The sequence below is a fragment of the Ptychodera flava genome, assembly GCF_041260155.1.
Source record: "Ptychodera flava strain L36383 chromosome 3 unlocalized genomic scaffold, AS_Pfla_20210202 Scaffold_26__1_contigs__length_13983176_pilon, whole genome shotgun sequence".
NCBI classification, from domain to species: domain Eukaryota; kingdom Metazoa; phylum Hemichordata; class Enteropneusta; family Ptychoderidae; genus Ptychodera; species Ptychodera flava.
In genome coordinates, this window is record NW_027248280.1 from 13,089,465 (window position 1) to 13,233,643 (window position 144,179).

A 144,179-nucleotide genomic window follows, 5' to 3' on the forward strand; every position below is an offset into this window, starting at 1 on the left:
GTAACTAGACTGATTTAAGCCATATCTATGAACTCTGTATATTCTACAACTTGACGAGAGAACCACCTTTCGCCACCGAAAATTTCAAAGCAAAGACTATAGCCTTTAGAAAGCTGAAGTTATATTTTAATCAAAGAGATAGGAACACCTTCCCGAAAGTTTATATGTATGTCGACCACAGCGTTTTCCCGGTTTTTTTTGTTTTGGTTTTTTTTTGTTTTTTTTTTTGTTTTGTTGTTTTGTTTTTTTTTTTGGGGGGGGGGGAGTTTCTCACGATCATGCCAATCAGAAAGGCTTCAGTTCCTTGTCGAAATAAAACTAAAACAACTGTGTTTCTTTGTTGCTTATATTTCTGCCTGTTTGCAAAGAATTCGCCATACACACCGTACGGTAAATTTTGAATGAGCGGCAATTATTTTGCTCTGTTCTTTCCCGCCGTGATTGCAGCGATAGGCTCGAGCAAGACCTGTTCCTCAAAACAACAACCTTGACACTTAAGTATGTAAACAAGCCTGTGCCAAGTCAGAACCTCGGCGTAGCAATTGTACCCGGCGGCGATGATAAACCAAAATATCATTGCACATCAAACCTTGTTGCCAAGGAAAGAACTTGTATTCCGTCAAACATCACATATTTAAATTAATCATACTTGACATACTTTGTTTTTGCTTCTACTTATAACACATGCAATAATAACAGAGCTCCGTTCCGCGGCCGAGAGTGCAGACGTTGTGCTTGGGTATTTGCACTTGTGCTTAATAAGAAAGAACACGACATGACATTGTTTTGCCATTGAAGGTGTCTTAACTACATTTACTAAAAGATAGGTTTTCCATCGTGAATGTCGCCAAAGTTTCCGAACAAAGATGCAACAAATATTGAGAATGACGTCATCTTTGTGAATAGTTTACCGGACTGGCTATCAAGAACATGAGTAGCATTGACTAATGTTCTTTTTAATAAAAAACAAGACATGGGATTGCTTTGCTAGACTAAAGCATATATTTATTCATTAATAGAATCAAGAAACATGCAAATGCTTTGTTGTTTTTTACAACAACAAGACAAGGTTTAGAATCTAGAGCTGAAATATCACAAAGACATTCTAGCAATTTGATGGTTTAATAACAGCAAATTTGAACAGCTGTATTTCGGTTTTGCCTCGCCTCATGAAATCGTTGTTTTAATCAATACAGATATATACTGCAATAGCTGCGTTGAAGGATATATCTATGGTGGAAAAGTTCAAACGACTGATTAAACTCTACGAATACAGAATATTGAGCTGTGGATGACAAGAAATCTAGATTGAATCTTTCACGTTCTCCAGGTGAGCTTCATTGGTGTTGATGTTTCCGGGGGGATCGTACTCGCACGCAATCTGTGTGTCACTGTCGATGTCAACAGTATGGGCACAACCAAGGTTTACACTGTCAGCCCACACCACCTGGGTAAAATGACCTGATGACGAATTGAAGAAATTAAAGTTTTTAAAGTTTTTCGTTTTATCGGTTGATTTGTATGTATACTTGTTTTGGTGTCACATGTAACAAGCCGCGACGATAACTTAATAAGTTTTGTCAAATGTGTTGTAGCAGGAATGTAAGTGTTGGATTTTTTATGTGATGATGTCGCCTGTCGGTCAACTATTTGTTTCTGTTGATGGCACTCTTTGAGGATTGATAGACTAGTCTACGGTCATGCATGGGTGCATGGAGAATTCTGGAAGTTGCAAGATTTTTTTCTAAAAATAATTGAACAATTGAATATATTCAGACGTTAATCTGAACAGATACACTATTTGGTGCGTTAGTTTATTGGAGGTAACAGGAACTCACCGACAGTTCCAGTGCTCTGTGTGTAGTTTTTGAAATTGTAGTCGACGATCTCATCATACCACATCTTGGTCAGGCCGAACCCTGAAAAACAATTTGACGCTGACGCTGAGTACCAGTCATACAATTGTGCGTTTCTCTGTGGAAACAAATAATTTAGCATTTTTCTATGGTTTGACCTGTAAAATAAACAACTGTCAAATATTTGGATGAATTAGTCACAAACGTTTTACAATGTGACAGACGTAGTCATCGAAAAACTTGGTCATAATTCACTTAGATACAGACTTGCAGCGTTTTGGTGGCATCACGCCAAGTCTGGCACCCCGTGGACAGTGACTTTATTTTATAAATTAAAAAAAAAACGCTTTTGAAACCAATAAACTCCTATTGTTCTTTTTTGATGATTAAAGGTGAATATAGTTTATCAAGCTACACACTTATCGTGGTTTTAGAAAGAAACACAACTTGGATCTGTCAGTTAGTGATGTCGACCACGGAATAGTTCTTTGGCGTAGAATTTGAAACGTTGCCAGGAAAAAGAAATCTTGAAAACATGAATTAAAGGTACAATTTCTAAATTCAGTACGCGTAGATCATATGACCAATCAAACAGGCACCCGTCTCTGTGCAGTACCTGTGCGTCAGCTATGGGCATTGACATCAGGGCCAAATTCTCTCCTGTGAAGGTGTGTTGGAGTCCGCTGGTGGCGGCGCTGTTTTCAACAGCAGTTGTCGCTTGAGTTTTCATAGTTGCACTTGTCGTCATCGAAGGAGAGCCATGAAGACATCTGAAGTAATTGTGAGCAGCCAGCATCTGTGAGTCGAAAGAGGCGGCGTTCTCGCCGAGTTTACTTTGAGAAGGGACTGGACACTGGCCATTGGCTGTGCCGTACTGCTTGCTGTAGTCTGTACCAAACAAAAAAGAATTGACGAAATTTCGTGGTTATATATATATGTTTCGCAAAAGAACAGCTATGAATACTTTGCATTAATAAAGCAAACCACGATTACACTTCAGTAACTATGGGTAAACCAAGCTAACGAAAGAGCGAGATATACTTGAAATGGCTTATATACTTGAAATGACGTCTAGGCATGGCAGGGGTTGCTTGTAAAATTAAAAGCTCGCCCATGTGTCCCACATTGTTTTACAGAACTGCAGGGCCCAGGACCTCTCAGCTCGACAAGAGCTCCTCACTGGTCTATCGCCATGTCAGAATAGTTTGCCGCCGTCCCAGAACAATATGACCGTGCAAGCTGCTCTCTGAATTGTTCAACTCCACGTGTCCCCACCTGTTGATGTCAAATATTGACCGTGTATATTTGTCCACTCTTAGATTGTATTAAACGGTTACAGTCTCTAAATAAGGCCCTGATAAAGGTTTAGCATAACGACGTTTTACGCGGAAAGGGCCCCAGCGTGCAAGAGCCCGTACGCCGTACAACATGGTCCGCAAAATACAATATCAAAAATTATGATCGTCATATGAGTATTTTAACTGAAAAAAATCTTCTTAACATGTCACTTGTAAACGACCCATGCTAATCAAGTGCATTCATATCAGTTATTAAACGTCTATAGATTAACAGATATAATTGCTAGTTTGACATTGAAAAATACACGTTCATAGTTTTCTCATAGATTACCATGTATAGCGAATAAACATCGATGAAATCTAAAAATTACATTTTTTGTAAACGCATGTATTTTTACCACTGCAAGCAAAGTACATTTACGCGAATTATCACATACATATGATTTGATATTTTTTGGACAAAAGCATTATATCAGCCATATTTTGCCTTCCTTTTGGGAGGGGAACTTCAAAAGTATAGCAAGTTTGTGAGGGGATAACAGGAGGGTCATTTATTTTCATGCAAGGATAAGGGGAGGGTCACTAATTTTTGTACAAGAACTTTTGAAGGGTCACTATTTTTTGAAGCAGCGGTTTCGAAAAAAAAACCGCCCCCTGTAATTTATGTCTAGTCCCTAGCCTAGATTAGCTTGATGCGAAATCTTACCGCAGCTATTTTCATCACTGCCGTCTTCACAGTGCCACAAGCCGTCACAGATCTGACTCTCCTGCAGACACTTGGTGACACCGGACGATCCGACGGTTGCACAGCTGAACGGGAAGTCGGGGTCGTAATTTGAACACAGAGAATTCAGATATGGTTCTGTATGAACTGTAGGAAGATAAGAGTACGGTAAGCACAGGTCATATCTGTTTGACGATGTTTCTACACGTTGCCATGCTTGTAGTTATTTGTTGGTTTCAATTACGGTTTTGTCAATCTCAAAAATGCATTTTCATTTCATGTACACAATCATAACTCACACGTACACGTATATTTTTTTTCATTATTTCTCACGTTGAAGTAGACGAATGTCTCAGATGTAGTAGCAAAGTTCCTACTGAAAGGAATGCAACATAACATTCATTCATTCATTCATTCATTCATTCATTCATTCATTCATTCATTCATTCATTCATTCATTCATTCATTCATTCATTCATTCATTCATTCATTCATCGGTGATTTCTTAAAGCTTTCTTCCACTAATCCATTCATTCATTATTCATTTACTCAGCTAACCCATTCATCATTCACTCCATCCATCAACCTATCGATCCATTCACCCATCTTTTCATTTATTCACTATTCATTCACTCATTCTCTCAAACCACCATTTACTCATTAATAATTTCATTCATTCCAAAACTCATCTTTATTCATTTATTCACTTATCTATTACTGATTCATTTATTCATTCATTGATTCATGGATTCGTACTGTCGCCCATCCATCCATCCATCCATTATAGTTGACATATCATCAATCTATCCATCCATTCATTCATTGACTTTTTCATTCATTCATTCATTCATTCATCCATCCATTCATTCATTCATTCATTCATTCATTCATTCATTCATTCATTCATTCATTCATTCATTCATTCATTCATTCATTCATTCATTCATTCATTCATTCGTTCATTCGTTCATTCGTTCATTCATTCATTCATTAATTCATTCATTCATTCATTCATTCATTCATTCATTCATTCATTCATTCATTCATTCATTCATTCATTCATTCATTCATTCATTCATTCATTCATTCATTCATTCATTCATTCATTCATTCATTCATTCATTCATTCATTCATTCATTCATTCATTCATTCATTCATACATTCACCCATCGATTCATTCATTCACTGACTAGTTCATGTTTCATGACAATGATAAATTTCAAGAATACGTTAGTTTTTTGCCAATCGCACTTGCCACAGCTCAGTCACCGTAAGCAAAACTAATGAAAGAATTCACAAGTAATAAGCGATACTCAATGTTAGAATCAAGAGATGTTCTCGACAAACAATGTGTTTTGTAGACTTACATTCCAAATTCACGGGTAAACTATTCCCAAACTTAGAAGAAGCGTTCAAATGATGACATCTTGTACCTAAGACTGAGTTCTCGGCAGAGTTCAGTTGAAACAAATTTGTACATTATCAAACCTTTTTTTCGTATTTATTTTCCAATAAAAAGATATATATTTTTGTACAATCTAGGTGAAACATTTATCCCATGACATATCATGAATGATATGCCGTTCTCATAAAATGTCGCCAACAACTATTACCACGACAATAAAGCGTGTGCTTAATTTGGTGTAAAATGAAATTACAATACAATTTTCAAAATGAGACCGTTTAACATTTTTGTCCGAGGTAATAGATATTAAATGTTACGGATTAATATACCGTATTGAGATGTGTCTCTCATACAGTAAATGACAATGAAGTCGAGGTGAGTATTTAAATTATGTGACGTCAGTTGTATACTTCAATTATACATACATACACACACACAAACATCCATCCATCCATATATCCACCAATCCACCCACCCACCCACCTCACATACATACATACATACATACATACATACATACATACATACATACATACATACATACATACATACATACATACATACATACATACATACATACATACATACATACATACATACATACATACATACATACATACATACACACATACACACACACATACACACACACATACATACATACATACATACATACATACATACATACATACATACATACATACATACATACATACATACATACATACATACATACATACACACACACACACACACACACACATACATACATACATACATACATACATACATACATACATACATACATACATACATACATACATACATACATACACTCACACATACACACACACATACATACATACATACATACATACATACATACATACATACATACATACATACATACATACATACATACATACATACATACATACATACATACATACATACATACATACATACATACATACATACATACATACATACATACATACATACATACATACATACATACATACATACACACACACATACATACACACACATACACACACACATACATACATACATACATACATACATACATACATACATACATACATACATACATACATACATACATACATACATACATACATACATACATACATACATACATACATACATACATACATACATACAATATGAACGAAGAGGTCCAAATCTTATGAATTTCAGTATCAAGTCTGTATCAAGTCAGCACGTCAGCAACCCAGTATATGCGCCGACGAAATACTTATACGTTATCTTCGACTATTCATAGCAAATAGAACATCTCAATATAGAGCATTATACGGCTATTTTAGCGAAATACTAGCGTTGACACTGTGTTCGAGGTTCGCACACCGTACGATTCGCTATTGCTCTTGATGCCCTTGACGATAAACACCAACGCTATTATACAGCGAGTTCAGAAAATCCCCGATATTTGTAAATGACCTTTTATCAACAAGCTAACGACTCGCTCAAAACATTTGATAAATAGCAAACCTCACATGTTTCTCTAAAATGTGAGAAAAAAAACGTCACATTGCATAAACCGTATTCTCCGTGGTTAGAAGTTTTGGTAATGAGCTCCTAACACGTACATATACCAGCAAAATCCAGCGGGTTTCTTTGGTCAGATCGCCATCAGCATACAACACTATTTAAGGTCTGTTGTATGCGCCAACAAAGTGAAATGCTTAACTTACACTTTTGTTCAAGCTTTGCTTGAGGAAATTGCATTTCATTCTCTCTTCAAATTAACAATTACGAAATAGGAGAGGTGGTACGACATTGAGTACCAGAGAAACTATCAAGAATATCAATACGAGACTGTAAATTCAACAATTATATGCATCATATATATATAGCTCGCCGGGGAAAATTTATTTTCTCGCCTACCTGTCACGGTGTCGGTGAAAATCATTTTTTATTTTAGGAGCTTCAAATTAAGCCAAAAAAAGCCGACAGACTAGAAATACCGTCAGAGTAAGAGGGATCATGGAATACACCGTCCCCCAGTAGCTTTTCTTTGATAAAGTAATTACCTGTGCAACCCTCTTCATCTTCCCCGGTGGAGCATTCGTTATTCCCGTTGCAGACCTGGCAGGTACCGTCCCCGACAGTCTTGCCGGGGCAGTACAGGCACATCGCGTTGTTGTTGCAGATGTACGGATAGTCGGCGCCGAAGAACTGTTCACAGACAGAACTCTCCTGCACACCAAGGGCGCGTCGTGCATACACTCTAGCGCCTGAAGTTTCCTGTTGTAAGAATAATAATTCAGCCTAGAACTTCTTTCCACATTTTGTTATATTTATGTCAGATACCAGTCGCAGACGCTATTATACTGGATACAATACACGGCATCGTTCAATTTGTTCTCACGAGTCAGCCAATGTCAATACATAGTAAAATTATCGTGCATACACAGAATTAAATTTTAAATGATTGCCTCTGCCTACAACAAATGAACTTGACAACAAAATGTGAGAATTTTGTATCTATACTCTGCGAATATATTAAATGCGAATATTAGGTGTCTGTATTAAGGCAACTTACCTGATCACAAACGGTCAACACAAGGCAAAAATAATATTTGTCGACCTGACACAGTCTATAGTTTCTCTCTCTCCTCTCCTCTCTCTCTTCTCTCTCTCTCTCCTCTGCTCTTCTCTCTCTCTCTCTCTCTCTCTCTCTCATCTCTCTCTCTCTCTCTTCTCAGTGTAATTAGTTGACGATTCCAGATTATAAACGGTGTTGTAACATTACTGAATTTTTTTAAAAAATCGAGTATAAGCAGTTGCTAAAACTTACCTGTTTGATGACAGCCCCCCGAACAACGCTTGCTAAAAGCGACACTGTAAAAACACCAAGCAGTTTCATCGTGCGGCGAGTTCAACAGCAGTTATTGCTTCAAACGTAAGCCTGTGAGCCAGCGCGAACAAGCACATTTATGGCCTGGAGGTGCAGGAGATTCCATTGGTACCAAAGGGGGGCAAGGATGTAAGAGTTTATGCAAATCAGACGACAGACAGGTACATTGTTAACTCTTTTTTCACTTTGTTTTCCAACACAAAGTGATGTTTTTTGGATTATCTAGGTGAAACGAGCTTTAATCCGATGACATATAGTAAATAATATGTCACCCTCATAAAATGCCGCCGACAACTATTGCAACGGCAATAAAAGCGTATGCTAAATTTGGCAGAACATGAAATTACCATACAACGATAAAAAAATAAGTCCCTTTGAAATTCTCTTCCAATGTAATAGATTATTAAAACTTGTCCTGGTACCAGTTCCGGGAAACAGTTTTAAGGTTGAATTTATGTTATTGATCGATTTCTGACGCCATGCCGTGAATGTAAATGTAATGTAGATAGATATTTAAATGATATGACCTAAACAGAGTAAGTAAATTTATATACGTGCATATATATATATATATATATATATATATATATATATATATATATATATATCGGAACTAATTTGGGATAATTGGATAATGAAGTTATGCCGATTTAATCCACAAATATATTCATTTGCTTTTCTTTTTACAATGAACCCTTCTTTTTATGAGTAATTTGCAATATTGCAACATTCAGCTATACGGTACGCTTTTGAGGAATTTGAAAAATATGAAATCCAATTATCCCAAATGAGTTCAAATCGTGTTGTAACATATATACACACACTTTATCTATTTATATACACTTATTATACATGTTTCATTTCTAAATGAATTGCGTAGTCGATGTCACCGCTTTTGTTAAAGTAATCACCGACTTTGATAACATCACACGCGTACTCAGTAAAAAGTAAACGCGTCGCGTACCAGGGTGAGATTGTGCGGGCCTTGAGCCATATACCAGTAAACTCTAGCGTAGCTCACTTTTTCTGTTGTATAAATAGCCATGACTGTGTTTTTAGGAGAAGTTAGCTTTTGAGAATTTGAAAGGAGAGAGAGAGAGAGAGAGAGAGAGAGAGAGAGAGAGAGAGAGACAGAGTGTGTGTGTGTGTGTGTGTGTGTGTGTGTGTGTTGCAGACAGGCAGATGGACAGACATACACACCTGGCAGAAACAAGACAGGAAAGCCAAAAACACTACCAAGGCTGAATTGGTTAAGGTACGTAACATGGAGAATGAACCACAGCATTTTAAAAAAATTTCAACAAATTTCTAAACTGCTGCGTTTATAAATGTATGCTTGGGCGGTGATATATGGAACACACGACCAAAAAGAAAACGATCGCGTTTTATGAGACCAATAGTCATTTAAATTCTGCCCGGGACAGTAAAATGTAAGCAGGTCGTTCCTCGTTTTATATTAGGCAGAGAAAAAGAATATGATCGCCATTCTATTAATAAGTCAGTTCGCGACCAGTATAACTCATCGTCAGTTGCCTAATCTGCAATTCTGTTCGTTTGAACAGCGTCACACCGCCGCTATTAGGGACCGTGGATAATTACATTTTTTGTAAAACACGCGCACGGTAAACGCAACTTCTGTGTTTAGGGGGAGGGGGTTGGGCTTTATTTCGATTACCGTGCGCAAAAATCGCACTACAAGTTTTCATATCGCAACATCTCGCGACACGTTTTTTGTATCACAAAATATTGCGCTATATTGTTTGGCGTGCATGTACTAGGTCAGGCCAGTACGGCACCGGCGCTACACCAACACTCCTTTGGCATACATGTGAATCAGTGCACGAGTGAAATAACGTAACAATCATTTTGGATAAACTGTTTCATACCTTTCATTTCATTCTATTGATTGCGTCATTTGGCGCTGAACAGAGATGATTTTAAAGGGGTTATGGGAGGCAGTATATGTGATTTCATAGCGACGTAATTACCGATTGTTGGTATGCAGATAAAGAATGAGGCTTGGTTGGATTTTCGCACTTCCAAACTTTCGTTTAGGGGAGGGGGGTTGAGGCCAAACGCACTCAGTTTCGTTTACCGTCCGCTTGTTTTAATTATCAACGGCCCCTTACCGTTATAATGAATTCATAGACATCATATTTATGATGTCTACGCAGTCGATGGCTGTGCATGTGAAGTAAATCGCTGATATACCTCCGATGGATTATCTTCCTTTGGCCACCGTCCCTATGGAGGGACGGTGCTTTGGCGGAAGTCTTCGAATCGTGTAAGGGGTAACGTAGAATAACTTGAAGTGGTGTCTTCACTGCACGGTGAAACAGCCCTAAACAGAGCCACATACACTTTGTCGCCGCTATTAACTCTCAGCTTGTACATAGAATATTTTACGATATGAATAGGTGGGGTGTCTTTCCGTAGAGATAAATCAGTAAAGTTAAATAAAAAGCTGTAAAGGTTGGAGTTTTGCAGACCATGATGATATGTATCGTAGACGCAGCGCCTAAAAAAACGAGTACGAGGCCATTTACTCAACGTGGGTGGCTAGCTTGCAAAATTAAAATAAGACATTGTGGCAGGGTTTATTGTATAATGGTAACGAGGTGAGTGTAACGGATATTGTTTACACATTTTTTGAACACAATTCAATGAGAGACAGACAGACAGACAGACAGACAGACAGACAGACAGACAGGCAGACAGGCAGACAGATAGGCTGACAGGCAGACAAGCAGACAGATATCAGTCGGAAGGGGATACAGTTTTATAATTTAAAGTTGAACGAGAATGAAGCAGACTGATTGTATCCCAAATTGAAGTGTACGTACATGACAAGTCTAAGTTACATCTGCTGTTGACACACCTGTCGACTGCGCATCGCAGGTTGAGACAAATATATACATAGCCGACGTTGTTGTGTAGAATGAAGATCTATGACGATATATCAATCATTTTCTTGCCGATGAACTCATCCTTACACATGACAGTTCCTAACGCGCCTATTCGCGCAGTATGTTACAGCCTTCCGCGTCCTATTATTTAGGGGGAAATGGAGGTTTTTGAAGAAATCAACTAGCTTAACATTTTGAACACCCGAACAATATCAATGAATAAACCATTCAGGACCCCAATGTGAAGAAGTCTGTCATCATCGACGTTCACGCATACAACACCTGTTTTGTCAGCGAACAATGGCGAATGACAGCTGTTGTCTTTTCTGATGCACGTTTCTGATTAAAAAAAAAATGACCTAGACACAACAGTACCGGCCTATATCACTTACTCCATGCGTCCACGCTCGCAAATACAGGGTTTCCGTTGTTGACTTCTAAACTCCGTTGTACGAGGCGCGATGTAATAGTATAACATTTGAAACTGCATTTTTTGTATTGAATTCTGCGTGTCGGAAATTATTTTCTTGCTAAACTAGGAAATACATTTCACCCAATGCAATTGTCAAACCGATGGCCCATGAAATTTTATAACCATTTTCCGTACAGTGTCAAATTTAAGACTTAATTATTAGAAGGTAGTCTATTTACGTAAGATTCCTTTAGGTACAAGTTAATGTTAATGTTTGCGGACTTCCACAATGAAAGTAACTTCCCGAACATTAAAGGGACAAAGTCGGCCATTTTTCATGAATTTTGTTTGATGCTAAATACTACTTATTTTGTTAGACATGTTGGAAGATACTGAATGAATAGGTGACCATGCATATGTTCGACCTCTGTTTTAGTCACGATGCATGAAACCGAAGAAAACAAAACATACATAATGATACCAGTGTTTCAATCAGGGGAGGAGTAGTTTTATTTCACTGGAAAATGTTGTTAATTTTCAAGCTGAGTCACTCATGCGCAAGAAATACCATTAAAGTTGTATATGCCATATTGACTAGCGGCTGGCACCATCTTTTTGCAAGATGTCGACGAATTGAAGTTTATTGTCAATTATTGCTTTGTTTGTTGTACACACGAGCAATGAGTAGATTAAACACACAACTTAAGTGGAAACAGACGTGACCTGATGTGAAGTGGGTCACACCTGAACTTAATTCAAGGGTGTCCATTGTTTATGCACGGAAAATAAAGAGTTGTTTCGATCAAAGGAAACACGATCCTGTCAACACGATGTGTCTACTTAAACTAATGCATTCGTTTGAAAGAATCGTGACTTTTCGGCAGCCATTACATGCTCCGACATCGCACGAATGGTAGTAAGGGCTTTCTCTCTGTAGTTATGATCTGAATATTAGAATCATTCTTCCACAGAACCCGTGTATGTATGTATGTATGTATGTATGTATGTATGTATGTATGTATGTATGTATGTATGTATGTATGTATGTATGTATGTATGTATGTATGTATGTGTGGTGTGTGTGTGGTGTGTGTGTGTGTGTGTGTGTGTATGTATGTATGTATGCATGCATGCATGCATGCATGCATGCATGTAACTACCTACAGTACATATCTATCTATCTTTATCTATCTATCTATCTATCTATCTATCTATCTATCTATCTATCTATCTATCTATCTATCTATCTATCTATCTATCTATCTTTCTATCTATCTATGTGGCAATATATGTGGCTTGCGCGTCACCTTGTGTTTGTAAATGTTTGACATATCATCAAGCAATTTTAAGTTTGGTGTGTGCTAGTACAACTGAACATGAAGAAACTTTCATTATTGGTATTTTTTGCGAAAAAAATGCACGGAATCTGACTGTATTACTTACACAATCGGGTTTCAGCTAATGGCGTTTTTTACAGTTACTTGGTGGAACGTGTATCTGAAACGTGATAATTGCTGTATACGAAAGTTCGTTTCCACGAATGGTTGAATGAAATTGTGCCTTTCTCGATCGTTTCTGGGACTGATAAATGTAAGGTCTATTTAACGTCTCTTTAAACATTATTTCATTTGCTAACCTCTTTATAGGAATGTCAGTCATCGCGCACACGAGCCTATTGAAATTTGCAAAGGAGACTTTTTATTTAAACAGCTTGCTTTGAAATTGATCAATAACGTGTCAAAATACCAAGCAATATTAGCAATTTAATTTCTCGGTTCTCGTTATTTTTGTAATCGATCGAGTGACACCGAACCGCCCCGATGTAATGAAGTGTGTCCGTTCATGCACAAGGGGTTTATGTCGGCCACATTGAATGATTAATAAGTATTTGATACGATAACACGCACAGCGCGTTCTTCAGGTCACGCTCTGAAGGTCATAGTCTGATCGCTGTGGTACATCATGTGAACGGGCCTGAACGGGCCGAGACCCGTACACGAAAAGGAAACGTAATCACGATACAATATAAACTAATACATTTATTCCACTTTTCGTTGGTTGAGTGAGGAAGGACGAAATGAACTCGTTTCCGTGTTTCGTAACATTCAAAATCATGCAACTTTGTTGTAACCTGGGCTCTTGCGGTTCCACTGAAAGCTAGTAGTTGATAAATTTTCACCATAACTGATGATTGGAGTATCTGGGGTGTGGCTCGTGTGCATTCTTTATTCACTTTTAGGCGTTGTTAAATCATTTCAAATATCATAAACATTTATTTATGCTTTTGACTCCCAGACTTGTTATGGGTTTGCCCATAAAAATAATGTGCATGTCGATTACTAACTGTCAATGAAATTCCTATTAGCTGTAGCTTTTTTCGCCATTTGTTTCGATAACATGGTTTTCATTCAAAAGCAATTTTATGTGAAAAAGCTTACCAAAGTGTGACCACAGACTGATTTTCGAACGTTGGCGACGTACGAGCGCACAAATTAGATTTTAACATCTAAATAAAATGCAACCCAAATACACGAGTAAGCGTTTGAATGTCATCGACCAAATCCATCACCATATTTTCAAAGACAAATAGCTCAAAGTTCCGCAAGTGACGTCACTGGAAACACTACAGCGTTTGTACAGGAGATTTAAAAAACCGTTTCAAGAGGTTATTCGAAATTTGCAGCCACACGATCCTTGTGTAAACAATGACAACAATGACAGGTCACAGCATTCGCCAATATCCAGGCTAGTAACAAAAAAACCCAATACTGCAATGAGTTTACAAGTTCGGGTTTTTATTATTCATTGTTTGTAAGGGCCCTTTACTTGTACCACACATCTCTCCGAAGGTCGGATGTAAGTAAACTGCAGAAAGATACACCTAACTGGAGGCTTCTTAAATGAAGGAAAGTTTATTGAACCGTTCCATACCAAGCAAAAAACAAACAAACAAACAAACAAACAAACAAACAAACAACAAAAAACAGTCATCACACATGTCGGCAAAGTAGAATAATCGTCCACATGCTCACACGCTCACTTGGACATGGCTTCTGCAATATTGCTGCGTATTTACACATATCTGAAATGTCGACATTAGACTCTTATTCACAAAATATCTCTGAGTCCCATACGGACACTCAGGCAATCGTGGAATACTGCGAGAGTCTTTGCGTTCGCGCAATAAGGTAGAATGCGCCTCGGGGAAAGATATTCAGACTCTCAGATTTATACAATTCTTTCCGATCTACCACTTGTGAGGGCTCCGTTTAAAGCTCTTGGAATAAGAGTTATTTTCACCGTCTTAGTTTTTCGGAAATCAAAAATGTCATTTCCCCGTAGAGTTAAAACATTTTGAATTCGAATTATAGGTAAACGTAATGTAAATTGTTTCTCCAGTACCAAACATTTCGCGATGACCCCTGATTTTTATTCTTGATTTGATGAGAGGGTGTGAACAGTTTCATTGAGGAAAGTTGGGGTAAAGATCTAAGTCTTTCACTTTCGAGGCGCATACTACCTTAAATCACTATGCATTGCAGACAAAACAAACACGGTGGGTGCTGTAATATAATCCAGTGGTGAACGAAGCGCCGGAAAATTTTCATATTTATTTTCTTCCATTAATTTTAGGAATTGCTTCGCAACTCGAATATCAACTAACTTGTTATACAGTTGTCTACTGCGATGGGTTATGAGGGTAAATGTCAGTACGGTGACTAAATTTGACGATTTTCATGATTCGCTGACACCTTTTTTGGTCTCAGTGCTTTGAATACATCTATGACGCACCGCATTGCTTAAATGCATCATAACACACGGCAGACATTTCTTGAGCGACTGCCTTGCTAGAAATTAAAAGTGGCCCTGGTATCTCCATAGCTATGGTAACAAAAAGTGTGTACGTGACTTAAAGCCCTACATTTTAATTCATCTCCTTGGATTCCCCGAATGCAGTTTATTTAAGAATGGTAAAATCCAATTGAAAATGTGTGTATACTAAATGTCTTTAATTGGTAGGTATTTAGCAGGGTACTCACGACGAGGACAATACCATCGCATTTACGCTATCTCGCTCACATTTATATATAGTATGCATAAAAAACATCACAAAACTCCACTCTCAATGCAAACGAATCAAGGCCAATGCAAAAAGTCATACCTTTACAAAGTTTCGCGTAAAATTGTGTAAACAGTATCTAAGCGAGAGATGAGTGGCGGATTAATACAGTAAATATTTAGATACTCTTTTGATGTTCACAACAACGTTGTACCATATCTATATTGAATTACAAGATAAATGAAAGATAAGTCAGTGTTTACTTTGTCTCCGTAATATATATATATATATATATATATATATATATATATATATGTATATATGTCCATATGTATATATACGTGTATACATATATTTGTGTCTGCGTATTCCTTTTATCAATTTATTTACTTATTTTATTTATTTATTTATTTATTTATTTATTTATTTATTTATTTATTTATTTATTTGTTTGTTTGCTTATTTATTTATTAATTAGTTTATCCTGCTTTCTCTGGTTACTTTCTTAATGACTTCAGTGTCCCTTTCAAGGTCCCTTTGCTCTTCTTTTTCAGCTCGACGTATTTCAATCGGTCGTTGCCAGTCACGACTATGCTCAGGGCTTCGTCTGTTATAGCGCCGAGCTTGTCCTCGGGCGACGGCCCTGCTTTAGGGGTCAGACTTGGCACCTGTCCAAGTTCCGTGTCGATGTTCTTGTCGATGGTTGCCATGGTATCCCCGACTAGCGACAGAAACCCGACCTCGTTGCTGTGCTGCAGCAGGTTGGCGCCGGCGCCGAGGCAGGTCTTCATTTCGTCCAGAGACTTGTCCGTCTTCTCCTTGAGACCGTTGAGCATCGTTTTCTCTGCGCCGCGGGTGGTGTGGAGGTCCCGAAGTAATTCCTCTTGCTCGGCTTCCACGAACTTCATGGCGTTCGTCAGTCCATCCATCAACTGCTTGAAACCAACTTTTATCTCCTCTTCTTTCTTTTTGTACCACTCCGCCGAAGCTTTGTCTCTCCTTTCAAGTTCACTACTCAGGCCTTCCAGTGAACAGGCTTTCTTTCTCGCGTCCTCCAACTTCCGCAGGAGCAGCCCTTGCTTCTTCCCCATCGTCTCTTTCAGCGACTTGTGTTTGTGGTTGGGCTTTCTGTGTTGAAAGCTCACGCACAGCTCGCAAATCGGGACATCGCACGTTGCGCAGTAAGACGACATTTCGCGCCCTTTGTGTTTTGGGCATTCGTTCGGTCTGAACACTCCCGCCTGCAGAAGGGCGCCCTCTTTGTACTCGTCGATCGTCATCAATCGGTGATTCTTGGTCGCGGGTATGTTCTTGTGGGTCTTACTGCATTGGGCGCACATGACGATACCGCAGTCGCTGCAGAATTTACTCGAGTTTTTCTTGGTGCAAACGCAGCACAACACGTCCCACGTTTTCCCCATTTGGCCTTTAGCGACGGGGGTCTTGCCTGGAGCCGACCCCGAATCAAGGGCCCCGTCCATCAGGACATCGAGGAAGGAACAGTCCGGCAAGGAGACAGCGCCATCTGCCGGCATCTTGTGCTCCCTGTTGCACGTCGGACAGGTGAGAACACCATGGGAGATCATCACATCGGCGCAGTCGAGACAGATGATGTGAGAACACGGCAACAGCTTCGCGTTTTTGAATGACCTGTTACACGAGGAGCAAACGGCAGCGGCTTTCGGTAGTCTGTCTGCACTTGGTCGTTCTCTCAGCCGTCTGAAATATAAAAGAAAGATATCGGCCGTTCTATGTAAACTATCAGTAATAAAAGTTCCAATATTTTTTATGCATTGTCAAACATCTCTGTTCTCACAAACCTCTAGATTTTGTTTCAATGCTTACATGTTAACTTTTCAACACCGTTTGTTCGTGAGTAAAGTCGAATGTTATCGATGACAAACAAGTATTTTGGGGTCGCTTGTCAACAATAACACTGAATATTTTGCACAGCGTGTTGTATTGACAAGACTCATATGTTATATTTAACACGCTTTCACAAAGACGAGTAAGAAAGGGCACATCCTTTGGAGTCAAGGTCATTCGAATAGAAAATACGAAACCATTATAAAAATTACGCCCCTTTTAGATGATATGATGTGTTTCACTAACAATGGGTAGGCCAACAAAAGCATTTTGCTGGTGCGTATAAAGGCGTAACTATAGGCTTACAGTGTCTTTTATAACTGCCGAATGTAAAACCCAATTTGCAATAGTATGTATGTATGTATGTATGTATGTATGTATGTATGTATGTATGTATGTATGTATGTATGTATGTATGTATGTGAGGTTGTTTTTTAGGCATTTTTTGTCAATATACTGTATTGTTACTGTATTCTATATATGTATTTAAGTGCGTGTGTGCGTAAGTATACGCACTTATGCATGTTTGTATTTATGGAGGCATAGCCCCTACATGTCTTTTCGCTACTTATTTAGCATACAGTAAGAATACACAAACGAACAAAAATGTGAAATTTAATACGTACTTTTGTTCGGCCGTGTTCAGCCTCATGTATGTATGCTTGTATCCCACATCGTCGATCTCAGCATACAATGGTTCCGGATCCATCTTAGCGACAGGGTTAGGTTTTCTCGTAAAGTGTCTACTTCACCTACAGGTTTAGGGTCGGGGACAGGGTTGCCTGCGTCGACAGATGGTCTGGGTCACTGTTTTGACGTTCAGTTGCTGGGCAAGTCTACGGCGTTAATGTCGTCGACTGCTCACATCCCATCACGTGGAATTCTCTTCAGTGATGTTTGCCTGTGGAAGTGATATAGGTGGACGCTGTTATGTTTTGTTGAAATGCTGCCTTGCGTCGTCGTGAATTATAACCCTACAAACCATTCTATTCGACTCTCGGAGACTGCGTCTATGGCTATAAGCTGCGAACAAAGTCTTACATTTCTGAAATACCTGAGCACAGTCAAAATAACTTTGTTTCAAGCATATTGTACAATGTATTGTTCGCATTTATGGCGTCTCTTCACGAAAAAGTGCATAAATGATGTCCGAGTTGCATACAACAACGTTTATAGAATCCTGTTACGGGTTGACCGAAAATTGAGTATAACGGATACTTTTGTATATAATAATATCATGACCTTTGAAAGCAAGCAACGCACTTGCGTTCCAGGTTTTATTTAAGATTGGAAAAAAGTGAAAATCCATTAATTGCTGCTGCGTTGTCTATGTATGTGCGTCTTAATAGTGCTTTTTGAAAATATGTACAGAGATTGCTTTTAATTGTCGCTCTGTTGGTTTGTTTTAGTCCCTCTTTTTTAGTCTTTTTAGTGTGTCATATGAGCTGGTTCTCGAAATAAAGTTTATTATTATAAAGGATATGTACATATAAAGGGCGAGCATTGTTTCCTTAAAATGTAATAAAATATCACTTCGCCTGACTCCTCATAACGTTTTGATCTGATCGCTTTCTGCTTGTTTTGCTTCCGCGCCTAATACGCAGATCTCAAAAAAACGCGGGGAAATACCGTCAATCTACTTTTAAATTACCAATGCCTGTCTTTTCAACTGAGCAGTCCAAATGAGTTACATCCCCTAGTTTTCGATGCGAAAACGCAAACTATGTTTGGCATATGCAGTAATTAACCTAATGTGATTGGGTTCGAATTTGAAAAAAAGTGGAGGAAAGTTGGATGACTTTGAAAATTACAGTGACGAAAAATTCAAGTTTGAAGTTATCAGACTTTTAGTATCAAATTTAATACAAAACTACAAACGTTTAATTAGCGAATTTCAGGTCATATTCTTGGCCACATATTAACCGATCTCATTCGTGAGCGCAGTCAACAATATTCTTCCTAATTCAGCTTCCGTTGCGCTAATCTCTCTCCAAATCCTATCTCTTAGCAACTGTAATCAAATGGGCTCAACCACTCGTCAGCAGATTTTGACGGAAAAGGCAGAAACTAGGGGAACCATGACGCTCAGTCTATAACACAATAGCAACCCGTGTACCCTGGATGTCAAAGCAGGAAATCCAAATCATTGGCTGTTAACCCTTTGACTGCTGTCGAAACCAAAATCTCAGTGCAACATTTTAGTAATTTACGCGAACTTTTCGGTAAATTGTTTGATAATTTTGGACAAAATGGGCATGATTACTTATTGGCTACTGTTTTTGACCAAAAGATTTGAAAATATCAGAAAATTATTGCTTCGGTGATATTCTATAGCGGTGACAAAATTATATGAAAATGTTGCTGCGCGATTCAACTGAGTTGATCACGTGCAACGGAGAACCGAAATAGCGATGAATTGCACACATCTTTATATCGGTAGGGTCAAATTAAATTTGGGGGTTTTGTAATTCTATAAGATCGAGAAAATGTCTTCCTCAATTGAACATTGCAAGTAAAGTGAAGAAAATCACCGCATATGATTTTTTATAGATGAGCAGACATAAGTGGTAGATCAGAGAATTACTGTACAAATTTTAGTTCAAAAATTCGTTGCAAGGTATATTCTACCTAAAATTCCCATATTATAATTTTGACATAACCAAAATAAATTTAGTGTCTGGCCATAAAATGCTAAAAGGGATGTCACACATTGGTTCCGAAAACGCCAATTTTTCAGAAAAATTCCTTGATGTTACAGAATCAGCACTTGCAACCAGGAAAGGTGGCGGGGGGGGGGGGAAGGGGGTGTTCTGGTGTCCTCAAGTGCGCCCTCATGGATTGTGTGACCTATGGGTTAGGCCATAGACAGTAGAGGGGCTCCCTCTATTGTCTATGGTTAGGCAGTGACAGTAAGCGTTTTCGACGAGGGCATAAACGCACTTAGATAGGACAACTGAAGTCGCTTGATATTTACTCTCTTGTGATATTGATAAACCAAAATATTATGGGCATGAGTAAAAAGCACGTTCATATACTCATTAAATATAATGCACAATCTTGTACACACCATCAAGCGTAGTATTCTAACCACGCATATACGTAAGCAGGCCGCTGCGACACAGCAGAGCAAAGTTCTATTAAACCTAGAAGCCTATAACGTTGATGGATCGAACTGGTCTGTGAGGTTCAAACACATCGCTATGTTTACTCAAAGCCACTTCAAAAACTATCCTGATATCGTAATCAATAAATACAAGTCACGACATCATGGTGACATATGGTTGCCTGCAATACTCAGGTCGTGTTTTTAGCATAAACGCACGCAGGCAAATTCAAGGCCACTTGTCGCTTGATATTTCCTCTGTCGTGGTATTGATAAACCCAAAAACTGTAGGTATGCTTAAAATGCTCTACCATTAATGTAAAACCCACACAACCGTTTACACATCCTCAAGCAAGGTATAACCACGAAAAGTATTAAGCTTACTTCACGCCGCCGCAATACAACTTGACAGAGCAAAGTCTAGAAATCTATAACGTCGGTCGATCGAACTGGTCTGTGAGGTTCAAACACATCGCCATGTTTACTCAAAGCCACGTCAAACACTATCCTGACATCGTAATCAATAAATACAAGTCACGGGTGCCTGTTCAAATATTTTAGAATAAATAAGCAAATCGACTTTGTGTCAGCAAGTCAGCAACATTTCGCAGTCGCTATTCTCTGTAGATAACTCAATAACCAGATATGAACTGAATATGCTCACGTGTTTTACAACAGGTTCATTAATAGTAGTACCCTTCAAAGAACAATGAGATATATGTTATCACTAATGAAGCAGGTTTTTTTTCAATATCGCACAGTACTTTCAGATTTTAATCACTAATTACAAAACTTTATTTAATATGCAAATGAGCTATTAATTAACTTGACACTGCTCAATGCTTCATGGGGCAATTAGATATCCATCAGATCAACATTTGTAGCACGTTTTATTTAATGCAGTATTTTTAGAGTAATGTCACTAATTACAAAGTTCATTAAATATGCAAATAATCCCTATATTAAATTGACACTGTTCAATGATTCATAGCACAATTAAATATTTATCAAATCAATATCTGTAGCACGTTTCACAAAATTTGGTGCCGTAATTTCAGAGTTACCGGTATATACCTAATTACAAAGTTTATTAAATATGCAAATGAACCCTTAATTAACTTTACACTACTAAATGCTTTACAACACAGTCAGATATCTGTCAGATCAGTATATGCAGCAGTTTTCATCACATTTGATGCAGTTATTTCGGAGTTATATGACTACTTATAAAACTTCATGAAATATGCAAATGAGCTAATTATTAACTGTTCAATACTTTTCAGTACAATTGGATATTTATCAGACCAACATCTGTAGCAAGTTTCATCAAATTTGACGCTGTAATTTTGGAGTAATATCACTAATTACAAAGTTCATTAAATATGCAAATAAACCCTTAATTAACTTCACACAAGTAAATGCTCTACACCACAATTAGATATCTGTCGAATCAGTATCTGCAGCAGATTTCATAACATTTGGTGCAGCTATTTTGGAGTTATATCACTAATTACAAAACTTCATAAAATATGCAAATGACCTATTTGTTAACTTGACACTGCCAAATGCTTCTCAGTACAATTAGATATTTATCAAAACAATATCTGTACCCAATTTCAAAGACTTGGGTGCCGTAATTTCAGAGTTATATACCTAATTACAAAGTTCATTAAATATGCAAATGAACCCTTAATTAATTTCACACTACTGAATACTTTACACTACAGTTATATATCAGTCGGATCAGTATCTGCAGCAGATTTCATCACATTTGGTGAAGTTATATCGAAGTTATATGACTAATTACAAAACTTCATAAAATATGCAAATGACCTATTTATTAACTTGACACTGTGCAATGCTTCTAAGTATAATTAGATATATATCAGATCAATATTTGTTGCAAGTATCATCAAGTTTGGTGCAGGAATTTCAGAGTTATCTCACTAATAACAAAAGTTCATTAAATATGCAAATGAGAAGGCAATTGACATGACACTCACAGTATCATCATAATATTCTGAGATTGTCATCTGTGAAAAGTTTCATGAGATTTTGTGCAGTATTTCTTGATATATGTCTACACTGTCATTACCGTCTCCATAGGGAAACCATTGTACGGAAAAAAACGATATTGCATAACTTCATTAATATGCAAGCCACACTAACCAAAATCTAATCAGTTCTTGCAAGTAGCATATGGTACCTGTGTACCAAATCTGACTTGAATCCGTTCAGGCGTTTATGAGTTATCGTGTAAACAGACAGACAGACACACACACACACACACACACACACACACACACGGACAGACAGACAGACATCGCTATGACAATAGCCCACGTGTTTACACACGTGAGCTAAAAACGGAAAAAGACTTATCATAAGTTTTAGGTTTTCAAAATCAAACCAGTGAAATTGAGGGTTTTTTTTACAATTTTAAAAATAAGTAACAAAAGTTCGCCTAATAAACGTGAACGCTTTGAAAGTTCAGATGTCTGTCAGACAAATAATGCATTCACATAAACTTGAATCGTAATAAATGATAAATGAAGTTAATGCAGAGAAGAGCAGACTATATAAAGTAGTAGCGCGCTGAGTTCCCGTGCCATAAATCTCAATTTTACCGGCGTGGAAAGGACCGGACAACGTACGACAACTGTTTGTAACAGACAAGTTGAAGCCATTCCTCAGTAAACCCAGAGTTACTGCAGTAGACAGAGAAAAACCCTTGTTCAAACTGAGAAATATTGGCTAACGCAGGTTTCAACAGTAAAACTTTAAATAAGCATTAGGTTTCATTCACCTCAATTGAAGAAGCTTCTGGCAGGTTATAGTATACCAAGCTCATGTAAATTTCTCAATAAAAACCATTAAAACTTTCATGAAATCTTTGGCCAATTGACCACGATTCCGCCTCCGAAAACGATGTCAGTACTTCCGGGAGTATTCCATTTGTGCCCAAACGGGCTACAACAGATTTATGCGTCGAGAGCAGCATTTCCTAGTTTTCTGTCGAAGACACTTTTCCACCATTCCCTTTCCAAATTAAAAATTCCACATCCGGGGTGACCTTGCAAATTTTGGTACTGGAGAAACTACCCCAAATTTACTAATATTTGAAACTTTAAAATGGCTGCCATCTCTGTGTTCTTAACTCTATTGGAAACGACATATTTTCTACTTTTACGAAAATAAGACGGTGAATTACTCAACAGCTTTAAATTGGGCAGACATAACAAAAATCTGTCCAAGGTGTATTTTGCCGGTTAATTTTGATATTGCCAAAATAGTATCATCGGTTCCGAAAACACCAACATATTTGAAAAAATCATTTTACAGAATTAGGACTTGACCTTGACAGATCTTGTTTCAACCGGGACCGGGGGGGGGGGGTCTCAGTGCCCTGATGTCCCGAAGTGCGCCCTGTATCGTGTGATACACTGTATCGTGTGATATCATAGTACTGCCTCAATGACGATCAGCGTTCTCGACTTCATGGTGACAAAAATGAATGGTTGCCTGCAATACTCAGGACGTGTTTTTTTAGCATAAATGCACGTAGGCAAATCCAAAGCCACTTGTCGCTTGGTATTTCCTCTGTTTTGGTATTGATAAAGCCAAAAACTTGGGGTATGCTTAAAATGCACGTCTATTAAATGTAAAATCCACAACCTTGTACACATCCTCAAACAAGGTATAACCACGAAAGGTAAGCTTACTTCAAGCTGCCGCAATACAACTTGACAGAGCAAAGTTCAAACTAGAAGTCTATGACGTTGGTGGATCGAACTGGTCTGTCAGGTTCAAACACATCGCTATGTTTACTCAAAGCCACATCAAACACTATCCTGACACCGTAATCAATAAATACAAGTCACTGGTCCCTGTCCAAATATTTTAGAATGAATGAGCAAATTTACCGTTGGGTCAGCAATATTTCGCTGTCGCTGTTCTCTATAGTTAACTCAAGGAAAACGGAAATCGATTTTTTTTTAAGTTTTTGTTTTTTTTCAAAATCAAGCCAGTAAAATATTGAGGTTTTTTTTACAAGTTTAAAAATATGTAAACAAACGTTCGCCGAATAAACGTGAATGCTTTGAACGTTCAAATGTATGTCAGACAAATAAACCCATTCACATATCAGCAGACAAAAATCAGCATTTTTGCACGATGTCTTTGTTATCTGTGTAGTATCTGTATTTTAGGCCAGCCAGGTGTGCCGAAGGCAACACTCATGTCCGCCGAAGGCAACACTCATGTCCGTAAACAGCTCGTTTGTTTATGCAGAAATCACAAGACTTCGCCAGTGAACTGGAATAGCTTCACTTCCGTACTGCAGACAAACAGTGCGCCACACAACTACTAAACTACCATCTCACGAAAAGTGATACCAGCAGCTGACTTGTTATCGATGGCTGATCTCAGGTATATGCGTTCCATAATAAATCATCAGCATAAAATTGCAATTACGTACACACTTATTACGTGCAGACATTCGTGTAAGGTCGTAAACCATAAACAGTGATTGTGTTGTTCGGTTGATCGATAACTGTTCCTGATGTCATAAACCAATTTGAAAATTCCTCCTCTTTCAGTCAGTTCTCATATCTCCCATGTACAAAACGCGGCTAAAAGCTCACCAAATTATTTCAAAATTGGCTACGTATACATTCATTAACTATTCATTGTCCTCGCTCTATATCCGTGGCGAATGCCTTGGTTACTGGTCGGCTACAAAGGCATTCGCTACGCTTTCCTTCAACGTTTATTGTTATGGGTTTTTTATTGGCCGGGTCAAACAAATCATAACCCTTGGTGAAGTTTATATCACGAGTCTGCAAGCATAGCGTCGTCGTCACTACGGAGAGGGTGCACAAACCATAGCTAAGCCTACTATAAAGTGTTGGCCATTTTTAGCCTCATACATATGCTGGGCGAATCTAGGGGTGATTGATTGCCGAGTCATCGCGGTATTAACAATCTCTGTCAGATCGACGGAGAGATATAGCTGGCAGGATACAAGCCTTGGGGTCAGTTTTTTGTCACCTGAACTCTCACAATACCTTTCTATCTATACTGCTCGTATGTGTTCATTTTGACAGCTGTGACGTAAATGAAGCTTTATACTTCTTGTTTTTTGTAAAAACAAGTTTTAGTTTCAAGGCGCGCACCACCATATAGAGGTCCGTTAAAATATAAAAAGTAGTTGGACCTAAGAAACAAATATAGGACCTGATCATTAATGAAAAGTTTAAGGCGTCCTTACATATCTTGAATATATTAGATCTGAAGTTTCTTTCTCAATGTCTCTTTGCTCGGCTCCGTTAAACGTTCACAGTGGTTTTTCTCTCGCGAAGTTTGAACCGCGGCAGACAGTGGCTAGTAGTACACAACTGACACAATATAGTGTGCCTCTCGAGCAATGAATGCCGGGAAAAAAAACTGAGGCGGTCGAGGAAATGTAGATGTGGACTAATCGATAGACTAAGCTTAATTGGTTACTGTTTAGTCAACACCAGTCCCCATAAACGTTGATACATAGTATTTGATTAAACTATAGCATGTCACAACTTATCTATCATAGTCCTAATCAGGAAAATATTAAGCATACCATAAATGCGAGACAGCGGAAATAAATTACACGATACTTCTTCTTCAAAGTCAAGCTGTATAAACCTTGCTGAGTTTCTTTGCAAGTGTACAAAATGAGTAAACAAAATGTCTTCGAATAAACGTGTATAGAGCTCAAATGTATGTCGGGCAAACGCACCATTCAGCCTTAAAAGCAACATAGCAATGGACAAAGTCGCAATTTTTTGCCCCTTATTTTGTTATATGTAGTACATATTTGAAAGAGTAAGGTGGGCTGTCTTGAAATATGTTGTACTACTAGTTTACAATAGATAACCACAATACAGCACAGACTCTGTCATTGTATCGATTCTCGTGTGCAGATTAAAACTGCGTCATTCAATCAGCGGAGGTGCCATCTTCGATTGAAGGTGCGATAAATCTCCCAGGCTAACTTTTTTGCTTTGGGAGACAAGCATGCACAGTTCTGAATAGTCAAAGTTTCATCAAGTGTTGCAATTGGTGGAAATGCGTTCTTGAATTGATTTTTTTTTGCTCAGACAAATTTAACCTGACGAAGAGTCTACCATACGATGTTAACATCGGCGTGCATTTTTTTCCTCACGAAAGTTTACTCGACTCGGAGTCCACATGCATGCATGCATGCATACATTCAAACAAGTTCAATGAAAGGCTGCCACGATAACCATAATAATCGGCTTTTCAACGCAAACCACATGTAGGCCTAAAGCCCTACGAACTATTGTTGACGCCCTGAAATCGTTTTTTGATCGGTATAACAACGACGACGACAACAAGCTTAGCAACAGGTGTCCAACTGACGTATACACCACGCATTTCATAGCGGCAACTTCAGCTCTGCCTTTGCACCTAGATTAAAATTGACAGAAATGCTCCACACCTGGTCAACTTTGGCAGTTTGTTCGCCTTCAAGTTTGTGTTACTTACCGTCGTCCCTCGTACAAAGGTGTGCAACGTGGATGGTCGTGGCCACGGAAAGCTTGCTGCATTTGAAAAGGCGAGACGAAAGACGAAAAAACAATCGCAGCGTTTTCTCCGCTGTGACGATATGCTTGATATCCGCATCCAGGCAATTACGTTTTAGCCAGATATGCCGTGTCAAAGGCCACTCCGACGAGCAAAGTCCACTGATGCTAAGGGAGCTTTAAATTTTTATGAGCGTGGGCCGGAGGATATCGGCGGAAAATATGACCCTTGCTAATTCTCTTGTCTCAAATGTGATCTCCCCCTCTTCCAATTAGTTAACGTAACCTCCCCCAAGTTTGAAAGTGTGAAATGATTGTATGACCTTGATAGTATAAAATGACTTTGTTGAATTCACGTACGGACAGTTTGTAGCGGGTAGAATCAAAATATCCATCTATCAACGATCTATCGACGGTCTATCTATTATCTATATCTATCTATCTATCTATCTATCTATCTATCTATCCATCCATCCATCCATCCATCCATCCATCCATCCATCCATCCATCCATCCATCCATCCATCCATCCCATCTATCTATCTATCTATCTATCTATCCATCTATCTATCTATCTATCTATCTATCTATCTATCTATCTATCTACCTACCTACCTACCTATCTATCTATCTATCTATCTACCTACCTATCTCTCTATCTTCCATCTATCTATCTATCTGACTGTCTGTCTGTCTGTCTGTATGTATGTATGTATGTATGTCTATATACCTCATATTTAAACCCATTTTTATGCAATAGAAAGCATATATTTTTGTAGAGCACGTGAAGATGAAGCTCATTAGTTATACAAAATGGATTATTCTGTTATAAAAAAAAAGGTTTTATGAACAGTTTAGGGTGTGTCCTTCGTTTACTTTTATTTGTTGCATGCATTATCTGTATTTACATCATGTAATGAGATGAAATTCATTTATTGCGCGAAAATTATTTGAGATTATCATGAAAAATTTCCCAGCAGGGTAAAGCAACAAATTGCGAATTGCATTCATTATAAAATAGCCAATGTAAAACATGCAACCCGCCACGGGCCAATATCCCACAATATAACCCTCCCTGAGGGGATACCTTTTTTAATATACGAATCCTCTTCGAATTTCTCCGCCCCCCCCCCCCAACGCTTAATAGTTAAAAACGCCCTGATTTACAAAATTCATCAAGTCGTGTACCTAAACCGTAAAACCTGAACTGTAAAGTGTGAACTGATAAAAAATTATCTAAACTCTAAAAGAGCGATAAATATGTTGTCATTAATGTATCCAGCTATCAGTAATGCGCTCTTTTAATATGATATAGGGTCTCCTGTAGCTTGACTGGTGGTCGTCGGACAGATTATGACAAGAACTTATGTCACCTTATCACTGAGCAAACTTTGGTTGGTATATTTCCGCTTTATCGATTGTTTACATATTAACGTAATGTATCAACACTAAAGTAGCCAATATCGTTCAGACAGTTTTTCATCAACACGGAGCGAGGCCTAGGTGCTGTCAAACTTGTCAGTGTGCCGTGTTAATGTAATGATTACATGATTCGGTACGACTCGTGGTAGACTTGGTTCAAGTCTGTGATTTGTGAATGTTTGAGTGGAGTGAACGTAATGATTTGTATTTTGCTTAAATGTAAAACGCGCGCGTGAGTGGCGTGGACGCGATGAGTCGGGTGAGCGCTATGCAGGGGAGTTTCACCCGGAACCCGGCAATGAACCCGGCAGAAACTAACTCACTATACTGCGCAGACTCAAAGGTAACGAATTCAATCGCCGGGAAAACCTGGCCTGGGCTACCAAATCCCGAAAAGGTTTGTACGAAATAGGAGAGACACAAGAGAAACTATTATAATGATTTTATTTTTTAAAAATTCACCGACTTGATTCAAGTCTAGACTCGTGGTAGTAGCATCTGTATTCGAAGCGATCGAAGAACAGTGAGCGCCCTCGGATGATGGATCTCGATTACACGTTCCCGACGGACACTGAGTGGCTTACTCTGGAACTTGTCGCGCTCTTACTGCTACAGTGTACATGTTTTATGGAAACGGACCCTGGAGACACTTAAGTAGTGCAAATAAATAAGTAAACATGTGTGGGTAGATGGATACTCGTAGTTCTATAAACATTTCTGCACGTGCTTCTGTTAATATCATGGTAAATTTGAATTATGGGTTTAAACCATTACATCAAGCAATCAACGACCCTGGCTGATTGACAGAAAATCTGACCTCGGCCGGTGATAACAGAGATAGAGATCTCCTCGCTGAAGAATTTCAATGAGTGACAACTCTAGCATTTCGGTTTCAGTTTTTACCTAGTTACATCATAACAGAAACTTTTACGACGACAAGATGTGGGGGTCCACTTGAAAACACGGTAAAGATGGTAAATGACAACAGAGAGATAGATATAATGATCTGCGTCTTAGTTTTGTCATACTCATTATCAGCTGACTGTAGCGTCGTAACGGAATACTGTTGTGCAATTATGTGGAACGTGTTCCTATGGTCGAACTTGAATACTATGTCAACGATTGCGGTAACGAGCTAGTCACTGCGGCTGTACAAAGACAAAACAATATGTGCTTCCTTCCCTTTTCGCAATAAAGCAAAGAAAGAATGATTTGGATAGATTTTGCTGTTCTTAGATCGGTCAAACCAAAATAACCTTAAAGGTAAAAAAATTGCCCCCGATCGACCCTGTAATTTCCAGAGGGCATTGATAATCATATCAATCAGCTTCTCTCTCTCTCTCTCTCTCTCTCTCTCTCTCTCTCTCTCTCTCTCTCTCTCGTCTAGCTGCGCGCGCATGTTAAAAGACGAGCCTGGCCCGGAATATCATTTGCATATTACTATCAACAAATGTGCGACTGGACTGAGCCCTGCCGCACCAAGGCCCGGAAGTATCGGTGCAGATGCATGTAGATGCCATGGAATCCAGGGCACACAGCGATGGCGACGCATCAGATGATTGTGCCTCAGTAGTCCAAGGTTCGTCTGTCAGTGAGAAAGACGACGAATCCGAGGAGGGCGATGTTGTGGCGGCGAGACGAACAGATCGGCGAAGGCAGCAGAGCGCGAGACACGCCGAATGTCCAGACTACACAATGGGACTCTGCACGCAGGCCGATGTGTGTTGCCAACGGCGGCTACATCCCCACATAGTTTTTCCTCCTTCATCACAGTGGGAGCGTCATCATATGGACAGACTTCGTTTCGAAATTCACTCTTTTGAAATGGACTGGAGAAACCTGACCGCGGAAGAGGTCATTTGCCACTGGCTGGTCAACAACCCATCTGAGACCGGTGTGCAAAATTACCTTCCCTCGTATCCAGGAACGCCTGATGTAGTCTCAGCGATGACAAAGGCTGGCGTCAATACATCTCAGTATCGTGAACTACTGTGTCAAAGCGGTGAGTTATTTTTACGTATTGCCCGGATCAGTAGTCCTACCACTTCGTACTTCCGTGTTTTTTTTTTGGTAAAGGGTTATGGATCGCATTAATCCTGATATCATATACTACATATATGAATAGTATATATTGAATTGGAAACAGTTAAACCGCCATCTTATGTAGGTCACGACCGGTGCGTAACGGGTCAGAGTTGACACAAGGCAGAAGGCTGAATGTCGGTCAGTACAAAGTAAAACAGTCGAAATTGCTGAAGCCAGTAGTGAAAAAAATGTGTCAATTTTTGTGCATGAAAGCATTTTACGCATACAATCCAAGAGACTTCCTTCAGATAGTCTCCAGAATTGTAAATCAGGGGACAGATTATGCTGAAATGGGCACTATTGATTTTTTTTTGTTGGATTGTGTGCTGCAGTTTAGCACACCATAAACGCGAGACAGCGGAAACAAAATTTTGTACGATACCTCTTCATCAAAGTCAAGCAGTAAAAACCTTGAGTTTCTTTAAAAGTGTTTAAAATATGAGTAAACAAAATGTCTTCGAATAAACGTGTACAAGAGTTCAAATGTATGTCGGACATATGAGTCATTCAGTCTTGAAAGCAACATATCCGTCGACAAAGTCACCATTTTTTGCACCTTATTTTGTTATATGTGTAGTACATATTTGAAACAGTAAGGTATGCTGTCTTGAAATATGTTGTTGTACTACTTGTTTACAATAGGTGACGTTAACCTCCAGATATGAGAACCGAGATAGGGATGGCATTGTAACGGTTCTCGTGTGGCAGATTAAAACTGCGCGTCATTCAATCAACGGAGGTGCCATCTTCGATTGAAGGCGCGATAAAGCTCCCAGGCTAGCTTTATTGCATTGGGAGACAAGCATGCACAATTCTGAATAGTCAAAGTTTCATCAAGTGCTGCGATTGGCGGAAATGCCTTCTTGAATTGCATTTTCGACTAGACAAAGTTAACCTGACTAAGGGTCTACCATACAATTTTAGCATCGGCGTGCATTTTTTTCCTCGCAAAAGTTTACCTGACTGGGAGTCCACATGCATGCATGCATACATTTAAACAAGTTCAATTAAAGGCTGGAACGATAACCGTAATAATCGGCTTTGCAACGCAAACCACATGCAAACCCGTATAAACTATTTTAGATACCCTGAAATCGCTTTTTGATCGGTATAACAACGACGACGACAACGAGCTTAGCAACAGGTCTCCAACTGACGTATACGCCACACATTTCACAGCGGCAACTTCAGCTCTGCCTTTGCACCTATACTAGATTCCAATTGACAGAAATGCTCCAAACCTGGTCAACTTTGGCATTTTGTTCGCCTTTGTGTTACTTACCGTCGTCCCTCGTACAACGGTGTGCGATGTGGATGGTCGTGGCCACGGCCAGCTTGCGGCATTTGAAAAGGCGAGACGAAAGACGAAAACGCAATCGCAGCGTTTTCTCCGCTGTGACGATATGCTTGATATCCGCATCCAGGCAATCACGTTTCAGCCAGATATGCCATGTCAAAGGCCACTCCGACGAGCAAAGTCCACTTATGCTAAATAATAATAAGGGAGCTTTCAATTATCATGAGATGTGGGCCGGTGGAAAATATGACCCTTGCTTATTCTCTTGTCTCAAATATGTTCTCCCCCTCTTCCAATTGGTTAAACATAACCTTCCCCAAGTTTGAAAGTGTGAAATGATTGTATGACCTTGATAGAAAAAAATGACTTTGTTAAATTCACGTACGGACATTTTGTAGCGGGTAGAATCAAAATATCAATCTATTAACGATCTATCGACGGTCTATCTATCTATCTATCTATCTATCTATCTATCTATCTATCTATCTAACTGTCTGTCTGTCTTCTGTCTGTCTGTCTGTCTGTCTGTCTGTCTGTCTGTCTGTCTGTCTGTCTGTATGTACGTACGTACGTACGTACGTATGTATGTATGTATGTATGTATGTATGTATGTATGTATGTATGTATGTATGTATGTATGTATGTATGTATGTATGTATGCATGCATGCATGCATGCATGCATGCATGCATGCATGTATGTATGTATGTATGTATGTATGGATGTATGTATGTATGTATGTATGTCATATTTAACAAAATTTTTATGCAATAGAAAGCATATATTTTTGTAGAGCAAGTGAAGATGCAGCTCATAAGATATACAAATGGATTATTCTGTTATGAAAAAGGTTTTATGAACAGTTTAGGGTGTGTCCTTCGTTTACTTTTATTTGTATGCATGCATTATCTGTATTGACATCATGTAATGAGATGAAATTCATTTATTGCGGGAAAATTACTTGAGATTGTCATGAAAAATTTCCCAGCAGGGTAAAGCAACAAATTGCGAATTTGCATTGAAGGGCGCCATCTATTTATGATGAAGATAGATAGATAGATAGATAGATTTATTGTATTCTAGGCCTCCGGCCCCTATACAAAGGAGTTACATTCCAGACGAAATAATTACAAATGATATTTTCAAATAATTATGAAAAAACCCGCCAATATGCCAGGAACAAAACAAGATTAATTTACATAACATATCACTTCTTTACGTAAATGAAAAGCCTTATAAATATATGTGTATATCTGACGTAATAATTCTTTATAAGATGTGCGTAAAAGGCGATAAAATTTACAAAGATTAGGATGTATAATAAAGTCACTGGGAAGATATCTTATTCGTAAATCTGTGTAAGCAGGGCATTCAAATAAAAAATGATATTCATCTTCAACCTTGTTTGATTTACAAATTTTACAAAAGGGAGTTACGTAAGCGAATTTGCATTCATTATAACATAAGCCAATGTAAAACATGCAACATGCCACGGGCCAATATTCCACAATATGACCCTCCCTGAGGGGATACTTTTTAAATATACGAATCCTCTTCGAATTTCTCCGCCCCCGCCCCCCACGCTTAATAGTTAAAACGCCCTGATTTACAAAATTTATCAAGTCGTGTACCTAAACCGTAAAACCTGAACTGCAAAGTGTGAACCGATAAAAAATTATCTAAACTCTAAAACAGCGATAAATATGTTGTCATTAATGTATCCAACTATCAGTGGTGCCCTCTTTAATATGACATAGCCCCTATGTAGCTTGACTGGTGGTCGTCGGACAGATTATGACAAGAACTATTATGTCCCTTATCACTGAGCAAACTTTGGTTGGTATATTTCCGCTTTATCGATTGTTTACATATTAACGTAATGTACCAACACTAAAGAAGCCAATATCGTTCAGACACTTTCATCAACACGGAGCGAGGCCAGGTCTGCCAGGTGCTGTCAAACTTGTCAGTGTGCCGTGTTAATGTAACGATTAAATGATTCGGTACGACTCGTGGTAGTAGCATCTGATATTCGAAGCGAGAACAGTGAGCGCCCTCGGATGATGGATCTACGATTACACGTTCCCTACGTTACGGACAGTGGCTTAGGGGGAAATGGGCCAAGTGGGACACTGGGGCAAGTGGGACATTTCTTAGTTACGACAGTGTACATGTTTTATGGAAACGGACCCTGGAGACACTTAAGTAGTGCAAATAAATAAATAAACATGTGTGGGTAGATGGATACTCGTAGTTCTATAAACATTTCTGCACGTGCTTCTGTTCATATCATGGTCAATTTGAATTATGGGTTTAAACCATTACATCAAGCAATCAACGGCCCTGGCTGATTGACAGAAAATCTGACCTCGGCCGGTGATAAACAGAGATAGAAATCTCCTCGCTGAAGAATTTCAATGAGTGACAACTCTACATTTTGGTTTCAGTTTTTACCTAGCTACATCATAAGAGAAACTTTAACAAGATGTGGGGGTCCACTTGAAAACACAGTAAAGATGCTAAATGCAACAAAGTGATAGATGTGATCTGCGCCTTTGTTTTGTCATAAGCTTATTCATTATCAGCTGACTATAGCCTAACGGAATGCTGTTTTGCAATTATGCGGAACGTGTACCGATGGTCTAACTTGAAGACTACGTCAACGATTGCGGTAACGAGCTTATAGTGACTGCTGCTATCCAAAGACAAAACAATATGTGCTTCCCTTTTCGCAATTACAAAAGCAAAGAATGATTTGGATAGATTTTGCTGTTCTTTAGATTGATCAAACCAAAATAACCTTAGAGCTAAAGGTGAAAAAAATGCCCCCGATCGACCCTGTAATTTCCAGAGGGCATTGATCATCATGTCAATCAGCCTCTCTCTCTCTCTCTCTCTCTCTCTCTCTCTCTCTCTCTCTCTCTCTCTCTCGTCTAGCTGCGCGCGCATGTTAAAAGATGAGCCTGGCCGGGAACATCATTTGCATACTGTCAACAAATGTGTAACTGGACTTAGCCCTGCCGCACCAAGGCCCGGAAGTATCGGTGCAGATGCATGTAGATGCCATGGAATCCAGGGCACACAGCGATGGCGACGCATCAGATGATTGTGCCTCAGTAGTCCAAGGTTCGTCTGTCAGTGAGAAAGACGACGAATCCGAGGAGGGCGATGTTGTGGCGGCGAGACGAACAGATCGGCGAAGGCAGCAGAGCGCGAGACACGCCGAATGTCCAGACTACAAAATGGGACTCTGCACGCAGGCCGATGTGTGTTGCCAACGGCGGCTACATCCCCACATAGTTTTCCTCCTTCATCACAGTGGGAGCGTCATCATATGGACAGACTTCGTTTCGAAATTCACTCTTTTGAAATGGACTGGAGAAACTTGACCGTGGAAGAGGTCATTTGCCACTGGCTGGTCAACAACCCATCTGAGACCGGTGTGCAAAATTACCTCCCCTCGTATCCAGGAACGCCTGTTGTAGTCTCAGCGATGACACAGGCTGGCGTCAATACATCTCAGTATCGTGAACTACTGTGTCAAAGCGGTGAGTTATTTTTACGTATTGCCCGGATCGCAGTCCTACCATTTCGTACTTCCATGTTTTTTTTTTGGTAAAGGGTTATGGATCGCATTAATCCTGATATCATATACTATATATTGAATTGGAAACAGTTAAACCGCCATCTTATGTAAGGTCACGACGGGTGCGTAACGGGTCAGAGTTGACACAAGGCAGAAGGCTGAATGTCGGTCAGTACAAAGTAAAACAGTCGAAATTGCTGAAGCCAGTAGTGAAAAAAATGTGTCAATTTTTGTGCATGAAAGCATTTTACGCATACAATCCAAGAGACTTCCTTCAAATAGTCTCCAGAATTGTAAATCAGGGGACAGATTATGCTGAAATGGGCACTAGGCCTATTGATTTTTTTTTGTTGGATTGTGTGCTAAGTTTAGCTACATACATTTTTGAATGTAAATTTTAAATTAATTTTCTAATAACATGAAATTTCGGTCCCAGTTTCTCAGGGTGTTGAGGTAGTTTTATTTTAAATGTGTTTTAATATGTGTGATGAAAAAATGCATAAGCACAGTTTGTAATTTCTAGCTTTTTTGTTGTCTTTGAAATTGGAGTGCACACATCTCATGGAAGTTTATTTTTATTTGGAAAATGACTAAAGAGCAACAGTTGCAATATCTATGCACACCAGGATTCTGATCACGTGATGCACAGTGTCAGTGACCTTGACACTATGGTTTGCCCCCTCAGCCTATGTGTGTGTCAGTGTCTGTCAGTCTATCTGTCAATCAGTCTGTAGAAAAAAATTGTCGAGCTCATAGCTTAGAATTTCTTTCCCAAATATGATCAATGTAGGTGTGCTTTAGCATATATAATTAACATATGCACTTTCTTCTTTGCACAGTTCAGAAAAGCTTACAAGAAGACAGATTCGTTGAGATTGTTAAACAGTTTGCCAGCAAACATGACATGAATGACGAGCAAATATCTCGACTCTATAATGCTGCTGTTCTTTTAACAGAGGTAAGTATTCTCAATATCTGCAAGGACACAATTGTGATCAAACAGCTGTAACGGTCACTGTGTGTGTATTTGAACTTCATGCAGCTATTGTTGAAGTATTTGAACCTTGTGAATATCTTGGAAGAATGGAGAAGAGCAATCCTTGCTTGAATGGACTATGGGGTGAAAGCAGTGTTCAGTCTGTTTGTATCTATATGGTGGTTTGCGTTGAATCGTGGGTAATGCTGGAACTAGACATACTATCACGCTTCAGGAATTGCGGACACAACCAGGTGTAACGATGGTCTAGTTAGTAACATCAGTGGATCACAGATAAGTAAACCCAGGCAAAAGTTGAAACATTGTCTCACAAAGAGGCCAGACTTTGTCAAAACATCAACAACACCAGATCCATGGAAACAATGTTTGAAAATGATGCATTCTGGGACAGTTTGCGTGGATGTGTAATGCTGTTTTGACTTTGAGTTACCTCTTTCAGACAATGCTTCAACTTTCGCAGAATTGATTTATTTCTTACTGACAGATATTACCGCTAGGCAGTAGTTGTTATAGTACCAGACATTGTTGGCTACTCCTCAGTTCAGACAGCACATCTAGGGTTCATATTGCCACAAGGATTCAACACAAACCACAGTATCAATAGGCATAGCAGACTGTGTACTTCCTTTCATAATGGTCGCATAGTTTGATAAAATCTCCAAATATGTTGAAAAAGGGAAATAGAATTTGATATGATTCATGTCAATAATGCATGCTGTCAGACAATAATTTACTATAAGCTTTGTCACCCACAAAACTATTTCTGAAGTTAAATAAAGGGCTGACCTTTGAGTTTGTTACTTACAGGTATGCTAGTTTGGGTTGCCCTTCGGTTTTATGTATTTGTACAAAGATCACTGTCTGCTGCAGTGAATAATGGGTGTAGCATTCTGTAGTATACAAAGTCAGATGTTAGTCATAGCACTATTAGCAGTAGCCTTAGATTCCTGCAAAAACACCACTGAGGGCGCTATTTCATCACCGGCTCAAAATTCCAAGGGAATCCAACTCACAGTACTCAGGCTGAAATTCACCTAACACCTGTAAACAGGATTTGTTCACTGAATGTGTGAAATGAAGAAGTATTTAGCAGTCTACTTTACATATGATGGTATATTAAGATTGAATTGTACAGGTCTGTTATGATTAGTATGATATGCCTCACATGAAACCTTGAAATTTTATGTTAAGGATATTACCAGCCCAGTGTCAAAGGAGGTCAATGCTATTCAAGAATGTACACCCTGTATCATGCACAATTGCATCTTTTTATTTGACTCCCTTTCTGTTCATTTTCATGAAAGTTGAAGATTGTCAACTACCGGTATATCAACTCCTACTTGCATTCTATAAATGTGACTATTAATCAAATGTGCATGCTCAAATATGAAAAAAGGCATCGAAATTTTCTAAATACATTTTTTTCACCAATTTTGTACCAGCAGGAATCGCCTGACAAAGAAAGACAAGCCAACCTTCTTTACAGGCAGGCTTTAGTGCGATGGGTTTCAAACTTTGATGCATACAGAAGTTGTACAGTACATGGGGCACTGCTGGATCACCTTATGGCTGATCTGATTGAAGTAGCTGCTTATGAAACCAAATGCACTGTCATGGTTCAGTACGTATGTCATCGTAATTTTCGATCACACTATAACAAAAATGAACTCTAAATTAGGCTGTGGTTATGCTGTGGCTGATATGATTTTAATCTTCACTAATGTTTATGTTTCAAGGTTTCTCAATCAATACACAATTTTCTCTCCATTACAAAACTTGACACTTAGAAGAAGACTCATCATGATCATTATGAATATGTACAACCATACATACAGACAGACACACACACATACATACCATACATACATGAATGCACCATACATACAATACATACACATATACATACATACATACATACAGAGAAACACATACAGAGAAACACATACATACATACATACATACATACATACATACATACATACATACATACATACATACATACATACATACATACATACATACATACATACATACATACAATACATAACATACATACATACAAGTTTTGTAATGCACAGATAAACATTCATACCACTGTAAATGCTTCATTAAGCTGATAACAGCTGTATGCAAATGATACCTTTGAGGTTGAAATGATGACATTATCTTCTAATGTACATGTGAGGTCAATAGTTTTGAAAGTGAAGTTCAAAAAGGAGAAAGTAACCAAAGTTTAAACTTCATAAAGCTCATCAAATTGCTTTAATATTTTGTACATACTTGATTGGGATGCATGAAGTTCCCATCCATCACATTTCAGTCTACTTCCTTTACAGATTGTATAATTAAGTGCTCTACAGCTGCATGTCTGGCAAATTTAAAATTTAATATTTCAGGTTTTGAGGGATGACCTGACTACAGACTAGTTTGTTAGATCAAAATAACGATGGAACTGAGTGCTAGATCCAGTTGTTTCATGTTTATTTAAATTTCGTTATGAAAACTGCTCATTTGATGGTTTGCATATTTGGTAAACACTTTCCTGGGTGTGCCAAACCTTGATTTATTCAAATGATCTCTAAAATTGTATTGGTAATCTTTTCTGCTCAAAATTTCCGTTTTTGTTACAACAATTTCATCCAGTGGCATTTAACATTTATGTGAACTGCCAGGGTTGACCTTATTTTTTCAGATGATATGAATGACATCAAATGAATTAATTTTTTTCAGGTCCCTTCTCTGTTTTGCAAAATCATGTCTGAAACCAATGGTCTAGTTTGATTCTTCAAAGAACACAATTTCATTGGCACAATTTTCCAAACTTGCCTATCTGTGTGCCACCACAGTTTTCTTGAAATTTATTACTATTTGAATTTTCAAAGACAACTTCTCATTTTGCAGTCAAATCTTCCTAATTTGAAGTCAACTTCTTCTTTGCTTACTTTGCAGACTCAGAGAAGCAACTGCACGCCAAGTGTTACTGTGTGGTCGACTCATCAACGTCCAGAGCCATGTTGAAGTTCAGGCACTTGACGGCAAAAGTGCCATGCAAGTCATAATGTGTTCTGAGGTAATTAAAGTTACATTTCCCGTCAATGTCGTCTTTCACGTACATGGCAATATTGCCCCATGCTGGTGAGGCTTAATATCAGCAATTGATATTTATGGCATGAGCTGAGAGTTGAGCATTAAATCCCTCGACAAACTTGATTTGGAGAGATTCTGAACCATAATGAACTATTGCGTACATTGTGTGCAGGAAAATTTTGATTAGATTCCAATTGTGTTCATCAGTGTTTTTAGATACTTCTATTGTTCTATTTGCAGTCAAGTGGTTGTGTATGATCAACCTTTTCTGATTCAAATTCACACTGACTTTTTGCAAAGAAGACAATGATGGCTGCCAGTGTTCATCTGTGATGTTGCTAACATGTACCGTTGTGTCCCAAGTACAAGCGTTTTTTTAGCTATATTGAAATTTTTTGACTAGAATTATTTAAGCAATTAAGCACACCCAGTGATGGTATACCGTGAGATTTTGACAAGTTCTCTACACATATGCATGCGCCATAGCGAGTTCATATATGAAGACAACTGGTCAAAATCGATTCGTGTACCGTTGCTGGGTGTAATTATTAGTCCCCACGGACACCGTCCGGGGGGACTTATAGGTTTGGTCATGTCCGTGCGTGCGTCCGTCCGTGCGTCCGTCCGTTCACGCAGATATCTCAGAGATGCCTGGAGCGATTTCAACTCAAACTTAGTACAAGGATTACTTCATATGTCATACAGATGCACGTCGATTTGTTTTGTGATACGATCCAATATGGCTGCCAGGCGGCCATTTTATTACAATTTTTTCATGTACAGAGCCATAACTCAGGCATGTTTCAACTGATTTTATTCGAAGTTGGTACAAGGACATTGATCAATGTCATAGATATGCACGTCAATTTTTTTGTGATACGATCCAATATGGCCGCCGTGCGGCCATTTTGTTACAATTTTTTCATGTACAGAGCCATTACTCAGGCATGTTTCAACAGATTTTATTCAAAGTTGGTACAAGGACATTGACCAATGTCATAGCTATACACATCAATTTGTTTTGTGATACGATCCAATATGGCCGCTGTGCGGCCATTTTGTTACGATTTTTTCATGTACAGAGCCATAACTCAGGCATAACTCAACCGATTTTATTCAAACTTGGTACAAGGACATTGACCTATGTCATACACATGCACATTGATTTGTTTTGTGATACATTCCAATATGGCCGCCGTGTGGCCATTTTATTACATTTTTTCATGTCCAGAACCATAACTCAGACATGTATCAAGCGAATTATTCTAAGTTGGTACAAGGAGATTGACCAATGTCATACACATGCACATTAATTTTTTTGTGATACGATCCAATATGGCCGCTGTGCGGCCATTTTGTTACAATTTTTTCATGTACAGAGCCATTACTCAGGCATGTTTCAACAGATTTTATTCAAAGTTGGTACAAGGACATTGACCAATGTCATAGCTATACACATCAATTTGTTTTGTGATACGATCCAATATGGCCGCTGTGCAGCCATTTTGTTACGATTTTTTCATGTACAGAGCCATAACTCAGGCATAACTCAACCGATTTTATTCAAACTTGGTACACGGACATTGACCTATGTCGTGTACATGCACATTGATTTGTTTTGTGATACGATCCAATATGGCCGCCGTGTGGCCATTTTATTACATTTTTTCATGTCCAGAACCATAACTCAGACATGTATCAAGCGAATTTATTCAAAGTTGGTACAAGGAGATTGACCAATGTCATACATATGCACATTAATTTGTTTTGTGATACGATCCAATATGGCCGCCATGTGGCCATTTTATTACGATTTTTTCATGTCCTGAACTACAACTCAGACATGTATCAAGCGAATTTATTCAAAAGTATTTTTATCACAGACCTAATGAAGAGGACTCTATCCTCTCTGAGGACCTGTAATCAAAGTACCCATTAACAAGTGGGGACTGTGTCATCAACGATGACTTGTTGCTATTATATCATACCAATATATTGAAAGTTTGACATGGAACGTCAAAAACAGGATTTTGCTCTTGGCGGAAGCTCGCACGTGTGCCAACCGTGGTGTATCGCGAACATACCACAGTTCTTTTCATAGCTCAGCAAATCAGATTGCTGCATTTGCACCATCAATATACATGTATGATACAATACCCCATATAACTTTTTTCAAAGGTGCCTAACTTCATTTTGCATCTAAAGCAGCACAAATGACACCTATGCTGACATGACACAGGAACAGGTGATACAGGGTTATAACTGCTAACTAATACAAACAGCCAATGTTTGACTTTTTAACCGAGCATAGATCACAGAATATAGATGAAAGACTTTAAGAACTTCCAGCAATGTTCGCTTTTCCTCGACAAAGTGAATATTTTCTTTTGAGATGAAACATTTGGATGCACTCAGCATTATAACTGACAAAGGGGGTGGTAAAAAAGTTAGAAAACTGGCATTACTAGTCAGGATACCGTGTTACGCAAAACCACCCTCCTTTCTTTTTGTCAACTTGCCCAATAGTGACTGTTATTTCGACGAGACGATGTACTTCTGCGCAGAGTATGTGTGTGTCATTCTAGTATTCCCTGAAGGTCACTGCACATCTGACTCATGCAAATTCAAAACTAAACTATTGTCTGCAAATAAGTTCACCGAGTGTACTCGTAACAAAAAAATTATCAAAAAATCTTGGTTATGTGACATTTATTGACAATGGCTAACAAAATTGCTATACAATAATATACTTACAAAACATCCTGCAAAAGATCCTGCCAGATAAACAATGTGTTGATGTAGATGAAGTACTCTGCGTGTAAAATATTGTTGTTTAAATACTTGTCAATCAATATCATCGTTTACTTTTGCTTTCCTTACAGTCTTAGATATTGACTTTTGGTTAAATTTTATTTCTGAACAATTAAGAAATGAAAAACACAATAAGTGCAACTTCCTGTATTACATGGTTTCTGTTTTGTTATGGTGGTTATTAAAAATCTGTTTGCCCTGTGAGCCAAAACAACATCACTCACTCACTAACAGTTATACATGACTCCATAGAGTGTCACATATGCATGCATTGGGGGGTGTAGGGCTTTTTCGAAGTAGATTCTAAAGTGACTCAAAGATCTGGAGCTACACACTTGTTGAATCTTGCATATGTCACTTTGTTAATGTTTATCCTTTATTCAGTTCCATCTGTTTTCTTCACAGAATAACACCTTCTCAAGGCCGGCTGACATCAGCGAAGTATTACCACAGATAGCGTGTAAAGCACTTGCTTTGGCTGCACACACTCCATTTGGAAACGAACGTTTCAAGACTGTGTACTCGGTCTCCCTTCACTCAGTCTGTACTAAAGATGCGTATACTCCAACAATTCAAATGCATGCTATACTCGTGAAATGTCATCTGTCATCGTCCACTCTATCTGTCATGGGTTCCTGCCCTATTGTCAACTATCTTCAGCCATCGTACATCATACACAAGAAAATCAAATGTCCCAACTTCCAAAGTCCTGACTTCATCACGTTTTTCTACAAAGCATTCAAAGCGATATTTTTAGCATTTCAAGGATCTGAACTGTGCGGTAAAGTAAACGATGTATGTAGATTACAAGAATAGTTTGACAGAGAACAGTATGATATTGAACACATTTACATTCAGAAGAAAACCCACTTTTTGTCCTGAAAACATCTTCAATATTACAAATCAAACCAACAGGTTGACACAATGTATGGTGGACCAAATGGAATCAGACTGAAATCTTATGAAGAGATTAGTCAGTCTTTTACACTATCATATTTTAATCTTTATTTTTCTGCAATCATCCCCTGATAATATTTTCCTGGTTTGTTACCCACAAAGATAGATCATGAGAAAAATAGTGCAGACCGTGAAATTTTGATACCTGCATGGATGCTTGTTGGGTTGAACTTTAAAGGTATACTGTCACCTGTTCCAATTTTGCTAGAGTTAGCATGGAAGGAGAAAATCTAACCAATCACAGATTTAAGCAGGTGGCCGCTTTTTAAAAACAGCGCCCTCACATGGGCTTTTTGAATACCAAGGAACGCCCATTTGACCATATATGAGCATATTTAGATTACAGGTGACTGTTTACCTTTAATTTGAAGTATTTTTAATCAAAATGCAGACTGTTGTGAATAATGGCTGAAGCATTCTGTGGTAATATGAGGAGTTATAAGACCTATCATAACAATGAGCCTGAATTGTGTCAAAAACACCACTAAGGCGCTTTTTTAATTGCTATTTCAAAATTCCGTGGACTTGCCCACACGAAAAATTCATCAGTATTCAAGCTGACATTGACTTAACACCTCTAAAGAGGATTCGTGCCGCTGGAATGTTGTAAAATAGGAAAATTGAGCTCAACGCTACTGAGGTGGGCGATGGGAAATTAATTAGTGCTCTTGTGCTGCATATATAAGACCGCACTCTGTACATCACATGTAATGCTTTTTATGTAACGCGCATTCTGATTGCTTGAGAATTGCGGCACGATTAAGATGTAGTGAGAGGAGGACAGTAGCATAAAAGACCGAGCCATCTCTAAATCAGTTTTCCATCAGATTGGACTATACTGAAATACACATTTTACCAGACGTTCAATTGTAGCCTCTTGTGTTTTGACCAGCATGTGTCATGGTATACTTGATATATTAATCATACCTGAAAGAACAGTTCACAGTTATTGTTGTAATGCAGCAATGGTTCTGTACATGGCAGGAACAATTGCTCGAATTTGAATAGAACATGCTCTCAGGTTTTTTCCTAAACTTTTGAGCAGACTCGGTCTTATGTGTATGAGCAAACTCTATGTGTTATGTGTATGAGTGAAATATGTGTGTTATGTGTATGAGCAGACTGTGTTATGTGTATGAGCAGACACTATGTGTTATGTGTATGAGTGGACCCTATGTGTTATGTGTATGAGCAGACTATGTGTTATGTGTATGAGCAGACTCTATGTTTTATGTGTATGAGCAGACACTATGTGTTATGTGTATGAACAGACTGTGTTATGTGTATGAGCAGAAACTATGTGTTATGTGTATGAGCAGACTATGTGTTATGTGTATGAGTAGACTCTATGTGTTATGTGTATGAGTAGACTCTATGTGTTATGTGTATGAGCAGACTATGTGTTATGTGTATGAGTGGACACTATGTGTTATGTGTATGAGTGGACTCTATGTGTTATGTGTATGAGCAGACACTATGTGTTATGTGTATGAGTGGACTCTATGTGTTATGTGTATGAGCAGACTATGTGTTATGTGTATGAGCAGACTCTATGTGTTATGTGTATGAGCAGACTCTGTGTTATGTGTATGAGCAGACACTATGTGTTATGTGTATGAACAGACTGTGTGGTATGTGTATGAGTGGACTCTATGTACTATGTGTATGAGCAGACTCTATGTGTTATGTGTATGAGTAGACACTATGTGTTATGTGTATGAGTGGACTCTATGTGTTATGTGTATGAGCAGACACTATGTGTTATGTGTATGAGTGGACTCTATGTGTTATGTGTATGAGTGGACCCTATGTGTTATGTGTATGAGTGGACTATGTGTTATGTGTATGAGTAGACTCTAAGTGTTATGTGTGCGTATTTTATGTTTCACTTTATAGTTCAGTCATTGCGAACAATTTCATGCACAGTGCATATCACGGTTTAGTGTATACCTCCGTTTTAGATTCCTGTCGGCTTTACCATTGCATGATCCCAGCTTATGCTCAAATAAAGCCATTGTCAATAACACAATAGCAACTGAGATTTTGTCCATGGGTTTTCAATCAGAAACTGTGGTGAAATAGAATATGTTAAAGGTACACACAGTAATGCATATTTTACCAGAGTAAGTATTACGTTGATGAAATTTTGCAGGGGCATTTTTAAAGCAAACTTGTAACGAATACCATCCTGTGCATTTTCCTTGCATTAATGATTATTTTAACATGTAAACAACTGTTTTAACAGGACTGTCCTCACTTTCGTTGTTACTGACTTGAATAGTAGTATGAACTTTCGATGTAATTTTTCGCTTCCTCTCTGATGACCTTAAATTTAGGTATGCTTGGAACCAGATATGCATCTAATTTACAACCACACTAGCTTTGTATAAGTGTTGGTAATTTGTAATTGGAATGATCTTCAAAATGAGCCCCTACATGTGGTAGATCAGAAAAGAATTTTAGAAATGCTAGTTTTCGGAATATCTGTCCCCGAGGTGTGTTCTGCCTTAAGGCCGATTATGCAATGTACTGTTATACACCTATCGGAGCAGAACTGTAACCCTTCTTTACTGTTACCAATAAAATCATTCATATACAAAATGAACAGCATATCAATATGATGATTACAACGTTTATCGCCCAGTAATAGAAAGTTACATCCTAACATCCGATAACAAATGGTTAAAGTGTACACTCCGTGTCACGTATGTCCTTATTTGCTTGCACTAATACCCAGTGTGACAATATGCCACATCTGGTGCCGCGATTCATCGTCTGTCACCATCTGTGTCTCCCTTCTAAATCGTCTATCAAAATCTATACATCTTCCTTTTATTGTTGTAATGACATCTCCGCTTTCCGTCGTTACCGAAAAGCAAGAGCAGACCAGCCCAATGGGGTTTCTGATAGCTTAGGTGTTTTAAGTGTGAAGTTTCGAAAGAGACCGACAAAGCAAAAAAAACAGAAGTTTTGACTGATGATGCAAAGCTGGAGTCTTTTACTTTTCTTGTCGTGTATTTCGATCTTTTCTATTTTCGATAAAGGGACTGCCAGTCAAAAATCAGAGATCTACTTCTGATGTTGTTTTTTTAATATCTGGTGAAAGATGCTGTTTGATTTACTGTACTGTATCAAACACAATGAAAACACTTGCAACATGGAGTACATTTATATGACCTGCGACGAACACATTCAGACAGGTACGAATATATATACCGATGAACAGACTGTATTTCCCCGTAAATGTTAAAATATCGATTCGAAAGTAAATGCGCATGAATAAAAGTCCGTGCTCAAGTGCCCTTACAGAGGCAGACTATCGCAAACATAATGTATTTATCGATCGATTGAAGACGGTCTAAGAAGCAGCCAATACATCTACTCGCTTTCTCCTCTGAGGGTTCGGGAATCGCGATTACGTAGATCCGAATGTGGAATATCGGTTTCGGGTCAATTTAACATCATTTGATGCAACAAATACTGCCTGATCGATCATGAATGATTATAAGATCAATTTAACAATGGCGCCCTGGCCCTGACCTGCAGTGACCTGCAGTGGCCCCATACCCTTGTTTTGATTTATATTCAGAAATGTTTTGTAGAGACACATTTATCAATGAAACAGAACAGTTTGATGACACATATGTTCTTCTTGATGTTACCATCATTGACAATCACAGACACTCTGTGCTATAATGGCTATTGCCTTGTTAAGGTGGAATGCGTCTCGGGGACAGATTTTAAACCTGCTCTCAATTATGTAAAAAAATCCGACCTATCATTTGTAGGGGCTCAATTAACCGTCTTGAGTAAGAAAAGAATCGAACAAATTTGTTTTGCCATTAGAATAGCATATAATGGCGGCCATTTTGAATTTCCCCAATCGGTACACGTTAGGTAATTTGCTTCTCTAGTCCCGAACTTTGCATGGTGACCACTGATTTTTTATCCCTGATTTGGAAAAGAAGATGCTTGAACTTTCATTTAGGAAAGTTTGTGCATGGTGATATTTCTTAGGGGAATTCGATCAAGGAAAAAATGTCAGAGTAAGATACTTTGTCGCATGGACACTTACGTCATACAAGTTGTTAAGGTATTTCACAGAAAACAAAATTAGCGCATGCGTAATTTACTAACAGCTGTTTCGTCGATTTTGCACAATTGACAGTGCATAAAAAACGAAAATGACGACGAAAATGGGGGATGCGAAAATCGTGGTCGGAGTACTGTTTTTCGTTGGAGCTTGTATCTTACTCGCCATTAGTACAGCAACTAATTATTGGGCGTATCGAACGATAGAGGGGAAGGCGGTAACGGTAGCTGTAGGTTTGTGGCGGCAATGTTTTTTCAATGATGATGAGAAGGTGTGTAAGAAATTTACCGAAGATGGCGATCTACGTGGTGAGTTTACCATTTATTAATTATAATGAACGCATCATTCATTTACTGTCAGCGTACCGTTCATTTTTGTAGAATGCATCATATGCATTGCGAATAAGCAAACATGAACACGGATGACGAATATTCCTAAACTTAAATCAGTATTGGCAATCAGTGAAATTGTGTGCCTTTATTTTCACCATACGTGAATATTTAGTCAACTCTTAACTCGCTATATCTGTTGATGTGTAATGCGGCACAAGAATAGCGGAACTTAAGGTTCCAAGACAAGAAATATACCTTTTAAGCTAACGATTCTCTAGTGGTCAATAAGCTAACAACCCCATTAAAGTATATAATTTAATGGAAGCCTAGATATAGGGAAACACTTTTGTTATAATAGTGTCACCATTGTCTACATAACTATAACGTGACAGGTAATTTGCATAACCATTCAAAATCGGTTTTCCCTATGTTTCGTTTCAATGCTTTGATATATGTGGCTGAAATTCGTGTGAATACAACTTGAAGCTGTCATAAGGATCTTCAAAAATTTGTCTCAGAAGTTTTTTTAACCTTTTTAAACAATTTTTGTGCAAGAAAAACTTCCAGAGCGGTGAATTTAACACTAGCTACTTTCTTTAAAATTGTGCTCAAAAAGACTGAGCAAGATAAACAGATTTGAGACACACTTTTGAAGAGCGTTGTGACATCTTGCATTCCAGTAAGTTTGAGTCAGATATTTTGAAGTATTGAGACAAAACATAGGGAAAACGGATTTTTAAATGGTTATCCAAATTATCTCTTACGCGATAGTTACGTAAACAATGGTGACACTGTGGTTACAAAATATTTTCCTATATCTAGGCTTTCAGTAAAATGTATAATTAACAGGGGCTCTGAGCTTATTAATCACTAGTGAATGGGGAGGTTAAAAAAGTCTATTCTTGTCTTGGAACCTTAAACATGGTTTTACCCTTATATGGAGTATCGTCGCTATTAGAGAAACGATTTCTGATATATACTACAGTGAAAACTCACTGAGGAAAGTCGAAGTCTCCGTTGTGCATGACGATAAAAACCCCACAACCATAGACGATTTTTATCAGTCGAGCTAGACTTGGTTCAAGTCTGTAATTTTTGATGTCCATATAAGAATATAACTGCGGGTCTTAGACGTATCATAAGTTCAAAAAACATGCTTAAGGTTCCAAGAAAAGAGCTAGACTTGGCTCAAGTCTGTGATTTTTGAATGTTTGCAATTGAGTTGGGTGAACGCAATGATTTGTTTTTAGTTTTCATGTGAAACGCGTGAGTGGGGTGAACGCAATGAGTGGGGTGAACGCCACAGGGGAGTTTCTCCTGGAATCCGGCATAAACTAACTCACTGCTGCGCAGACCCAAAGGTGACGCGTAAAAACCTGGCCCGAGGCCTGAGCTGCTAACTTCAAAATAGGTTTGTATGAAATAGGAGAGACACAAGAGAAACTATTACAAAGTTATTTTTTTAGAAATTCACCGACTTGAACCAAGTCCGACAGTCGAGCATAGAATAAATGTTTTCAAAGTCACACCTTTCACACAATCCATTCCAGCGGCGCCTGGCGATTTCAGTGTGTAGTTTCCGTAGCAAAACGATTGACAGATACTTCACTAGACAATTTAAAGTAGTCGTATGTTCCGTCACGATGAGTAGGGCAGTTATCAGCGGTGAAAACCTCAACATCTCTGGCCATGTATGAGCGACTTTGAAACATTGCCAACATCGAGTTTCCTGCCTGCGGAAATATTGCACAGCTGTAACCTCCAATACGTGTACTGAGCACATTCCATGCGCAGTGAAAGCAGTTTTAATAGTGTTTAATTATTTGCTGATAATTTAGTTCGCACCTCGAAAACGAAAGACTTAAATGTTTGCTCAAACTATCATCATCAAGCAAGCTTTCAGCCCATAGTGCAATTTTGATACTACAGATTATAAATTACCAAAATTTGCTCATTTTGAAAGTCAAAATGGCACCATCGCTGTATTATCTCTAAGTAGAAAAAATTAAAATCCCAATTTTCGCAAAACTAAGACGGTGAAAAGTTTATTCATTCGATCGGATTCAAAATGACCTCCTTAAAGTGAAAGGTTAAAGGGCGATTTTAAAAGTTTGAGAGTCTGAATATCTGTCCCGAGACACATTCTGACTAAAGCGCACTGCTTTATTTAGGGAAGGATCATTTGTTATCCAGGGGGGTCCGGAAGGTTGATGAGGTAGCATTATTTTTACCCGATCCATTGTATATTTTTCCACTTTCCCGCTTTTTTGTCAAGCCTTCTCTGGATTATGTTTTTTATGAAAATTTGCTTGGAATCCTTTTTTGGAGATCTATTAACCCCCGACCCAGGAATCAAATGGTCCGGCCCTTAAATGATGCAATATCGACTGAATGCTAAGTCCTGTGTACAGATCTTCAGACTCATCCACAACATATATTCCTAGCAAAAACATTTATATACATTTTTTAGTTCTTTTTTCTGGTTAAGTTAAACCCAAGGCTGTCATCACAGTTGATCAATAGGCATATTAGAGTGAGGCAATGTGTGTTGTACGATGAAAAGGTTGGTTAAACAATTTCAAGTAACAAACGTCCCTCCATGACGCAGGGATTTTTGCATCGGTCCCTTTGGTCATACAACGGTGCAACACTCGATTAGGTTGACCTACAGAAGTAACTCTTGTGATTTTCTTTATCTTACCGTGATGTACAACAAAGAATAAACAGTTCTGACTATTATTTTTACCTTACAGCTTTCATGTATGGTGTGCGAGCATTCACCGTAACAGCATGCATCGTTGCTTTCACTTCTTTGCTCTGTACGGCGTTGATATTCACTGCAGGGAGAACCAAACAACGCATGGTAGCCGTTGGAATATTGTATGCCAGCGCAGGTAGGCAAATGGCAAGAACGTGTAAGTACACACACACACTTGAAGTATAGACGGATTTGGTTTTTGTCGTATTTTTGTGCAAGGATGTTTAGGATGTAGAGACCTACCAGTTCACATACTTCCGCTCCGTCATAACTCCCCATTGTGACGTCGAACATATCGTTATTGTCTCGTTTCGTCCATGGCTGATCTTTATCGAATAGAAGCGATTTTCTGGCGTTCATTATGACGTTGATATTCTCATCGGATATTACGGTGTACTGTTTCGCAAAACAAAGTGACTTGCGTAGAATTTCTTCTGTGATAGACGGGTAGAAATTGACAATGTCAAACACTATGAATTTGTAGCTACTTTTGTCTGGTATGGCCTTGAACCAGTTTATCACTGATGTTGAATTTCTCCATTGATTGACGCCAATGGATGATCTTATCTCGGCATTTATTCTGTCAAGCATCTCCTTACTTCACCCGTCACAATTTCACTCTTTGTTGGTTGATAAGTCTGCAGGTTTGGCTGTTGTCAAAGTTTGTCTTTGTGATATGTTACTCCGCAGTAGTTTCTCGTAAAAGGGTATTAGTGACCTTGTAGAAATTTCTCGTTTTGTCGGCAGGCACGAATATTTTATCCGATTGTTTGACAGTTTAGATGTCTGCTTTTAGCTTGTTTTGGAAGGTGTCACCCGTCTTCCTGAATTTGATCTTTTCTATCATCGCAAGCATGTCGTCCTCAAAAGGTTTCATCATTTCAATCTGTGGTGGGCATTTTCTTGTATTGAAGCCGAATTTCTCCTTTTGTGTGTGCTCATCATTGCTGTCTCAATCCCTCAGGAAATAAAAAGCTTTCCATCCCATGCGTTTCACCAAGCTTTCAACCTTCTCTATAAGTCGGGTCTTGTAGACATTCATAGACGGAATGGGGATGTTTTTGCTTGTGATATTAACTGTTTCCAGATCGAAATTGAAAACGAAAAATGCGAAATCGAAAATACAATGTTTAACTTCATGGTAAGCTGCAAAACTGCTTTATTACATGCCTCGAGGTGACTGAAAATCAGTGCATTGATTTGAATAGGACATCCGGGATGTTAACGGGCCGGTGAACGATGTACTGACCGGTTTCCATGGTTACCCGGGCCAGTGAAGCCTTTCGATGTTTTCGACGTCAAAGTAGACGCTTAACGCCAGATGCAAAATATCCATGCGCGCACTGCTATTTTGACTTTCGTTAAAATCTGTTTGATGCTGGTCGATAATGGTAAAATTGTTTGAAAATGCCTGCATGTAACTAAATGTCATATAGCATTAACTGTGAAGAGGCATGTAATAAAAATATTATTGCCTGAATACATGGGTTTATGTGCCCTCGCAGCAGGAGACAATTTGCCCTCCTGGTGTCAGGCAAATTGTCACCTGCTCTCGGGCACATAAACCCATGTATTCAGGCAATAATATATATTACGGACACAGAATCTAGACCGTTAAAAGTTTGTTTGTTTGTTTTTGTTTCGGAAAATTAATCGTACAGCTTCTTTTCACAAAGAATCTTACACATAGCTGATACAAATCTTAACAAGACACATTCAATAGGCTAGGTGCAGTATTGTGCACTTAAATGATATATAAAATATACGCAAAGTGTGTAGATTATGTAAAGCAGCATTCTCTCACAAAAACTGAGATTGGTCCTCCCGAAAAGCACTTTGAGTTTGATTCTTACTCCTCTGTTGAATCGTGCTACAATATCAAGTTATGGAATACCGCCCATTCCCAGTGGCACTGAAGAGAGCTACAGTCCTTCAGCAACATAGATATATGTCACAACTCATGGTTTGATCTGCTGACAAATCTACGCTGTTAAACAACTAAACGCTCTGAGTTGGTTTCAAATTGTCTCGACCAAAACAAATATTAAACGCCACCCAGAGAGATATAATTGTACGTCGCAACCATATAAATTAGAGCGTAGAGTGTAGTGTAGGATAGCGGAATGCATGAATTAACTTATTACTTTGTACTTGAAGTAACAGATATTATGACTTTGAAATAGAAGTAATTTGTGTTATTATAATTAACGCTCTGCTTTCCGCATCGGGCACTGTAATTTCCCACGAGGACCTCCCCCCTTCTCTCTCTCTCTCTCTCTCTCTCTCTCTCTCTCTCTCTCTCTCTCTCTCTCTTCTCTCTCTCTTCTCTCTCTCTCTCTCTCTTAAGTCTTCAAATGCAGTAAAGTTATTGACTGAATCGATCGAAAAAAATTAAAAAATCTTGTCACCGCGCCATTTATTAATTAAAACAAGCTATGACAAGAAACAAGTCTTTCTTGGCTTAACATTGTTTCTTGCAGACACAGTCGTCGAGTTTGTTATGTTATATAATGATTGATTTTTTTATCAATATTAGGGCATGCGTGGGGAATAAAAATACACTGCTTTAGAATGCTCGGCAAAGAAGCAAGGTTAGTAAAGGGTTTCTCACTCTCTCTCCCCAGGCTTGGTCGTTTTGGCTGGAACAACCTTGTTCGCGATTGCTTCTCTCTCATTGGCGAAAAGAAAAGGCGTCGAGTTTTCGTTCGGTTACTCCATCATCTCCGCCTGGGTCTCAGTTGCCTTTGCAATCACAAGCGGGTTAATCATCATCTACCAGGCGTATTTTGGCAAGGACAATTACACAACTCTTCCATAGCGTGACAGTTTTAGAGTATCCCACCGATATCTTTTTTTGATGCTGACAGGTAATTCCTTTCATAGACGTCGGCATCAGTTGCAGTTTGTCTTTCTATTTTTATGACAATGAAAGTCGCTTAGCTTCCTTACAGATTTTCGCATGTTGCCTGTTCACATAGTTATCCGGAATTATATTACCATGCCCTGTCCATCGCATTTCAATATTATTGGTTGAGCTGAACCACGTGAATGCCCACAAATACACGGTAATGGTTTGTTTACATGCCCGTGAATATGAATAATGTTGAAAACATAGTGACTTTACGGTTAAAACGAAAATTGTAAGTGGTACAAGACCATAATCAATCACAAAATAAAATGGAGCGTTTGTTGGCCAAGTATAGACACTTGGGTCCCTGTTGTCGTTCGCATGGGAAATTTTCGTAAATTTTTACGTTTTGTGGGCTGTTCGTTATATTATAAGTGAAATAACAGACTCCGCGCTGACCATTTACGTTTATTTATAGGCAAAGGCGAGAGGAAAGCCAAAATTTACGGGCACGGCAAGCCTCGCCGTTCATTTTTAGCTTACCTCTCGCCCTTGCGCATTAAAAAACGTTAATGGTCAGCGCGTCATCCTTTTATTTATATGTAGGTTTATATTTCCTTCCATATTAAATTGGATTTGTATTGTCTATCGTGTGTTGTTGTGTGAAATGTTTGTTTTTTGTGTCGTGTTGTTATGTACTTGTCATTTTGGCAGTGTATATTCGGTGTTGACCTACAGACGGATCATCCAGCTGGCTAACCATTTCTCACGCAGATTCATCAACTTTCAGATCTTTACCCCCCCCCCTTTCAAAAATGGTGCATGCCTTAGATAATACCTTTGCAACACATTGAAGGGAATTTCAGAAGTCATTCCACTTGTTGCATGTCCACAAATAGCCAATGCCAAGACACAATTCGTCCAATCCATTGTCGACCACAGCAGAAAGTATCTCTAGAACACTGAAGGACATCGCATTCCCAGTAACAAACATGAGTGTAGGGTAATGAGATCACCCCTGAAAGTGGTCCAATCCATTGCACACTCCCTCATGAACCCATCCCGATCATTATAGCATAGCACATTCAACCCGGAACCAACATTTTCTTTAATGAAAGGTCGACGTCATTTAGTAAGACTGTTTTATTTCGGGGAAACCATAGGCGAATTGTTGTAAAAGTGTCGAAACCTCTCTTTACTGCAAGAAGATAGAAAATGCACACAACAACAGCAACAACAGCAACAACAAATCAAGTAACTGAACTATTTAATAGCGCAAGTCATAACATCACTCATTTAATTTTCTCTGCTCTTTGCAAGGTAATGTCAAAGAAAGATGATATCAGAAAAAAAACCTTGAATGAAAAAAATGATCGTTCAACTCGACGTTCTATACCCGATTTACATCAGTGAAAGTCACTGATAATCTTAGGTCTGTCAACACTCTTCTATTTTGTCACCTAAGTAATTTTCTTCACTTTAGGGGGAATGCTTTTTACCTCATTTTTATTATTTACATCACTTCACCATAAAACGGGATTAACTTTCTACAGATTTTCCGAATTTGTCATTCTACTTTTCCACTTTCGTCACAGCAGTTTAATTTACTACTTTACTTTCTCCATTTTTATCATTATGATTTTACCTTTCCTCGAGATATCTATAATAATAATTGCATATTTAATTTCTGTCGTCTAATTTACCGATTTTGTAGCAGATTCAGATATCTATAATAATTATGCATGTTTAATTTCTGTCGTCTTATTTACCGATTTCGTAGCAGATCCAGATATCTATAATGATTATTGCATGTTTAATTTCTGTCGTCTAATTTACCGATTTCGTAACAGATCCAGATATCTATAATGATTATTGCATGTTTAATTTCTTTCGTCTAATTTACCGATTTCGTAGCAGATTCACATATCTATAATAATTATTGCATGTTTAATTTCTGTCGTCTTATTTACCGATTTCGTATATGTAGCAGATCCAGATATCTATAATGATTATTGCATGTTAATTTCTTTCGTCTAATTTACCGATTTCGTAGCAGATCCAGATATCTATAATGATTATTGCATGTTTAATTTCTTTCGTCTAATTTACCGATTTCGTAGCAGATTCACATATCTATAATAATTATTGCATGTTTAATTTCTGTCGTCTTATTTACCGATTTCGTAGCAGATCCAGATATCTATAATGATTATTGCATGTTTAATTTCTTTCGTCTAATTTACCGATTTCGTAGCGGATTCACATATCTATAATAATTATTGTATGTTTAATTTCTGTCGTCTAATTTCCCGATTTCGTAGCAGATCCAGATATCTAAAATAATTATGCATCTTTAATTTCTGTCGTCCAATTTACCGATTGAGAGTGACCGTTCCACCTTTGTTGTAAGCCATTTTGAACTTTTCCTGTCGTTTTTGAATTTTATTAATACTGTTTTATACTTTTCGGTTTTTGTGGCAAGTTTTTTTATCCGTTCATAGCATTCTTTTAGAGCTTAAGTCTGACCTATCGCGCATGGTCGAAACCTCGGTGTTGTAAACGTAGTAAAGGGAGAACTAAAGTCGATAACGATAATAATCATTTATTTCATGACTTATGACCTCTTGCTAAAGTGTCAAAATATGATCACTAGTTGTAAAAATACATCATGTCACATTATATGTAGAAACTAAATAAAGTTACATTATTGACTTCAAAAATTCTCCTCTGAGCTTCGTTGCATAGAAAATGTACTGCGATTTCTGAGAATGTGATCAATTGTTGATGTGAAAAGAGTACTGAAGTTACACGACTATATAAACTAAGCTATTGTCTGCAAATAAGGTCACCTAGTTTACTCGTAACAAAAATATTTCTCAAAACAATCTTGGTTATGTGACATTTATTGACAATTGCTAACGATATTGCTATACAATAATATACTTTCAAAACATCCAGCAAAAGATCCTGCTTGATATATAATATATGATATATATAGATAGATGAAGTACACTGCGTGCAAAATATTGTTATTTACATACTTGTCAAACAATATCATTGTTTACTTTTGCTTTCCTTATAGTCTTTGATATTGACTCTGGTTTAAATTTTTTTCTGAACATAAAGGAATAAAAAACAGAATAAGTCAACTTCCTGCATTGCATTGTTTCTGTACTGGTTGTTATTAAAAATCTGTTTGCCTTTTAAAGGGCCTATGACATCATTTCAAAATTTTCATTTTTTCGCTTCAAAAACTCAGCTAGGGGACCTGTCTATGGATTGCATATTGTGTCAGTTCGGAAAGATGTGCGCGAATGGCGAAATTTGACTACTTTTTCGTCGGTGGTGATCAGGGGGCCTCTGCGCACCCGAGCCAGGCAGCGGTATTTGCATATTGACCAACAGGTACAATTGACGTCATTGTACCACGTTATTGTCACGAAAGGTATTTAGACCACAAACAAAGTCAGCTATATAAACAGTGCTCACCGACGCCCCGCCAAAACAATGATTAAAGCTGCAGCTATCATCTGCATTGTGATTCACGCAGAAAAAATGTTCTTTACAAAAATACTTCAAATAAAAGTTCGAACCAAACAAGCATCCATGCATGTATCAAAACTTCACAGGCCACACTATTTTCTCTTCCAACCTATCTTCATGGGTAACAAACCCAGAAGATATTGTCAGGGATGGATTGCAGAAAAATAAAGACTATAAAAACGATAGCGTAAACGCCGACTGATCTCTTCATCATATTTTTGTCTGATTCGATTTGGTCCGCCATAACATTGTGTCAACCTGTTGATTTGATTTGAATTTCCATATTGCAGATGCTTTCAAGAAAAAAGTTGGCATTATTCTGTATGTAAATGTGTTCGATATTAGATTTTTCTCTATCAAACTATTCTTGGAATCTACATACATCATCATTTCTTTACCTCACAGTTCAGATCCTTGAAATGCTAAAAATATCGCTTTCCATGCTTTGTAGAAAAACGTATGAAGTCAGGACTTTGGAAGTTGAGACATTCCATTTCCTTGTGTACAATGTACGACGGCTGAAGGTAGTTGACAATAGGACAAGAACCCATGACAGATAGAGTGAATGATGACAAATGACATTTCACAAGTATAGCATGCATCTGAATTGTGGGAGTTTTATGTGTCTTTACACAGTCCCTCTATCCAATTGAGAATGTACTGTTGTACAGCTATCTGAGAAGAACTGTAACTCTTCTTTACTGTTACCAATAAAACATTCATATACAAATGAACAGCATATCAATATGATGATTGCAATGTTTATCGCCCAGTAATAGAAAGGTAATCTCACATCTATGAACAAATGTTTAAATTGTACACTCCATGTCATGTATACCCTTATTTTGCTTGCACTTACACCGAGTCTGACAATATATACGCCACACCTGGTGCCGGTTAATCGTCTGTCAACATCTGTGTCTGCCTTCTGTATTGTCTATCAAAATCTATTTATCTTCCTTTTTATTGTTGTTATTGAAGTGACATCTCCCGCTTTCCGTCAAATAATTAGGTTACCGAAAAGCAAGAGAGCAGACAAGCCCAATCGGGTTTGGATAGCTTAGGTGTTTTAAGTGTGAAGTTAATAATTCAAAGAAGACCGGCAAAGCAAGAGAAATACGAGTTTTGACTAATTATGCAAAGCTGGAATCTTTTACCTTTCTTGCCATGTATTTCGATCTTTTCTATTTTAGATTAGGGAACTGCAAGACAAACATCAAAGATCTACTTTTTATGTTGTCTTTTTAATTTCGTTCCGATGTGCCGGGGAAAGCTTATGGGTATTTTAACGCGACTGGAGGCAGATGCAGTTTGAATTACTGGACTGTATCAAACATACTAAAATACTTGAAACGGAGAGTATATTTATATGACCTGAGACTAACACATTTTCAATGACTGTATTTCGCCGAAAACGTTAAAATATCGATTCCAAAGTAAGTGCACATGACTGCACATGACTATCGCAAATATCATTACTTATCGATTGATTGAAGACTGTTTCATTGCCCGCAGCACCTTGCCTGCTAAAATGCACCCAACACATCAACTCTCTTTCTGCCCTGAGGGTTTGGAAATCGCGAATACGTGGATTCGGGTCAATTTAACATCATCTGACGCAACAAATAAACGTCTGATCGATCTGATTAATTCACAAGGTCAACATAACAATGGCACCCTGGCCCTGACCTGCAGTGGCCCCCATACCCTTGTTCTCATTTATATTCAATAATGTTTCATAGTGGACATTTATCACGGACACAGAACAGTTTGATGACGCATATGTTCTTCTTAATGTTACCGTCACTGTGATCACAGACACTCTGTGCTGTAATGGGCTATTGCCTTGTTAAGGCGGAATGCGCCTCGGGGACAGATATTGAACTTCGGACTCTTAATTTCGTTAGAAAAATATTGATCTACCATTTGTAGGGCTCATGTAACACGCTAGGAATATGAAAAATTTTCACCGTCTTAATAAATACAAATGTCGAAAAATTGTGTTTTGCCAATAGAGCTAACGCATGGATATGGTGGCCATTATAAATTTCCGAAATCTGTAAATTTTAAATAATTGCTTCTTTAGTCCAAACATTTGCAGGTGACCGCTGATTTTCATTCTTAATCTGTTATATGAATGCTTGAAAATTTCATTGAGCAAAATTTGAGCGTGGTGATATTTCTTAGGAGTTCCAAAAGGGGAAACGGTCAAGAAAACTGTCATGGTAAGATACTATGCCGCATGGATACTGACGTCATACGGGTTTTGAAGGTATTTCACGGGGGGGGGGGGGATAGCGCATGCGTAATTTAGTAACAGCCGTTTTGCTGATTTTGCACCATAGTGAGTAACAACGACACACAGCTGCAGGACGAAAATGGCAGACGCAAAGGTTGTGGTCGGAGTACTGCTTTTCGTCGGTGCTTGTAGTTTACTTGTCGTTAGTACAGCAACTAATTTCTGGGTTTATGCAGAGCAAAAGGGAGAAGAGATAAAGGAAGGGTTGTGGCTGAGTTGTCTTTTTATTAATGGTAAGCACGAATGTAGGAAAACGTTCATGGATGACCAAAAACAAGCACGTGGTGAGTGTACCAGTTATTAATTATGCTGAACATACCATTCATTTATGGCTAGTGTACAATGTACCGTTCATTTTGGCAGAATGCACCATGATGCATTCCCGATAAGCAAACACGAATACGGTTGACGAACATTTTCAAAATTGAAACAAAAATGGCGATAGGCGAAATTGTTTGCCTTTATTTTTCACAATATGTGAATTTTCAGTTATTTCTTAACACGCTAGACCTGTTGATGTGTAATGCGACATAAGAACAACAGAACGAACGTTTGCATTTTTAGCTCACGTGTTCACACGTGGGCTAATGTCATAGCGATGTCAGTCTGTTTGTCCGTGTGTGTGTGTGTGTGAGTGTGTCTGTCTCTCTGTCTGTCTTTTTACACGATAACTCAAGAACGCCCGAACAGATTCAAGTCAGATTTGGTACACAGGTACCATTTGCTACTTGCAAGAACTGATTAGATTTTGGTTAGTGTGGCTTGCATATTAATGAAGTTATGCATATCATTTTTTCCGTACAATGGTTTCCCTATGGAGACAGTAATGACAGTGTAGACATATATCAAGAAATACTGCACAAAATTTCATGAAACTTTTCACAGATGACAATCTCAGAACATTATCATGATACTGTGAGTGTCATGTCAATTCTCAGCTCATTTGCATATTTAATCAACTTTTATTATTCGTGACATAACTCTGAAATTCCTACACCAAATGAGTGCAACAAATATTGATCTTATATATATCTAATTATACGTAGAAGCATTGGGCAGTGTCAAGTTAATCAATAGCTGATTTGCATATTCTATGAACTTTGTAATTAGGAATATAACTCTGAAATTACGGCACCCAAGTCAGTGAAATCTGGTACAGATATTTATCTGATAAATATCTAATTGTACTAACAGGCATTTGGCAGTGTCAAGTAAACAAATAGCTCATTTGCATATTTTATGAAGTTTTGTAATTAGTCATATAACTCCGAAATAATTGCACCAAATGTGATGAAATCTGCTGCAGATACTGATCCAATAGATATCGAATTGTGATGCAAAGCACTTAGTAGTGTCACAGAGTAATATCATAGACAGAGTGGCAACACTTGCATGCTTTTGTTCCATGGTCGTCTCTGTAGACTATTGGCTTTTCATATTAAAAATGAGCTTAAAGGTGTTAAACATTTTGGAGGCTTGGTTTGTGGTTGATAATTACACGAGATTATGCGAAACATACGACGAGATGGCATCGTACTGCCAGTCGCGTAGCAACCATAGTTACTTTGTGAGCTCTCAGGCCAGAAACACTGCCTCACGCCAATCAAAACATAACACGCCAGCAGTTTCAGAAACATGTCCTTTCTTGGCGCACGTGTAAAAGACGGTATGACTGACCGTAAACCATTGAGTAAAACCAGACAGTATCGATAAAAGACTTTCAAATTTGGTTCAAACACACTCATTATATATTCATTAAAATATGAGAGGAATTTTTAAAACGGTAAAACCCACTTTCCTGAAGCTCAAAACACTTCCGTTTTCGCCAGCACATCAATTCCGATCAGCACCACACGACAACAACAACACAAGCTTTGTCGAACATACTTTCGCTGAACAATTGGTGAAAATCCGAAAATTACCGAAGGGTGCATGGTCCGGCACTCTTCGGAAAAGAGAGCCAAGAGCTTCGGGAGGCGAGGCAAACATGGATTGCTTACGTAACCGCTTCACGCCTTAAACAATAGCTGTTGCCACTCTGTCTGATATTACTCTGTGGTAGTGTCAAGTTAATTAAGGTTCATTTGCATATTTAATGAACTTTGTAATTAGTGATATTACTCCATAATTAGAGCATTCCATTTGATGAAACTTGCTAAAGATATTGATCTGATAAATATTTAATTATACTGAGAAGCATTGGGCGTGTCAAGTTAATAATTAGCTTATTCACATATTAAATATTTTTTTTGTAATTAGTGATTTAACTCTGAGAGTACTGTGCGAAAGTTTGCGAAACCTGCTATATCCGATTGTTCTTATTACACGCCTCACACGGGTGTCGATTATATTGGTATGAATGGGGTTTATGACAGGAGTATTGAAAAACGTAATACAATAATTCCAGATAATTACTCTGGCAGTAGACCGTATACACGTCTAGTCTTATCAGAAGTCTGTCTTCCACTCCGCGTCGTGTGTCCAATTGAACTGCTGTCAGAATATACAATGTCTGTCTTTGTTCTTGTGTTTTGATTAGTGATTATCCTGGGGTCTGCAAATGTTGCGTGACATCTCCTTGCTTGTTGTTTTGTCACTTTAAAATGAGACAGGTCAAAGGTACAATTGTTTTACACAACTTCATAACAGTCAAAAAGTATGCAGTAATTCATGTCATACTGAATTATTTCATGCGTCCAGTTGTGTGTGAGAAATGTCAATACATGTCGAGTCGTCAGCAGTCAATTTCAATGCTTGACAACTAAGTTTGTAATTTGTCAAACTCAAAGTCATTCCTTCCATTCAGGGGTCAGATTAGCAGGTCAAGTTGTTCTGTTAAGTAAATGCTAAAATTTTCTAGTCTGTTTACTGGATATCCAACATTCTGTGAATTGTAGTCTAGTATTAATGAACCTGTTGTAAAGCACGTGAGCATATTCAGTTTATATCTGGTTTTATATAGTCTGAACTTATGACAGCTCTTGCAGTAATGCCCGCCTATGGAGTGTCGTTGTTATGAGAGAAACGATTACTGATATATATATATATATATATATATATATATATATATATATATATATATATATATATATATATATATATATATATATATATATATATATATAATTTTATATATATATATAATATATATATATAATATATATATATATATATATATATATATATATATATATCACTGAAAACTGACCGAGGAAGGTCTCTCCGTTGTGCATGACGACAAAAAGCCCACAGCCATAGAGGATTTTTTTATCAGTCGAGCATAAAATTAATGTCTTCAAAGTCACACTTTCGCCAGAGGTTTCAGAGTGTATTTTCTTGCGACAAGACGATTAACAGGGATTTCACTACTAAGCAGATGAATACCGAAAACGTATATGATTTTTTAGTTTGATATACACTGAAAATACGAATGATATCTTTCATAGTATAATTTCCTTCATTTGAAATTGATAAAAGACAGCCGGAGAAATATCATCCCTTAAACAACCGTTTATTAATAGCCAAGATGCAATTAAATGTGCAAATTATCCGACTCTGTGGAAAAAAACCCATGCGAATGCTATAAAGTAAAAAGTCCGAAAATTTTCACCTTTAAAAATAATACCTTTATGCGATGTTTTAAGTAATTCAAATGAAAAACAGATTACAAATTACAATAGATAGTTTTGCCAAGTGCAATTTACTGTTCAAAATCAAAAGGGACAAAAGCTGTAATGTTTTTCTTCTTTATAGTTTGGCTAGTAATTGTACAATTAGCACTATTATTGTTTATCAAGAAACTTATTACAGCCTAAACATCAATATTTAAGAACATGTACATATGAATTCTCATATCTAGCAAGTTTGGTAGTAGGAAAATATTTAATAGTTACCCCAGAATACAATGAGAACTGAATTTATATTCTTGGGTGAAATTCCTAATATCATATCTGTTATTCATATCTGCTCTTTCAAACACCCTATTCTCATCACATACATTTATATCAGCTGTAAATATTTATCAAAGCACAGACTTAGCTTGTTTTGAATCGGAAAAAATATGCATAGTTTCCCCATAGACATCAAGAATCAACATATATCAAGATATTCCGAAATCAAATTTCTGGCGCACTTTTAACTATCCCGGTCTGATCACGTAAATTGAAAGAATTATCAAACGTCTAAAAATACACAGATTTAGCTAGTTTTGTATCGGAAAATATCATTCATAGTTTCCTCATACACAACAATGTACAGTGAATCAACATTTCGGGGAAATTCAAAAATCAAATCTTTTGCACACTCATGCGTTTGTAACTGCCTCTTCTAGTCAAGTTCATCATTATTAATATCATTATCAAGCATCTATAAATAAACAGATTTAGCTACTTTTATTTTGAAAAAAAAATATTTAGAGTTTCCTCATAGACGCCCATGTACAGTGAATCAAGATTTTCGTTGAAATCAAATATCTCTTGCACACTTATATTTCTACTTCCTACTTCAAGTAAAGGACGTTTTTATAAATTATCAAACATGTATAAATGTACAGAAAAAGCTTGTTACGAAGAGGAAATTGTCAATAATATGCCCAATAGATTTCAATGTATTATGATTTGATATTTTTGGACGAATTACTACAAATGTAAGCTTATATCGGCCACATCTTGCCTTGAAACATTTGTGATAGTTGCGTGAAAATGATAACCCTCCTTCAACTTGAAGGCACGTATGGAATGTGATGACCCTACAAAATTGCTTGCGTGAATAATGACCACCCACCCCAGAAAAACACAGGCTCTACCTCTATAATTTCAATCGAGTTCCTGACTGAATGCCAAAGCCTAACATTCTGATTTATCAAGAAATACATTCGTAGGAAACACATCCGATATTAATTTTTTCCGCTATTCCCTTTTTCCGTTATATACATTTGTTTGTTCTTTTCTTCTGGTTAAAAGTAAACCCTGTCGTCACATTCGATCAATAGGCAGAGCCTATAGTCGAGCAAATGCGTGTTGGTACAATGATTACGTTGGTTAATTTTGCAATATACTTACAAACAAAAACCGTCATTCAATTAAGCAGAAAAGGCTGTATCAGTCACTTTGGTCATAAAACGCGGTGCAGAACTCAGGAACGTTGATCTATAGAATTAAAGGTATACAGTCACCTGTAATCTAAGTATGCCCATATACGGTCAAAGGGGCGTTCCTTGGTATTCAAAATGCCCATGTGAGGGCGCTGTTTTTAAAAAGCGGCCACCCGCTTAAAATCTGTGATTGGATAGATTTTCTATTTCCATAGTAACTGTGGAAAAATTGGAACAGGTGACAGTACACCTTTAACTCTTGTGACTCCCTTTATCTTATCGTTTTGTAAAACGAAGAGTAAACACGTCTGACTGTATTGTTTTAATTTACAGTTCACATAATTGGTGTACGAGTATGCATGGTAACAGCATGTATCGTTGCTTTCATCTCTTTGCTTTGTACGACGTTGATATTCACCGCAGGGAGAACCAAACTACGCATTGTAGCCGTCGGGATATTGTATGTCAGCACAGGTAGGCTAATGGCAAGAACGTGTACATATGTATATATGCCAATCGAACAGCGCTATCGCAAGCGGGGGAGAGGGAGGGGGGTCGTGGCCTCTGCACTTTCAAAACAGTGGAGGGGCCAAGATATGGATTGCCACTTTTCATTATGGCATATCTATAATGTTGCCATCTTTTATATTCAACAAGTCGCCTTTCGCATTTCATTGTTTTAGTAAGTGTAAATGTAAAAGTGCTTTAATTAAAACTGCTCGCTTTCTATACACATGTGAGATTAATAAAATGAAAACGCGTTGGGTCTACTTAACACAGACTTAGATATTTTGTATGTACAAGTAAGGTCTAGTTTACATGCTCACGGGTAAATTCTAATGAGCCGCAGGCGAGTATCGGAATGTGTACACGGTCAGCCGATGAAGCTGTTTGTGCAAAGCGCCGTTTATGTTTATTTTCTTGACGGGCAGATCAATCTTCACCAGCGGGTAGGACTCCAGCGTGTCGCTGGCATTGGAACGTCAGCACGTACAACACGAAGAGAATGTGACGGGCATATTGTGTCAGCAGAGTTCTTCCGTTTATGATTGAAAAGGCAGCCTAATAGTTCTAGCTGTACGAGGTTGAATGAAATACTGACTCTCTAATTTATGTTTTTGGAGACGTATTCTAGAGTAGCCTAGAAAAAAAATACAAAATGCAAATTGAAATGTTGTAAATGGATGCGTCTCTGAGCATGTTACGTTGGCATTAGTTCAGTCTCATATCCTCTAAGTCCTATGATTACTTATCAAATGTCACGTGATTTACGATTTCCAGCTCAGATATAAACACGAAAACTCGACATCGAATATACAATATTTTCATAAGTAACCACTGTACTTTTCGGATAGAGGATTTAGACTGTTGAAAGTTTGTGTCTTTTTGTTTCGTAAAATTAATAGTACAGCTTTTTTTACACAATGAATCCATATATATATATGCTAGATACATTCACAAGACTTATGCAATTTGCTAGATGCAGTATTGTAAAGTATAAGCGAAGTATGTAAATTATGTAAAATAGCATGCTGTTTTTCGTCCGCCTGTGTTGAATTGTGCCACAATATCAAGTTAAATGGTCACTGCCAATTCCCAGTGGCGCTGAAGAGAGCCGCAGTCCTTTCAACAACGTATACGTAGGTCTATTATGTCACAATTCACGTTTACAGAGCAGCACGGTCCGTCCACGTGCGTGACCTGCTGACAAATCTACACTGAAACAAACACTCAGAGTCGCTTTCAAATGTCGCAAACAAATTGAAACAAATATTACTTATTAAATTTTAACACCACCGAGAGATATTACGGTACGTCCCAACCATATAAATGACGGTGATGAGCTAGAATCCTTTTCTTTCGCCTAGTTTTTCAAAACAAGTTATGACCAGAAAAAAAAACTTCCCTTGGCCTAATATTGTTTCTTACAGGAACAGTCGTCGATTTGGTAATGATATAAAATAATTAAGTTTCTTATCGAAATATAATTGCATAGCTTGGAGTGAAAAATACACTGCATGAGAATGCACGGCAAAGAAAACACGATTGGAACTAATTTGGTATAATTGGATGGTGAAGTAATGCCTTTAAAATCTGCAAATGTTATCTCATCTGCGCTTCTTTTTATATTACACACTTGTTTTCATGAGTAATATGCGATATTGCAACATTCAGCTATATGGCACTTAACACTTTTGAGACATTTTATGAAAATCCAGTTATTCCAAATTAGTTCCAATCGTGTTAGAAGCAAGGTCAGTAAAGGGACTATCATTCTCTCCCCAGGCTTGATCGTTCTGGTGGGAGCAACATGGTTCGGGATGACCTATATCCCATTGGCGAAAAATGGAAATATCGCGTTCTCATTCGGTTACTCCATCATCTCCGCCTGGGTCTCAGCAGCCGTCGCCATTACAAGCGGATTAATAATCATCTCCCAGGCATATTGTGGCAAGGAAAAGTATACAACTCTTCCTTAGATATCACGTGACAGCTTAAGAGTATACCGCTAATATCGTTGATCTGTTTGATGCTGACTGGTATTTCGTTTCGTAGACATCGGCACTATGTAGTGTGTTTTTCTATTTTGTTTTCAAAGTCGCTCAGTTTCCTTACAGACATAGTTTTCCGCCACGGGAGGCCAAACATCATAGGTCCATATTTCCTTTTCACCTTACTTTGCGTATGTTCTGTGAAATGTTTGCTGTTTGTTTTGTATCGTTTTTAACTTACCATCCTGACTATGCAGATCCGGTGTTGACCTACAGATGAATCACCCTGCTGGCGAAGTATTTCTCACGCAGATTCATCAAATTTCAGATCTTTACCCTTCCATTCAACAAAATAATGTTGCATACCTTTGATAATACCTTTGCAAAATTTACACTTGGAAGGGATTTTCCAAAGACATGTCGACAAAAGTCATTGTCAAGACACAACTTGTCAAATCCAACGTAGATCGCAGCAGAAGGTATCTCCAGAACACTGAAGGACATCGCACACCAAGCAACAAACGCAAGCGTAAGATAATGAGATCCCCAGAAAATAGTCTAATCCACTCGATCTCCATCATGAACCCATCCCAACCAATTATAGTAAAGCATGTTCAACCAGGAAACAGAATTTTCTTTAATGAAAGGTCGACGTAATTTAGTAAGACTGTTTTATTTCGGGGAAACCATAGGCGAATTGTGTGAACGTGTCTAAACAATACTATACTGCACGAGGACCGTAAATGCACAGAACAACAAGAACAACAAGAACAACAGCAGCAACAACAACAACAACAACAATTCAAGTGGCCAAACACTTATAATCAATAGCGTAGGTCATAACATCGGTTATTTAATTTTCTCTGCTCTTTGCAAGGTATTGTCAAAGAAATTTCGTATCAGAAAAAACCTTCAATATGAAAATGATACTTCAACTCGACTCTATATACCGGAATGACATCCATAAAAGTCACTGGTAATCTCAGGTCTGTCAACCCGCTTGTATTTTGTCACCTACGTAATTTTCCTCATGTTAGGGAGAATGCTTTTCACTCATTTTTGTTAATTACATCACTTCATCATCAAACAGGATTAACTTTTTACAGATAATCCGAATTGTCAGTTGGCTTTCCCACTTTGGTCACATCAGTTTATTTAACTGCTTTACACTCTCTTCGTTTTTGTCATCATGATTTTAATTTTGATCCAGATATCTATAATAATTATTGCGTTTTTATTACTAATTTACCGATTTCGTAGCAGAACTGATCGTTCCGCCTTTCTTGTAAGCCATTTTACCTTGTTCTAGTCCTTTTTCAATTTCATTATTATTTTACACCTATTGGTTTATTGCCTCGTTTTTTATCCGTACTTGATATTCTTTTAGAATCTTAAGCTGACCATTTTGCGTGATCAAAACCTTGGTATCGTATGTGAAATAACGGTTGAACTAAAGATAATAATAATTCATTCAATGACTTATGACCTCTTGCTAAAGTTTAAAAAAAAAAATCAGAATCCCGGCAACTGATCACTAGTCGTAAAATGCATATGTCACATTATTTGTAGAAACTAAATAAACTTATATTATTACCTTCAAAACTTCTCCTCCTAGCTTCGTTGCATAGAAAACGAATCCTGCTGAGATTTCTAGGAATGTGATCATTTGTTGATGTGAAAATTGTACTAAAGTTATACATAATACGACTTAAGAGGCGGGTGAAAATAATAATGAGTTCTGTTATAGTATTTGATGCTCCGTGTTTCTACAATACTTGGAACAAACAAAAAACGAAGTTCGTCCGACACAAGATTTGAATTACACATTTCACACGACTATCGTTTTATCTATTTGATAGGTTATAGTCTAATTCCCAGTTTCAATTTTCAAAGTGTGCGCTGCAGTTCTAAATTCATAAAGAGCGACTTTTTGTCTATACATATGTGATTCAAAGCGAATATACAATATATTGAAGCTCTTCGCACAAGTAGCCTCGCTGCCATGCAACATCATTAGTCGGCTGCACTTCAAGCAATAGCCCTGCAACATCGCAAGCACATTCGATACAAACTGAGTGGGTTGTACTGTGAGAAAGATCTGGATGACCTCTCTTAAAATACATGATTCCAAAGTCTGCTTAGGATTGACAGGACTCAGCAAAGAGTTTTTTATCACTAAGATCGCATTTGCGAAATGAAACCGAGTACATATCACGGACAGCCGATCGTTGTTGTCATTTCATGCAGCTAATGTATAACCACTTTCTGAATGTACCAAATTTAGTAAAATAACTATTTTTACAATACCTACGAAATGTTTCATCAAAAAACGACGCTATGATTTTCGATTCGAAATGTCCCCGATCTGGGCTGTTACTAAACGACAATCACTGACAAATAAGGCAGCCTCTGTGAAACTGCCGCACTGCTTGATCCTGATTTTCTGTTGATTTCTGTCACAAAATAAATTCAATAGTTTGCCTATACCTGCATTTGGATATTACGTGCTCTGAACCTAATAGAAATGGAGATGTTTCATGCATATCCAGCGATTTTAAATATACGTAGTCACAAGATTCCGCAGAGATTAGCGAATTGTCGCTGATTACTTTTAAAAACCTCGTTTTGAAAAGAAAACCATATCTAGTAAGGTCGTACACGTGTGCTTACAGTGAGACCTCGCCGCTCTGTTCAGTACGTGTATTATTTTAGGTCATTGTGTTTTCATTGGTCATTGTGGTTTCTCTCACAAAGTCTTCATACTGTTTTTGCAATTTATTCTTTATCTTTTCTCTATTGCCCACAAGTAAAGCAAATATGCAATGTATCTCGAAGCTCTTCGCACTGGTAGCTTCGTTGCCATGCAACATTAATATTAGTCGGCGCCACTTAAAATCGTAGCCCTGATTAATCGCTTAATACAAATTGAGTAGGTCGTACTCAGACCTGAATGACCTGTAAAAATTTGTTCTAAAGTCGCTTGTGATTAACAACAGTCAACATTTTTTTTTCCATCTCCTAAATCGCATTTGCTAAATGAAACCGAGTACACATACATCATGGACAACCGATCGTTGTTCTCATTGCATGCACCTATACTGCATAATCACTCTCTGAACGTATGAAATGAAGTAAAATAACCTTTATACTATCAATACCGATTTTTTCGTTCTAATGACGCTATGACTTGCGAGTCGCAATAACCTCGACCTGGGCTGTTGCTAAGCGACAATCACTAACAAATGTGCTGTGAAACAGCTGACCTGCTAAAATATGGTTTTCAGTCGATTTCTATGACAAAATTAATGTGTCTATACCTATGGTTTTGTATTATTCATGCTCTTAACCTTAAGAAGTGGGTGTCTTATGCATATAATGTGTTTCCCTTTTTATCAGCAATTTACCCTTGCTTGCTTTTTGCGCAGTAGGCATAGAACCCATCATGACAGTTCTATTATCTGAGTACTACTGACTATATGCCTCCCTTAAAATCACATTGGGCCAGAGAGGAAAGAGACATGCTTTAAGCGATTTTCTGATATACGAACATTTAAATTAAGGTACAACAAAAGGAAGCATCTAGTAGTGTGAGTAGTATCATGTCGCTATGTACCGACTCCATTGTTAAAAAACAAAACAACAACAAAAACAAAGCAAGACAAAAAACTAGGCCAGAAAGATTCTCTGAATCGCTGCTTCTACTTTCGCCATTGTTTATATTCTACTATGTTTTGAAATTGCGGCAAATAATTTACTTCCCTATCGCAACTTTTGGGCATTTTTGGCAAATTGTTTTTTCTGTTTCCTTCTTGGCGCATATGAAAATGGTAAAAAATGTTCTTTCGACACTGGCTGATTTATCATGACGCCATTATTCAAGACAGTTTGTAAAGTCTCTGACTACGAGTCATCAGTATCGACGAAACATGGTTCGTAAAAATAAAGAAATGAATAAACACATTCTCTCGCCGCTTCCAAAGTTCGGTCAAAAAATCAGAAGAACAATATACTTTTTTTTTCGCTTGCCTAAAATGAACATATTTAAATGAATAAATCAATGTAAAAAGTAAGTACAGTGGTTGATTTTACAAATAGGCGTCTACGTATGTGTACGCTCAGTCCATTGGCGTCCCTGACACGCCTTAAACACCAGACTTAGACCTGACTACGACTAGGACTGACAAACGCGAACACAAATCAAAGGTCGCTTTTTATCTGATCGCTTGGTATCGAAACTGCTGCTACAAAATTGGGTTATATATTTTCTGGGGAACAGTAAAAAAGTCCCTGGCAAACATTGACGTACTCTTTACTGTTGCTATTGTGACGCAGATTGCAAAATTGTATCGCGTATGATACATCTTTGAGTGACGTCTAGTCGTCCAAGGGACAATGAAGTCCTCCCTACGCAGAATTACTGAAGTTGGCGGCAACAAGTCCGTCCAGTACAATCATTTGCTGGGTGTAGAATAGGTCAATTCTGTATCTAGTTGCTTAATCCATGGTTCAATTAAAGTGAACAAACCTGCGAGAATATTGATGGCACGCCTGGACCTCACCAGCAATCTTCGTCGGTTTTTAAATAGCAGAGAGATTTGCGTTCTTTGTAATGGTTACCATTAGCATTGCTCCAGTGTATCTGAAAGGTGAAACCGTTCCAGACGGGTAACGTTTAGAAACGTTGAGACCAAAAAACCAGCTCAGTGCTGACACCATCGCTGCTAGTGAATTCTAGTTTACACTCAATCCGAAGTAAGAAGAAAAGCAGGGGGTTTGGCCACGGTGATGCACTCTTTGGGAAAGTCGGTACCCATGCATGTAAGCAACAACACCACGAAGGTTGTCGTGGTGCTCTTTGGTATTCTTTGATTTTTGTCGTATTTGTCCTTGCGAGTCTACCTTGACAGTGGTAACGGCTCAGCCGTTACAATCACATTTTCTGTACCAAATAAGTATAATCCACTTAGTTTAAGTTGAAATTCTTAAATTTCACCTCCAGGATTTGCCCATCAGTCGTCCTCAACCATGTCCATAAATCAGGCTTCTGGTGGCTTGGCAATTTTCATGTATATTTTACTTATATCTTTCACTGCGTTGATTGATAACGCATAGACTTTGGACATGTGTAGCAGTTGTATAAAAGCCATGGCTTGTAGTGAAGCCGTCTCACCGTAACACCCATTTATTATGAATAGCAATATAAATGCATTGGCTGTTCGGGGAGGTGGTACACGCGCTGACGTGCCGCATTTTATCCGGTGTATAGGCGTATTCATGCTGTGAAAGATCATCCGACAGTGGGCTACATACAGTCGCACATATTCGACGAGAGTGATAGATCGTCGGTATTTGAAAATTTGCAAATTTTGCATTATTCCCTAAGTTTTCCTGTCGCTTTGTCAATCAATGGTCATTGATTGAAATACCTGCTCAATACCAGTGTTATCTCCGTCCTAACTAAGCTTACTCGCTGGCTGCTATGTCCGAAAAACTATGTTTCACACCTGTTCTCAATAATGGTTTACGCTTGAACCCGCCCAAAATACATCCCATAATTCCTTTCGCATGAGCGTCTTTTTTCTTGGGACCCTCCGACATCTCAAGTTCATTTTGGACAGATCTTCAAACGGTTTGGCGTTCTGTAGCTTGCTGCGTTGCGTATCATTCCCTCTCAAAGATATACATAAATCTGCAAAACAGTATCATTATCAACAATCATGTCTCTCGTCGGACCTGTCTCAAGTGTTGTATTGGCAGCTGTAACAGTCATCTTTTACATCGTGAGCACGGCGACCAACAACTGGGTGATGTCGGAGTCGGATTCAGGCACGGAGACCTACTACGGCTTATGGGAGAGTTGCAACAGATCTGGTGGAGCAAGAACCTGTGAATACCTGCACGGTTCTGATGTCCCAGGTTAGTATAGTTCCCACTATGGGACAAGTTCAACGCCAGACACCGAACTTCTGTATAAAAAGGGTACAATGTGCCTCGGGGATAAATGTTCAGATTCTCAAACTTCAACAATGCTTTTCTGGTCTACCACCACATTTGGGGGCTCATTTTGAAGCTCCAATAATGTTTTTGTATTCTTTCTTATTTTTGTGAAGACCGACAATTTTATTTTCAATACAGTAAGCACAGATACGACTGCAATTTTGAACTTCACGTGTTCGGAAATATTGGATAATTGTTCAAATCTGTATTACCAAATTTTATACGGTGACTCTTGATTGTTATTCTTGATTCCGAATGGAAATGGGTTAAAGATCCTTTGGAGGACGTTTTTGGAAAAGTTCTAGTCTTTCAATTTCGAGGCGCTTACCACCTAAACGAATAACTATACTTTTGTATATCATTGTGGATTTTGAAAAGTCTGTTTATTCCAACCCCCGTGTTAATCAAATTTAAAATTATTTAACAGTTAACTTTTTTAGCGAAACTTTTAAACGGAAAAAAGTAAAAATGATAGATACTTCATGCAGTGGTTTTGATAATGAATGTAAATATGAGCACGCGTTGTTAAATTACCCATTTTAATATTGTCCTGCAGCTTGTTTACATAACTTCACATTTATCTAAATTCGACTTATAATTTATTCAAAAGCAATAACTCTACGCCAAAACTGAAAGAGTTTGACACCAGCAATAAGTAGTTGAAAACTTTACTTCGCAACGGAGAAGCCGTCTGTTACTATCAAATTGCTCAATAGAAAGGAGACTGTGTAATTGATAAGAGTGTTTTGCAGCACATTAAATCATCATCTTCATCAGTTTGGGAACTCACGTAATATAGCAGTAAATTTGAACTTTTACCATAATAGTATTTTTCATGGACATGAGGATATGACTATGCTATGACCTCGACCTAGTTAGCAGGCTGTTGCTAGGCGACACTTACTAACAAATATAGCGGCCAGTGTGAAACAGCCGCCCTACCAAATGTTACTTTCTATTGATTGCTATCACAATATTAATATTATCGTTTCTGTATTACTAGAGTTAACACTATATTCTTCGTGCTTTGAACTTTACAGAAGTGGGTGCCTTTGTATAGTTAATATCTTAACGCATGTAGTCACCAAAATTGCGTCGAGATCAGCGTTCGCTGTCGATCATCGCTTTGTGAAATATTACTATACCTGGCAAATATTCGCCACGTGAAGATATAAATGTCACTTTATTCATTAAGTTCCCAGACAGATAATCGTGGACTTACAATATTCAATGTCAACAATAGCGAGCATTACTTTATTCTAATTTGCGATCATGACGGCTGAGACATTGAAATGTGACTTTTTTTATTCCTAAAAAGATGAAGAAAAAAATATGTACGAAAAATACTTTAACATGTATAATAATACTATTGGGTTCTTAAATAGCGCGCATATCTACAAGTACATGTAAGGCGCTTTACAATTATTATCACCCCTGGTCACTGGACCTAATATGATACCACTCAACTCCCTGGGGAGCAAACAACAGCTCACATGTGCAGCCAATAAGCGCAGCAGAGCTAAACACAAGTTACCCATCACTCCTGGGTGGGGAGGAGCAATGAGGAATAAAATGCCTTGCTCAAGGACACAACACCATAGCCATGCCAAGGCTCGAACTCACCATCATGTGATAGTGCGTTCACTACTCTAGCCACTGGCCCATAATGCCTCCCTGTGAGACAGTGAAGAGCACTAATCAAAGATTGAAATTTTGCTGGAGAAAATATTAGTCATATTATAAGTTACGTATACGTGGGTTTGCGTTGTCTTTGAATTTTTGTCGCGCTAAAGTTGTGAAACACGTCACCGAGAATTCAAAGAAGTTAATGCGATGTAAGTAGAATATATTGATCTACAGATGTTGTAACTTGACAGTTTTATGGCGGTTGCGCAAACATCTTAGTCAAGCTGGATAAATGTGGATCACTGAGATCTCGCACTACATTATTTACGCCAAATTAGTTTGGTGACAAAAAGGACCAAATCTACATATTTTACCTGCCAAACTGTAACGCAATATGAAAGGCAGCAACTATCCAGGTTGAAGAGGACCACAGTAGCACAGTACAGTCATTTCTGCCCTGATAAGCCACCCTTTTCAAAGGGATCAATTGGGCGCGAAAATGGTGCCATGAAAAACATGTTTCATTCTCAAACATTTTGTGGCTTCATACCGAAATGTATAATATACCTCAATGCATCTTGATATGCTATTAAACTGAAAGAACGGCATGTCATGTATATTTGAGTTATTGCAGGCGTTGCAAAATGAAGGAGATACATATACAATAAAACTCAACACATGACATGACACAACATGAAAATACTTGGAAAGTTCTATTAAACGAAAATGCGAATAACGCTTACCCTTAGAGATACACCGTCAAGAGGTTACCATGCAGGCTGTCCGTTCGACATGCTTAGCAACTGATTTCATGTACCTCTGAGAATCAAAATGCGACAAGAGTTTAATTTCTCCGTTGTTATCAAATAGCATGGTATAAGTCAACAGAAAATGAACCGATACATGCCAAATTTTGGATTTTCGAATCTGACATTATTTTGGATTTTCGAATCTGACATTTAAAAAGAATAAAATTTTAAGGGAATTTAGAAGATTACAATCCGAACACAGAATGTTAATGCTTTGTTTGCATTGTACGTTATATAGTAGAAGAACGCCGATCGACAAATAGTTTCGATGTGGACAGTCAGATTTAACAGCCTGCTAAGATGAATTCCATAGTCCAAATCTGATTCAGGTGTATTGAAAAAGCAGGTCGCATAAATTTTCTCTGAGACCGAACCCACCATCCCCCGTAGACTTTCAGAAAGGAAGCTTGTACTTCAAAACAGTTCAATTTATTAAGGGATATTAAATATTTGACCATACTAATGATGTAAGAGTCACCAAGTTATATTTCTAATTTAGGATGTTTGTGTCAGTTTATTCAAAGAAATATGAAAAGACTGCCTGAATTAACCGCATTTTAATATTTTTAGTAATGTAATGGCGGCGGTTCGGAATTTATGACGTCATTGATCTACACCTATATCCAACCTCTGAGGCAAATTTGGCAATATGTCATTCGTGTAACAATTTTATTGCTAAGCCACCTGACTATGACTTTCTAAAAACTGTGTACATAGTTCTTGCGTAGCTGTTTAATCTATAACGAAGTATTGTCTAAAATCACCTGCCATCTCTCTCTGTAGGCCACGTCAGAGCTGCCCGTGGTCTTATGTTGACTGCGGTCATCTTCGCCGGGATATCATGGATACTTGTTTTGGTAGCACTTATTGGCAAAGTCACTGAACAGACCGATAACGCTTTCCTGAAATGTTTGACAACCCGCTTCTGGATAATCAACGGATTGATCTTCGGTGCAACAGGTGCGCAATATACGCTTTTTAGTTTTACCATTATTCTCTCTCTCTCTCTCTCTCTCTCTCTCTCTCTCTCTCTCTCTCTCTCTCTCTGCTTCCGAATCGTCTATTTTGTCTTTTCCGTTACTGTACTTGCAAAAAGAGCAAGTTCAATCAAAATATATAATCATTTAAAATTATAAAATCGATTCTTCCAATGTAGCGGAATGTATACATCTCATTGCGTAGTGCGCACATCAAGCGCCAAGTGTTGGAACGTCTCTCGTTATATCCCGCAAATCGGTTAGCAGGTGTCATCACAAATACACGAAAGTGCAATGTATCGCTTGTAAATCCACGTTTTCAGAGAGAGAGAGAGAGAGAGAGAGAGAGAGAGAGAGAGAGAGAGAGAGAGAGAGAGAGAGAGAGACCCGTTTATATGATTTTAATCTTTTTTTATGAATTTATTGTAGTGTTACTGGTCTTAATCGGAACAAGTGTGTATGCCGCCGAAACAAACAAGGAGTACTGCAAAAGTGGTACCGATCATTCATTCGGTTATTCAATCATCATAGGCTGGATTTCCATTCCTCTTGGTATCATTGCAGCGACTATGTTGACCTACTTCTTTCGCGCTATGGGTGATGATGACTAGAGCTACGAATCTACCACATTGATATAATACAAGTAATTAGAGAGCCTGTATTATTTACGGCCTGGGGAGGGGTCCGGAGGAATTTCATCGGAAACTCTAAAATTTCGAGCAACCCCTCTGACAACCTGGATGAATTTGAGTACCCCTCTCTAATACAGAAACTTTTACTGAACCGCCCTCCCCTTAGAAAATATCAACACATGAACTTGTAAATAAAATTTACAAAATTAGGGCCTACAGCAATAGTCATGACCTTTAATATTCTGGCGTACACTTCTAGATTATCATCAGTTATGTCATGACGGTTGAGGGAGAGAGTGCGCGAGTGGGTGTGCCCCCTCTCACATTGAATTGAAAATTTTGAAAATTTGAGAAAATTTGAGTTGAATGGTACAGGTGTTTCAATTCATTTTGCACCAAAAACTGAGTAACCCCCATCTTTCTCTCCACATTTTGAACAAACCCCTGGTAGATTTTTGGATGACCCCACACATTCCTCCGACCACTCAGTCCTTAAATAATGAAGGCTCCTTTAGCAGGACTGTCATTAGCGAATAAACTAATCATTATGATTAAGTTTTGAACTGTAATAAAGTTTGTGTAAATGCGCTTAACAGAAAACGTCTGAGTTTTGGTATATAAAACAATCCTCTATCGACGTCTTTCTTTTTTGCCTCGATGAGAGCAAACTTTTGTTACATATATCAATATACAGATGCTGATAAGGGTCATTAACATTATATCATAAATTTATGTGGCATATTTGGTCTCACTGTCATAGCCAATCGCATAATGACTTTGTCTAACAATATACTGGAACCTTCCCGTACGATGTTTGTCTACATATTGTGATATCTTGATTTTTAATCACTACAGACCTCCTTTTTAGAGTCAATGTATTTGAAGCATTTGCCATCATGGGAATATTCTTGCATGCCCCTGTGGCTACAAGCTTCCCTATACATACCTTTACTAGTTTTTTTAGTTGCTGCTAGAATCAATGGATGTTTGTGGTATGTAACCTGTGCAGAATTTTACTAAGGCATTAACATTCATCATCATCAAATGTTTGTACTTTGATAATAATCATTAATATTCTGAATTTCCAGAATTTCTTTGGTAAAAATTAAAACGATTCAGAATAAAAAAGATAAACACGATACAACTGAAATTTTTCACTCGCCACGACACTTATTATATTACGCACTCTGGATTAAAGTTATTGCCTGTCCCTTACGACCTGTACAATGTTCATCATAGAATAAAAACAATAGGATATAGACATCGGAATAAAATTATCATATATTAATCAGATTTATTATGAGAAAATTGCGATTCTGAATGGGATTACAGCTAATGCTTAGCGTTTTCATTAAAAACAAAAAAATGAGACGGGATACAAAAAATACAGGCGAGTGTAACAATGTGAAATCATAGCTGCGTATTTAGTGTTGTTGCCTATTAGCAAAGTTTGTCTTCCACTTGAAATACTGAATCAGACATCTTTCGACAGATCATAGCTTCAGTGTGTGTCTAAACGTTTTATAACAGAAGGATTTCACCTCAGACATGTAGTCTATCCGAAACCAGTCGGTTTCTTAAATATAAGTGGAAGTCGAATGAAACACCTCTTCTATTAGGGTAATACAAAGCATGGTTCACTGTCATAAATCTTTCCTTGTCTAATATTAAACGTATTATTATTGTTATGTTAAAACAACTGTTTTAGTAAATGTAATGTAGTTTGACAATGTAATTTTACTATGACGCTCATTAAATATGGAATAAAAATCTGGTCGTTTGGCAGTGTCGCTTAATCAGCACGTTTTATGTTTCTGCAAGTGAGATGTGTGTGTGAAGAGTGGTTACTTATAAACTTGTTGGGTATCTGATATGTACAACATTAACAGTTAATATAGTATGCGTCGCCTTTAAATTGTAAGGCAAAGTTTTAGACTTTTAACACGCTCCAATAATTTTAAGAAAATATATCAGTGTAATCACAATCATACCCATCCATAATCCAATCACTAGATCAAATTTCGAAATAGATAGTCAATAGTTATAAACATAGACACAAAACTGAGAACATACAGTGAAGCACCAGTACACACAACAAAGTCAAATTAAAGAAAGAAAAAATATATGGACCTTTGGCCAACAGACCGAGAGTAATGTCAGGTGTTTCGAAAATAGTAAGCGCATCCAGCCCCACATGTTGCACCCGCCATATATCAATCTGTCAAATAGGTTGTGGTCACCAACCAAGGCCCTATGTCGCTGATGCCATAAGCAAACATTTGTCGAAGAGAGATCTCGCATTTATCTACCAGCTTATGATACCAGTCAATAAGCGTTTGAAATTAGGAATTGGTTGAAGTGAAAATGTCTAATGACTTTCAATAATGTAGTATCACATTATCTTTAATGCAAGTTTGGTCAACTTTGGTCGAGCCAATTCAGATTTGATTCTGATCTGATGAGCCGCTTTTGAGAGTATCGGGAGCACAGGCAGACAGACATCGCTGTGACATACGCTCAAGCGTGTGAACACGTGAGCTAATGACTGAACAACAGATACGTTAGGGCGTACCAATGTTCTACAACTTCATACCAAGATATTCAAGCAATAATTTAACAACCCCCCCCCCCCCCGCCTTCACAGTCCATAATGGACGAAAGCAAACTTTGCACGACATACATAATTTACGTGGCGAAGCCGGGTACATTATGGAGGGCAACGTTTTTAGCTCACGTGTTAACACGTGGGCTATTGTCATAGCGATGTCTGTCTGTCTGTCCGTGTGTGTGTGTGTGTTAGTGTGTGTGTGTGTCTGTGTCTGTCTGTCTGTCTGTTTACACGATAACTCAACAACGCCTGAACGGATTCAAGTCAGATTTGGTACACAGGTACCATATGCTACTTGCAAGAACTGATTAATTTTGGTTAGTGTGGCTTGCATATTAATGAAGTTATGCAATATCGTTTTTTTCCATACAATGGTTTCCCTATGGAGACGGTAATGACAGTGTAGACATATATCAAGAAATACTGCACAAAATTTCATGAAACTTTTCACAGATGACAATCTAAGAACATTATGATGATACTGTGAGTGTCATGTCAATTATCTTCTCATTTGCATATTTAATGAACTTTTGTTATTAGTGAGATAACTCTGAATTTCCTGCGTTAAACTTGACGATACTTGCAGCAAATATTGATCTGATATATATCTAATTATACTTAGAAGCATTAGGAAGTGTCAAGTTGATAAATAGCTCATTTGCATATTTTATGAACGTCTGTAATTAGTCATATAACTCCGTTATAACTTCACCAAATGTGATGAAATCAGCTGCAGATACTATTCCGACTGATATCTAACTGTAGTGTAAAGCATTTAGTAGTGTGAAATAAATTAAGGGTTCATTTGCATATTTAATGAACTTTGTAATTATTTATATAACTTTGAAATTACGGCACCCAAGTCAGTGAAATTAGGTACAGATATCGATTTGATAAATATCTAATTGTACTGAGAAGCATTTGGCAGCGTCAAGTTAACAAATTGGTAATTTGCATATTTTATGAAGTTTTGTAATTAGTGATATAACTCCAAAATAACTGCACCAAATGTGATGAAATCTGCTGCAGAGACTGATCCGACAGATATCTAATTGTGGTGTAGAGCATTTAGTTGTGTGAAGTTAATTAAGGGTTCATTTGCATATTTAATGAACTTTGTAATTAGTGATATTACTCCAAAATTACAGAGTTAAATTTCATGAAACTTGCTACAGATGTTGATCTGATAAATATCCAATTGTACTGAGAAGCATTGAGCAGTGTCAAGTTAATAATTAGCTCATTTACATATTTTATGAAGTCTTATAATTAGTCATATAACTCCGAAATAACTGCATAAAATGTGATGAAAACTGCTGCACATACTGATACGACAGATATCTAACTGTGTTGTAAAGCATTAAGTAGTGTAAAGTTAATTAAGGGTTCATTTGCATATTTAATAAACTTTGTAATTAGATATATAACTCTGAAATTTCGGCACCAAACTTTTGTGAAACGTGCTACAGATATTAATTTGATAAATATTTAATTGTGCTATGAATCATTGAACAGTGTCAAGTTAATTTAGGGTTTATTTGCATATTTAATGAACTTTGTAATTAGTGACATTACTCTAAAATTACAGCATTAAATTAAATAAACGTGCTACAAATGTTGATCTGATGGATATCTAATTGTCCCATAAAGCATTGAGCAGTGTCAAGTTAATTAACAGCTCATTTGCATATTAAATAAAGTTTTGTAATTAGTGATTAAACTCTGAGAGTACTGTGCGAAGTTGAAAAAACCTGCTACATATAGTGATAACATCTTATTGTATTGTGAAGCGTACTATTGATGAACCTGTTCTAAAACACGTGAGCATATTCAGTTCATATCTGGGTTTGAGTTTATAATGGACCGGGAGGAGGTACATTATTGCTGTTATTTTATAGTTTTCGCGATGCTAGTGAATTTGTAAATGCAGAAAACATCTGAGACACAATGCTGGATAATCGGATACACTATCAGTAATGATCTGAGAGTAAGACGTCATAAAATTCACTGTTATTGTCAAAGCTGTATAATACAATGATAAACATTTCATTAGCATGAAAATCAAGTTCAACTTAAAATTCGGGACGAGATTGAGATCAGGGTCATCTTTGAGGTCTTAACAAATGTCGGTCTCCTACCTGAACACGCCTGACAACCCCCTAGTATCAATGAAAGGTCGCTTTTTTATCTGCTCGCGTGATATCAAAACTATTATACAAATCTGGGCAGTATATTTTCAGGGAACAATAAAAGGGTCCTCAGTAAACAGTGGTGTGCTCTTTACTGCAAACAAACATGTGTATCGCGTTCAATCGATGGCGTTGAATGACGACGCGTACTTGTCCAGCAGGGATAGAATGAAGTCCATGCCCCTTCACAGAGTTATGAGAGTATGCGGCAAAGAGTCCATCCAGCACAATGTTTGCGGGGTGTAAAGAAGGTCAGTATGTATTTAGCGAGTAAGCCATGGTTCGGTCAAACTGAACACTGAGAGAGTGATACCGCACCTTGATTAGATCAGAAATACTCGTAAGTTTTAAAAAAATAATGATCCGTAACCGCTAGCAATTATGTTACTAATGCTGCGTGCCAGCTAGTTATTATGTTAACCATGGCTCTAGTGTATCACAAGCTCAAACAAGAACAGGAACTTTTAGAAACATTAAGGCAGAATGCGCCACGGGGACAGATATTCTGACACTCACACTGTTACAATGTTCTTTTGACCAACCACTTTTTTAAGCTTATGGAGTAATAACTTTTTTTCCTGTTTATTTTTGTCCCCATAGAGATAACACAGGGATGGCGGCCATTCTGAATTTAATTATCAGTAATTATTGGCATATTTATTTCTCAAGTGTCAGAATTTGCAGGGGTTTCCCTATTGGGCATTTTTGAAAATTTGCTTGACGTTAGTTGGAACAAAAGTTTATGTCTTTCATCTTCGAGGCGGGAACAACTTTAAGACCGCAAACAGCCAACAGAATTGATTCCTAATTAAGGTGGAGCTGCATGTTGCCAACACAGTTTTTTCAAAGCAATATTTCTCATCAAAGATGACAAGGAACCCCCTCACAATATATATTTTTAAAAAGCAGAGACTCTAACGTTTATGGTGGCAGTAATTTAGTCAAAGGATGAAGTGGGTGTGGTAAAAAACCTCAAATTAGGTATTAATGATAAAAATTAATTTAAATCAAACTTGATGGTATTTTCTAAAATGCAATATGTCACTTGAAAGAAGAGTATATGTAGAAAAAAAACCGACAATTTTGTTTGCCATTATTTATCCTCATTCTAAAATGGCAAGGGTTTAAGCATTGACACTCAAAAAAATTGATTAAATAATGATAAGCAAAATTAAAATGCCTCTTATTCAAAATGTAATAACTTTATTGCCAGACAAAATAGTCATTCTGTTATTTAGCAGTTAAAGAACATAATGTGAAAATTTCAGAAAATTTGACCCAGCAAGAGTGAAGTTAAATTCTTTGGAAATTTTGAAATTTGGAGGGAAAAGAAGCCAGAAAATCGGGTAATTTGCATACATTTGCATAAATTAACACCTCTTTATCACGTAACTTTAGAATTCTCTACAAGCTACAAGGTGAACCCAACGAATATTTTAATCTTGGGTTAACAAATTAATTAAAATTGAATAAATATTTGCAAAAAAAGTGATTTTTAAGCAAAACATGCTGTGTTTTGGTGCGGCGCATTAAACACTACCACAAAGTGTTTTACCCATATTTGGTAACGCACTCTCAGGGAAACTCGATACCCATAATTACGAAATTTGCTTTGACTTTCTAATGTGTTCTTTGATCTCTCTTGCTGTTCTCCTCGCTCTCCGCTATCTGTGACTATCGCTCAGCTGTTACAAACCCATTTTTGTACGAAATAAGTATAATTCACCAATCTTATAAATATAGCCTGCCGGAATTGTCAACAGTCGTGCCCGATCATTTTATTAGACAAGTCGTCTAGTAACACAGCGGTTTTTCATTTACTATGTGGTGTGTTTTTGTTTTAACCATTCTATCTTTCACTACGTTTTAGCTGGTTTTGCGACGTTTATATATTTACAACATTAACACGTTAATTCCACTCGCTCTTAAACTCGAGAAAACTTTTATGTTACCAAAGTGTCTTTATTTATTGCTGGACAAAGTTTAGCCAATATACGTGTATAGCGTTTGTTTAAAAATCACGGCTCCTCAATGAAACCGTGTCACCGTAAATATAGTTATTAAGAATAGCAATATTATCGCATTGACCCTAAGGGGAGGGTGCAGGGTACACGCACTGACGTGCCCTATTATATCTGAGGCTTGTTCTGGTTGTGAAAGATGGTGATCCGACAGTTAATTATTTACAGTCGCACATATCCGACGAGACTGATCCAATGGCATTACAGGAAAATTGACAAAGTGTGCATTTTCCCTCAGTATTCTTGTCGCTATATCAATCAATGGTCATGGATTGAAATACACTATCCAAAAAATTGCATAACTCAGACGTAACAGATCACACTTTGCTCTTATGTCCGGAAAACGACGTTACGTACCCGTTCTCAATAATGGTTTATGCTTGAACCCGCCCAAATATACCTCATAAATTTCTTCGTATAGCGTCTTTTTTTTGGAATCCACCGGCATCTCCTGTGGACTGATCTTCAAACGGCTCGCGTTTCTGTAGCTTGCTGCGTTGCGTATCATTTCTTCCCAAAATACATACTGAAATCTGCATAAAACAGTCCCATCATCAACAATGTCTACTGTCGGACGCCTCTCAAGCGTTGTACTGGGAGCTGTAACAGTCATCTTTTACATCGTGAGCACAGCGACCAACTATTGGGTGGTGGTGTCGGATTCAGGCACGCGGACTTACTACGGCTTGTGGGATAGTTGCCACAGCTCTGGCGGAGCAAGAACCTGTGAATACCTGCACGGTTCTAATGTCACAGGTTAGTAGTTCCCGGGGATTTTGGATAACTTCAAGGGAAGGCCAGACACGAAACCTCGATATTAAGGTATAAAGCGCCTCGGGGACAGATTTTCATACTCCAAACCTTTCCAAGATGCTTTCCTGGTCTACCGCGTGTAAGGCTCACTTACTTCAAAATTTAAAGAGTTCGACAGCACTACCAAATAAGTATTCGAAAAATGTTGTTCACGATGGCCAGATACCATCGAATTGCTGAATAGAAAGGAGACTGAGCGATTGATACCTCGAAGCGTAATCTGTTCGGGAACTCACGCAATATTACAGTAAGTAGTGATTTTTACTCTACTTGTATTTTTTACAAACATGAGGCTATGACTTGACCTTTAAAATGAGCCCCGTGGTTGACAAGGAATATATTTTAAAAGTTTAAGAATCAAAATATCTGCTTCCGAGGCGCATTCTACCTAAGTTCAAATAATATGTGGCAAAATTATTATTTGGTAAAAAATTGTGACATGAAATATTGCTCTGATGTTCCTTGAGGTGATGGCGACATATATGTAACATAGAAAAAAAACAACCAAATTATAATTATAGAAATATTCGAGTAGGAAGTACCCGTCACGGCGTGTGTGATTTCGCTTTTGGTTCGCTCGCTATTAGGTTCAGCAAGCTTCGTACAAAAGTGCCTCTCGGAACATGGTCCAGCTCGTCCAGTTCACCCGAGAAATACCTGCATTATTTTATTAGCGTCCATTCACCAGCTGTACCAAATCGGTGTGTCACTGATTTTTATTACCTTCAAGATAGGACATGAAATACATGTTTTATTGTCTTTAAATAAATTGAGGTGACCTATCACACGAAGCGTAATGAAGAACATTATCAAGATATTTAAGTTCTTCTGTAAACATTTCTGGCCAGGCACGCAGCGTTTACGAGAATTCAAAGAACTGAAGTAGGAGATCTTGATTTACAGATGTTGTTTAAACTTCACATCTATTGCATCTGGAGAGTTCCGTGATAGTTGCGCATACACCTGAGTCGACCAAGATTAATGTGGATTACTGAGATGTTTCATTACATTATTTGGGCCGAATAAGTATCTATGACACGAAAGGACTAGATAGACCCGCATATTTTGCTGTCCAGCCTGTCACACCTTGTGGAGGGCAGCAACGATCAAGTTGGGGGCTCACCGTGGACGGGGTAGTGGGCAAGAACGGCATCTTGCAAAGCCATTTCTGCCATGAGAAGTCACTTTATTTGAAAGGGACTAATCCGTCGCGAAAATGGTTCCATGAAAACTCGCTTCATTCATCAAAGTTTGGTGTCCTCATACCTAGGATAGATTGGTATGCCCGTGTCAGTGCATATTGATATAGGATAAAGTGATAAGACCGGTATGCCGTGTATCTATTAGTTATTGCAGATGTTGTAAAACGAATGAGCCATGTTTACAATGCATCAAAGCACACCTCAACACTTGTCATGACACGAAAGAAAACATGAAAATACTTGGAAAGTTCAACTTAACATAAATAAAAAATGCAAATTAATCATACCCCTTGACATGCATTGATAAGCGGTAACCGTTCAAACTGGTGATTCGATCCGCTTAGCAACTAGTTTTATATAACTCGGGAATCAAAATGTGACAAGAATTTAACTGCTTCGTTGTCATCCAAAGGCACTGTATAACACGATTGAAGCTAATTTGGGATAATTGGATAGTGAAGTAATGTCTGTTTAATCAGCAAATGTGCTTTTCTTCTTAAAGTTTCACACTTCTTTTTATGAGTAATTTGTAATATTACAACATTAAAACATTCAGCTTTAGGACACCTTACACTTTGAGAAATTTGAAAAATATAAAGATCCAATTTTCCAAAATTAGTTCCTATCGTGTTAAATTAACATGGACTGATACGTTCCATTTCTTATATTTCCGAATCTGAAGCTTTAAAATACTGCAATTGGACATCAGCTCCGAACATAGATTTTCAACGTTTTATAAGTAAAACCATACAGGAGAAGAACGCCAATCGACAAGACAGTTTCGATGCGGACACTCAGATTTAACACCCTAGTCAGACCAGTCTAGTCAATTCTAGAAGGACTTTTTTTTGCCTTCGGATATTTTTGGCCTTCGGCCGGAGTATGAGTGAAGGCCAAAAAATCACCGAAGGCAAAACACTCAGTGTTGATTTATTAGACCATAGTCAGATGTACTTCTTAGTCTAAGGCCGATGGAGTTGAATCGAAAAAGCGGGACGCACAGTTTGTTTTATGAGACTAATACCCTCATCTCAACAATGTTGACTTTAATAAAGAAAACATTTCGTTCAAGAGAGTTCAATATATTTGCGGGGGGATTAAACATTTGGCAGCAATAAAAATCTAATGTAGAATATTAGTTGTTTCTTTAAATCCAAATTATATTTTGGAACAACGTAGGACATTTGCGGCACATGAAGCCGAATTAGTTTTCCACATACATGTAGGTTCCATAGGCTTTAAGAAATGTCTAAGAGAGATATTCGCACGTTTGCCTACCACTTGTGGAGGTTCATTTTAAAGCTCATTATAGAGTAAATATACTCTGCACTGGCCTAGTTTTATAAAGTATTACTTGCCTCCATAAAGTTAACATAGGCATGGAAACAAACCGTGATGATGCAGTAGGAGTTGAATGTCCTTTTCAGGGCCTCAGAAATACATTTTATGTACGGCCGAACTATCTGTCTTATATTTCCTTTGCGAACAAAGTCTTTGCGTGTTTCTGAAATGTCTCTTTCGGTTGACTGAGCCGATTGAACGTTCATGATGGAGCCCCATATTTCTCGAGAGCCTGCGTGATGTGTTGCTTGTCTTCAATCTACACAATCAGTGTCATCTGTAATAACCCGACTCTGTGCGATGAAAGAGTTGTGCTGTTAAAAGGGAGATTAGACGTGAAATTCCAATACTAATCTGTATTTATTTTGAGATTTATGGAGTGTCGTGCCGAGGAGTTAACTGACCATCTGGATACTTTTGACCCCGAAATTAAATTCACAACTGAAGGTAAAGAAAAAAGGTCGCTCGCTTTCTTTGAGACCGTATCCAAAACTCGGACATTCAACTCTTAACGGCGTAATGGTTTGTTTCAAACCTACTCAAACACTACGATAGTTACTAGTTGTACCTAAGGACAAAACTGCCAAGAAAGACATCAATAGTCTTATTTACATGATTCCGTGTCAGGTTTAGGCCAATCGGGGCCCTGCACGCAATTTCTTATCGGTGGAAAGGAGAGATCTCTAAAAAATCTAGATTTCCTGATCACCAACACAACATATCAACATTGGATCACCAGACCACTTTGTCATTGTAGACTTGAAAACTGCGCAAATTCTTGATAGGAAAGGGTATTGGGAGAATTCTATATCTATCTATCTATATAATATATGAAATACATTGACGTATGAAAAGTGACCCATGCGGGACTCGAACCCATATCCCCGAATGCATTTCGGATGCTCTACCAGCTGAGCTAATAGACCAGTTGGCTCAATGTGGGCGGTCCTGTCCCTTAGTAGCGCAACTGTTCATTCTGTTGTGCGTGGATGGTGAGTAGGACAGCTAAACTCATCACCTAACCTTTCAGCCTAAGGATCCACTACTGGATTCAAAGGGTCTCGCGCACAAGTCACCAGCTTAAACATATATATATATATATATATATATATATATATATATATATATATATATATATATATATATATATATATATATATATATATATATATATATATATATATATATATATATAATAGGGAGTGTATAAATTAACTAAAGTCTATGACCCGATTTTGACGTCACGTGTAAGAAAGGTCACAGCATTGAGATCGGGTTATTCTCAGCTGATAAAGGTTGTAGTTCTGCCTAACACGTGTCCCATTACCATACTGCTTTTCAATCTGTGTACATAGTTCTGCTGTAGCTGTGATGTACTTTTGTCTAATATTTTCTGATTTTTCTCGATGCAGGTTACGCTAGAGCTGCCCGTGGTCTTATGTTGACTGCAGTCATCGTTGCAGGGATATCATGGATACTTGTAATGGTAGCACTGGTTGTAAAAGTCACTGCGAAGACCAGTAACGCTTTCCTTAAATGTTTGACACCACGCTTCTGGACGATCAAGGATTAATCTTCGGTGCAACAGGTGCGCAATATATCTTTGTCTTCGTTAATATATATTTGTAAAATGAGCAAATGCAATCGCTAACAGAAACAAAATATATAACAATAGCAGTGCAATGTCTGACTGCGTTGGTACACGAAGAATATGTGATGTTTAATATGAATATTTATATGAATGATTTATATATTTATATGAATATTTAATGCAGCACTTGTTAAACTATGCTGAGAGAGAGAGAGAGAGAGAGAGAGAGAGAGAGAGCGAGAGAGAGAGAGAGGGGGGGAGAGAGAGCGAGAGAGAGAGAGAGAGAGAGAGAGAGAGAGAGAGAGAGAGAGAGAGAGAGGGAGAGCCGTTTATATGGTATTTTAATATTTTGTGATATTTTTGTAGCGTTGCTGGTCCTGATTGGAACGACCGTGTATGCAGCCGAAACGAACAAAGAGTACGCTCACAGTAATTGTGTCTGTCATTCATTCGGCTATTCCATCATCCTTGGGTGGATCTCCATTCCTCTTGGTGTTACTGCCGCGACTACGCTGGTCTACTTCTTTCGCGCCAGTGGTCAAAGTGATGGCGACTAGAGTTCCGAATCTGCAATAGTGGTAATAATTTGTAGGACTATCAATTAGTGAAGACAGAAATTCATACGTAGTAAATTTTTGTATAAGTGCGCTGAATACAAGGAATCAGAAATTTTCTTATTTAAAACAAAATCCGCTATCGAAGTCATCTATCGATTCGGGATGCCGATATGGGTCGTAAACATATGTCATAAGTCTACCATAGGAATGCACGAAGTCCGTCCCAGGGTAGCGGTGGGGTAGTAGTGTCTTGGTCTCAAGACAAAAATCTTCTTGCTATATGGTTTAATTTATTTTAATACGTTTGACTATGATATATATTACCAATAAAGATTTATATCACCAACCTTTCTTTACAGCTTTGATGTCTTTGTCTTATGTTAGCACTGGTTTTGTAACGAATTCTTTTTTCGTATTTATCCTTGTTACTAGTTTGATTGCCTAATTCACCAAAGCAAGCAAAGGTAGTAATTTAGTCTATTATCTGATGAGTTTGAGTGCCTAATTTGCCAAAGTAAGCAAGGGTAAATTACTAATCTATGGACGCTGTCACCAGATTATCACCGGATTAACTTTCACAAAGTGAACAACGAACGCACCAGCAAGGTATAACTTTCAGTTACACTAAATTACTACCTTGCTTGCTTTGGCGAATTAGGCAATCAAACTAGTAAAGATAATAGGACGCAACACAGTGACAAAACTTCGCTCAAGATTGTCAAATGACAAATACGTTGCACGGCGAAGGAGAAAAAGAAATCGTTACAAAACCAGTGCTAACATAAGACAAAGACACCAAAGCTGCAAAGAAAGGTTGGTAGTATAAATCTTTATTGGCAATATATCATAGTCAAACGTATTGAAATAAATTAAACTATAGCAAGATGAACCTTGTCCTGAGGCCAATGCCTTTGACTTCCTGAGGTCCAAAAATGTTACACTCTGTTTAAGGCAAACTTCAGAAGATACTTACACTGTCATCTAGAATATAACTGTGCGCAAGTCTGAAAAGGACTCTGTATTATGTTTTCAGTTGTGGTAATTTTCGGGTTTTTGCTCCATGCTTGGTCGTTCGTTGTGCCATAAACTAACTCTATAATTGCCATATTTTGAGCTAAATAGGTCTAAAAATCGTGGTGTACGTAGGAGAAGACCTCATTGCACGTGGACTCGTAATTAAAAACATTACAAAGCTGCGACAATGAAAACATATGGTAATAGGAGTCGTCAATACCTCATACAAAAACATTATCGTTACCACTCTGTGGTGGTCATCTTGCTCGCATATATGTAGACATTTTTGTTGCCGACTGTTTATTTCATAAAAAATATCTCTTCCTGACATAAATAGGAGTAAGCACAAATACCTGATGATAGCCCTGGCTGTACTCGGCATGAACAGATGTCAGGAATTTACAGCAAAATACGCTCTTCAGGTAATTCAAAAAGAACAGTCTATTTAAACAGCAGCGACAGTATAACATCGCAACATTTTTTTCCTTTCTTGGTGTAGAGCATACAAGTCAGTGAATAACATGACCGAGACCATATTGAACGAGCAAAACAATTATGGTCCTTTTATGTGTCAATTACAAAAGGACTGTTTCCACTTCAAATACAAATGAAACTAATTTACCATTTAAACACAAGCATAAACGAACATTTAGGATTACGTAATTACATCGCCAAACAGTGAAATGTAAAGAATGTTGAATAGTTCTCTACCAAAGTACAAGACGTTCTTAAGAATAAATATAAAAAAAAATGCGAAGTATCTTCTACTTTTCTTAATTTACATTTAATCTGTCACAAATCAGTTTTACAGAGTTTTCGTACGGCTCCATATACACACTGACTGTATATTAATTTTGCTCTACCTTTGATGGTGAATATAAAAATTGCAGCCTGTGCCTCATCTAATCCATGGATCATTGTTACTGTTGCCATGACAAGGAATCAAGAACAACTTTACTGTTTCTGACTTCACACACTATATGGAAGCATTAATGAGTTTAAACTCGGGTACAGGAAATTACGGATACACAAACGAAGCAAAATATCAAAAATGCGGGGTAAATGAAGTACATTCAAAGCTATAGAAAGTCTCTGTTTTTTTCGAAGTAACACAGTGACACATTTAAAGACTTGTCCATCTTCTTTTCGCAACTGCTGCATTCAAGTATAGCAACTACGTAGACCCTGGGCTGTTTGCATCGGTTATGGTTGGGAAGCAGAAGGTAAGCATAGACCCGGAAATGATACCAATACCAATGGAAATCCAAGCAAGAATGATTGAGTATCCGAAAACATATCCATCGAATTTGGCGCGGATAACGGTCGTTCCTGCAAACACCAGTAAAACTGCATGAGAAAAATAAAGTTGTGAGTGGGTTAGGTATCTCTTCTTTTTTGACTTGCTTAGTCTACCTCTATTTGTCAGTGTGTTTGTCTGTGTCTTTGTTTTTATGTTTGTTTGTCTATCACTTTGTTTGTCTGTTTATCTGCCTGTATCTGTCCCAGACCCCGACTGCTTGCCTGTCTATCTCTCTATATTGTGTTTTTTTATTGTGTTTATCTGTGTCTGTCTGCCTATACGTGCCCCCTCTGCCTGTCTGTCTTTCTGCCTCTCTCTCTCTCTCTCTCTCTCTCTCTCTCTCTCTCTCTCTCTCTCTCTCTCTCAATCTCTCTCTCTCAGGCATAATATATCGGTACATTTAAGTGTATCATAGCATGACACACTCATCCAAATTATCCCAATTGCGATCCCCATAGTGAAAATTAAGAGCTGGCCGTAGGACAAATCCAGCGAAAGAAAAAATAAACATGTAATTCCTATTAAACAGTGATACGTATATATACCTGTGGCAAAGAAGGCCATTCCGTTGACTTTCCAGTGGAATCTGTTGATGGTTTTACAGAAAGAGAGGCGTGGATGTCCGCTACGCTTCTCATACAAGGCTAACAGTGTTAGTATCCATGTTATGCTAGCGATTAAAATAGCTGACAGCATACATCCACGGGCGATCCAGATGCCGTCTGCAAAAGGTAAAGGAATTAATTAAAACGAATTTTCTGCTGTCTTGTTTAGTGTGAAATAAAGTGATAAGCTATAGATATATAATAAATAATTCCTAATAAACTTTATAAAAAGATGTGTTAAAATTAGGCTCGAGGTCAAAACTTCTTAGCTAAACCCATAAAGATTAAAATAAGTGTTTCAATGAACAAGGAAAGTTCGTATAATTTTTATGTGGCGACGACCACTCCTCACGCAGTATGACTTATGACACACTCTCACGTACATACTCGCGACCGTACAGCTCACACAAACTTAATCATCGCGATGGGATAATATCTGTAATATAGAAAAATGCCAAACGATAAATTCATTTATTTTCTGTCAGCAGATTGCACGGGACATATTTGGTATAGATACCGCAGACATGTAATGTTAGTAATGTAATTCCGAATGTTGGCATACTATTTTCATTAATCTAACACAATGCACACCTTTTATGAAATCGAGCTATGCGATATACCCCTCTGGGCAGGGGCTGGAGTGTTTTTCCCAGTGGCCTCGGTTTTACTTCAAATTCACAGTGGCCACAGGAGGGCGCTAGACTTATGAAAAGGGTCTATAAAGGCGTATAATTGTGTAAACATTGACCTATACTCTTACAAAGTAGTTTGAATCCGAAGAGAAAACTTACCCATTATAGGCAATGTTGTCACTAGAAATGGAATTATTACAAACAAAGAGAACCTATAAAAGTAGTGTCAACTTTACATTTTTTTTAATTTTATTAGTATTGCACTATTAGAACAATTGCCTGTCGCTTTGCCATACCTGTGTTGTTAGTATTTGTCCCCTGTATGCCGCAAGCTTCGACCTGAGTACGTACCACTCATCTCTCCTATTAACAATGTGAATCTTGGCAATCAATTATTGTTCTTGAAACCCAAGTTTCGTGAATTGAACACTCAGGCCATTGTAAAGTTTGCTTCTTGCCGCAAAAGGCGAATTTTTTATTGCACGGAATACCCATTTATACCAATCAAATTTGCAACTTGTCGAGTTTTGAAACGCTACTGAGCGATAGACCTTTGTACCTCTCGCTTTACCCGTATAATAAAATGTGTTTTACAATGCCTTCATTTCTGTAGTTTATTACGGTGACCGTGGAGGTTGATTTATTTCGAACTAACAGATAAGGGCAAAGTCCACTTCGTTAATTTTGGTCTTCAACAAAATCGATTCCCTGTTTCTCTCCTGTTGCCTTCTTTTTTGCTGTTCGTAGAGCCTGTACTAAAGGTGACAGTGTCATTTACCTTTAAATTTGGCGTATTCTTCTGGCAGCGACGTCGTACACGCGGTTGTGCCGGCTAAAGTAGAACAGAACCGCCATAGACCGATGAAAGTTTTCCCGTCGGGAGCCGATGTCAGTTCCACCCAGTAGTCGGTTGCAGTACTTACTATGTACAAGATGATCGCAATGGCTGCCACCGCTACGCTGACCGCGGGAAATGGAAGAGACATCGAGTGGATGGACCGATGTTTCGCCGTCTCTATAGTAGAAAATGGATAGCTACGTCGTCATCCACGGCCAAATATGCACGAGGGATATTCCGAATAGGTTACAATATAAGAGAGGTTTAGTTACACGTCTGACTACGTCTTATCACTAAGCGTGACGTCTTTGTCACGTGATAACCAGCGGACGTCGCGTACTTGTGGCACAGATGCTCGCAACATAAAACAACACTTACACGTTGTATGTGAAATACGGTATGTTTGGGATTTTCTGAACGTTTTCTGTGAGATCGGGCAAGCAAGCTCGTAAAGTGCCATTGTAAAATAGCAAATATCTTTGATATGAGAATATTTTGAAGATCTTGCACTAGTACAAGAAGTACTCCCTATCGTTTTCCAACATGAATTGAATGTTGCAGTCTTATTACCCTGTATATCACACTCCTCGACAAAGATTTCTGTAAACTTTAGAAATAACACTATAGAAGAAAAACGAGTCGTCAAATTGAAGACGGTATGAAAATTAAGAACATTCGTCACGTAAGGAAACAAAGTTCTCATGTAAAAAATTACAGGAATTTCGCATTTTTTCTGACAAAAAAGCATCAAAATCATCGAGAACTCACAACTTAAACGAAATGTCCAACGTTAGTACGAATTCACGTGTTGTTGTCAGACGTATTCGTGATTACGTGTAACTAGCCTTCTCTAAAAGCTTTACAAAGAGACAATACAAAATTCACAATAGATTTCAAGATTCTGGTTGCGGGGGTTGGGGTGGAGGGGGATAAATAGGAACCATTTTCGGAATAGTAGGTAATACAGGAACTAAAAAATGTAGGGCGTGATTTAAGAATCGACTGTGATAAGAAAATTATTTTTATCAAAGACACTGATGTAGAATTTTAAAGGGATATAGTCGTCGGAACTGCGCCTGTGCGAGTTTCTTATTTACGAACAATGGATTTTGTGCACGGTATCAAAATTCACCTCATCACCATAGCTGCAACATTTAAATTATACGATGATAGATTATGACGGACATGTTTTAACTGTCATCAATCACCATTGTGCCTTTAAACATTGTTGCCATGGGTCGTATGGGTCCCATACGACCTTTGAGCGTAATTCCGACGACTGTGTCCCTTTAAGGAATCGAGGATGCGATTGATGCTTATTTTGCTTTTTTTATTGTGAACATCCTGACGCTAACTAATCAACCCCAATTAAAGGTATACAGTCACCTGTAATCTAAATATGCCCATATATGGTCAAAGAGGCGTTCCTTGGTATTGAAAATGTCCATGTGAGGGCGCTGTTTTTAAAAAGCGGCCACCCGCTTAAACTCTGTGATTGGTTAGATTTCCTCTTCCCATGGTACCTGTGGCAAAATTCGAACAGGTGACAGTATACCTTTCAATTGTTCTACTCCGGAATAACGAAAAGGACGCACGGCGTTCTGCTGGAGGATCACATGATGCCAGTACAAACAAACCCAAGTGTACAAACGCGTGTAAAAATGCACGCATTTCTATGCGAGTTTGTGTACGTGTTGTTTGTACCGTGGTCGGTTCGAATTCCGGGTTTAGTCTATTAAATTTCATGTAATAGGCTGGTCACAAGCAACAGAGCTCTCGTGACATTGAAATAGAAGAATGGCAATATAAGCATTGCATGCATATTTATTTGCAATGTGCGGAATGGGAAAGCAGGTTCGTTGAAGACAGTCACGAGTCTCAGACACGAAGGTTATTATCTGTAATTAACACATGAGGTTTTACGTTGAAAACTTAGTAGCGACAAACAGAACATCTGATTCTGAACTCCCTAAAACCGATTTCTCTAAAAAATAGCCTCTGATCCGTCAAACGGAAAAATAGTGGCAAAAACAACGATAGACATCTTGCTACAAAGATTGTGGCTTCAATTTTCTCTGATTAGTCCGTAAGTAATTACGGGAAATAAGCCGATTGTCCCTTTTAAGTAATACGTGATTGGTCCGCTCAGGGATTTTGCATAACGTTTAACAGCTACAAACAATGTAAATAACATACGGGAAATATATAGAGTCACTGTGACATAACATGCAGATGCAGTCCGTCCGATGGAAATTAGGTCTTGACTTATTCACTTATAATTGGTTAGAGATTAAACGAAACCATAAAGACGATCCTTTGACATTATTTTATACATAACACACCGATGCATCGCATTGCGACCCAGCTGAGGAGAATAATAAGACTCTTGTGTATTTTGTTTTGGTTTTGGGGATTTGGCCGAGCGGTTTTTTTCTGTGGATTCTCCGCTCGGTGATTAGATAGGCTACCGTACGTTATAAGTTTCGAACCCGATTGAAAGTACCGTAATAGACTATAAATCGATATTATTGTAAACAAGTGCAGCTCAATGTTGCACGTTGTCCTCTAGATATCTGAAAATCAGTTTAGCGATGTATTCATGGCTTTGAACCTGTCTCTCTATAAGGGTTGGGATTTAGCTAAGTGGTTTTGATTGACAAGGCTGTCTTCGTTAGGTGACTATGTGTGCCCAAGATTGTAAGTCCGAATCCGACTGGAGTTAGGGGCAACATCAAAAGTTCAATATAATAAATCTAACTTGATTGCTTAAGTTTTGCCTCAGACCCCCCCCCCCACCCCCACCCCTTCTAACTTAACTGACCTAAAATTGAAAAACATTGCGGACTCATACCCTGTACTAATTCTTTCAAACGGCGCACCAATGTACCATTGAATTAAATAAAAATTGAAAACCATTATAAAGTAACAAAAATAAGGGTGACTGGATTGGTTTTAGCATACGAAAAAGCAGCCTTGAAATCGTAAAATTTGCCAAAAAGACGTTAAATCGTTTTGACTGCACAGAAATTAATTTGGCCAAAAACCCCGCACCCCCAAACTTAAGCGATTAAGTTTTTTTTTCAAACATCGATCTTTTGACGTTGCCTCTTAATGGTAAGGTGTTAAATTGTGACGAAAGGTGATGACTATATTACCTGAAATGTAAATGGTATAGATATTGCAACTCGTTGGCGGGAAAGTGTGGGTCTGTTTTATCAATGACAAAGACTAAAATCTTGCTTCAATTTCTTGGTAACGTTGCCACCCCACATTTCGCAGAAATACGGAAGAAGGCGGCGAGGTCACGGTCTCATTAATATGCAAATTTCATACCGTTTTGCCGCAGGCCTCCGCCAAGCAGTTTGTGTGAAATCTTTCAATGCCTTTGCCCCCAATACAAAACATGTACTTAGTCTATTAAAATCACCGGGGGAGGGCGATATAGCGAGGCAATATGGCTGGGGCAAACCAATGGACAAAGCAATCATTTTCATGTTTTTGGTTTTTATTTGCCAAGACTTTAAAATATTTCAAGTGTTAACTGAAAAAATGTTTAATGGATGGTTCGAAGAATTTCAACGATGTTATGACTGTATCGATTATTTGACCCCTCTGTTAGCGCAGAGTGTGCTCTACCTGTTTAAGATTGGATCGGCCCTCAATCTACATTGGTCCCATGATTCATTTCCCATGACGCGTTCACCTGATCTTTCTTGATCACCCTCAACGCGAGTCAACTTTATGAATTTTGCGATATTAAGAAGACGGTTCATTTTTAAGAGAGAGAAAGCTGGGTACAAAACAATCGTGATATTAACGATGTCTCTCGTGGGACCCTTCATCGGCGTCGTCTTTGCGGCAGTGACAATTATTTTATGCATCACGAGTACAGCGTCAGACTACTGGGTGGTGGACAGCTCGCAGTTTGGCGGGAAATCGTACTACGGTTTGTGGCGGGCCTGTGCGAGTGTATCTGGAATTAGCATCTGCGCAACGATACCAGAAGCTAATCTCAAAGGTATTATAGATTTAGTCAATACATAAATGGCGACAGCCAATTATAAGTGATGGGTTGTGAAAGTTTAAACGAACGAAAAGGTTACTTTCGCTTTATTATGATACAGTCTACTTATGAGACAGAACGATCACGACACTGAGGAATCGGAGGAATAAAATTATCCTCCCGGTCTGGGGCGGATTTGCAGTTGCAATGAAGTTATCAACCCAAATGCGATTGTTTTCACGCCCAACACTGAAAATAGCCAGTCTATGCAGATGCAGGAGAAATATTTCCTAGTCTATATAAATTCTAGTTTTGCATTAAGGTGATATGATTCAGCTACTTATAGGCATCGCGTCGCGACGACAAGAAGTGACGAAGACTGAAAACGTACTTGAATTTCTAGATAACATTGCTACCCCACATTTCGCAGAATTACCGAACGCGAGGTGTTATTCACATGCAAATTTCATTCGGTTTTACCTCCGATCTACTCCAGGCAGTTACAATTTAACTTTAAGTTAGAATGACCGAATCAATTATTTGATCCCTCTATTGCGGCAGAGTGTGATATACCTGTATCAAGATTGGCTCAGCCCTCAATCTATATTGGTCCTACGATTCCTTCAAAAGACGCGTTCTGCTGACTTTACAATCAATAGTCCTGCGTACCGTACCGTGTTGTGTGTTTCCGGCGTTACTTGGAAGCACCTCCCATCACAGTCCTGTTGACTCTCATTGAAAATCCGGCGGACGCGGCCCCAATTCCGACCGCGCACGAAAAAATGCTTTAAGGATTTTAGGCCGAAATCAACTCGATTACGCTCTATGCTTACCCGACAGAATAATTCAATCGCTCATAGACTGCAAAAATGTGTTCTCGCGACGTCCCAAACCGTTAGTTTACCAGCGATAAAACGGTCAAGGGTCCAGTGGCCGGCCAATAGCAAGATATGACCGGCCACTGGACCAATGATATCGCTGGTTAACTAACGGTTTGGGATGTCATGAGACTATTTTTTCAGTCTGTGAGCGATTGAGTTATTCGCAGGTAGGCATAGAGCGGAATCGAGTTGATTTCGGCCGATAACAGTTTTAAAGAAAAATCGTGCGCAGTGTAAATGAGAGTTAGCAGGGCTGTGGATGGGAAGCCGTATAACGCCAGGAACACACAGCACAGTACGCAGGGCTATACAGTCACTAGAAACTTGAACGCGAGTCAACTTTGTGAATTTTGCGCTAGTTAAAGAACAGTTTATTATTAAGAGACGGTGAAGTTAGCTACGAAACCATTGTGATATCAACAAAACTCTCGTGGGACCTTTCATCAGCGTCGACTTTGCGACAGAACAAGTATCTCGTGCATCACGAGTACAACAAGCGACAGACTAATGTGGTGGAGAACTCGCAGCTCGGAGGGAAATCGTACTACAGTGGGTCTGTGGGAGTGTATCTGGAATTAGTTTAAGGGTGTCATTATTAGCATTTGTTTAAAGCGGCCTGAAGCTTACATCAAAAGCACGACATCATAGCTTTGATAAATTCACACCAGCCGATAAATAAATGGTGACAGCTATTTTATAATTTCTGAAAGGCGGACATTTTACGAACGAAAAACAACTTTTACTTTCTTTTTGTGCCAGCAGCTCGCGAGGCAGAACGATCAAGACAGCAATCGCCGGATTAATTGTCTTTCGAATCTGGTGTAAATTTTAGCAGTTTCGAAGTTTTTTCAGGCCCAATACTGAAAATAGCAAGTCCATACAGATGCAGGAGAAATACTTCCTACTAGAGTCATTATAAAATCTAGTTTTGTATTGAGGTATAGTTCGCGCCTCGAAAATGACACCCTAAAACTTCTTAACAGAACTTCACTCAGACAAACTTAAAATCATTCTCCTTCAAAAACAAACGATAAAAATCAGGGGTCACCGTGAAAATTTTGTTACAAGAGGAATAAATTTCCCGATAATAAAGGATATTTGACATAAAAGTGCCTGATGGTTATTTGAAAATGATTTACAGCCCACACCACGTTTGAATATGCTTCGAAAAAGCTACCACGCTATATCTCATAAATAGGTATTTATTGATAAAGTGAAAGTCTTTAAGGTGTGCCGTTCCAGGAACCCTTTGCTAAGCGAAAGTGCAGTCAACACTGACATTAAAGCATTTGAAAAAATGTAGTCCGGTTGAAGTTGTATCTTTAAGATAGCGTAGTTGCTTTTTTGATTTGTGAAGAGCTTTCTAGTAAGGCCAACGCCAAAATTTGGATGTCAAGAAACATTATATTTCCTATTGAATTTTTCTGGTGTCGATCATTTCAGAGCAACTCTTCTGTCGTCGCAGAGGAAATGTTACTTTTGTGAATGACGATGAAAATTGTCTTACCAGTTGCGTATTGAGATGTCGATTCCATATAAATGACCGCTCATTCCTTTTCACTTTCACTTTAGTTTAGCTGAGTCATCGTCAAAATTTGATAAGAGGAAAGTTAAGTCTAATAGTTCTACCGTTACATCAGTCTCACTGTTGACTTATAGACGCATACCCAAGCAACTTTATGTTACTTGGTTTCTTTTTAATCGCACATCAACGATACAAACTTAACATTAATGTACTATAATTTTCATAAATGACTTTATTTGACATAGCCACCGACTTGGACCAAGTCTAGTTTACGTAGTACGTGAACTCGAACATTTTATTTGGGTGAGCTTTAGTGTGCAAATTATTTGGCGGCATTTTACATTTTTACATCCTGCCGTTCAGATTTCAAAGGGTCACGTAGGTCCAGGTCCGCCCCTGCCTGGCGCAAGGTGGTGACAAGACGACAATTTTTCCCAACGTTGACGTTGTATTCAATCTCCATTTTCTGAATGACCTGTCGACTGTGTTGGGCATTAACTGGGCCAACCTAAACCGTTCACATACAAAATGTAGGCCTCGTTTTAAATTAGTGTCGGCTCTTAACCCACTCTTCAGATTGTTGGGCCGGCAAGGAACCAAGCACAGTGCATTCAAATTGTTTCTGTTTATTTTTAAGGTAGAACGCACCTCGGGGACAGACATTCGGACTCTCAAACTTTTACAATTCTCTTCTGATATACCACATGTGGGGGTTCATTGTAAAGCTCTTGGTCAAAGAAAACTTTTCACCGGCTTAGATTTTCGAAATTCGAAAATTTTTTTTTTCTCCATAGAGTTAACACAGGGATGGCGGCCATTTTGAATTTCTAATATCGGGAAATCTTGGTTAATTTGTTTCTCTAGTATCAAAATTTGCACGGTGACCCCTATTTTTATTCTTGATTTTAAAAGAGAATGATTGAAAGATTCCTTGAGGAAAGTTAGAGCAAAAGTTTAAGTATTTCACTTTCGAGGTGCATACTACCTTAAGGTAGTTTGAACCTCCAAAATAACGGACTCAATACTTTTACTCGAACTTTCCTTCAGCAAACGTTGAGCCATTGTCTTTCAAAAATCAGGCGTCACAGTGCAGATTTCCGCACAAGAGAAAATTTACGAATATTTACCGATATTTGAAAGTCACATTGCTATGCACAGGGGAAGATCGTTAATGTACTGGACGGGTTCCTTGGGTTGTTTACGCAACGTGTTGACCACTCACGTCCGTCCATACATGGCCAAATTTTGGAATAATCCTATATATCACGCATAACCTGTTCTGTTTGCAAAATATACATTGTTCTCCTCCTCCCAAAATCATGTACAAACACTTGTCAGTGTTATCAGCACAGTACGCATGTGTGCAATACCTAATGTTGAAAACCGAATACTTGATTAGTCGAACTTACTATTGCTTCTTCAAAAAACATTAAAACAATGCCTTGTATTGGCAAGGCTAATGTTTTTTTCAACACAATTTGTAATTAGGGAAAATATGAACTTGAAGATCATGTCGTTGGTTTCTAAACCCAAAATATTCAGTGTTTTGTACTCGTAAGTGTTCGTAATCTCAATCTTTGTTCAAATCCTGTCTCGATATCTTACTTTTTCCCTTTATGCAGACTACATGAAGGCTGCCCGTGGTCTTATGGTGACGGCCATTGTTGTCGCTGGCATTTCATGGATACTCGCTCTACTGGCACTGATTGAAATGCGTACTGGCGTGCGCCATCTCGCCTTCTTCAGGGATATCAAAAGGTTCTTTTGGATAATCAATGGTATGATCTTCTCTGCTACAGGTATGACATGCGGCTACTATTTTTTTCAAGTTTATGGCATTTGTTTGTTTTGTGCAACGTTGTCATCCCATGGACGTTACTAATTGACTCTGTCATATATGCATAATAACAATTGTCACGGTAATAGATTGATGATGGAAAATATTATACACACAATGTACCTCTCTGATATCACTTTCAGAAGTAAAAAGAAAGAAAAAAAAATCATAATATTTCCGACTAAAAATATGCATCATCTTGAAGAGCTTATTTTATATAACCACCTTCTATCGCATTAGAATACATATTGCATATTCAAATAGCGGGAAAATTGCAAGTAAAGCAAAGTCAAATTTAAATGCAAGGTAAATCTTGGTTTCTCTTCAGATAGTCACATAACATATACAGTGAAGCGAGAATCACAGCTAGTGCATGTCATTATTAATTAACTTTTTAAAGCAATGTATATATTGCGTTGGCACAAGAAAGACGCATTTCTTATATTAACATACTTTTGGAGAGAGAGACAGAGAGAGAGAGAGAGAGAGAGAGAGAGAGAGGAGAGGAGAGAGAGAGAGAAGAGAGAGAGAGAGTGAGACAGACCGACAGACAGACAGACAATTCATTACAATCTGAACGTACTTATAGAGTTGCTTGTGTTCATCGGTCAGACTGTATATGGGTTAGAAAAGAATGATGTCTTCAGTAAACTACAGGGTAAACAAAGTATTTATTATTCGTGGATATTGCATTATTCTCGGCTGGATTTCCATTGCTGGAGAGTCTTTTAATGTCTACTAGTATCTCTTATTTAGGATTGTTGGTGATGGCAGCAACGACTTGGTATGGTGTTGGCACAGGAAATTTGTACAAGGACGACCCAGATACCAACTATTCCTTCGGGTATTCCATCATCCTTGGTTGGGTTTGCTGCCCTTTGATGATCATTGCTGGTATCGCGATCGCGCTCGGGTTCCGTCAGATTCCCGAAGACCTATACAGTCGTACCTAAGGGTGTGCACGCAATCAAGGTGTACTCTGCATGTAAACAACATTAAGGAAAAGCCGATCCTTTTACGCTATATATGATTTAAGAATTTAGCTGTCAAATTTAACACAAAGGTGGCGATGCACTTAACCAACACAACTTTTCAAAAATGACATGATAACCCCCTTGAACCGTACTTTAAAAAGCATAGAATCTTAAGATCTAATTTTTATAGCCATAGTTTACTCGATGGATTCAGGGGTACATATTGAGAAAGAAAAACCCCAACGTCGGTATTACTGGAAAAAATCGACGTAAAAATCTTGACACTATTCAATGAAGTTTAACATATCATTCGAAACTAGAGTATTTGTAGAAAAAATTGACAACTTTGTTTTGCGTTATCTATTCTTAGAGTTAAATAACTGACACTCAAAAAAGTGATTAAAATTATGACATGAAAAAAATTAACGACTCTTATTCAAAATGTGATAACTTTATTGCCAAACAAAAATGTTGTTTTTCGTAATATAATTTTAGAAATATGACCCGGTGAGAACGGAGGAAATTTAATTTTTTGCAATGTTAAAAACAAGAGGAAAATAGAAGCCAGGATATCAGGTGATTTGCATACATTTGCATAACTGTACATTTCTTTCGCACCCAAAGTACGAATGCTTGTCACGCTAATATTCTAATCTTTGGGTAACACAGTAATGAACCGTGGTTAAGTCTCTGCAAAAAAGGTGATTTTGAGCAAAATACGAAGTGTTATGTGCAACGCCACCTTAAAGCGAGGGTGTTGTCAGAACCGCTCAAACTTCGACAAGGACGTCCCAATACGATCAATGTAAACACTGTACTGTACAGGTACTTTGGCGATTGATGAAAGTCAAAACATATGCTTGTCATACTGTGCATTGTAAAATATAAATGTTGTTTCTATGTTGACGTGATGCATCGATATATCATGTATGAAATACACTGTTTGTTAACAAAATAGTCGCGCAGGCGCAGTTTTGAAGACCTCCCTTTAAGTGATGCTCTATGTACAATCACAGTCCCTCTATCCACAGCGACTGTGATACCAGTGAAAAAAAGTCATGCTTATTCACCCATTGGACTAAGCACTGAATAAATATGATTTATCCTAAATACCATTATTTGGTGTTTATCCAGTCATAGGACTGACAATGAACGAAGACATCCAATATCAATACAACATCCCGTGTTTATTTTCCCTTGTACTTAGATTTGAACGAAACGGAAATATGACGAAAATGGTAATAGAAGCAGTCCTTTATGATATTGTTCCTTGTGATTTTTTGTATTGTATTCTACATAGTTTTATAGGATATTTCTTAGTAATATAGTCTTCATTAAAATCTGTCTGATTTTGCACACGGTGTTGTATCTTTTGATATATTAGCGAAGCATGATATTACAGTCTTTCACTGATCGGATTACCTTTCCAAAGAAAATATAAGCAGCGACCAATATTCTCGTACTGCAGATTTCCCCTCATAGGTATCTTCGATGTGAGCACTGTCCGCGTCAAAATTTATGCATTATTTAAAATCGCATAATTTTAAAACAACGGCAAGATTATCAATGCTTACTGATTGGTCGAGCTTTTGGTCAAGCTCGTTTATCTATCACTGACACACCCTCAACTCCTTGTTTCAAACCACAGAAGGTTGGCCGGTCCAGGGACGTTCAATCAGCGTTTACAAAGTCAGGCTTCAAGGCCAGGGCGGGTATAAATAGTAACTGCCCCCGCTGGAGTTAGTTCATGCACAGCGTATAAATAGCATGAATAGCTAGCTGCCCCGTTGGAGTTATTCATGCAAATCGTTGCTTGGTAGAGTCACAATCGAACGCTCCGTAAAAACCATGCCAAATTGTCACAGGCGAAGAAACTTAGGCGCCTATGCATATCTACCTAACTATGTCGAGTGATTGAATGTATCGATAGAATTTTATGATTTGAGCATAAATAAAGCTGATTTTGATCAATTACGGTATTTCTCTTGTCTTCAACTATCGTGGCAAGCGGCCATAACAAAGTGTGTGCAAGCTGTCAATCGAAAAAGCACGCGATACAGGTGTGAATCGGTAAACGTTTGCGATGTCAACATGTTATATGGTGGCACATCATTGTAATTCAGATGGAGTCGAAGTGCAGACCCGCAAGCACAGGCGTCTTTGGCTGAGTAGTCTGCTAAATAGATCGATTTTCGGCTCGATGTATCGATCTCGTATTCGATATGCCCGCCACTACAACCTGAATACTCATTTAGGTTGCAGTGGGGGGGATATCGAATACGGGATCAATACATCGATAGATCGAGCCGAAAAGCTATTGCGCAGACTACTCAGCTTGAGCGCTGTGCCGGCATGTAGTATGTCACTCGAGCCATTGCGCGTTCTCGCGTAGAAGTCGTACTAAGACACGCCGCAATTTCAAACTTTCATTTAAAATTCAGATTCAAGTTCTTTTAAGTCTTATTATTATCGTGGTGCCGTTTTAGAAGATTTTTGGGGACATAAACGACATTGTTGCTCCACTGACTATTGAATCCGATGTCAAGGGAGAGCGGTGACTTTTTCAAAAGTTGAATAAATTTCCTTTCTGGTTGTGTTAGGGAATTGATTGATATAGTTTTGTTCCCAATTGATCATAAACCATAGACAGTCTCGATTATTCCGTCTATGATTCGATATCACTGACTCATTCTTTCTCTTCTTTGTCGATCGATGAATTCAAAGTAATTTCATCTTCAATATTCCTTCCTAATTTGACAGATGTATAATACCCTAACCTATATTGCATGTATTGTCATTAGTTTCTAAAAGCGTACAAAAACTTGGCCTGTTCGCCAAAGCACATGAATAAATATATTGGATGAACGGCCTACTCTATGCATGTTGCAATCTCCCCGAAAAAAAACGCCGGGAATGTTTCGGCGATAACAAAGGCGATGTCAGTTCGAATAAACAAAACCGTACAAAAATACGATCGCATATATTCTCCATAAAACGAGTCAAACGATTCGCATCGCGATGTTACACTCTGTAACTAATATTATTTCTAACCACCACTCAGCTATGTACAATCTATGATGATCATTTTCTGTTGAAAAAATAATTTTCTTTTTTTCTCTTAAGGAGTTTTATAGTTTTCACAATTTTCTCTTGTTCCACTCCTCTCAGAACGTCGACTTTAGAAGCTCGATATCGCGCGATGCTCATTGTTTGCAAGGCTGGTTTTCGCCCGAGTGCTCATGGGTTGAGTGAGATTAACAATGGCGGCGGATGTACGAACGCTTCCTTCGCACAGAGAGAGAAAAGTAGGCTTTGCGTAAGTTTACAAGCGCGGCTGGGCACACCGTGTACCTAGGCGATGTGGGTGTGCTTGGAAACGAAGATCAATGCAAGTTTTGGATTCAAAATCGGCTGTTTTCGGCGAGAAAACTGCCCGCCGTATTTCTGAGGAGGACCAGCGGTTTTTTTTTTTCTATATCAGTCTGCAGGGCTGTGGTGGGTACGCCGGTAACACACAGCCCTGCCATGCAGAGCTACCCTTGATGTTAAGACGTATTTATCAAATACACTCGCGATATGTTTACTGGTACTTTTTTCGTAAAAAAGTTTGCTGTCATAGTTGAAATAATACACAGAATATTTAAGGAGAGTTTTCTTCCACGAACATTCAATGTTTAATGTTCCGCTACTTACATCATTACAAGACAATGTTTTGCAAACTTAATGCTCTTTATGCAGATTACACTACCCCATTATGTATATGCGGTATCAACATTATGACTAACAAAAGTGCAAATATGTCACCAGCAATAAGTTTTTAAATACATAACGGCTACAGACAATACTTATAATTGAACCTTCATTTACATGATATTCACAATTTATCTAAAACTCGCCGGTACTGCAGATTCCAGAGTGTTTACGGGGTTATATTGTAGAAAGCAGCGGTCAACGACACGAACAGCGCGACAAGAGGCATCAAGGTCTGTCCGGCATGGGAATAGAACTTGTCGTCGTTACACTTTAATCCATCGCAACAAGTAGTTTGAGTACCTGAAGCAGAAGACAAAAAATACTTGAATATCATGACTGATGTTATCACGGTTTACCTCAAAATCAACATCTCAGTATGCCAAAGCATGAATACATTAAAGGGGCGACGTTAAATGATCAATGTCTGACAAAAAATAACTTCTTTCTGTGACCTTTGCTCCATCCTTTCCGAAACATAATTTGTGGATGTTGATAAGGTGCTTCAATTATTTCCTTACTGTGACACTGCTAATCATAGTTACATAGTGAGGATATAAAAATCGCAAATAAGAGCAATATTCATATGGAGACAAAATTCTTTCTGTTATCAGTAAGATAAGAGTCACTGTAATTATACACACTTATAACAAAGCGGGAGCGAAAACACATTATTGTGATACTACTTTAAAGAACTCTTACTAAACCGAAGAAGAATATCGTTTTTATCTGATGGAAAGGTTTTCAGGGTTAAACAACCCCTCCCCTTCCCCACCCAACCGTGAAGAATTAATTATTTAACCGACATCAATCTTTTGACATCGTCCCTTAACCAAACATATCAATAACATCTAGTATTGTTATACTCGAAAGAACCTTGAGTAGAACAACCATTATGAATCTCTCTTGTTTAAAATCTCTTCAAATTATACTATCCAACATTGCCGACATAGGAGGTTATGCGTTCCTTTATGCACTTTTCTGTTTTTATCATGTGAATGTTCGACAATCATTTTTTCTGTTTGTCGTTGTCCTTTACATTTTTTCCCATTTTTGATGTATGGTGGGACAGTGCTAGAGGTAGCTCTTCGACACCAGTTGTCTCTACCATTTACTGGCTTCTGTTTTAGTCCTGACGCTGTATTGCTCAATAGTGGTGCAAAGGGTTTTTCTCTTTCCGTCTAGTTGTATTTTTTTTTATAGATTTTTGGGTGTTTCCGTCTTGTAACATATGTATGCCTGTGAGAAAGCATAATAAATAAATAAATAAATAAATAAATAAATAAACATTTCCTATGCGAATTCTTGATTAAAGCATGTAGTGACCGGTTTTATTCATAGGTACAATAACTATCTATTACATTATGCAAATATACATTATATTTATTTGCAATAAAAGCTTCATCTTGCTTTCAGATGGACACTCAATCTTATTTCATTTGACTTTGTTTGGTGTTGTAACTCAGTCACTCCTCTATTGACTTGTTTGAAACCTGTTAGATAATCATTATGCTTGAATCAGCAGAAATGTAATTTGCATCACATCACAGAGGGTCGTTGTAAATACAACGACGGCATTCCGTACTTTCTCACTAAAATGAACGTTCCCACTTCTACATTGGACCATGATAATAGATAAGTACAAGATGGAAAACTTCATTTCACGTGATTTGCATGTGATCACTGAACCACGTGACTGATGCCAATTGTCCAGCCATTGTTTATCATGCAGACGAAGGGTTACAGGATGGACCCGAAAGCTACTGACAGTAGCAACTTTATTTGTGAGTGCAATGGTTAAACTACACCATGCATGATACACGAGTGTCATATAGTTATTTGGCAATCCTGTGCCTTATTCAGAACATCCATGAGCGGTAAAGTCTATCTGAGTAATTGCAGTGTTCTCAGTATTTTGAGAAATTGGAGGGCAGTTGTAAACTTACGAACTCCTAAAAGAGACACTTCACTTTCAGTGCATAATAAACTGCAAAGTCGATAGAGTGAAGTAAGCTCGTCATCTTCGTATGTCCGACTATCTGCAAAAGGAAACATAATATTGCGATTGTTAATGTGTATACTGAAGGTCTGTGTCTTTCTTTGCTACGTTCGAGTTATGCATGTAGAGCTGCACTCTTGTCTCCATGCTCTACGCTATTCATAATATCGATCTAAAACCGTTGGTAACGACCAGCTGTAGCTTGTGGGTAGTGTACTTGTACAATGTAGTCGGTAAATACGTTATGTACAATCTCTGTATCGATTAACTTAAAAGAACCTGCCAAGTTCTAGATAGGAAGATCAATAACGGGAGAGTTTAACAATAAAGCTGACAAGTTATATGGCATTGTCTGTACCGTTTACTCATAGACCGCTTGGCGAAAATCAAATATACCAAAAGACGCTATTTATATATCCTAACAGAGAGAGTCAAAGGGCATTCACCTTGCATGAAGAACCATTGCACGTTTCAGTAGCATCATCCGGGGAGAGGCAGTTGTCCTCTGCCGGCCAATTGCAAGAGTAGCACTGGTCCGAGTCGCCGTTATCAACATTGTCACCATCATCGCCACCAAGAGAAATGGATCCTGGATAATAAACAAAAGTTATAATGTCTGTCAGATGGAGCAGAAAGTGCAGATGAGTGTTCAGAGTGATGATTCAGTAAATATTAGATGTTAAAAATAATCCTCTGGAAGAATTACGATTGGAACTAATTTGGGATAATTGGATTTTTAGATTTGTTAAATTTCTCAAAAGTGTTACGTGCAAGATTGTTGAATGTTGCAATCGACCTCCAGGCTAAATCTGTCGCCCAGTTAAGCGATGTATTCATTGCTTTGATAACGTTTGTTTGCGATGTGTAATAGGGAGTATGTGAGTGGGAGTGCTTGGTGGACCCTACAGTGCGTGGAGGGGTCGCAATCAGTATAATTGTAACAACTTTGCTCGGTTATTGAGCTACTCCTTAGGGTGGGGATTTTGCCGAGCGGTTTTGACTCTGATGTCTTCATTTGTGTTTTCATTTGTGTGAATGTATAGGACACATGGAAACATAATATTTTTTATTTAATTTGGATAACCTTAGAAGACAGATTTCCAACATGTCGGGAACAATTTGCAATCGTAATTATTCATGCAATATTTTTGTCGAGCTCAATGTCTTTAAAAAAGTCAACGAGCAAAGTTTGGTACTAGAGAAATAAATCTCTAACATTTACCGTTATTTGAAATTCAAAATGGCCGCCATCCCTGTGTGAACGCCATGGAGAAATACGAATTTCAAAAACAAAGACTGTGTTTTTCTTTTTGTTTTCCGAAGCTTTAAATTCAGGCACACAGCGGGTGCGTTAAGAGAGAATAGTAAAAGTGCGAGAGTCTGACTATCTGTCCCCTAGACGCATTCTTCGTGTAAGACGTGTAGAGGTATACCATACCAACGTAAAATCATCTAAGTTTAACAGTGCAGTAATGCCCGCAGGGTTGAGAATCATAACATATGTAGCATGTTACGGAGGGTTAATAAATATTGATGCACTATACCATTTTACCGGCATTATTATTACTGAATTCCCAGAATTTTTCTTTAAGTTGGACTGCGGCGGTGAGTGGGTTGTATACTACAAATCAAAGTAACACTTGAGTGGAATACGTTTGGTAAACATGCAAAGAGAGACTGGAACCAGGATGTATTATGTCTACTTTCGTAAATGTTACTCACCAAGAGATGACGCGTTTGCACTATTGCAGAAACTGGTATTACAACACACGGTTTCTGTGCCTGTGCAGAAAAAAAAGCCATGGTGGTGGCTGAAAGTGAGTCACGTTGGATGTGATGCTGGCCTAGCACTAACGCTCTCTCTCTCTCTCTCTCTCTCTCTCTCTCTCTCTCTCTCTCAAACATTTGGGGGCCTATTCTTTCAATACAAAGTACTCGCTTTTGCCAATACTCATCCACGCACTTGAGAAAGTAGCGACGTTTGCTACTTGGGGCGTGTCTTCAGTTGAGACATTTATAAAGAACATTTATGGAAAGTCTCATCATATGCCGGAGTCGTTACTGTCAAGGTTACGCCTTAGGCAGAACGAAAGCGAACTCTTTGTGTGAGGAAAAGGCAAGACTAGTGTGGTCACAAAAAGCGGTAGACGATATAAGACTGATGCGATGCAACATGATCATAGCAAGTATGAAGTTTGGCAAAGAAGCGAGCTCATCGCTGCTAACCTATAAATTTAGCCTTTTTGTAGGTAAAAACAATCTATGAACTTGGCGATAAATACGACCGGCCACGCGTTTGTGTCATGACTCCTTGTTTTTACCATACCGTAAGGGTAGTGCCTAATCATGCCTCATCATTAGTGATACTATTCGCATGAAATCAGCTACACTGCATGCGAGTGGCTTTGTGCACAAACATGAACCAATATACCCTTCCGTGACCGTGTAGCAAAAGACAATCATATGTAGATATCGTGTGAAGTCCTTTTGTTGATCAAGATGGTTGCCCGAATACTTGCACTTGCTCTTGAATGCCTGTACTGTATTTAATTATAAAATACCAAGTACATTTATTGATAAACTTTTAATATGTACGTCAAACTACTAGTTCCTGGTACTGTCCTAGGACTACAAAGTTTCAAACCGGTCGGAAAAGATACGTGTCCTCGAATTTTGGAACCAAACATAAACCATAAAAGACTACTCAACTTCAACAATATCAGTTTTTACTACAAGACAATTTACTATGTATATGCATGTTGTGTGCCAGAAAGTAACAACGGTAGCTACAAGCCTGAGTCACAAATTTGCCTCGGAAAAGTGTGTTTGTATAGAACTAGCGGCCATATTGGATATCATCATCTGGAAATGTCTTAAAGAGGGTTGCACCAACTAGTCATAACTTTCAACACAGTCATCACTTTATCAACAAACACCAAAATCATATCAGTATTATTCTCTGAAGCACACGCCAGCCGTTTTTTGGGAATGACTGAATAAAGAGAGAGAGAGAGAGAGAGAGAGAGAGAGAGAGAAGAGGAAGAGAGAGAGAGAGAGAGCGTTATACACACACCGTTCTAACATTGGCTCCCTGTATTACTCTAGAGGTAAAGGTTATCGTCAAGGTGACTTGTGAGTGACATGACAGGGCTGCCCGCACAACTCTTGGGCTTCATCATAAGACATCGAAGTTGATGAATATCATCTCAATATCAATGAAAATCGTCATAAATAAATAGACGAAATTTATTACAATACCAACAGGTGTTATTAAAATGTAATAATATACTCTCCACCAGTTTCAAGTACTTTAATGGTGTTAACGGGCTTAAAATCATGGAAATTGTTTCAGATGCTACCACCGCTTTCAATACATTATAACGTACAGGGTACCCACAGTTACCTATAGAATATGACAGACAAAAAACTTAAGTGTTACATAGCCATTTAGAAAGTATATGCCCGTCCAAAACATCTCTGGGCTGTGAACCTCTCTTGGCAGTCACAGCATTGCAAGTAATCCGAGAGAGAAGGGCGAGCTTAAACTTACGAACTCCTTCGACAGACACGTTACTCTCAGAGCACGTTGCATTGCAAAGTCGAGACAGCGATGTAAATTTGTCATCATTATATGTCGATACCATCTGTGAAGAAGTGGAGAAACAAACATTGCCATTGCTTAACTGTTTTGTCTGCAAAGGTTCGCTGCATTCGACCGATCATTTGGTGTGCCATCAGTTTTTTAATCATGTGACCATTTCTACTCCTCCCATTCCACTCAACAATACAACGCACGGCAGTAAGCACGATTAGGAGCGTACACGCTTATGTAGTAAAGTATATAGACAGAACGACGAGGTGAAAGTTATATTCTAAGCGATAAATGTGGGATAAATACAAGTAATTCAACAACTAACGGTATGTTGTCAACGGTGTTGCTGTCTTCGGGTGTTCTGTGACTCCGTTGGACTGGTGAACGGATGCGATTAACTCTCAAGGTAGCAGATGTGATGAAAGCTTTTAAGTGACTAGATAGTGTAAGACGAATTTGGGCGGTTTGCGAAGTGGTTTCAGTCAAAGTTCATGGTGAAAAGTGACAGGCGTAGAATCAATCTTCCCTGCTGCGTACCTATAATTTAATTATTTGACGCTGAAGTTTTACTATGATAGGTATCATTGACTAAGAAAGCGTCTTGCAAGTGACGATATTGAGCAATTGGTAAAGTTGAAGATTTCAAGAATCATCGTAATTTATTTACACTTAACTTTGACATTTTCCCTGTGAACATGAAATCCAACACTCCTTTGAACATTTGCAGGTGACCGCAGATTGCCATTCTTCATTTTTCAAAGATAATGATTGAAATAGTCGTTTAGGAAATTTTGAACAAACGTTGAAGTCTTTCACTTTCGTGGCGCATACCACCTTCACTAGAATCCGTCTGGCCGTGTTTCCTGAGAATATTATCCGACCAGTGAATGCATTTAAACATTTTCAAACGATTTATTAAGAACCCACAAAATTCTAGCGAGGGAGATCAAATAAAAGGGCACTTTACATTACAGCTGGCAGGTTACATCGCGTTATCTGTGCTGGTTACCTACAGCCCACTGAAAACCAAGCAAATATAGCCAAAGACGCTACAGCTGAGTTTGCTCATTTTTTCCATCCTCACATGGGCCAGTCAAAGGACACTCACCAAGCATAACGAGGCATTACAGGTTTCCGTGCCGTCGTTGACTAAGAGGCAGTTGTCATCAGCCGGCCAAGTGCAAGAGTAGCATTTGTCAGGGTCGCCATTATCAGCGTTGTCACCGTCGCCATCGCCATACTGTGACTCTGGATAATAATTGGGTTATAATATCTATTGACGCAGGTACACAGTGTGGACAAGTATTGAGAATGATGATGAATTGAATATCTGACATCAAAATCAATCTCGCCTTCTGTAAACCCAGTAAAGTTATTTTGATGAAGAAGTCTTAGTTCATTGATTTCTTTGCCTACAGCCCTATTGTAAGGAGTTACATTTAACAGACATGTGCCATATGCAAATATGGTATACTATGGAAAAGAAATGCGTGACTCGGATGAGAAATCCTTCTTTCTCGATCACTATACTCTGCTGTCATTTTCACAGCTACCAGGTGAGAAACTTTTATTCTGACGAACATACCGTGAGAACTATTTAGCATTTTTTAATTCTCACCGGTAATATGTAAAAGTCTCATTGTTTACCGGTGAGGCTTGAAATTGTCACTGATCACTATAGTGAGACTCAACAGTGAGTCACGCCGGTGACCAGTGAGAATTTGACTCTCACCGGAGAGTATCACCGTTAGGAATCAGGCTGCCAAAACAGTGCTCGCAGTATGTCGGCGAGAACCAGCATTTTTCGCGGACGCCGATGGTGAAAACGATGGCGAAAACTTGGCACTTGTTAATCATATATATCAGTAATCAGTCACATATTCTTTTGCTGTATCTGTAAGGGGTGTACAATGAACGTAGCTCAACAAAATCATTCACAATTAATTGTATGTGTAACTGCCTTTGAATATTATTACAACCGAGCGGAAATACGGGAATTATCTATCCCATCAAGATCTTGCCATGGCATACCTATTAAGATTTGTCCTGCCATAAATTGTGCCAGCAGATTGGAAACGATTGGATCCTGGCCGAGGAAAGGCAAGCTATGGTGCATGCCGCATTTAATGGTACACTGTCACCTGTTCCAATTTTGCCACGGTTACCATGGAAAGAGAAAATCTAACCAATCACAGATATTAAGAGGGTGGCCGCTTTTTAAAAAACAACGCCCTCACACGGGAATTTTTAATACCAAGGAACTCTCCTTTGACCATATATGGGCATATTTAGATTACAGATGACTGTATACCATTAAACGAAGATGTGGTATTAATGAAAAAGTTCACATTGTTCTGTTACATATATATATATATATATATATATATATAATATATATATAATATATATATATATATATATATATATAATATATATTAATTTTCCGTACAGAGTACAGAGAATGTACTTTATACGGTGTTTTCAATCGTGTTCGAACTCACATTATAAGGCGTTCAGTCACACTAACGCATAAGGCAACAGACAGAACCGCTCGGCAAAAATCCCCTCTCTCAAACTATAATGGTTCAATAACCAGGGCTAAGTTTCTACATTTATGGCCGGATCATACGAAAATTGCCCTTTGCCTCTAATGCTACTGTCATAGCGTGATTTATACGTGCAAATACCCATGGATGTCGACTTTATCGTTAAAAATCGAATTGAACAGACTGAAATTGACTTTAAGCGTATGCACAGACCCGGATGCCAAGCTAAACTCTGCTCATTGAACAGATCTCTACATATTACGCAAAGACAAATAATATCAACAGAGTCAACAGAGTCGTTAAAATTTCCCCAAAAATGTTGTTTGCAAGAGGTCGTTTACTTTTAACATCTGCTGAGGACAGTCATCGACATTCTTAGCAAAGTAAGAATTTGCCGGCCACATGATCGAATTTTTCCAAATTTAACTCCTAGCGCGTTAAGTGAGAAGTATACTAAGCGTACCTAGAGAATGAAAAGTTGTCATATTGATTTTTGTATTTAAATGTTCTCACCTAGAGTCGATGCGTCTGCATTATTACATTCATTGGTGGTACAGCAAGCAGTAACAGTACCTGCAGAGAACAAAAAGCAATAAAAAGCATCTTTGAAGCGGTGTATCTTTTCTCTGTCCCACAGTAGCTTGTCATTTGCTTTGCAAACATTCATTGGTCGTTCAAGATTGGTTTCTGGTACCTTACAAATAATTTGAAACACATGACTATAGAAGCTCATACCTGTCCCAAACAGTAAGTCACCGTCTTCATCACAGAAAAGAGTACATGAACGTGACACACCGGTGAGATGGCCGAGTAGAAACGTCGAAGTGGTCTGAAAAAAGTGAAAGATCATTGATGAATGTCATATAATCTGTCAAGCGCTACGTGCATGCTTTTAAGTATATATAAATCTGTGTCTGTTATATAATCAAGTTATCGTTATGTTAGGCAAAACTTGTTTCTGCATGCTGTACCTACAGCGTTAAAATATTTGCAAATTTTATTACAATCATTCGCCGTAGTTATTGGCGCAAATGAAGAATACAGAATACCTGACAATGTCGTCTCTTTGATATCTTGTTTTTGCATTTTGATTTGATGTCATGGTCAACAAAACGAAAGAGCGCCCTCTGTTGAACTATTTAAGACATAAAAGTCTGAGGTCAATATTCTTTCGGCTTGCCAGGTCATACCACCCCTAACCACACCTTGCAATATTGCATTATTTATGCTGAATAGTAAGACTCGAATAGGCTTTCTCGTTGCATACACGGGACTTTGAAATATAAGACGCATCAGAAGTAAGCATGGATATCTTGATTAGGACATGAAGTTTAACGTAAATGTTGTTTCAAAGCAAAAACGTGTCGAGATTTTTGGCTGGTTGGTTTCAGCTAATTAAACTTGCCTATGCTAAAGTTTTTGTGAAAATGTGCATTTCGATGTTTATCATTTACCTCACACGTGCCGAAGCAACTGTCAGTGTCCGTAGTCTCGTCTGGGTTAGCGCAGTTGTCACTGGTCGATTCCGAACTACATGAGTAACACCTGGTAGCTGAACCTCTTTCTACGAATTAAGAAGAATAGTAATAAACACCTTTTTAAAAATCATGCACCCACGAAGAAACCTATGTTAGCGTTGACTGCTTTAAAAAGCACATGTTCCGTTTTCAAACTGGCCTTGTATGATTTCTGAGTTAGCTGTCCCTTTCACCCACGCGCAGATCTCTCGTACATAGTAGACTGGTTGTGATTATTCAAATGATATAACATTCTGCCTCGGACAGGAGTAAAAGTGATTGTTCACTTGATTTCGTATTTGCTGTTGATGGCGAAAGGGGTGGCTAAACAATTTTACTGTTCATGAGTAAGTGGGGTTTTAAATCATTTATTTATGAAATCGAATTTATCGCCTATGTAAACCCTCAGCATGCGCCGGAAACAACCATTAAGGTAGAATGTGCCGCTGGGAACAGATATTCTTACTCTCAAACTTTTCCATTTCTTTTCTGATCAACCACTTGGTGGGGCTCTTTTTTTAAAGCTTTTGGTGTAAGAAAACGTTTCACCGGCTTAGTTTTCCGACATTCGAAAATTACATTTTTCTCCATAGGGTTAACACAGGGATAGCAGCCGTTTTGAATTTTAAATATCGGTAAATCTCGGGTTTCGTTTCAATAGTACCAAACTTTGCACAGTGACCCCCCCCCCCCCGATTATTATTCGTGATTTTGAAAGAGAATGGTTGAAAGTTTAAAAAGGAAATTTTTGAGCAAAAGTTTAAGTCTTTCACTTTCGAGGCGATTACTACTTGAAATATTGTGTACAGTGAATTCATTCTCTTGATGTAGAAATAAAAACGACGATCACTAATTCAGTAATTGAGAAAGTTTCCAGTGAAATTATTTCAGTCAAAAGTAGGGATATTTCGAAATGAAAAGAAAATTTAATTGACTAAATTTAAAAGCGGTGATACAGATAAATTTCGCGGTCCTCCATGACAAAAGATGGTAGTCTTTTTTCGCATATCGGTTATTGTAACAGAGAAATAAAGCATTGCCATACCGCTCACATCTTATTTTGGCTAACGTTACGTGTTACATAAGAGATTAAAAAGAAGTATTTGTCACGGTACAATGCTGACAGGCGAAGGGCAATTCAGTAGCGTTGATTAAGTCCAGCGTGATTAAGTCAGCGTTGATTGGTGTTATGTAGGTCATTTCCCCCACACTCATCATGACCTGAGTTCAATTAGTCTAGAACATTCTCAAGGTCACTGCCCTTGATGACCTCACAACCTTGAATTCAATTAGTCATGTTTGGAATGTTCTGGAAAGTTGATTAGTTGTGTAAGAGAGATAATTTTAGAACAGTAATTAGCATGTCAATAAAAGTTCTAGATTGTTCTTATATGCTTATGTAAACACATGAGTATAAATACTGGGACAGCAGGCTTCCAGTCAGACTTTTGGGATCGTGTCTCTTGTGTGTTACTAAACTCCAGCAGTAGTCATTCTCAAGACTTTTCAAGACCTTCACGGCCAACGCTGGATTTATACTGTGGACTTTGTGCAGCTTCAAGCCTGCAAGGACTGTTCATTCATCCAACTGACTGTTACAACTCTGAGACTGGAGCTTTGCCGTCCCAGCTGAGATAAGTAGTCTGTACACTTTTAAAGCTTGTACTCTATCCCTGACTTAGCAATTAGTTTTATTTTCGTAATAAATTTTGTTTAAACGTTAACTACTGAGTTCACCCTTTTGTTCGTTTTCTCTGCACGTAACAAATTGGGGGCTCGTCCGGGAGACGAATATTTTGAGCCGTTTGACAACATTTTGCCTACCTTTTCAAAACTACTTTACACTGTGAACTCAGCGAAATTCAATCATGGCGGAATTCAGGCCAGACGATTTATGGATGACCTCGATCAGGACACATTTAATTCCCTCAGAAAAGACAACCTCATAGCACTGGCCAATTTCCTTAAAGTAGATGTCAAAAGATCTATGCGCAAGCGAGAAATACAGTTCAAGATTGCAAAACATTTAGTTAATTCTGGCCATTTTGAGGAGTCTGCCTTAAAAGATTATGAGCCTGAGTCCTCCTTCGAACTCAAAAAATTAGAATTAGAAATACAGGCAGATTTGGAGCTTAAGAAATTGGAATTAGAAAAGGAAAAATTACAAATGAAAGAAAAAGAATTGCAAATGGAAGAAAGACAGAAAGAAAAAGAAAGGCAGGAAAGATTAGAAATGGAAGAAAGACAGAGAGAAAAAGAATTGCGATTAGAAGAACAGCGATTACAGGTAGAAATAAAACGTTTAGAGCTTGGACAGTCAGGAAAATTCTTCCCTTCAGACAAGTTTGACATCACTAAGCATTTCAGGTTAGTTCCCCCTTTCCAAGAAAAGGATGTTGACAAATATTTTCTCCATTTTGAGAAAATTGCTCAGAGTCTGAATTGGCCTAAGGAGTCCTGGTCTATGCTTTTGCAGAGTGCTTTGGTGGGTAAAGCCAGAGAAATGTACATTCAGTTGTCAGTAGAGCAGGCTTCAAATTATGATTCTGTGAAGGAATTAATTCTCAAGGGTTATGAGTTGGTGCCTGAAGCGTACCGTCAGAAATTTAGGGATTGTGAGAAGGTGAAAGATCAAACTTACGTTGAATTTGCTCGAACAAAAGAACAACTGTTTGATCGTTGGTGTTCTTCTGAAAGGTCAGTCAGAATTATGACAAATTACGACCTTTTGTTCGTTTTCTCTGCACGTAACATTGGTAAGACATATAGCTCAAGCGGCTCTTTGAGAACTCGTAGCTACACTTGGCAGACACCACAAACTTCTAATACAGGTGCCGCGACAATTTACAAAGCGTCCGTTTGTCAGGTGAGAGGCTACACCTACGAGACCCTGGTGAAATCTGTTGAAGGATTGTGTTTGCGATCAGACAAGCATGCCATTCTGTCCTATTCGCCGATCACACACGCCTCTGACAAAGTCCCTCTGAAATAGTCGGTTTGATGAAATATGATTTAAAACATTAATACTAGCAAACTTTCTGACAACGAATGAATGGTTCTCGATAAAGCAAGAGCAAAGTGGAAGGATAAAGTAGTGGTTACCAAATTGAAGTTGCCAGTGGAAGACATAATATCTTTATTATCATAAACTGAAGAATGCATTTTTTCAACTGAATATATCACGATGGGTTATCACGCGCTGAACGGTTGAACGATGATAACTACATATAATAGTATGACTGCTTTCAATTTGAATCCACAGAACTTAACAGTCATGGTTTTTCAATGTTTAGTATGAACTAAAAATGACTGTGTGTGTGAAAAATGAACTATTGCATCACGTGACAGGGCACTGAGATTGCTCGGCTAATACTTGAAAATTGAAGACACCTTTCGGAAAAAAAATTAAGGAATTTACTCGTTTTTAGAACACAAATATCATGGTATCAAAATACAGTGTTTGTCCCTTTCAAACTGCAAATATTTTCTTTCTTTCCTTTTCTTTTTTTTCTATACACTGTAAAGACATTACTTACCAACTAATGCTGCTGTAAGCAAGGAAACGAAAACGAAGATCTTCATTAAAATGTCCATGTATATCACCTATAACAAAATGAAACAAAAAAATGTTTAAGATACAAAGACAGGATTAAACTGGATTCAGGAATGGCTTTAAAATGTTCCTTCCTTTATAATTATTTGATCAGAGCAATGGTATTTCTGAAATCAGTACAAGTTTGATAATGAAAAATGTTAATAAGCTTATAAGTAGTACACGAAATTGTAAAGAGTGCTCCGAAAAAAGCTTAAAGTACAGGCTACTTGTCATACATAACGATGTTATAATTACAAAGTAAACATTACGTGAATCGGGTCTTGTTTTAAATTGCGCTGAACTATTCGACTGGTCATGAAATTAAAGCAATAATTGACAGCAGCTCAATATTGTTGGCTCACCTCAGTCGACGTGTCCTGACACTTCGGGATCAGCGAAGTGTTCGGTAGATGCTGCGACGTCTTTGGAGCTCAAGACGAGTTGAAACTGTTGCTGCGTGAAGGGAAACCTGTTTATGGCATAAATGAGTTGCTAGAACGCGATTGATTGACAGATGTGTTGGTTACCTAGGAAGTGACGTACGCTTCTTTAGAATTTACCCTAGCATCACGCTTCGATTTAAATACACTTATCTTGTTGTTTCGCTGGTCATGACATATGCAACAACAGATGCAACAACGAAGAAAATGAGAAAGTTCTAAAGGACCAAGGACCATTGTATACTTTGTTTGTCTGTGATTCGTACTGAGATTTCTGAAGGAGCATGTGCATTTTAATTATTTTTCTCTTAAGACACAAATAGTCCAGTAAAAGGTTATCAAAAGCTAGTCTAATGTCTAATGAAGTCTAATGGTTTTTCAGCCAAGTTTCTCTCTGACAGGCTCTAGCTCCAGCTCTTTCGGAAAATAAAAATAGTTCAACTGACATGTGTTTCTTTATTGCTTATATGTCTTCATGTTTATAAAGAGCTTAGCATAGACCTTCTAAAGTGTAAATAAGTAACTATTTTTGCTCTGTTCTTTCGCGCCATGATTGCAGCGAAAGACCTGGGCGAGACCTGTGCCCCAATCCCACGAACGTTTGTGCGCAGTAAACGTGGGAAGAACACTTTGCCAGATTAACAGAAACCCATTGTGGTAGTGCAAACCCCTTTTCCCGTGACTTTGCCAGTTGTCAGATCGTGTCTTGCATATTTTACCCCAATTGCCATGACGATATAAGATGAACATACGATCTTGTCGACATATAGCCAAAGCAACTGTAATATTAATAAGCCCATCATACGTATAACCGTAATAAGCACATCTCCGAGGTCGGCGACACTCATTCTTGCTCATGTTGTCATGCATTATAATTTAAATATGTTTTAAAATTTAAATAACATTTTGCCTTAATTATGAACAAAATAAATTGTGGCCCGGCGTGTACGTGTATATTGCTTAATTTCAGATAAGCTCATCTTTGATACAGTTCTTTATTTAACATGCATTATTGATTTTGATATATTCAAATATCTAATATATTGATTACATTTTTATGATACCCTCACCTTCGGTTCGGGCATTATCAATATAACTGTCAGGAACACAATCCGTTGGGCAGCCAACAAATCATGCGTTCTTATTTAAACATTAGCCGGTATCTTCACAACTGGCTTGCCAATGCACCCATGGCTTGTCCGCTGTGTTTTGCACGTTTTACGATAAGTTTTGCTTTGATAAAGCTGTTTATTTTTGAATGGAAGTACAATTATTAATCATGCTCCAGCTGTACAGCTGATTAATTTTCCACGAACTTTTCAACACTATTTTGGCTGTAGTGAACATTGTAATTTCAAGCAATGTCGATGATAACCGGTTCCAAAGCATTGCAGGATGCTTCGTTGAAGGTCGTTGAATTATCGGCAGTAATACACGTCCACGCTCCAACGTATGTAGAACTACCAAAACATTAAGAAACACACTACTAGAGAAAAGGCTTGCCGAAGAGCACCGTGTATTTCAGATTCTAGCGTTGTCAAATAAATGCAGTTTTGCACTGCACAGAGATAGAAAAGAAATACATCGCAAGTATCGTGTGACAGAGAGCCATCGCAAAGTCGGCGTTTATTGACATGTATTGTTCAATCAATATACTGATTAAGAAACGATTGCTCTACAAAGTGAGAAGAAAAAGAAAACGTAGGCACAGATACCGCTTAAATTGAAGAAATAGTTCGATTTTGTGGGTCTTTAAGTAGTAGATTCATTGTTTCCGTTAGGCGTTGTCATTGTATTATTTTCTGATGGGGTTAATGAGTGTTTTATTGCCATAAGGGGCGTACATATATTATGTATATAACAAGAGACTAGCTTACAAAATGCGATAGAGATGCGACACGCGACGGATCAATAAGTGTTACTTTGAATCACACCTCGGGTTACTGCGTTTGTTATCAAGATGAAAAACCAGGCTTATGGGTAGACCTGAGCACTCTCCGAGTACTAAATTCTATATACAGCACAAGCAGCACAAGTACAGGAACTATGTTTTATTTGGCAGGCAAGGCTAGCGGATAACCATCGCAATGGCCCACGCTTCTGTAATGGTGCCAAGTGTTCAAGTTGTGAGGGTGTTCTCTTCAAGTCGTCATCATGGCGACCAGCGTCGACATGATCCATGATCCATGATTCATGACCAAAGACATTTCCACAAGTACTGAGCCAACGCCGCTACCATTGCACAAGTCCCTTCTATGGCAACATGTGGTCACGGCGCCTGTGAAGACAAAGAACTAACTTAAAAGATTAGCAGCGTGACCACTCTTAAAAGCTTTACGATAAACACTGTTGACATATCAATGTATGTTTACATGTATCTGCACATGCATTTCAATGGAGTATGTACGATCGCGTAATAATAATAATCTTTGGTAAATAGAACTCAAGGCGCAGAAATGACAAATAACCCCACGTGAGAGGATATGTTTTATCACAGACACTTGGGACTGAAAAAATGTTAAAACTACTGTTTAAAGAGGTGTGTCTTTAGAAAAGAATGGAAAGAAAGAGTATAGTTGTTTGCATTTTCTAATTAATATGTCTTGTGGTATAACCTCTGCACTGTGGGAAGTTGACAGATCATCGTGTTTGTATGGCAAAGAAACGAGTAAACATGCAAGGTAAAACTGTTCTCTTCTCGGCGTTGGTTGTTTGCTGGCGATTAGAAATAAGGGGATCGCTGCCCTGGAGTATTGCCAGTGATTTACTTACCACTACCGAACAATCTGAGGTCTGACTCAGAACAAGATTCTTCGCAGTCACGTGACACAGTGATCAGGGCATCTGCAAGGTATGTGGTTGTCACCTGTGAGAAATATACAAAAAATGGAACTCATCAACAGGATAGTCTAATGACTATAAAAGTACGGAGACTTGGTAAATCTAAGGAAGTTTTTATGTCAACAGTCGAAAACAAATAAATTTGCAAGGCATAAATGGTTAAAATGAAACACAGACACACATCTATTCTGATGGTATGAAGTCTTATTGTAGCAGCACAGCTTCATTGAAACCCTCTCATATGCAAAGGGGATTAAGACAAGCGGCTAAGTATTGCACAACTGGACATAAGTTTCAGTAGCAATTCACGCAAATTTAGTGAACTTTTTCCCCGCTGAAGAAAAACAACAACCTACTGATGAATCTTATGTAAAATCTTATGAATCCATTTACAGTCCATAAAGTAGAAAAGCGAAGCCGCTCTATGTACTTGGATAGATTTAACGCCAAAATTAAGAGGGGTTGTTTCCCGGAGCATTGTCCGTTCAAATATGCCTGGGAGATCAGTGAAGAATTTGGCTCATTACTAGTATTAGGGAAACGTTCATGATACATGTGATTGAAGAAAATTACTTAATTGTATAATGAATGCATTACGTACCCTACAGCTTTCCCCTAGGCTGCACTCTGACTTGCTCGTGTTTGTATTCGTGATTACACAGTTGTCAACGCGAAAATTGATGTGCAGTCGTAGCAAGAGAGTGACTTAACATCAGCTGAGAAAAGAAGAGGACAGTAAGTGAGATTTAATAATTAATCTGATTAGTTGAAGACAAAAACCACTGGTGCCCTACCTCATGGAAAATGATTTTGTATCCAAACAACTACGGTGCACTCTGACCCAAGTACCATACGGCCTTTCTGTTCATTGTTATCAGTCAAGCTCAATCCATTGTGAAATTAGTTGGCCTGGCAGATTCGGTAATGTAATGGTTTGATATCTGACATCATCCGCTATCACATGACATGGCATTGCCTTGACGGACAGAAGAACATAACTTTTTTTCCACTTGCGAAAAGAAAGAAGACAGACGAAAAAATGTCATATGCGCCATTGCTAACTGCACATTTTCTGACCTGATCTGTCGAATGCAGTGTGAACTGTGATAAATCTGCAAACAGTTCACTAATTGCTTGCTGAATGACGTTTCAGAAAGGAAAATTCGACGTTCACAAAGCACGAAATTTGTAGTGATGCTGCAGGTACACGTACAGCATTCTCTCCTGGTGTACATTTCCCAGAATTAACCTTTCGACGCTCCTATTTTTCGAGCTCTTCTTTCCTTTTCTCGATCACCACCAAAGCCATTCCAAACACGATTGGAACTAATTTGGGATAATTAAATGGTGAAGTAATGTATATTTGATCTGCAAATGTAATCTCATCTACTTTTCTTTTTAAGTTACACACTTGTTCATTATAAGTAATTTGTAATATATTGCAACATTCAGCTATAGGTTACCTAACATTTTTGAGAAATTTGAAAAATATGAAAATACAGTTATCCCAAATTAGTTCCGATCGTGTTTCCGGTATATTTACCTGTGGTGAGTCCTTTTAAAGGGACGGAAGAACAAACATCCTTATAGCTACATAATCGTCCCTCCCCCCTGATTGAGGAAAGGTGGCTTACCATACATCAGGCATACGGCGATGATAAACAACACGAACTTCATAATTTGTTTTGTGGATAATTTCAAAGTCTGGAAGACAGCAATAAGATTACAACGTATTGGCACACGTACATACAGACCTTAGAGTATGTTGATGTATGTGTCTATAGTTATTGCTTTGGATATTCTGTACTTGGTAGGCTGGAAACTGTCATGTCTTTGTTGTGTGCGGATATACTTTACGTTAAATTTAGAGAATACATATCCTCTAAAAAAATCCATAATCCTCTGAAGGCGATAAGAATTTCAAGATCCTCACCCTAAATGCCATTGTTAAATCAAGGTTTTATATTCGGCATTTCAATAATTTCGGTCTCTGTGTAATAGCTGCAGAAACTGCTACGTTTACAGCCAATTCAGTATTTTTTATTGAAATTACGAACTACAGCTTCTTGGGCTAATCCAACACCATTTTGAATCGCCGCCTATCTGGTTTGTCAAATTGCCAGTGTTTGAGTCGCACGATCATTATTGACGATTGATATGTAGTCAAGACCTTTTTCTTACCGGCACAAACGAGGTAGGACGCACATATATATTGAACACGACTGGAACTAATTTGGGATAACTTTATTTTCATATTTTTCAAATTTCTCAAAAATGTTAGGTAGCCTGTATCTGATTGATGCAATACTACAAATTACTCACAGAAAACGAGTGTGTAACTTAAAATGAAGAGCAGATGAGATTACTTTGCAGATCAAATAGACATTACTTCACCATTCAATTATCCAAATTAGTTCAAATCGTATATGCAAACAGCAAGCTCTTAGAAGATGACATAGAAACAGTACTAATATATGCAACAAAGAACTAAAATCTATTAAAAATACAGTCGCTGTGTCTTTTACAAACACTTTAGTCATAATGTGTAATATTTGGTTCGCCATTCTATAATCGGCAGTTCATTTAAATCTTCTATTAAATTCAATCGGCAACGATAATGTCGGACACTACCAGTACATATCTGGAACTAACTTGTTTGTATTGATAACATTATGACTTAAAAGAAGTTTATTCCATGACCAAGGTCTTCTCACAAATCTATTCTCATTACTGTTTTGCAAATATCATAAAGTTCATTGTCGTCTACACCATATTATGTATATTTCTCCTATATGGCAATCATTTTACTGCAGTTTTATAATCATCTTATTATCGCTCTAATGTTTCTGCTTCTCTTTTCTGACGTGAATACATTTTCAATGTGGCCGTGCGTCCTTAAAGTTTAACCATATTCTAGAGTCTGCACTGAATTGCCACAGGTCTCGCTTTTAATGAAAAAAACAAAACAAAACATTTTTCTGCAAAATGTGCACAACGAACATCATCATAAAATCAAAATGTAGTGTAATGTAAGGTAATATAGGGTTATAATAGTGGCTGATTGGATAATCGTAGGTACCCGGGCCTAGATACCAATGCAAAGGGCAGGCTGCCGCTTGGGCAAAAGAACACAACATAAAGTTTTGCTCAGTGTACAATATTGCAACCTGTTCCTATTGAGAGGCTTCACAGAACTCTGGGCATAGCAAAATGAGACCTCCTTATGCCATAATATATACATTTTATTCATGTTGATCCATCGCAGTCGAATATCGATACTTAGGGAGCCTTCAGTAATTACAGGGGGGTGGGCCGGGGGAATTGGGGGGAGGGTCACTTTTTAGAAAACAGTTCAAGGGGGAGGGTCACTTTTTATAAACCTATCTTGGGGGGAGGGTCACTTTTGACAGAAGCTGATATTATGGCCAAAACTTTGATTGTCCGTGTGATATTTCCTGAATAGAAAATCACCAACAAAATACGCACACACTTATAGACCGCCATGCATAGTGAATTTACATTTGGTGAAGATTTTAAAATCAAATTTCTTACACAACCATAGATTTGTAACCACTCTAGTCTAATCAAGAACAATAATCTTAATAATCAAGCATACATAAATGCACAGATTTATCTAATTTTGTACTGAAAAAAAATTATTCATAGTTTCATCATAGACCCCAATGCATAGTGAATTGACATTTTGGTGAAATTCCAAAATCAAATTTCTTGCACAACCATGGACTTGTAACCACTGTAGTCTTATCAAGAACAATAATGTGAATAATCAAGCATACATAAATGCACAGATTTATCTAATTTTGTACTGAAAAAAAATATTCATAGTTTCATCATAGACCCCAATGCATAATGAATCGATATTTTGGTGAAATTCCAAAATCAAATTTCTTGCACAACCGTGCACTTGTAACCACTGTAGTCTTATCAAGAACAATAATGTGAATAATCAAGCATGCATAAATGCACAGATTTATCTAATTTTGTACTGAAAAAAAATATTCATAGTTTCATCATAGACCCCTATGCATAGTGAATGGACATTTTGGTGAAATTCCGAAATCATATTTCTTGCACAACCATAGACTTGTTACCACTCTAGTCTAATCAAGAACAATAATGTGAATAATCAAGCATGCATAAATGCACAGTTTATCTAATTTGTACTGAAAAAAAATTATTCATAGTTTCATCATAGACCCCAATGCATAGTGAATGGACATTTTGGTGAAATTCTAAAATCAAATTTTTTGCACAACCACGGACTTGTAACCATTCTAGTCTTATCAAGAACAATAATGTGAATAATCAAGCATACATAAATGCACAGATTTATCTAATTTTGTACTGAAAAAAAATATTCATAGTTTCATCATAAACACCATGGATAGTGAACCAACTTTTTAGATGAAATTCAGAAATCAATTTCTTGTACACAAATGTTCATTTTACTTCCCTATTCAAGCAAAATACATTTAAATACATTACCAAACATATATAAAATACAGATATAGCATGTTTTGTGGGGGTAAATTGTCAATAATTTGCCTGATAGACTCCATGTATTATGATTTTATTTTTTGGATATAAGCACTAAATCAGCTACATCTTGCCTTATTATAGTTGCACAAAATATGGTGACCCTCCCTAAACTATGGAATACCATATCTCTTCAAAAATTCTTGCTTGATAAATTCTACTGTCCCTCCAAAAACACCAGCCCTCCCCTCTGTAATTTGTCCCTAACATAACAATTGAAACAATTGTTATGTAAATTAGCTGATACTGTTTTAGTTATTCCGGGGAGAATACCGCAGTGGTTGGGGGGGGGAGGGTCAAGTTTTAGAATGTCGGACAAGGGGGAGGGTCACATTTTAGACAGGAGGATTGGGGGGGGAGGGTCACATTTTACGGTACAGGTGTTTGCGAAATTCCCCCGGCCCACCCCCTGTAATTACTGAAGGCTCCCTTATCGTCAATGTATTACAAAATATAACAACAAGACGTCAAAAGTAGAGACATCCAGCAAGAACATCTTGAACTTCTGAACAAACGCCATGTCTCTGTTAGAGTGAATTTCAAAATAGTTTGGAATTACAACGTGCTGGGGTGATCAGAAAAACATTCACTGTACCACAGTCAAGATCGTCAGTGTTGCCGCGCTCCCATTGAAAAAACTCACCCGTACTCTGACTGCTTGAACATTCTTATATTTGCCTTCATCATATTTCCCGTCAGTGAAACTGAACAGAATGCTAACAATAGGTTTTTCGCTGTGCGGTGTTGTACGGGTCGGTGCAACGATTGGTATTTCCTACACTGAACGTGTTCTCAAAGTGAGCACGGTGGAGGTCGTATTAGGTTAATTGTCGCTAAATCTATCAAAGGAGTACGTCCGCAATCAACGCAGTTGGTGTTATTTTCTAACAGGAGAAACGTTTTTATAATCATCCAATCACGTCCTATCCCCAGCTATGTTGGAATTCAATATTAATATTTAGCTTGCACTAGTAGTAAGCCTAACAAAAAAGCCTCTGTTGAGTTACAAACAACACACGTTAGTAGGATAAAAGCATCAATATTTTGAGTATTGACTTCAGAATATTGTGAGTCTGGGGAATCGCCCTCACTACCCGGAAAATTTTTCGTCGCTTTATCAATTGTTGACCTTTCTTGAAAGTATGATCACCTTGCAATTTTTCCAATTACAAATGATGAGCCTAGGTCCTTGATCATCATAGATGTCGTCTTTAGAGTTAGGTCCTTGGTTATTAGAATATGAATACGGTTGATATCAAGCATAGTCGGGCCGGACATGTGGTGAGTGGGTGGTGTGCTATGGGTGACAATCCCTGCATTGATAGGAAGAATCAGCTTGTGGTAGGTGCAATGGAGCAGAGAAGGAGATTACTGTTATAGGTAACGCCAATACGGAACATCAGTTCTATATAATGTGGCGGCAATAGGAAAACAATCACGGGTTCTTGAAGTTAATATGGATAAGAGGGTACCTGTCAGGGCAGGAAGCTAGAGGTGGTCTACTAGTCGGGCCTTACAGGAGCAAGAAGAGTGACACTGGTAGGCCTCTTGTTAAATGAGCTGAAGGATGCCCCTGCGATGTTAAGCAGAAGTGTTAAAATGCCTCATATATACCTACCACAGCTCTCAATCTCAGAGTGCCCCTCACACTTCAACAGAATATGAGATGAAGGAGGGGAGAGGTGGAGATTGGATGAAATGTGTTGTTGAAAATTGAAACCTTTAAACGGGCGGTTTGACCCTTCTCAGAGTACACAGCCCCCTTCATCTGGCTTCCCAAATTACACAGTGAGGAAATACGTCCACTACAGGACTGGAACAATATGATATGACCGCTGCCTCATACGACACTGACCGGTGCAATAACAAGGTGGACAGAGGTGTATGGCTCTAAGTACAAACGGGTAGCATATGCAAACTCAACCAAAGTCACATACACACTCCAAGGTCTTCGCTTACCTCAAGTTCTTCTCTACTTCGATCTCTTCCCCAGTCATGCATTCACCTAACCGTCTACAGGCACAGTTCTCATTGGGATCAAGCGTCCCTGCCGAGACGGTTGTCCGCGGAGTTTGACTATTCTGAACCCACCACATACCTTTGTATCATGTATTGTGATCAGTCTCCATTGTCCCTCGTTGTCTGCTAATTAACATGTATATGTTTTACATGGATTCAGATAAACTCAGCTCTGTGTTCATCATATATTCATGATATGATAAGTACTTACAATGCATTGATTATAGATTTATGATACCTTCGATATCGGCTCAGGTATCATCAATATAACCGTCATTTCGCCATCCCATGGGCAGTCAACATATTGTGATTTTGTCCTTCAGATCATGCATTATCATTTAAGTACTTGAAGGCATTTTCCTTCAGTTTCTGCCAATACACATGTGGCTTTTCTAAGTGCTTTGTGCGGATTGAGATAATTCTTGCTTTGATACATCTGCATGTTTTATGAATAAAATTTCACAATTTCATACAGCTACTGTGCTGAAACATTTCGAATCTTTTGTGGCTGGTACCGACAAAATTCTATAATAATACCGACGATTTCAGCAACAGGTTCGTTGCAACTTGCCTTCAATCACGGCTCAACCTTGCTAGCCTTAAAAAACATTATGGCGCCTGCGCCATCGAAATTTACTTTATTTGTGTTGTCGAGGAACAATACAAGCCAAAGAACAGGAGTTAAACAAACTTAAAAAGGTAAATTTGTCTGACATTAAATTCCAGGCCTCTGTTATCTCTCTAATCACGGTGTAAAGTTTCGTTGGAGGTTCATTTGGACCAGGCGATTGTCTGGCATTGGCGCTCTGAATATTGTCGAGACAACTTGTCGACAGCGTGTTGGTATCATAACAGAATTAGTTTTAAAAGGTGACATGCGAAACAGAAGACATCAAACAAATGCATCTAAATGTGAATTATTTGCCATTAATTTCTTTGTTCATATCGGTAAATACTTGTGATGTATTGTCTGTCCTAAAACTTGTCCTAAACCCATGGTGACGCAGTCATTATGTCGCTCGTAATTTTCCTTCACTAATCAGAACACTATTAGCGACTAATATGAGATTATTACGAAAATAACACAACTTTTACATCAGAACATAGGACAGTCGCAGCGTATCTTCCGACACAAAAGAAGAGACGATGCGCACAACTTATATCAGAGTGCATATTTTGCATTTATTTCGAACTGTCTTTATTGTACATCTTGTAGCCGTGACCTTTAGGTAAAGTAGGCTGAGTAGTGATTATTTTCTTGCTATGGAATAACAATATTCCTTCGGATTCCACCATTAGTAAGGCGGTCAATCAAGGTTGCTGTTTTTGCTGCCCGTACAACTTCATGGACCGAGCGTTAGACAAATCATTGGATATCATTCAACGTGTCAATACCGTCAACTTCACACATGTCATTGAGATAGGAACGAGTGAGCGATTCGCAATTTCCAAACACGAATTAATAAAATAAAGGTCATCGACAGTTAAGAGACTACAGTCATCATGACAAACGACATCAAAATTTTTGAAAGAACGAACACTTGCTTCATTCGTAGTGGCCATTTTCATTGATGTCAAAACCAATGTGTAGCCATTTATGTCTATGCATTGCTATCCCATTTACAGCTATGTAGTAAAGTATTGAAATACTTTTACTTCAGTTGAAGACTTACATAAGTTATATCAGAAATTGTGGGTGGTGACTTGGGCTTGGCTTTTGGGGATGCTGTTTATCCTGCCGAGGGTTCTGCAAGTCTTTAATTAAGTCCTACAAGTTGCAAATTTTGTTGTCGGTTATTATTGACAACTGCAGTTTAACACTCGCTAGAAATCTTTTGCCGCCAAAATATTGCATATACAATATGTTGTGTTGTGGAGGCTTATTATTGTATTTTAACACAGTTTGACGAGAAGATGCGATGATATGATTAGGTAAATTTAGAGCCGACTTCAGTCGTCCCGTAGAAGTAAATATCTGTTTTTAGAACTTTTATTGACAATTGATAAACGTGTAGGGGAAATATTGCTTTTCAAATGACTTACATTCAGCAGAATCGAAATAATACGTTCACCACATCGTATTGAAATCAGAGTAAGGTAGCAAATTGGATCAATCACAACACGCTCTACGTCACTAATCCGAGCAGTTTTCACATTATTTTATTATATCAGCCGTAGTGCTCTGGTGTGGCTCATTTTTGTCACTGACTTTAAGCCACGGCTAACAGTTTTGAGTCATATAAATAATTTTCAACACAAATAAAGTAGTTATGAGCACTATAAACGTTTTATGTATAATACGTAATTTAAATGTTCCGTCATAATTTTGACTTAAATGACTTAGTCTGCTTCTTGAGCAAAATATATTGCATCTTGTGATAAAAACAGAGTCAAACATAAATTAAATGAGAATAATGCGGTGATAGTAATTTAATATTTTAAAACATGGACGAACCCGGTTCGATACGTATGATAACATTTTAGAAAATCGTTTAATTCGTTTATCCGCCTGGTAATGCAGAATCAACTCAAACAGCACCACTCCACTATGAATAAACAAATACTGTCATTAATTCCAGAGGGCCTGAAAGGGCTCTTGAAACTATTAAAATGTTTTTTTTGCGCCACTTCTTTGGACATTTCTTTCACTCTCGTTCAACTTTCTTCTCAGGGGTGCCACGCTCGGTTGCATCACATTATTCCACATCGCATTGCGCGAGCAAGATGGCGCTTAGACTAACCTTGCTGCGCTACTGGCCTCAGGCATCCAGCCAGAAACGGGGGCAGGCCTCATTCAAAAGTAAAAAAGCCAGCCCGCCTTTGCCGCCGTGGGATTCTGGTTCATAATATTATAAAACATGGAATTATGTGCGACCGAGCGGTCGAAATGAAAAGTCTTTGATTGCTGTTACCATCGGGTACAGTCCCATTCATTCGATAATAATACCACAAACCGGTTACAACATAGTCAACTCTATTCTTTCGCTCCACTTAATGCGGTTAAGCCACGTAGGGCGTATCGCAATCGATTAAATTTGCTACCTCACCAGTGAGCCTGTCTCTGTCGCCGATGGTTTAAACTGTGCAGTACGTGCACTCATTCAGGCGTTGACGCATCCACACATTGCAAGGCAGACATATTCTTCTGGCTGTGAAGGTAGAAGCGTGACTACCTCCATGTTCTACACATCCAATCAAATTACTGGGAAATCGGTTTCCTTTTTCTCTGTTTGGCCATAGAAACTCGGCCTGATTCTTTTCGTGTCTATGATTTTAAAACTGGGACGCCTATGTCCTGACGAAGATTTTGGTTGTTCACAATGTTTGCATCGCTGTTAAATATCAACATCAGAACTAAGCATATATTAACCATGGACAGACTATAATGCCTAATAGGTGAAGTTTTGTCATGACTTTGACCTTAAAAAGTCGAATAAAAGATGAAAACGCAGGGGAAAGGATGAGGTTAGACAATTGAGAAATCTCGTATTTTTCCTTGTGGTAAGAACAGCGTGAAATAGCATATTCGATTCCACGGAAAGAGTCTTGGCTTCAGTAGGAATGAAGCGGAAGTAAAGAATGAATGAAATTCAGTCTGCTATTTATACTTCTGAGTTTTTTACGACGTAGTTATTATCAGCAATACATCACACAATTCTGGAGGGGGTGTGTACATTGCGTCGGAAATCGAACCATTTCCCTTCATTGATGTCTTAAGCAATATCATTAAACCTTCGGATTTTGAAAAACTTTTTGTAATGAAAATGGCATTGTTTCGTGAAGCAGAGTTGGACGTGGCGTGTCTGTTGACGAGGGCCTTATCAAAACTCAATGTTTTGCCCCTGGAAGATAAACTTGACAAACGCCGCTAAATTTGAATAGTTTAGGTGCAGTTTACGTCATGCAAAATGTTTACTGATATATTCTACAACGACGAGAAGTTGTAAGTAAAACGTGGAGGTGCATTGCAATGATTACGTGAAATCTACGGAAGGCGCCGAAATTTTTTAATGAAAACCAAACCCTTATTTTGTGAAATATCTAATTTTGAAGACATATTAAGATAAAAAATGAGAAATTTCATAGTTCTGGAGTCTTGGACTTAAAACAGTGTACACAAAAAAATTTAGCTCGGGCAGGGCCTACTGAAAATGTTGATGAGTATCCCTCCCTTTGTCACAGCAATAACGCATTGTGTACTTGTACACGAAAAGAAGCAAGCAGTATGTAGGACGTCGACTTGGTCGACATCGCCTCTCCATGTTAATTATAGAGAGAAGATACTAGTAGAGAGCCTAGAGCAAACACCAGGTTGAAAATGCCAAAGTGCAAGCATAGACAGCTGAGGGCAAGCGAACGTCGGAACACGGCCGCTTTGATACTGCCTGCCCTTACTAAGTAACGAGATGTCATCGTTCAGTGTTTGATTGCTAGTTATTTGTGGTTGATGTAAACGCACACCATTTTTTTCTATCCAGTGAATATAGAATCGGTTTTTGGTTGCCCTATCGTTTTGTAGAAAAGTGATGTCAGTTGACAGGCAAGACTACAGTGTGGTTGAACGGAGAAGAAAATTTTAGTTTGCACAGCGAAATGCATCTTTTCCAACTCAAGGTCGTTTGCACTTTCGTCGAAATTGAAAGACTTCAGCTTTTACAAAATCTGAAAACTTTAAGCCATTACCTTTCGAGATGAAAATAAAACGGCGGGATCACCGTGCAAAAATGGACAGCGGTCGTATATCGATTTAGCTCCATTCACGTCTTCACTTGTGGATTTTTATGTGAAATACAAGGATATTACAGTGCATTTTATGAATATTTTCTGACAATGCCATATGTGATTGTCACCTAAAACATGGCTAGTATGCAAGTGACACCCCACTCTTTAGTCGTAGGCGTTGTCGCATTCGGGAGTAAAGGGCGGCGGCGTAACCGGTTCAAGGAGTGTGTGGCCGCCGACTCACCTACAAAACTCATCTCTTATGTTAGCCTAAAACGTGTTATTTTAGGACCAACTATTTCCGGGATACCGACTTGTTTTCATAACCCATATTCTACTCGACGTTGATATGATGCAGCAAATGGTTAAACATTGACAGGTAAAATTAGCGCATGCGCATTGCAGGGTAGTTAGTCCCACAGATTTTGCAACTTTGTTAGCGTTGGTCCAAACTGCGTTGAGGATGAAAATGGCCGGAGCAAAAGTCGTGGTTGGAGTGTTGTTATTCGTTGTGGTTTGCGTCCTCATTGCTATCTCAACAGCGACTGATTTTTGGAGTACGTTTGGGCCTATAGAAGGGGAAAATTTTTCAGTAGGTTTGTGGCGATTGTGTGCCTACACAAACGGTGAAAAGGTGTGTCAGTCTTTCACCGAACACCTGCGTGGTAAGTCTACCAACGTTGCAACTTATCAAATCGATCTTAGACGGACGATCACTCTGAAAAATTGAAATATCGATAATGTAATGAAAGGAAGCAAGAGCATAAGTGTATACAAATGATGAAATTGTAGTCTTCTCTAAACTCAATGGAACATTGGCAATCAGCTTTGCCGGCCGAAAATGAGGAAGTGTAGATTATTAGTTTGTATTTGAGCTTGGATAAGATGGCTTTGTAATAGTTGACATTTAAATATGACATGTCTTCGTTGATAGGGCAAACGTGTGTTATGTTATTATTGGTTATTTCTTGTGTTTTCTAGCTTTCATGTATGGTGCAAGAGCATGTATGGTACTATCCTGTATCTTGGCTCTCGTCGCCCTGGTCTGCACTGCGTTGATATTCATTGCAGAGAGGACCAAATTGCGTATGGTCGCCGTCGGGATAATGTATGCCGGTACAGGTGGGCTTCAGTCAAAACCATTTCAATGAAACGTGTCAAGCAAGAAGTAGCACTACTGAAAATTCTATCAAAGATAATCGACGGATTTGTTGTGGTTTCGACATTTCTTAATTGAGGATATGACCTCAGAAGCACTTCTTCATTTTTATCAACATGCTACATCATATTTTCTTTTAAGCCAGCTCTGTCGTACATTGCTTTGTGTCTGACAGGAATATATTGTTGACGACTTGATAAGTGTTACAATATCAAATGTTTGATTTTTTTTACTGAGATGTGATTGGCTAGGAAATAATAAGTAAACTCAAGCTGACAATGCACCAAAACTAAAAACAGGATTAGTAAAATCACTTCCATTCTATCCTTAGGTTTACTCGTTCTGGTCGGGACGGCCTGGTTCGCCAGTGTCTATTCAAAGATGCTAAAGGAGCAGGGGTGGATTTTTCATTCGGCTACTCCATTATTCTTGGTTGGGTGTCAGTCCCCTTTGCCATCGTCAGCGGACTGCTCATCGTCTCCCAGGCATACTTTGGCAGTCAACAGCGCTATACAACTCTTCCTTAATGTCACGTCACAGTGTATAATTGCTCGCATGGTATAGCTCGTAACTGACGTTGTAAATGGTGTTCATTCATTAGACACCAAATCAAAGTATGTTTTTCCATCTTTTTATTTAATCAAGGCATCTAGTTTCCCCAGCAGATATATGCCACTGCTTCCCCATTAAAACAAGTCTGATAAGAGTGACACCTCATTAACAATTTATTTCCGCCAAAAGCGGAAGTATATGGTGCTCTTGAAACACCATCCTTAATGTTTGAGTTAAGGAGACTATGCCTCGGGGACGGATATTCGGACTCTCAAATATTTACAATTTTTATCTGATCTGGCACTTATTGTGCTCATCTTGAAGCTCCTGAAACCAGAAACGTTTTCACCGTCTTAGTTTCTCCAAAACCAAAGATTGTATTTTCACCACAGAGGTATCATATGGATTGAGGCAACTTTCAATGTCAAGTATCACTAAATATTGGGTAACTTTATTCCTATAGTTGCAACCTTTACACGGTGACTCCTGATTGTTATTCTTGATTTGGTCAGAGACTGTTTAAAAGTTTAATCGAGGAAAGTTTGAGCAAAAATTTTCTTCCGTCACTTTCGACGCGCAAACCACCTCGAACTTCAATTTGGTTATTTCAAAGAATATATATTTCTACCATGATAACAGTGTGCTCACTGAGTCATCTTCTTTCGTCATTAAGGTAGATCAAGTCTCGAAAATGAAAGATTCGAGTGATAAGTCCGTATTTTGATGAGTTGTGGATAAACGAGTCACATGAAAGAATGAGACGGATATCGAACGATCTTCGTGTAATGAACCCTTTATTGTACAAAAGTAGTTTACAATGTATATGCGAAATCAGTTTGCAAAAGTAACATCTTCATTGCTTATGCATGTAATGTTGGTATTATTCCATTTTTCTCCATCATGTCGAAAAAACTCTTGTGACATATTATCTGTGTTACGACACTAGTTTTATCTCACGTCCGATTTGTTATCCATGTTTGTTTGTCTTTGCAGTAGCAAGAAAATTATCAAGGGAATATTATTATCATTACCACAATAACGCATTTTTATTCACCTGGAACTGTAGCGCAGCGTATCACCTGATGATGAACATAGATGATGCGAGCCTCTAATACAAGATTGCATTCTAAGTTTGCTGTAATTTTCATAATCGCTTTACCATATATTCTATATCCGTGTATTGAGGAAAGTTGTTGTTTTCTTGATATGTGACAGCAATATTTCTCCCGATGCCCGAGTCTAGTCTCGCTAAATCTAATTTGCGTCAACAAAAGTACTGTAACACTAATTCCTTTAATTTTCACAGGAAATCGGCGGCAATATTGATTGACGATATTCGTTTAGATATAAGCGTACGAGTCTTTTCGATTTTCTCATAATTTGAGATTGGGGATGCAATAAAGTTTACTTCACTACGATATATGTAAGATTGATTTTTCGTTATGCTATGTGCAACAGAGGACTAATGTACGCTCCGATTCTCAAGGCAACTACCATCGGGCAGTCTCCGTCACGTGACCCGCAAGTCATGCAGGCAGTTGTGGCTTACCAGGGTACCGAAACCAGTTTGTAAACTACATCTCACCACATACTTGCCCGTACTCATGGTTTATAAACCTTGGTGTTTGAACGTAGTGTGATCGAAATTTCACCCATAATGATCGTCTAGATTCCAAAGAGGCAACAGTTACCTGCAAACAATACGCTTTCAAAGTGGTATATTGCACGCCCCAACGTGCGGTTTTGTAGGCAAGCTTTAAGCTTGCATGGTCCCTTGCCCCATTCTACCGCTGGCTGCGCTGGTCACGAAAATCGAGTCAGGTGTGGGTTATTTTAAGCATGGCTGTCATTGGTCATAGTACGAGCTCAGTGATTGCATTGAATTTATTTCCATCATCGAGTGACCTTCGAATATAGATTTCGTTTGCCCATGGAGTAATTTTATCTCCATTATTTCCCGATCCAAGCATCCTATGTCGACATTGAATGCGAACCGATAAATTACCTATTTCACTGCCATACATGCGGAAAGACGGAAAGTAGGACGAGATTTCCCAGAGTCCTGTGAGTGGCGCCCTATTTTGATAAAAAAAAACACATACCATCGAGAAAAAACACAAACAAACATGGACAAGTGCGTCTGTCACAACAAGGCCTTCTTTTTCGTGACGAATGTAAAGACGAACTCGAAACTGACGAACTTGCAGACAGTAGCTATGACAAATATTTTCACTGCTGTCCTTTTCGGAAAAAAAGAAATGAGAACTTATAGATAGCGAGTTGTAGACAAACTCGGAACTGTTGTCATACCGGCAGAAAAGTAAGGTAGCCTTTATTTTTAGGTGTGAATAAAACAGTTTTGACTCACAAGCAAAAACCCGATGCGCCTAGAATTTACCTTGGAACAAAGAGGAAACAAAATAAATCCGTTTAATCGTAGACAATGCCTTTCCTTTGTGATTTTGACAAGTCGGTGGAATCGCACTCTCTGTCGCATTCATGTTTACTTTAATTGCTCCCAGGGCCGAAACACTGCTTCACGCCAATTAAAACATAATACGCCAGCAGTTCATAAACACTTCCTTCCATGACAAACTTGTAGGAGACGATATGACTGATCGCCAACTATTCGGTAAAGTCTGATAGTATTGATAGAGGACTTTCAAATTTGGTTCAAACATACTTATTATTTATTCATAAAAATGTGGGAAGAATTTTGAAAGTCATTCAACTAGCATCCCCGAAGCTGAAAGTTTCTCCCGTTCTCGCAAGGCACGCCACTTCCTTACAGAATTCAATGACAAAAACACTAAGAAATTTCCGGAAAATACTTTCGCTTTAAAAGTGTGCGAAAATCCGGAAACTACCGAAGGGTGCCTGTTCTGAAATCTCCGGAAAGCAAACAGGTCATGTTTATTCACCCAAGGCATTACGAACTAACACTGAATGAATATGAGCTATCTTAAATACAATCATTCCATCCAGCCATTTGACTATAAATTAAACGAAGAAATCTACCTTAAATTAAAGCATTGCGTGTTTATTCATCTAATGCACTTAACTTGGATTTGAACGAAACAGATATATGATAAAAATGGCACTGGAAATAGTTATTTGTCGGTGCTATTCTTTGAGATTGTATGGTATTCTAAATATTGTCGTGGGTTTTTTATTGTCTTCAATAAGATTTGCCTGATTTTGCACACACTGTTGTATTTTTGGTTCATTAATGCGTCATGATAACTCATTTTCATGGTTGTTTTTGCAATTAAACTAGCGGCGACCAAATCCTTTGTACTGCATATTTCCCCTCACATGTCTTTTGATGGAATTACGTGTTTGTGTCAAAACGTATGCGCTGTCATCCCATGATTTTAAAATCAACGCCAATATTATCCATTGACCCAATGAACTCTTTTTTCCACCACTGGCACCTCTACTCCATGGCTGTGTGAAAACCATGGACAAGTCCACCAAAAGCAACCAACTCTTACAAATTAAGGCTTCAATATGAAATAAATTTATCACCCTATCCCGACGTGTCAAACACAGCAATCCATATGTGACTGATTGATAAAGACAGAAAGTGACCCTGGTGTCGTGGATAGTATAAACAAGACTAGTATACATGGGAGATAAACTAGGAAAAACCACATAAACTAAAAAAAACATGACAGAAAAACTTGACAAACAACGCGAAACTAGAACAATCCAGGTGAAGTTTTAGTTGTGCAGAACGTTTACTGGTACATTTACTGACTCGTAAGTAACACGTGCATTGCACTAAATACCTGTTATGAAGGGAAGCCTGAAGACGCTGACGTGTCTGTTTGAAATGTAAGTCTGTGAAGATGAAACATTTATTTTGTGAAATATCGATGTAATTAAGAAGAGAAATTAAATAAAAAATGAGGAAACCAAATGTTCAGGTGTCTTGGACTTAGAACAGTGTACAGAGATAGATCCATAGTTTTTGGCAAAGGCCGCGGCGTACTCATACTACTAAACATGTTTAACCCTTTTCCTGCCAAGTCCATATTTCACCATCAGGTCAAGATGGTTAAAATTAATGAAACACAACATATTCCATATGGTGTATTTTAACATAAAACTGTACATTTGAAAGCTGTTGAAAACATAAATACTGTAAACTTGATTTTTTGGACTAAAGATGCTATAACATACCAAACGAAGTGGGTGAAATACGTCATGTTTTGGTTCAATACCGCTTTTTATTGACTTGGCTGATGGTGAAGTAATACTGTCTGGCAGGAAAAGGGGTTAAGAGTGTCCCATTCTTTGTCACAGAAAATGTGCATTTGTGCATGAAGCAAACAGTCTGTATGATATCGACACGGTCGACGTCGTCTTAAATTTTCATATGAATTGTAGAAAGAAGACAGACACCCTATAGGAAAGATGACCAAAACGTGTAGGCCAACGTTCAAACATAGACAGCTGAGGGACACGTCAAACGGCTGCCTTGATAGTGCGTGCCCACCTAAGTGGTGAAAGAACATCGTTATTTGAATGCTAATAATCTGCAATTGATTGAAACACACAGAATTTTGTCCATCGAGTGAATACACCATTGGTCTTGGTTCACAATCGTTTTACTGAAAAGTAATTGGGGGCTGGCGGGAAAGCTGGCTGATGTGGCTGAACAAAAAATATAATATTTGAAATACACCTTTTTTGAATTGAGGTACTTTGAACTATGTTGAAAGACTTAAACTTTTGCCCTAAATATCCTCAAGGAAAGTTTAAACCATGATTGCCCCTGGGCTTCAATATGAAGAATTCCATTAAAAGGTCCCTATTTAAAATTTGAAAGTATTATTAAATTATTTTAGATCCTTTGACGTCTTGACAAGTGCCTATTTTTATGAGAAATAAAAATTAATTCCTGTTTATCTTCTCCACATTTTCTCACAACGGTAGTTCCCAATATTTTTTTTGAAAATATATGATATGATTGCTTCCTAAACCAGTGCTTATGCAGGTGATACCTCACCATTTCTGACGTTGGTGGCGGGGTAGCATCCCCTGAGGGGATTTAATCTGTTGGGAGAAATGGTAGGTGTGTGCGGCCTTACCTATATAATCCATATCCCAGTTTAGACCAAAACTTCTCATTTTAGGACCCAATGTTTCCGGGATACGACTTGTTTTCATAACCTATATTCTATGTTGGTATGAGGAAATACCAGATCAGAAGAGAAGTTGAGATATTTTTTTCCAGTTGCAACATGGTGTTTAGTGACACCTTTTTGCAAAGAGGTCAAGAATTCAAGGAAAACGCCTAATCATAATTTATAGCTGATTTGTTGTACCACTGCAGACGTCGTGTAAATACATGTCGTTAATTATTGACAGGTAAAATCAGCGCACGCATAATATAGGGGAGGTAGTTCCACTGACTTTGCAACTTTGTCAGTGCTGGTCCAAACGACGTTGAGAATGAACATGGCTGGAGCAAAAGCCGTGGTTGGAGTGTCGTCATTCGTTATTGTTTGCGTCCTTATTGCTGTTAGTACAGCGACTGATTTTTGGATTACAAGTAGGCCGTCGGATTCGGAGGGGTGGACAGCGTCAATGGGTTTATGGCGAGTCTGTGAGTACAACGGTCAGGGTATGGAGATCTGTGAGCGCTTCCCGATCATTCGCGACGACATGCCTGGTGAGTGTACCCCTTTAACTAGAATTTAACAGTATTTGATAGACCATTACTCTGAAAAATGAAATATTGATAAAGTCATGAGTGGCAGCAAGAGCTTCCACCGTAAATTTTAGCCCATGATAAAAAATTGAGTCTTCTCTCAGCTCATTGGAATTTGTATTTTGTATTTCCGGCACAAAAATGGGGAAGAATATTTTATATTTTATTACCTCGTGTAAACGTATGACGGGCTTTGCAGCACTTTACGTAACCATTGTCTGTTCTCGTTTAATAGAGAAAACGCGCCTTATATTACCACTGGTTATATTTCCATCCTTTCCAGCTTTCATATATGGTACACGAGCATTTATGGTATCAGCTTGCATCTTGGCTTTCATCGCTATGATCTGTACTGTACCGATATTCATTGCAGAGAGAGCCAAAATATATATAGTCGTTGTCGGGATAATGTACGCCATTACAGGTGGGCTTAAATAAAAATGTTTTATTTTCATAAAAACGTTTCAAGCTAGAACTAGGATTGATGAAAATTCTCTCAAAGATTATTTATGGATATGTAGTGGTTGACATGTTTCCTGACTACGGAACAGAATCACCTTTAACAGAAGCACTTCTGTATTTTTATCAACGACGGACCTCTAAAGTTTTTATTTCCAGTCGGCCCAGCCTTAAATTACATTATTTCTGACAGAAATATATAATCGACGACTTAATAAATGTTATAACATCAAATGTTTTATTATTTTACTGAGATGTGATTGGCTAGGAAATAAGTGACATGACAGGACATCAGAAACAAGAACAGGATTAGTAATTGCATTTCTGTTCTCTCTTCAGGTTTATTCGGACTGGTCGGGACAACCTGGTTCGCGAGAGGCTATACCGCTGAGGTACAACAACTTGAAGATCCAGATGCAGGGGATTTTTCTTACGGCTACTCCATTATTGTTGGCTGGGTTTCAGTCGCCTTTGCCATTGCCAGTGCATTGCTCATCGTCTCCCAGGCATACTTTAGCAATCAAGAGCGTTTTGATTCGTTACTGCACAACTCGTCAAAACACGGACAATCGTCAAAATACAGTATCGCTATCTAACTGACGTGTTAACTGGTGTTCTCTTATCATACACCAAAACTAATCAAAGTGCGTGTTTTCCATCTTTTTCTTGTAATCAAGCTGCTTAGTTTTCCCTGCAATGTGAGATACGCCACTGCTTGCTAAACCTAGGCTGATAAGAGTGACAAATTATTAACAATCTATTTCCGCCTGTGTTTTTTGGTGATGAGGAAGTATATATTCTTGAAACACCACCCTTACATCGTTTGAGTTAAGAACACTGTGCTTCGGGGACGGATATTCAAACTATCAAATATGTACAATTCTTTTCTTGTCAGGCAAAATCAAAAAGTGTATTTTCCCCTTAAAGTTATCACAGGGATGACAGCCGCAGCCATTTTGAATGTCAAATACCGGAAAATGTTAGGTAACTCAAATTCTATAGTTCTAACCTTTTCACAGCGACACTTAATTTGGTAAGAGACTGATTAAAAAGTTTCATTTCGGAGAGTTTGAGCAGAAGTTTTCATCTGCCAAGTTCGAGGTGCAAACCTTCTTAAACTTTAACATGATTATTTTAAAGAATACATATGTTTCCTACATAACAGTTTGCTCACTGAGTCATGTTTTTCGTAATTAATGTAGTTCGAGTCTCGAAAATGAAAGATTTGAGTGATGTGTCCGCATTTTGATGAACTGCGGAGCAACGAGTCAAAATGCGGACACAGTACGAGAATACGATATCGACTAAACTACGTGTAATAAACCCTTTACCATAAATGCATACTTTCGTTATGACTATTGTTTATATCATTCCGCTGTTGGGCCATTCCACTTTACAGGAGGGGTTGTAGTGCACTTTCCGCGCGAATAATTTAAATATCAATATGTCGACACAAGTATACACCGTTACTGGTGTTCTCACAGAGTTCCAAGCGACTAAGGACGTGAGAGAATCTTAGCACAGCTTCCTCACACTTTTCATGGCGGACCGTGCCTGTGCAGCTGCGAGGTTGGACACGGGTATCTCCAAGTACAAACGGGTGACATTTGCAGACACACAATTCCAAGTTCATGCTTATCTCAAGTCCTACCTCTATTTTGATCTTCGTCCGGAGTCAAGTTGCATTCACCTAACCACCCGCAGGTACAATTTTCATCGGTATCAAGCATCGCCGGTTTTCTCCTATATTTGACTGTTGTGCGCCGAGATGAACTATACAGAACACATCACGTGCCCTTTGTGTCAGATATTATGATTTTAATAGTAGCCTGTATTGTCCTTCATTTTTCTGCCAATAAAAATGTGGCTCGACATCTATGTTTTACATGGATTCTGATGATCTCAGCGTTGCTATGTTTGTCATATAT

At 38.2% G+C, this 144,179-nt stretch overlaps 5 protein-coding genes and 6 long non-coding RNA genes across 13 annotated transcripts; 7 read left to right on the forward strand and 4 right to left on the reverse strand.

The window, feature by feature from the left end:
- Positions 1-979: 979 nt before the first annotated feature.
- Positions 980-1,926, reverse strand: LOC139126038 (uncharacterized). Its single transcript, XR_011550440.1, has 2 exons — positions 1,839-1,926; positions 980-1,461 (listed from the first exon to the last, which is right to left on the reverse strand). It is a non-coding gene; the product is annotated as an uncharacterized lncRNA (long non-coding RNA).
- A 76-nt stretch (positions 1,927-2,002) lies between these two features.
- LOC139125976 (vitellogenin receptor Yl-like) lies at positions 2,003-8,230 on the reverse strand. The gene is made up of 5 exons (XM_070692050.1): positions 8,127-8,230; positions 7,360-7,573; positions 3,861-4,025; positions 2,473-2,744; positions 2,003-2,014 (listed from the first exon to the last, which is right to left on the reverse strand). Exons 1-5 carry the CDS (start codon positions 8,193-8,195, stop codon positions 2,003-2,005), a joined length of 732 nt encoding a protein of 243 aa, XP_070548151.1. The 5' UTR covers positions 8,196-8,230.
- A 6,095-nt stretch (positions 8,231-14,325) lies between these two features.
- LOC139125699 (E3 ubiquitin-protein ligase TRIM45-like) lies at positions 14,326-32,057 on the reverse strand. Of its 3 annotated transcripts, XM_070691801.1 has the most exons (4): positions 31,904-32,057; positions 18,195-18,331; positions 18,057-18,156; positions 14,326-17,283 (listed from the first exon to the last, which is right to left on the reverse strand). In XM_070691801.1, the coding sequence occupies exons 3-4, from the start codon at positions 18,137-18,139 to the stop codon at positions 16,062-16,064; spliced, it is 1,305 nt and encodes a 434-aa protein (XP_070547902.1). In that variant the 5' UTR covers positions 18,140-18,156; positions 18,195-18,331; positions 31,904-32,057; the 3' UTR covers positions 14,326-16,061. The 3 variants fall into 3 exon arrangements, with proteins under 3 accessions (XP_070547902.1, XP_070547900.1, XP_070547901.1); XM_070691799.1 differs by having other exon boundaries at positions 18,057-18,331; XM_070691800.1 differs by lacking the exon at positions 31,904-32,057 and adding an exon at positions 27,077-27,231 and having other exon boundaries at positions 18,057-18,331.
- Positions 32,058-37,949: 5,892 nt separating this feature from the next.
- Positions 37,950-44,089, forward strand: LOC139126146 (uncharacterized). Its single transcript, XM_070692195.1, has 3 exons — positions 37,950-38,121; positions 39,450-39,570; positions 42,804-44,089. The coding sequence occupies exons 1-3, from the start codon at positions 38,066-38,068 to the stop codon at positions 43,212-43,214; spliced, it is 588 nt and encodes a 195-aa protein (XP_070548296.1). The 5' UTR covers positions 37,950-38,065; the 3' UTR covers positions 43,215-44,089.
- A 3,413-nt stretch (positions 44,090-47,502) lies between these two features.
- LOC139125923 (uncharacterized) lies at positions 47,503-55,358 on the forward strand. The gene is made up of 3 exons (XR_011550408.1): positions 47,503-47,756; positions 50,534-50,674; positions 53,163-55,358. It is a non-coding gene; the product is annotated as an uncharacterized lncRNA (long non-coding RNA).
- A 3,936-nt stretch (positions 55,359-59,294) lies between these two features.
- Positions 59,295-67,225, forward strand: LOC139125852 (uncharacterized). Its single transcript, XR_011550381.1, has 3 exons — positions 59,295-59,512; positions 64,654-64,794; positions 66,607-67,225. It is a non-coding gene; the product is annotated as an uncharacterized lncRNA (long non-coding RNA).
- A 5,304-nt stretch (positions 67,226-72,529) lies between these two features.
- LOC139125977 (epithelial membrane protein 1-like) lies at positions 72,530-76,832 on the forward strand. Its single transcript, XM_070692051.1, has 3 exons — positions 72,530-72,728; positions 76,028-76,204; positions 76,651-76,832. The coding sequence occupies exons 1-3, from the start codon at positions 72,530-72,532 to the stop codon at positions 76,830-76,832; spliced, it is 558 nt and encodes a 185-aa protein (XP_070548152.1).
- Positions 76,833-90,020: 13,188 nt separating this feature from the next.
- LOC139125850 (uncharacterized) lies at positions 90,021-93,858 on the reverse strand. Its single transcript, XM_070691946.1, has 3 exons — positions 93,505-93,858; positions 92,035-92,211; positions 90,021-91,536 (listed from the first exon to the last, which is right to left on the reverse strand). The coding sequence occupies exons 1-3, from the start codon at positions 93,710-93,712 to the stop codon at positions 91,364-91,366; spliced, it is 558 nt and encodes a 185-aa protein (XP_070548047.1). The 5' UTR covers positions 93,713-93,858; the 3' UTR covers positions 90,021-91,363.
- Positions 93,859-97,234: 3,376 nt separating this feature from the next.
- Positions 97,235-104,140, forward strand: LOC139125809 (uncharacterized). Its single transcript, XR_011550359.1, has 3 exons — positions 97,235-97,582; positions 101,596-101,772; positions 102,567-104,140. It is a non-coding gene; the product is annotated as an uncharacterized lncRNA (long non-coding RNA).
- A 30,628-nt stretch (positions 104,141-134,768) lies between these two features.
- On the forward strand, positions 134,769-137,493 carry LOC139125830 (uncharacterized). The gene is made up of 3 exons (XR_011550371.1): positions 134,769-135,027; positions 135,344-135,484; positions 135,853-137,493. It is a non-coding gene; the product is annotated as an uncharacterized lncRNA (long non-coding RNA).
- A 4,028-nt stretch (positions 137,494-141,521) lies between these two features.
- LOC139126067 (uncharacterized) lies at positions 141,522-142,810 on the forward strand. The gene is made up of 3 exons (XR_011550451.1): positions 141,522-141,753; positions 142,076-142,216; positions 142,591-142,810. It is a non-coding gene; the product is annotated as an uncharacterized lncRNA (long non-coding RNA).
- Positions 142,811-144,179: the final 1,369 nt, after the last annotated feature.

Excerpts from the sequence above, each read along its gene's own strand:
- LOC139125976 (XM_070692050.1), bottom strand. The coding sequence starts at position 8,195 with ATGAAACTGCTTGGTGTTTTTACAGTGTCGCTTTTAGCAAGCGTTGTT. Across the intron at positions 7,574-8,126 it reads GGGGGGCTGTCATCAAACAG|GAAACTTCAGGCGCTAGAGT; the intron begins GTAAGTTTTAGC and ends TTCTTACAACAG. Across the intron at positions 2,745-3,860 it reads CAGTGATGAAAATAGCTGCG|ACTACAGCAAGCAGTACGGC; the intron begins GTAAGATTTCGC and ends TGTTTGGTACAG.
- LOC139125699 (XM_070691801.1), bottom strand. The coding sequence starts at position 18,139 with ATGGATCCGGAACCATTGTATGCTGAGATCGACGATGTGGGATACAAG. Across the intron at positions 17,284-18,056 it reads CTGAACACGGCCGAACAAAA|ACGGCTGAGAGAACGACCAA; the intron begins GTACGTATTAAA and ends TTTATATTTCAG.
- LOC139126146 (XM_070692195.1), top strand. The coding sequence starts at position 38,066 with ATGGCTGATCTGATTGAAGTAGCTGCTTATGAAACCAAATGCACTGTC. Across the intron at positions 38,122-39,449 it reads AAATGCACTGTCATGGTTCA|ACTCAGAGAAGCAACTGCAC; the intron begins GTACGTATGTCA and ends CTTACTTTGCAG. Across the intron at positions 39,571-42,803 it reads AAGTCATAATGTGTTCTGAG|AATAACACCTTCTCAAGGCC; the intron begins GTAATTAAAGTT and ends TTTTCTTCACAG.
- LOC139125977 (XM_070692051.1), top strand. The coding sequence starts at position 72,530 with ATGTCTCTCGTCGGACCTGTCTCAAGTGTTGTATTGGCAGCTGTAACA. Across the intron at positions 72,729-76,027 it reads GCACGGTTCTGATGTCCCAG|GCCACGTCAGAGCTGCCCGT; the intron begins GTTAGTATAGTT and ends CTCTCTCTGTAG. Across the intron at positions 76,205-76,650 it reads ATTGATCTTCGGTGCAACAG|TGTTACTGGTCTTAATCGGA; the intron begins GTGCGCAATATA and ends AATTTATTGTAG.
- LOC139125850 (XM_070691946.1), bottom strand. The coding sequence starts at position 93,712 with ATGTCTCTTCCATTTCCCGCGGTCAGCGTAGCGGTGGCAGCCATTGCG. Across the intron at positions 92,212-93,504 it reads AGAATACGCCAAATTTAAAG|ACGGCATCTGGATCGCCCGT; the intron begins GTAAATGACACT and ends TACCTTTTGCAG. Across the intron at positions 91,537-92,034 it reads AATGGCCTTCTTTGCCACAG|TTTTACTGGTGTTTGCAGGA; the intron begins GTATATATACGT and ends TTTCTCATGCAG.